General features: G+C 40.5%; 10 protein-coding genes across 17 annotated transcripts; 6 read left to right on the top strand and 4 right to left on the bottom strand.

The window, feature by feature from the left end:
• Positions 1-897: 897 nt before the first annotated feature.
• Positions 898-3109, top strand: LOC116320142 (parvalbumin beta). The gene is made up of 5 exons (XM_031739669.2): positions 898-1011; positions 1483-1549; positions 1905-2037; positions 2479-2588; positions 2684-3109. The coding sequence occupies exons 2-5, from the start codon at positions 1489-1491 to the stop codon at positions 2707-2709; spliced, it is 330 nt and encodes a 109-aa protein (XP_031595529.1). The 5' UTR covers positions 898-1011; positions 1483-1488; the 3' UTR covers positions 2710-3109.
• A 2011-nt stretch (positions 3110-5120) lies between these two features.
• Positions 5121-8354, top strand: pvalb9 (parvalbumin 9). Its single transcript, XM_031739670.2, has 5 exons — positions 5121-5389; positions 6227-6294; positions 6766-6898; positions 7362-7471; positions 8065-8354. Exons 2-5 carry the CDS (start codon positions 6234-6236, stop codon positions 8088-8090), a joined length of 330 nt encoding a protein of 109 aa, XP_031595530.1. The 5' UTR covers positions 5121-5389; positions 6227-6233; the 3' UTR covers positions 8091-8354.
• Positions 8355-9128: 774 nt separating this feature from the next.
• On the top strand, positions 9129-22802 carry ccz1 (CCZ1 homolog, vacuolar protein trafficking and biogenesis associated). The gene is made up of 17 exons (XM_031739676.2): positions 9129-9294; positions 10757-10832; positions 11295-11391; positions 11495-11592; positions 11862-11955; positions 12105-12185; positions 12273-12320; positions 14183-14266; positions 14895-15070; positions 15649-15730; positions 16201-16262; positions 18323-18434; positions 18780-18813; positions 18980-19097; positions 21344-21502; positions 22036-22163; positions 22294-22802. The coding sequence occupies exons 2-17, from the start codon at positions 10819-10821 to the stop codon at positions 22347-22349; spliced, it is 1443 nt and encodes a 480-aa protein (XP_031595536.1). The 5' UTR covers positions 9129-9294; positions 10757-10818; the 3' UTR covers positions 22350-22802.
• Positions 22803-25646: 2844 nt separating this feature from the next.
• Positions 25647-31012, top strand: dlgap5 (discs, large (Drosophila) homolog-associated protein 5). Of its 2 annotated transcripts, XM_039616130.1 has the most exons (18): positions 25647-25899; positions 25991-26172; positions 26355-26429; positions 26554-26593; positions 26693-26770; positions 26904-26993; positions 27103-27183; positions 27304-27341; positions 27435-27685; positions 28076-28237; positions 28334-28422; positions 28566-28726; positions 28818-28919; positions 29127-29379; positions 29466-30061; positions 30193-30358; positions 30544-30587; positions 30748-31012. In XM_039616130.1, the coding sequence occupies exons 1-18, from the start codon at positions 25662-25664 to the stop codon at positions 30856-30858; spliced, it is 2757 nt and encodes a 918-aa protein (XP_039472064.1). In that variant the 5' UTR covers positions 25647-25661; the 3' UTR covers positions 30859-31012. The 2 variants fall into 2 exon arrangements, with proteins under 2 accessions (XP_039472064.1, XP_039472065.1); XM_039616131.1 differs by lacking the exon at positions 30544-30587 and having other exon boundaries at positions 30748-30967.
• Positions 31013-31053: 41 nt separating this feature from the next.
• On the bottom strand, positions 31054-42437 carry rsph10b (radial spoke head 10 homolog B). Of its 3 annotated transcripts, XM_031739703.2 has the most exons (17): positions 42187-42437; positions 41972-42047; positions 41738-41806; positions 41341-41514; positions 41181-41266; positions 39364-39484; positions 39086-39262; positions 38867-38960; positions 38657-38772; positions 38396-38585; positions 38198-38306; positions 37929-38008; positions 33491-33630; positions 32865-32969; positions 32631-32768; positions 32133-32208; positions 31054-31644 (listed from the first exon to the last, which is right to left on the bottom strand). In XM_031739703.2, exons 1-17 carry the CDS (start codon positions 42321-42323, stop codon positions 31442-31444), a joined length of 2091 nt encoding a protein of 696 aa, XP_031595563.1. In that variant the 5' UTR covers positions 42324-42437; the 3' UTR covers positions 31054-31441. The 3 variants fall into 3 exon arrangements, with proteins under 3 accessions (XP_031595563.1, XP_039472067.1, XP_039472068.1); XM_039616133.1 differs by lacking the exon at positions 41738-41806; XM_039616134.1 differs by lacking the exons at positions 41341-41514; positions 41738-41806.
• A 530-nt stretch (positions 42438-42967) lies between these two features.
• pms2 (PMS1 homolog 2, mismatch repair system component) lies at positions 42968-48561 on the bottom strand. Its single transcript, XM_031739712.2, has 15 exons — positions 48398-48561; positions 48158-48297; positions 47960-48046; positions 47770-47872; positions 47501-47684; positions 46609-46776; positions 46363-46460; positions 46174-46273; positions 46008-46092; positions 45772-45924; positions 44415-45288; positions 44163-44330; positions 43971-44071; positions 43704-43873; positions 42968-43329 (listed from the first exon to the last, which is right to left on the bottom strand). The coding sequence occupies exons 1-15, from the start codon at positions 48409-48411 to the stop codon at positions 43186-43188; spliced, it is 2589 nt and encodes an 862-aa protein (XP_031595572.1). The 5' UTR covers positions 48412-48561; the 3' UTR covers positions 42968-43185.
• A 352-nt stretch (positions 48562-48913) lies between these two features.
• Positions 48914-60166, top strand: eif2ak1 (eukaryotic translation initiation factor 2-alpha kinase 1). Of its 3 annotated transcripts, XM_039616135.1 has the most exons (16): positions 48923-49054; positions 49246-49406; positions 51378-51545; positions 51670-51806; positions 51960-51994; positions 52075-52174; positions 52319-52399; positions 52492-52585; positions 52683-52731; positions 54764-55145; positions 55602-55710; positions 55869-55975; positions 59051-59165; positions 59256-59335; positions 59507-59740; positions 59892-60166. In XM_039616135.1, exons 3-16 carry the CDS (start codon positions 51410-51412, stop codon positions 60015-60017), a joined length of 1785 nt encoding a protein of 594 aa, XP_039472069.1. In that variant the 5' UTR covers positions 48923-49054; positions 49246-49406; positions 51378-51409; the 3' UTR covers positions 60018-60166. The 3 variants fall into 3 exon arrangements, with proteins under 3 accessions (XP_031595549.2, XP_039472069.1, XP_031595550.2); XM_031739689.2 differs by having other exon boundaries at positions 48914-49406; XM_031739690.2 differs by lacking the exons at positions 48923-49054; positions 49246-49406 and adding an exon at positions 51092-51240.
• LOC116320158 (ankyrin repeat domain-containing protein 61) lies at positions 55953-59044 on the bottom strand. Its single transcript, XM_031739691.2, has 5 exons — positions 58042-59044; positions 57756-57850; positions 57410-57581; positions 57036-57236; positions 55953-56706 (listed from the first exon to the last, which is right to left on the bottom strand). Exons 1-5 carry the CDS (start codon positions 58222-58224, stop codon positions 56101-56103), a joined length of 1257 nt encoding a protein of 418 aa, XP_031595551.1. The 5' UTR covers positions 58225-59044; the 3' UTR covers positions 55953-56100.
• Positions 60167-60729: 563 nt separating the features above from the next.
• Positions 60730-70406, top strand: usp42 (ubiquitin specific peptidase 42). 3 transcript variants are annotated; one of them, XM_031739697.2, is made up of 18 exons: positions 60730-60842; positions 62020-62269; positions 62857-63063; positions 63166-63276; positions 63505-63604; positions 64493-64560; positions 64660-64730; positions 64819-64901; positions 64987-65098; positions 65214-65354; positions 65576-65676; positions 65864-66029; positions 66128-66835; positions 66931-67010; positions 67175-68260; positions 68496-68797; positions 68888-68941; positions 69027-70406. In XM_031739697.2, exons 2-17 carry the CDS (start codon positions 62029-62031, stop codon positions 68935-68937), a joined length of 3627 nt encoding a protein of 1208 aa, XP_031595557.2. In that variant the 5' UTR covers positions 60730-60842; positions 62020-62028; the 3' UTR covers positions 68938-68941; positions 69027-70406. The 3 variants fall into 3 exon arrangements, with proteins under 3 accessions (XP_031595557.2, XP_039472057.1, XP_031595558.2); XM_039616123.1 differs by lacking the exon at positions 60730-60842 and adding an exon at positions 60860-61312; XM_031739698.2 differs by lacking the exon at positions 60730-60842 and adding an exon at positions 61322-61771.
• On the bottom strand, positions 69783-101757 carry LOC116320162 (cytohesin-3). The gene is made up of 13 exons (XM_031739696.2): positions 101350-101757; positions 85835-85917; positions 85379-85443; positions 83819-83885; positions 83480-83598; positions 81024-81104; positions 80815-80927; positions 79423-79571; positions 79180-79291; positions 75813-75889; positions 74004-74075; positions 73708-73862; positions 69783-71922 (listed from the first exon to the last, which is right to left on the bottom strand). Exons 1-13 carry the CDS (start codon positions 101366-101368, stop codon positions 71850-71852), a joined length of 1185 nt encoding a protein of 394 aa, XP_031595556.1. The 5' UTR covers positions 101369-101757; the 3' UTR covers positions 69783-71849.
• Positions 101758-109571: the final 7814 nt, after the last annotated feature.

Genomic DNA, 109571 nt, shown 5'->3' with positions numbered 1-109571 from the left:
TAGTATAATAGCTGATCAGCCTAGTGTTCACAATGCTGCCATTATGTTAAGCTAAGAACAGCTGGAATAGGGAAAAGTGTTAAATGCATTCCGCTGTTGTGGCCTAAAAATCCAAAGAACAAATAAAGAAATGGATGTTTACATTTTGAACGTAGTGTTTTAACTTACGTACCTTTTCGACTACAACGTCCCTACCTGCAGTGATCAATCAGACCAACCAGCCTGTTCTGACATTGGAACGCCAGCAAAGTCATCGCAGACGTTTTACGCACGCCAGTTACGCACAAGCGCCATTTCAACCAAACCGTGATCGGCAATGATGGTGTAAAAGCACAGAGAGAATATTAGCAAAGTGTACTGAGTGTTTATTTAGACATTGCTTTATTAAAGGGACTCTTCTGGAGGTTATTTAGAACCAAAGCTGGCGAAGATAGCTATTTAAGGTCATTTAAAGACTTCATAATCAAAACAACGCTTTTTCACATTAATGCATTTATCATTTAAACATGATTAAAAAACAGCGTTTGAAACTACATTCATTAATGTACAGTCAACAAGTGAAATTACATAAACACCCAGGCAAAAAAAAAAAAAATAACAGTATTAAGCACAGTTGACTTGGAATAAGTCTTTCTGGCTGTCAAAGATAATATAAAAGTTTACCCCAGCTTTCACTCCGAGGTGTTCTGCACACTTTAACAGGCTGCAGAGTATGTTTCAACCAAATCAGCAACATATATTATTAGCCTTATGCAATATCAAGCACTTTCACATAGGCCTACGCTTAGCCTACCATTTAAGCATCTTCATTTATGTACATATAAATAGAACAGCTCTGTCTACTGGACACATTTTTTGACTGACTGCTTTGCACACAGTGTCTGTTACACAGCCTATGCATCATATTTCGGGTGAGACAAGGTATATAAGCTGGTGAGAGTCGCTGGGGGCTTTACTGCAGTCAGCAGATTCATCTGAGCGAATCCACTCTAGTCTTAGCCAGACCCCAAGGTGAGTTTCACTGAAGAGTTGCAGACCTGTAGGCAAGTCCACTTCCTGACTCAGAGAGTTACAGGGCTTCTACTTCTTCATGCAATGGGATATAAATCATGTCCAGATTTTGAACATCACAAGGCCAGATTTCAGCTTTGGACTAACAGAGGAACCAAATGGAGAAAGAGAAAAAAAATTCAACTACAGATGCAAAGGAGATTTAATCTTTTGCCTTTTGGAAGGCTTTATTTTGGAGAAATTGGACTACCTTTTGTGGCTTGGAAGACTCACAGAGAGGGACTGTGAATTATACTGCATGGCATAATGAGTATTGCATGAAGCCCTGTAACTCTGAGCAGTGCACCACAAAGTGCACTGAGGGAAGTTAAAAGGTGGCCTTAGATTGAGAGTAAAGCTGCTTCATCGTGTCAGATTTTCCCACAGCCTGACTGACTAACCGATGACTTGTCCTCTTCTCTCCTCCCTCAGTTAAAAATGGCATTCGCCGGAATTCTGACCGACGCTGACATCACTGCAGCCCTTGCAGCTTGCCAAGGTAAACCCCATGATGAAACTCGTAGCATTTTAACCTAGGGAAAGCCTAGAAAACAGCCAAACTGTGACTGCAAAAACGTTGCATCCAGTTGCAAAATATTCTAAAAAAAAATCTCAGGTGTCTACCAGTAGTAAAGAGAGCTTTAAATGGCTGTATGTCTCAGCGTAAAGCATGCACCAGTGCAGCTACTGTAAGAAAAGCTGACCTGCACGTTAGAATAAAAGCTGAGTGATGGTCAGGAAGGGAAAGTGGATGCAACCAAATGCCAGGCCTTACATGCAGAAACGACAGCCTCTGCAAAACACACCACAGCCTGTGTCTGTGCTATAACCTCCCCCTGTCCATCTTTTCACAGCTGCCGACTCCTTCAAGCACAAGGACTTCTTTGCTAAGGTCGGCCTGGCAGGCAAGTCCGCCGATGACATCAAGAAGGCCTTTGCCGTCATTGACCAGGACAAGAGTGGCTTCATTGAGGAGGATGAGCTGAAGTAGGCACCCTCTCTTAAATTTCACCCACAAGCTCCTCAAAGCACGGGGATCATCTTTCTCTGGCTCACATTGAATTCAGAATGATGTCAGAGGCCCAAAAGCATCTGAGAAGCTCGGGCTACTGGGTGTTCTCCTAGACTGTAACTCAATACCAGTTCTCTCCTTCAGCGCCTCTCGCTGTAGGGTGACGTAGAACAGAGGACAAAGCATGGGGATTGTAGCCTGCCTACATTTTTTTCATGACAAAGCCCAAAAACCTCGGCATCCAATAGAACGAGAAGGATTCAGTTAGAGATATTTAGCATGCTTTTTGAAAGATGATCGGTTTAGCACAAAATATTCACTGTGATCCCAGAAAACAACTGTTCAAAGAGAGGCTTCTCTTTTAAAAAGAAAAAAAAAAAGCATGCTCATCATTTGTCTCTGATTACCCTCTCCAGGCTGTTCCTGCAGAACTTCTCCGCCAGTGCCAGAGCTCTGACTGATGCTGAGACAAAGACATTTCTTAAGGCCGGTGACTCTGATGGCGATGGCAAGATCGGAGTTGATGGTGAGGAAATCTTTACCTCCAGAAGAACAATGTAAAGGCCATCCAACAAAAGCAAAACAATAACCTTCTTTCTTTCTTTCTTTCTCCCCCTGCAGAGTTCGCTGCCTTGGTCAAGTCTTAAATGAATGAACTGACCAACTGACTGACTTCACAACTCTAAAGGAACAACTTGAATCAAGACATCCTTTTCCTCTCTTCTTCTCCTCTTCCCATTCACTCTCTCTCTCTCTCTCTTCAGTTCTCCACACCACTTTTATACACTCAGCCTTTCACCCCTGACCATGGACAAACTGCTCCCTCTCTTTCTTTCTCTGGCAGTGCAGACCCCAATGCTGTCCACGATGAATGTAACCAACTAAGTGTATAGCGTGGTTGACTAGTGTCTTTCTCTCTCTCTCTCTCACTTCTGTCGTCGTTTTACTATGTGACTTCTGCTTTCTGTGAGATCAGTGATGATGCACTTTTAGGGCAAACGGACGGACGATGAGAAAACAATAAAGGTTCTTTTTTCAGTAACACAAGTCTGACCCTGTTCTTTGCTTCAGTTGTGAAGTAGTAAATCAATGATAGCTTCTTTTAAAAAAAAAAAAAAATCAAAAACATTCTTTAAAATGCATGAGAAAACTTCTGCATCTAACATCCACCCACCCACCTATCAATTCACCCACTGCCTGTGAATCGGCTCTTTAGGTAATCTGGCTCAGATGTGCCTGAAATTGGACAAGAGGTTAAGAAAAAAAATGTATGCTAAACTTTTAACTAAAATGCCAAACTAGTAGGGGAATGTCACACAGACAGGTAATTGACTCTGTATAAATGATGAGCATACCCACCATGATGTCACCCCCATGGGTTTGTAAAGTCCTGTATTGAAGTCATGAGTTCAGAATTTTGCATCATCGTCTCAGGTTTTGGAGCCAAACGTTGAAGAGGTGATGGCTGGGTTACGAGGGATTGTAACATGTGGTTCTTTTATTGAATCAGTTGCTAAGACCATAAAAGAAGGGGCATTTTCTCTTGTACATCCAGAAGAATGCAGGTTTAAAGCACATCTGCAACAGCGTGTATCTTCTGTGAACAATTCATGGAAGTGATATGATATGCAATATTCAGAAATAACCCCCCCTAAAACACTTAAAAAATATCAATGCGCAAACTGACTTTAAATCATGAGTCATTATTTGAATAAACAAACCTTTTTATTTCAGTATTTTACTCAAAATTATCTATTTTTTATTGAGTGCCAGTAGTTATATCAGACCAAATAAGCCTGTAGCAGCAGACCAGTTGAGTGCACATATATGCAAAATTTTCCACTACGATGCACTCAGTTTTTTATTTGTGTGAGGTGTAAGGTCCTGTTTTGGTTGCATAAACGCATTTTTTTTTAATTGACTTTTGCACTATTAATGCATTACAAGTAACATCCAGCTGTGCTGACATGAGACTGACATAACCTCTTAATCTAGATCCACAAATACGCTGACACACACCTGACTCCTGCCCTACATAATCCAGCTCTTATCTCTTACAGTATCTGGTAATGCTTAAATTCCACCTCCCTTTCAAAGGGGGAAAAACAAACAAAAAACAACAACAACAACAACAACAAAACTTGATTAATAATCTCAATAATAGTAAGCAACCACAAGGTGTCGCCATTTAAAATAAATGAATAAAAAGAGGGCTTTCAGATGCTTCATGGCTAAAGTTGCTAACTTGGAGGCTTGGAGATAAAGAGGTGGTGTTTTGGAGTTACTCTTGGGGTAAATAGTTAATCTTTTTGTGTAACAAGTAGGTGAGACTGATGAAAATGCTGTTACTTGCAAAGTGTTAAGTCAGAGGTTTGCAGCAAATGAAAGTTTGAAAAAATAATTAGATTTATTCCCCCTGGTTCTAGTTACAGAAAGCACCCGTTCCCCCTCTCTCCTAAAGCCATTAGTGCTGACTGGATTCACCAGAGACGTTGCTGCGTCAGATGGTTTGAAAGGCTTCCCCTTTGCAGGAAACAAATTCATCAGTTTAGAGTGGCAGGCTGCCAGCAGCCTCTTCAGCACAGGCCCCACCCAGCCTCTCACCTTTTAGCACAGGTGCATGAGTGTGAGCTTCAAAACCTCTGACAGCAACAAATCATATGCATATATCTCAATTCTCACTAAAGAAACTTGTAATCTTCATTTTAACTTGTTAGGCAGGTTGATGGGTCAATTACAGCAAACACTGAGGTTTTGACTTCTGAATTCTTACTATCAGAGCATGCGTAATGGGGTATTTCTAATAAATTACGACCTGCTTGAGTCATCCAAATCAAAGAGATTCTTTATTTAAAAAAAAACAAAACAAAACAGAGAAATGATGCCAGACTGTTTTTTGGATACTTATAAGGTTTCAAATGCACCTGCAGGGAGAGAGAAAAAGAGAGAGAGAGAGAGAGAGAGAGAGAGAAGAGAAGAGATGGGATGGGGAAAATGTAAGGGAGGGGGGAGAGAGGGAGAGCAGTGTAACACAGGGGGGAGAAAGTTGATTGGACGAAAACCACACGCTGTCATAAGAGTAGGGGGGAAAGTGAGAGAGAGTACGAGAATGTGCAGCGGATATAAACCGTAAAGGTTAATTGGACAGGTGAGCGGGTGAGGAACACGAGACGGAGGCGGCTGGCTGCGGGAGAATTTGATCCTCGGACAGATTGGAAACTCAAGCATCGCACTCGTCGTATATAAGGCAGAGCCAGCTGTCGGCAGCCACCAAAGAGTCTTATCTGCTGCTGCTGCTGCTTTTGGACCCGGACCGAGGCAACTGCGGTGAGTAGCCCACAGCTGCACAGGTAAACTCTCAGTACAGGTGTGGACAGGTGTGGTATCTGTCTGGTGTGGTCTGTTGGTGCAGTGGCACAGCCTTTAGACTATTTGGGTTACTTTTTCAGGGACGTGACCAAAGTTTTAGATTCGTCTAGCACTGCTTTATTGTGTTAAATCCTCCAAACCTGACAGAAAGGTGACCAAAATACAGGTTTGGGCTGTTTCTGCTCATGCTTTCAACCAATTCCCCTAAAACAACCTGATAAAAACTTGCAGATCATTTTTCATCTACGTTTATTTTTTGTTTAAAGACAGCAAGTTGTCGAGCGCTCAGGAGAGGGTGTTTTAACTTTTCCTAGTTCTCTTTTTTATTCATTCTGCAATGGAAGTTTAAGTATCACAAATTTTACTCCTTCCCTCCTTCTGTTGATTTTTTTTTCTTGTAAAGTCCCTAAGTGCCAATTATTTTTGCACAGAGCCAATTAAGCACTTCAAACAAGGCAAAAAAAGCCGATTAACAAGCTCGCAGGGGAGATCCAATCAAAAAGCACAATTAACCTGGCATAAACGATAAGACAGAAAATATGTTTGGGGTTTTTTGTAAAATAGAGATTGTACATAAAACACATAAAACCCACTCATCAAAAACTCATAACCTGAGGTCTTATGGGATGATGATATTAACCTAGATACCACTACAGATATTAAAAATGGTAATCCAGTGTGATACAAAAGTGGGCTGAGAGGATATCACACAGCCAAATGTAGGTGAAGATAATTAGAAAAAAGAAAAATACAGACCTGTGTGTGTTTCTTAAAGACTTTTCTTCTATTTTGCAGGACCAACATGTCACTCACATCCATTCTTTCAGCTGACGACATCCAAAATGCCATCAAGGACTGTGAAGGTAGGATGTCAACTCATGCACACTGCACCACACATTGCCCTAGTAACTAAATATGATCAATTATGACGATTGTATGACTTATATGGAACATAAAATACATAAAATGCCGAATAAACGGTTGCTGTAGTCGAGTTTCTGTTTTTGTTTTTGCAGAAAGTTGCATAATCTTCTCCACAGCTTTTCAATATTGTACAGTGTCCTCGCTACTGAAGTCGCACTTTAAAACGGAATTTTAAAAAGGGGGTTTTAATAATCTTTTCTGTTTTTTTTTTTTATTTTTCTGGGGGCATGACTGCTGGCTTTAAAAGTAAAAAAAAAAAAAAGAAAAAAAAAAAGAGGAAAATCCCTCCCTCCCTCGCTGCAGCCACATGCCGTTTTAATCTCCACATCACCTCCCAGCCCGGGGAACCTCACGGGTCAGCTCTGTTTCTGTATTTGTTTCTCTTTTTTTCAACATTTGTATGCTTTCAGCTCCGGACACTTTCTGCTACAAGAAATTCTTTAAGCTGTGCGGCCTGTCCTCAAAGACACCCAAGGAGGTCAAAGATGTGTTCCAGATCCTCGACGAGGACAACAGCGGCTACATCGAGCACTCTGAGCTCAAGTGCGTAAAAGGATACGGGGTGTCTGCTCTCCCACAGGCGCTGAATCTTAGTCTTTTCTTTTCAATATGCACTTTTGTTCCTTTACCTGGATTTACTCCGTCAACTAACTGACGCAGTGCGGTGTGGCTTCATATTTAATGTGAATCCATCTCGTATTTCTCTGATAGAAAGAAAAAAAGAAAGAAGGAGGCGTGGTACATTAAATTACACAGTAGTACTCTATTACTGTGATGAACGTTAAGCTGTCTCGCAGTAATCCACTGTGAGTGGTGTTTTTATTTCCTTTCCAGTACACAATTCATCCTTTTTTTGACAAGAGCTAGGTTTGACTTGTGCAGTCCAATTTAGGAAGTGGTGTCTTTCTCCGTGTTCTTATTATTTTATGTTTTTTTAAAACATGCCGTATATTGTCATCCATAAATATCAGTCATGGATAAATATCATCTTTGTGTGTGCGTCTAGGTTTTTTCTGCAGCGGTTTATCCCCAGTGCACGGACACTGACTGACGCAGAAACCAAGAGCTTCATCTCAGCAGCTGATGATGACAGCGATGGCAAAATTGGAGTAGAGGGTTGGTATCTGGTTTCTCACACAAAAATCAGCATGTGGGCAGAAATGATCTTATTAGTTGGATTAAGTCTCAGCTGGTGGAAATGAACCAACACAGGCTGTGCCAAAAGAGACGCACTGGGTGATTTATGAGATTTAGTGGGGGGGGGGAGTCTTTCACAAAGAAGTTACCATCAGAAAACCTTAAATGCACTATACATCTATGAGGTGAGAGAAGGTATTGTTTTTCTATAATGTTGAAATCCTGGGAATGTTTCATTGGTGTATTTTCTGATTCTTATTTAACCATTATGCCATGTGTGAACCACACATGTTGAGGTCATCGTCTGCTAATGCTGGATCATTTGCCCCAGTTTTACCCATTATCCACTTGCAAACAAAAAAGTTGTCTTAGATAATAGGATAAAGGATTTAGGCAATCCAAAATGGATGGCTTTAGTCTGTGTTTATTTTTTATTTACCAGCTCTTCCCTAATCCTGGAGGGAATTGACACAAGGTTTAAATTTGCTTGTTTTCTTGATTTTTGTCACATGGCACATGCAGAGCTATGATTAATTCTGAGTATTCTTTTATTTGTTTATTCTTTTCCCCAGAATTCCAATCCATGGTCCTATCCTGAGTTTTCAGATGAAAAAAGTTCAAGGATTCAGGTCCTTTGGTCACTTTCCCACATCTGGAGTCTTCTGATCCCAACTTCCACTTCCAGGGATTAAAGATGTTTTCTATTAATGTCTGTGTGCACAAATTGTTTTAAAAACACCTTTTTTTTTATTTTAAAGGCATCACAACTTAATGTGTCTTTTCACTATGTTGGTCTGTGGTTTCTCGTCTGTAGCATTCCTCCCCTGACAATGAATGTGGTAAATAAACATGTGGAAACACACACACACTTGTGAACTGACTGCGTATATATTAAACAAACTCATATTATGGTGTTTAGTATGTTTTGATGATAAAGTTATACATAAAGCAGGGCTTAGCACTGGTGCATCATATCAAAACGTTCGTGGGTCTAAATTTACCTGTTAAATGTCAGCCTTTGTGTACAGAAAAGGCCTCTCCATGTGCTGCTCAAAGTCTGGAAGACATGCCTGTTAGATTATTTGGCTGTAGGTATAGAAAAAGGAAGACAAAGAAGCTTAAATTCATAGAATAAAATGGATATATGTAAATATTTGGACACGACTTGTAGTGTAAAGCACATTGTGGTCGGTAAGACCCAAAACACAACATATAAATGCCAGTCTAAGTCAAAAACAAATACACACAAGATTACAGCTTTACTGGAGAATCAAAAGAAAAAAAGTTGGGGTGCAGGCGTGTTTTGGTGGCACTAATTCCTTAGTATCAACTGTACTATTCATCATTTATAACCTGAAATGTCCCTAATTAAGAAATGTATGTTTTAAAGATTTAATTTTATATAAAGATAAGATGTAAAGGGTGCAAATTAAGAAAAAAAACATTTTAAAGCGAAAAAGACAAACTTTGGATCTTGCTATTGTGTATTTAAAAATTCTAATTCTGTAATATTATTGCACAGCAGTATGCTTACTCAGCAAAACGTGTTGTGGTCAGTTAAACTGGAGCACCCCACAGATCAATTGAACCCCCCATTTGGAGAGTAGGAAACTTTGTTTGAAAGCGGTTTGACCCGAGCGACTGAGCTGGTGGCACCTCGCAACTAAAAGCAGGAAGTTAAGGATGTGAAGTAGAATGCAAGCGGCTTCGCTTCCCATTAACACCATTTACGCATTTGTTCTTTTAATTTTCACTGTCTGTATCAGCGAGTACATGGACGTGTTGTGTTTATCCTCTGCAAGGTGAGTGTTACTGTCACGGTTCACTGACGGTTCCTCCGACAGCCAACACAAGCCTACAGCTAGCAGAGCCAAGCTAACCAGCTAGCTGCTCTGAGTGACTCCGGCTGGTCGCTGACTGGATGTCTGTTAATAGTAGCTCACAATCATATAAATTTCCTTATGTGTTTGTTTTGTAGTTTATTATAACACATATTGTATAAAAACATCCAAGTATTTCTCTCTGCCGGCTAAAGTACAGTAGTAGCATTTCACTTGCAGTACGGTATGTGTACAAGACAACAATGACAAAATGTAAAACGAGTAGAAAACAAACGCACCCCGTAAATGCAGAGGTGTAAGCGTCTGAATTATATCACCTTTATCTCCAGTAAATGAAGGGAACTGCTAAAATTTTACTTTGCGTGACCTAGTGCCTCTAACTTTAACCAAAATGGTCAAAAACTGATACACCGTTTTATTATTATACACAGCAACGTGGCTGCTAACTTTTAAATGCAAATATCTAATAAGCAAATCACATGGCAGCAGTTCAGTGCATTTAGACACGTAGACATGGTCAAGACGACCTGCTGAAGTTCAAACTGAAAATCAGAATGGGAAAGAAAGATGATTTTAAGTGGCTATGAACGCAGCATCGTTGTTGATGCCAGACAAGCTGGTCTGAGCATTTCAGAAACTGCTGATCCACCATCTCTAGGGTTTCCAGGGAAAGCGAAAATATCCAGTGAGCAGCCAATTTTGGATGGCAGAGGGGAATGTTTCTAGGCGATAGAAAGGCAAACTTACACAAATAACCACTAGTTTACAACCAAGGTATGCAGAAGAGCATTTTTGAAGGCATGACACACCAAAGCTTGAAGTAGGGGGCTACAGCAGCAGAAGACCACACCGGGTACCACTACTGTCAAGTAAGAACAGGAAATTGAAGCTGCAGTTCACACATGCTCGCCTAAATTTTGATTTCTCCTGCATCATTCCGACAGTAGGCTTAGATTTTGGTGTAAACAGCATGCTTTGTATCAACAGTTCAGGTTGCTATTGATGGTGTAATGGTGTGGGGAATATTGTCTTGGCACTCTCTTTGTCCCTTGACCATTGCTTAAACACTACAGTCTACTGTAGCATTCTTGCTGACCATGTTCGTTCCTTTATGACAACAGTGTAGCCATCTTCTGATGGCTTCTTCCAGGTAACAGAAAATACTCTGTGGAGGCCATTTAAGTACAGTAAGCACAATCTTTAGATCTCAGTCCAATAGAGAACTAATGGAGTGAGAGATTCCCACCATGTATGTGTAGCCAACAAATCTGCAGCAACTGTGTGATGCTATCATGTCAGTATTGACCAGAATTTCTTAGGAATGTTTCCAGCGCCTTTTAAAATGTGTACCTTACCAGTAGTGTATTAGTACCAATGGATTTGTGTCACTATATAACTGGATGTTGTTGTCTTTGTTTTGTAGGAACACGGCATGCTAACCAAACGGCCACTGGAGCAAAGGAAAGGCAGACACAAGTTACACTAATGCTGATGATCAGGTAAGTTTAGGTGACGTAATATTTTGGTCTTCCCTTTTTCCATGCAGTATTTTGGCCCCTGTGCAATGTTTTGGTCTCTGTGAAATTACCATTCCCATCCTAAATGATCATAGCCCCTCCACCCTTATTTATTTATTTATTATATTATATTACTGCCCTTGTATACACCCCCACACTATATATATGTGTGTGTGTATATATATATGTGTGTGTATATATATGTATATATATATATATATATATATATATATATATATATATATATATATATATATATGAAATATACTGCTTTTTCTTCTTTGTATATAATTTTCTTTACTTTTGCACCTTTGTGGTCTTGCTACCCAATTTCGCTGTGCAAAAAACTGCACAATGACAATAAAAGGTCTAAGTCTAAGTATTACATAAGAGCAACTTGGATGGAGTCTAGAGGTATGTCACCTTTCTCCTTGTCTGTCACAGCCCCAAAATGGCCTCAGGAATGCAAGAGAAACAGTACACACCATCTTTACTCAGTTTTTTCATTTACAACCCCACCTTTGGACCTCGAGAAGGAGAGGTGAGTGAGACTCCCTGATAAAGAGTTCTTATGCAGACCGCTGAATTTCTTTTTTAGCTTTTAGATGAAAAAAGAAAGCCTAATGCAAATATTTTTGTTTTAGGAAGAGAAAAAGATTCTGTTTTACCACCCCAGTGATGTTGAGAAGAATGAGAAGATCCGAAATGTCGGCCTTTGTGAGGCCATTGTGCAATTCACCAGGTATCAGTATTATGGTGTGAATATTACTGCAGCAGCATCACGGCTGTATTTGCAGTCTATTTATTTGTACTTTGAGCTCAAATTTAAGCGTTTGTAGCTGTGATGAAGCAAAAAGGAAGCCTGAAGCACAATAGAAAAGGGAAATGTTGCAATAAGTGGTCAGATACACACTGATAAATATCTAGTGTAAATACAGACAGAAATTTAAGAGCCGTGCGTGTTGTTTGGGTGTGTCGCCCTTCTTCACTGTCACATCCCCTTTGTTCCAGGACGTTCTGTCCAACAAAACCAGCTAAATCCCTGCACACACAGAAGAACCGGCAGTTTTTCTTTGAGCCCGAGGAAAATTTCTGGATGGTCATGGTATCTTGCAAGCTTATGTGTACATCACCTTCCCAGTATTTAGTCTTTGTCCAGAGTTTGTCTCCTTCATTTTCAATATAATTCTGCTCTTAACTCTTTAATGCTCCTTTGTGCTGTTTTATTAAAAAAAAAAAAAAATCCATCCTTAGGTGGTTCGAAATCCAATGATTGAGAAACCAAACAAAGATGGCAAACCTCCTACAGTAGAATATCAGGAAGAGGAAATGCTTGTGAGTACTGAAAAGTATTCGTGTATGTCTTCTTTTTTTTCCTCAGAGTATTGCCAGTTGTACTTAACCTCCCTCTTGCCTTTGTAGGATACTGTTTATGGTGCAGTGGTAAGGCAGTGCTACAGCATGTATAAGGTGAGTTTGAGTGTGGTTTTAGAATTTGCCATACTTTTTAACATTTACAACACAAAAGTCGCTTAATACTGAGCTATGAATCAATCAAGTATTCTAGTTTTCCACCACATCATGGAGTTACTGTAGGCTTTCATTTTGTGTTCGGCACAAAAATCTTGCCATATGTGTTTTATGCAAAATAAGTACATTGCATAAGATGTTTGTTTATACTCAAGATTTCACAAGGAATGTGATTATAACTAAAAGCAAATGCAGCTGAAGAAATCTGTGAAAAACATTATTGCATAGAGGGATACCATCAGATTTCAAAACAAATCGAAAAAGAAGAAAATAGGAACCCAATTTAACAAATGAAATAAAATATTTTCATTAATAATAAGGCGCTTTGCCTCATTGCGATGCCCAGAACACGTTTAAGTTCATTTCTTTAGAATCAGTTTGATTTTGCTAAAACCCTTTTTTTTTCTCTTCCACTATTCTTTACTTAAACCACCAGTGCAATAAGTTGTATTTAGCAACACAGACCCAAACCATGACACAGCCACCACCGTGTTTTACAGATGAGGAAAAGGTTTTTATACTGGAATGCACTTTTTTTTAAAAATGCATTCCATTTTAAGTCTCTTCTTTTTCTCTTCTTCAGAACAAAATGTTTATCATTCACATCAAAACGTCCTTTTTGATATTATTTAGTCATTAAACATTCTCGCTTGTCAGCATGACTTTGAACAAACTGCAGATGAGCTGTGGTGTTATTTTGACACAAACATCATTGCTGTTCATTGTTCGTCTGCCGATGATCTACTTAGCAAATTTGAAAGAGTCCTAGAGTGTGTGCTAGTTTACCATCTTCATAATGGTGATTCGTAAATAGTAAAATAGTTGTTATATATCACTTATCTATTCTTATCTTTCTCAAAGCGCCTCATTCACACACATTCATACTCTGAGCAACGCATTGTGGAGCACAACTTGGGGTTCAGTATCTATCTGTATTCAAATTACTACTCTAATAAATCTTAAAATAATTAAAATAAATATGTAATTAATATAAAATTACTAATGCTAGAGGTTCACAAACATTTCCCCCTCACAAATACACATTTCACGGCTCTTGAAATGACATGAAATAGTACTATATATTTGTTTGACTTGTTTAGAAATATAGAAAATGTCAAAGGGTTCCTGCTGCTGTGTGTAGTGATACATTTATCTGCTGAATGAAGAAATCTTTGACTTAAAGTTTAGTAAAGTAATTAAAATAAATGTCATTGCTTTTACCACATTTGTGTTAAAATAGTATTTTACTGCATTGGAGGCTTAGTCTAATAAAAAGACCTTATTGGCTCAAAGCCATGTAATGACATCCTAGAGTAGTGTTTCTCAACTCTGCACCCCCCAGACGTACTCTGAATTGTTGCAGGGGATTTTATTTTTTTTTTGTTCGTTTTTTAGATGTGTTCTTAATTCCCGAAATTATTCCTGAAATAAATAGTATTTTAAGTTCCTATTATTACTATTTTAAGGTTAATCTATAAGAAAAAAATGACAGACAAAATGTAAAAGTTGTAATCAGCTGAAAACACAGGAAGAAATTAAAAAGAAGGCAACATGGAGTCAGGAAAATACTGTTGTTTCATTCAAATTTAGTGCTGGTCTTTTTCGGTTGTAACACTTCTCATGAAGTCAGGTCTGTGCATTATTTTGAGGGAATCTTGCCTGAAATATGTAATCAAAGGATTACATTACTGGGGGGGAAATGTTGAATCATTGATCTTGAGTGTCACGCACTATCAATTTATACCTGTATGATGCCAAAAATAAGTCATGTTTTAACAATGCTCATTTTCCTCGTGCTGTAGCTCTTCAATGGCACCTTTTCCAGAGCAATGCAAGCCGGCGGAGTGGAGCTGCTCATCCAGAAACTTGAGAAATTCTTCTACAGGGTAATAATTACTCACAAGCCATAACATTTTTGTTGCTAGGCGGATATGTTTTGAGTTCAGATCATGCATGCATGTGTATTGACCTTGCTTTGACAGGATGATTCCCAAAGAATGCCAGCATGTGTGTTTTTAACAGAACTCATTTGAGCCTGACTGTCCTTGTTGTCACAAGGGCTTCCCTCACTGATGACAGTTGTCATAGGGACACTGTTTATTTGTGAATACTCCCGTTACTCTTGGAAAGCTGTAAGATGTTTGCAGTCATGGTTGAGGTCTTGATCGTTGTCTTGTCCCCATTATTTGTCTTCACGTCACACTCCTGTCAACTAGCCGGAACATTGCGTTTAAGGAACTGCTTTAAAAATTAATTTCTAATTAGGGAATACCCTTCATCCATTAACACGGGCTTCCCTGTCCACCATGAAATCTAAAGACGGAGAGAAAGAGAGAGGCTGTGGTGTGCTTGTCAAAGGTTGAATGTCAGTGCGGTACAAGTCAAAGAGTTTCTTATTCCTCTTTTCTGTATTGAACTGTAAGCAAGCACTTGTGGGCAGGTAAACTAAACCCTTTCTTTTTTGCGTCTCCTGTGTCTGTGTGTGTCCGTGTGTTATCACGCTGGGGTTTCCAGTATCTGCAGACTCTCCACTTGCAGTCCTGCGACCTGCTCGATGTATTTGGAGGCATCAGCTTCTTCCCATTGGACAAGATGACCTACCTGAAGATCCAGTCTTTTGTCAACAGAGTGGAGGAGAGCCTCAGTCTGATCAAATACACAGCCTTCCTGTATAATGACCAACTTATCTGGTATACATCACTTGTTATTTCTGTGCTTTAAACTCTATGTTTGTCCATCAAACCCACCGTCTGTCAAATTTGACTGAGCCATCCGGTGTATTAAGGTAAAATCCCAGTGCTGGCATCAGCAAACGAATAATGGCATGCTGGGTAAACAGTGGTGGTTCTAAACACAGCAGTTAATCCTCTTTGTGGTTTATGCGCTCCCTGACATGTCACTTGTTTTTAATTGTGCTGTCAGCCCCCCGGCTCGGTGTGTAAGCACAGGGGGAATTACATGATTGCTAATGAAATTACTTGAGAGCAGCATAATCGTTCACTGTGAATTGAAGATGGACAAACAGGAAGGAATATTTAATTACTGTGCAAATTAAGCAGCTGCATCTGCTGCACAGCACTCATTGTATCCCATTTATAGCCACTGCTGAACAGCAAACAGTAAGGCATTTTGTCTTATTATCTATCCAGTGATCCATAACACACACCTGATAAAAATTAATCCATGCATTTAGTCTTTTTTTTTTTTTTCATTAGTGCAATGTGAAGTTTATAAGGTGTCATTTTTGGCATCATGGTCGTGTTTACAGGAGCGGGCTGGAACAAGATGACATGAGGATCCTGTACAAATATCTGACCACCTCGCTTTTCCCCAGACACTCGGAACCAGAGGTAGGTGGAGTGAAAAAAGTAGCTGAAGAAAGTAAAGTTTACATTTTGAGAACTTCTGCAGAACTCCAACTCACTAGATTATTTTAAGGGCGAATCGAGGAATAGTCGAAGGAAATGTCATGACTGTAGAGAAGAGGGTCACTGCTTCACTATATTGCATAGTGTATATATGACAACATGGCTAACTTGTCTTGATAACTCTGTACAACTAATGATATCCACCGTCATTAACATCATACAAAGCTACTGTAGCATTTAGAGCAGTTTGGCTCACTGGGATCATTTGCACAAACGTTGACCCCATTATCTGAAACTTTGGCTGTGTTTAATATGAATATCTGACATTTTAATAATATAATGATTATTTTCTGACAGAAAATATGACCTAAAATAAGGAAAGCATAATGGATCTACTTAAATAATTGGCTAAACAATCCATAATTTTACTCTCTTGTATTTGCTTGTTTCAGTTGGCTGGCAGGGACTCCCCGATGAGACCAGAAGTTGCTGGAAATTTGCTGCACTATGGGAGGTAAGTCTATGATCCCTGCGCCCATCTCTTTTAATCCAACCCCCTGCAGTGGTGCAGTTACTAGAATAATGTCATTCATGGGCCAAGGCATCCCAGATACATCAAAAGGCATGTTCTGGATGCACATATGAATGATAAGATACAGATGCATGTGTGTGTGACACCATGTGTGATTTCGACCCACTGACAAGCAAATTAGATAACGAGGTAACTCCCTTGGCTAACACATCGTAGTGTTAGCCAAGGGGTGGAGTATCACTCCAACCTCGAGAAGTTTCAACTTTCTATTCTGTTTCCGTGTCCATGTGTAACAGGAGAAAGTTTGCTCAGGTGTTGCCTCCCTGCCAAAGCTTATGTCTGCATGCTGCTTAAATAACTTGTGTCTCGCGATGATGTAAAGTTGCTACAGTGGTCCGAGTGTGACACAGCGTTTCTTGAAAAATGCTGAGAATTTTTTTTTAATCAAGACAAGGTGTTGCAATAATGGAAGTTGCAGAGGATTGCAGAGTCTGTTGGACAGCACTACACGATAGACGTGCGTTTAATTGGAAACATTAAAATGTTACACGTAATTTTAAGTGGTTTCTTTAAATTCCTGTGTAACTATATAATAGTGAATTCGTTGTTCTGTTGTGAACAAAAGGCATAAACGGTTTTTGCTCCTGAGGACATTAAGCTCATATTTGTGTGGTAAATTCCTGATTAGATTTGGTGCCATCCATTATTGGCTTTAGGCTAATGTGCTACTTTACTACAACTGGTGATTATTCCGGAGAAACTTGCACTGATGATTCTAAACACATCAGTCAAAACAAATAATTAGGACATTCCTGACTTCACAGCAATCTTTTGAGGGTGCTGAAGTTTCTGTATTTCTGTAAATTTCATTAGCGTTCACTACAAAAAATTAAATATCTGAGTTTTCGATTCTTTAAACTCAAGACATCAATACACAAGCTTGGTTTCAGGGAAAATACACCACACCATTTCAAGATACACTCTGTAATTTATCTGACAGAGCTACTTCTCCTGCGCCTAACATAGAGCTTTTTGAATCTTTCAGTTTCTCTGTTTAAGGTTATTTCTGCTTTCCTGTAATCTCCACTGTCATATAGGTTTCTCTCTATTGTTGTCTCTGTTGCGGTTCAGAACCTTTTTGAAGTAGGCCAAGTTTCTCTGAGAGAGGAAGAAGTGCTTTTTCCAGCTTCTTTAATACCAAATTGAGAGGTGATACAGCTTGAGGACAGCTTTTCTTTTTCACTGTTCTTCCCATTGTTGGTTGTCTGCACTGTCTTATTTTAAAATTTACACTTAATTAGTAAAGTATAGTCAAAGTTTTGTTTGTATTTGGCTGTAATGTATTGGATGTGATCAAATTTGACCTGCTGGTGGTGCTAAAGAGAGAAGTAAAGTGCATACTTCGTCTTCCGGAGATTACAAATACATCTACGCAATTTCAGGGTCATCCATCCAACAGATGTTGAGATAGTAGATAGATTCATAGAAATCTAATGTGATTAGAAATAATACCTTAACTGCTTCCCAGAGGATGAGCTTTTCCTGTTTTGGAAACCTCATGTGCTCCCAGCATCACGCAGTCTTAATATTTTCATTCCCATCATTCTTCAGGTTCATTTCTTAACTCTTTCCCCCATGAAGACAACATTTGACGACCTCCCCTGTACCCTTAATGACGAGTTTATATTAGTATATTTTAATAAAGATGTGGTTTGATAACCATTAAAATAGTTTCCAGGTTTTTCTAAGGGTAGCTGCATTGGCAGAGACCACTCTCTCTTACGTCTGATTCACATCCAGTCATGTTGTTCAATAAGCAGGCCTGACATATGATAGAAACCGTTCAGTTCAGGGTTACTCCTTGTTTCAAAGGGTAAAGAGTCAATAGTATCGTGTGCTTTTGTTTTTTGGTGTGTTTTTTGGGCACCAACTGAGCTTTCTGATTTTCAGTCATTTGGTTTTGCGTAATTAGATCATCAGTTTTGATTTTGATACCTGGTCTGTGAATATGAACCCAGGCACACTGCATCTGTCTTTTTCAGGTTTTTGACAGGACCTGCAAATCTGAAAGATCCGGAGGCCAAATTCCGATTCCCAAAAATATTCGTCTCTGCAGAGGACGGCTACGAGGAGCTGCATCTGATTGTTTACAAGGTACAGTAGGTTAAATGCGACACTCTGGCATGACAGGCTTGTTTCATTTCTCTTGATTTATTCAGTTTTCATTCTTCTTTTTTCTAATGCATTAAAAATGAGTGGGCAGTTGTTATTCATTTTTTAGGAGGATTCTTGTAATCTGTGACTGGGGGGATTTAACTTTTTTTTCTGTTTATGAACAGTAGATTTGGGATAAAATATATTCCTCTGCTCTATCAAACGATGTGGACTTCAGGGATTAGTGCGCTGAATTTTAAAATGATGAAGTATATCCCGCACATTAGTGTGATTTCTGGCCTGTGTGACCTTGATTTTAACCTGCAGTGATCTGCTTTTTTCCAGGCAATGAGCGCAGCAGCTTGTTTTATGATCAGTGGTAAGTGTGTGTGCCCTCCCGGTTTAATGACGAAAGTTCACTTTCATTTTGCTTTTTTAAGTTCTGCATTTTGATGTTTTTGCTGCTCTTATAAAACGTAATTATTACATTTTTCTCACCTCATGTCCAGTAACGGCTGACAGTTCACTCCTCTGTTTCCTAATAGCCTCTGTGGAGCTGACGAGGGAGTTCTGCGAGCAGTTGGACAGCTTGGTGGGCCCTCAGCTTACTTTGCTGGCATCTGATATTTGTGAACAGTTCACAATCAACCGCAGGATATCAGGGTCTGTTGAAATTTCTCCTCTTTCCTAGCTTTTAGCTTGGCATGTTCCTGATCTAGTCTCTATGTGGTGCTGCTACGCTTACCTCAGCTTCATTTTACAGAGAATACAGGGCACAATGATGCACCTCTGGGCAAATTACAAATATTGTTAATATAAAAAGTGATACGGACAAGATGCCATACCTGCAGCAGATATTTATTCATTTTATTTTAAAATTATACATAAAGATTGCAACACAAAACCAGGGTTTAGAAACTAGACATACATCTTATTGTTTGTAGCTCACGAGCTTAATATCATATGTTTACAACATTGAAGGACTATTTGTGTGCTTACAGTATTGTGCAAAAATCTTGAGCCACCCCTTATTTATTTATATTTTGCTTCCAAGCAGCCAGACTTTCTTGTACTATTATAACATATAAAACTGCATCTTTAGATACTTTGTTACTAGCAGCCTGGCACAAAAACACATCAAAGTTTTCCCAAATCCTTAGTTAAATCTTCAAAAAATGGCAAAGAGAACACAGTTTGACATGCATGAAATTGTATTTTTGCACCAAGGAGTTTGATTTTGTGCAGTGTGTCATGAAGAAATGTGGAGAAACTTTACAAGTGGCTGTCAAGAAGTATTTTTTTAAAGAACTGGAGTGAAAATAAGTGGCGACTAACTAGAGTGATGAATCCACATTTGAAATGTTTGGTTCAACTTTTCATCAGTATGTACTGAGGTGGTCAGGTGAACAGTATAACACTGAGTTTCTGCTTGGTGGAGGCTTTATCATGGTTTGGGCTTCATTGCAGCCAGTGGGGATCTTGCCAAAATTGATGGAACCCAGAAAAGTACCAGCAGGTTTGGTCCACCATCAAATACCACTAGAAAGCATTTGATTGGCTCCAGCATCATTTTTCAGCAGTGATCCCAGACCCAAGGCAAAAAACATACCTGGGTAGAAAAACACAGGACGAACACTGTCAGTCACTATCAGCAGACTGGAGAACTATTCCTGAAGACTACTTAAAGTAATGATAAGAAATTTACCTCTGAGAGTTCAGGCTGTGTTGAAAAATAGAGGTGGTCATACCAAATATGGATCATTAAGCTCATTAGAGCTCATATTACTGTATTTCCAGTATGTTTGCACTTGTTTCAACAAGTCGCTCCACCTGTTTCCTATTTCCAAGCAAACTGAAGCACTTGAAGGGTGGCTCAAGACTTTTGCACATTACTGTATTCAAAATAAATTTAATTAAATAGTTTTTTCTACTCGTGCCTTTGTACAATATCAGTAAGACGGGGAGGATATTTAAAGGGAATCTGGACTCCAAAATTAGAAAATGAGGCTAGAAAAGAGCGGTCTCAGGTCTCTTTTCAGAATAACATACCTTAATGTCATTTGTGCATCATATTTGTAAGTATCAATGACATTTGTGTTTCTGTCAGTCAGTCTGCTATAACTAGAAAGTTGATTGATTTGTGTGCTTGGTGATTACACTTCCCACTTTGCTTGTCATTGGCCTGTAGCATTAGCTCTGCCTGGCTGGCAGTGATAGATGAGACTCTTAATATCACTGGGTCGCATCATGTCACTACTTAGGGGTAACTCAAGCAGTACGGCTTTAAGGACTGGCATCCTGGTCAACGCTCCTTTAATCCCAGCAGTTAGCTTCAGACACGGCCCAGCAGGTAATCCAAACCTGACCGAGACAGTTTGATGGGCTCCTTTTTAATCACCCTAGTGAAGAATCCACTCAATAAATAATGCTTCTGCAAATTTATCAGCTGGCTTTCAGGTCTGTGTCCTGGTTTGGCCTCATCCGATGGTAAATAATTACACACATCATGTATAAAAATCACCTATTTGAATACATTCACACACATGTCCATAGATGCAGTTTAGGCACTTTTGTTATGTAAACTCCAGGTCGTTAACTTGGCACAGCGTGGGTAACAAATGAAGCAGGGCTAAGTAAAATGATACCTTGGTTTAATGGTTCATTTGGTAACAGTATGGTTTTAGAGACTGGCCCAGCCTCTTTAACTTTGTCTCTTACTCTAACTGATCTTACTGGATATCAAGGTAACACACATTTCATGCAGATTTTGAAAAGCTGTGCTGCCACCTTAAAGTCATAAATCTCAGGTTCTCTAAACTATCAGGTATAAAGGATAATTTGTAATACCAACATTTTATCGGCACTTTTTATAAGTTGCTTAACTTTTTGCTTACTTTTGTTACCTTCAGGCCAGAAAAGGAGCCCCAGTTTAAGTTCATTTACTTCAACCACATGAACCTGGCAGAGAAGAGCACCATCCACATGAGGAAGACCGCCAGTGTTTGCCTCACGTCTGTCCATCCTGACCTCATGAAGATCCTGGGAGATATCAATTGTGACTTTGCCAGGTAAAATCAGAGGACACCTTAGTGAAACCTAAGCTATATTTACTAAGTGCCATCAGACATTTCTTCGAGTTTTCTCTAATGACAGTTCACAGATAAGATAGGTGGTACTGCTGGTGTTCCTAATGGTGACCAGAGAGGAGAAAGAATTGATTAGTTTGGTTTTTATAAAAATAAATAATAATAATAAGAAGAAGAGAGATCACAGCAGCATTAGACCATCTTTAGTTGTGTATTTTAGAATCAAACAAAGAAGATGTGTACAAGTACAAACTCCTTTTCCCAGCATTTCAGCACAGCCGTGTAATTTTCAGTTGTATTACGACACTCCTGGGATCTTTGCATATCCACATTCTTTCCGTCTTTGAAGCAACTTATTACACTGCAATCCTGCAGTGTAATAAGTTGGGGTTTTTTTGAGTAGGTTAAAATGTTCTCTGGTACATTACTATACATGATCTCTAAAGCAACAAAGAGCCTACTGTGAATGTGGTGGACACCTTCGTTTGAAACAGATAGTTCTTTCTGTCTACCAGGGTTGACGAAGATGAGGAAATCATCGTAAAAGCTATGACAGACTACTGGGTAGTCGGCAAAAAGTCAGACCAGAGAGAACTGTACGTGATCCTGAATCAGAAGAACGCCAATCTGATCGAAGTAAACGGTACGTGTCCCCTATTTGGCAAAAAGTAAATGTGTGTCATTCTTACCAAAAATACACCATCTGTCTCAGTAATCTCCTCTTCTCCTTAAGTTGACCCTTGTCTTTTTTTTCTTTCTTTTTTTTACTACAGAGGAAGTTAAGCGGCTTTGTGCGACGCAGTTCAACAACATATTTTTCTTGGACTGATGGTGAAGACACTAAAAACTGTTGCAGGGTATCTTGACAGCATCAGCGCAATGCAATAATTGCATCGTGAAATGAACAATAACAATGAAAAGATTCCTCACATCGTTTTGTTTTTTTATTTAACCTTGAAAAATTGTAATTTTTCTTCTGTAATTAAGTGTAAAAAAAAAAAGGCAAAAAATCCAGGTTTTGACTGTATGTGTAATTTGCTTTCTTTCATTTTCTTTGTACATACTTGAGCGATTTTAAACAATTTTCTTTCACATTAAAATGTGTTCATACACTTTTATAATGAACATATGACACTTTTTCAAATTTATTTAAAAACTGACATGCTCATACTCCGGCTTTGATTGATGATTCCATGATTGTTTTCCGATGCCATGTCAAAAGATTTGTGGTTTGTAAACAACTGCCCTAACTTTAAATAAATTAAGAACCAATTTTCTGCAGTGTACTGAATATTTTAAGTCTTTTTGGCTTTAGACACAAAAGCGAGTAAAGGTTTTGGAAACTCCACAACATCATGGTGATCATGAGTCACTGAACTCAGGAAAACTCATTAAAATGTAAAGAATAATAAAGTGTGGGTCACCTCTTTGATAACTGTTTGGTGCAAATTAATTGAAGGTAAGTGAGTAGATGGTAGCATTAATTAGGTTTTTGTGGCCTGTTTTCTTTGTTTTGCTTTGTTGGGAGGTATTTTCCACTTTATAACAAAGACATCTGTTCAAAATTATTAATTGCAGTTACTTTAAAAATAAGAAGGATGAGGTTGGGCTAGAATAACCCAAAGATTAACTTGTGATGAACTCCTGGAGCACTTGAAACATGCCAGAGATGAAAGAAATCTACTGTTCCATGGTTCTTGGTAAATAACTGAGAGAGCACTGAATTCTTGGCACCTATGACATATTAAGCTTGTAATATCTTTTTTTGGTGCTTTTACAGGAAATGTAGTTAGCTAAATCTTACAAAAAAATCTCATGAATTAGGCCTGAACGGCTTTTTCTTTTGGTTTTGTGTGTACTACATCCTAACTTGTACTCCATCTTTTGTCCTGCGGGGAAAAGGACAGAAAATGCGATGACGTATTATCTATTAAAAAACACAGTTGTGAGTTTGTTGACAGAGAGGTTAGAAATGTAATATTTAGTCAGGTTTTTCTTAATGACTTTTAAAACACAAGTGTTGTTACTATTTTAGGACTGAAATCCACCATAACACAAAAATGATCATGACTCAAAAATGTATTTGTGTTGATGTTACTTCACTTGGCTGTTGAACTACACTTTACAGAGTTTCATGTGGAGAGAAAAAAAAAAGTGTGTACAGTTATATATGCTGTTGGAAATTTTCTCACCTGTTTATGCTCTCCTTGTTTGAGTTAAGACTTTGTTGCTGGTCTGAGAGTCAATTCTGGTCTAACAGGTAAGTTACACAAGAGTTTGAATGAAGTCTGCATAAGGTACACAAAGGAGTAAACGGAGTGTGTATAGTGCTCGGCACAGTGGCCCCCCGCCCCCCTGCCCCGCAGCTAGGTGACTGGCTCCAGCACATCCTAGGAACAACATCAAGATCTCTGTCCAGAAGAGTGCAGTCCTAGGAACAGCTACTGCGCAGGACCCTGAAGCTCCCAGGGCCCAAGCTTGAAGGATAAAGACCACCCACAGGGGGAAGAGGAGAAAAAAAATAGAGAGATATTGTAATTTGGATTCAAAATATCACTTTTTAAATCTTCTGTCTAATTGAGAAATTTATTAAACTTATTTATGATGAACACTTTTATTTGCATCACATTGTACAATCATTTCATTAGTTTTCTGTGGATGCATGTATTTTTATTATGAGTTGCTTTGCAAAGTAACAAATAATGACTTACAGTTCATTTCATTCCACATGGATTTAACCCACATAGCTGATTGCTGATTATAAATAACTCCCCTGTTTAACTATATGAGCTGAACAACTTAATAGAAATACTAATTGTTACCCTTCCTACTGTATGCCTGATTTTATCAGACACATGCATATTGTGTAATTATACAGGGTTTGACCTTTTTAAAAATATTTTATATTTTATTTTTATTTTTATAGAAATTTTTCTCCACTTTTCTGGATTAATTTCAGCACACAATGGAAAGTTGTTACAACAGCAACAAAATAATCAGAAGAAGAAGAAAAGAAACTAACCAATCAGGGCTCATGTACGACTTACAGCCAATCAGCGTAAACTTGGACAAATTTTAAAAACTCACCCGCCATGATTGTTATGCTTCTGCACTGAGCGTGTACGTTGTGCTGTCAGGTTTTAGTAAGTAGACATAAAAGAAAAGGAAAAAGGTAAGTTGTAATCATAAAAGTTTGAAAAATTTGTTAAAAAGGTAAGTTGGGTTTTTAATCATAAAAGTTGTTCACTTAGAGATATTTGTTAACGGAACGGTGAACTCTGCGCGAGGCTTTCTGTCAACAGTCACGGTGGAGTGGGTTACAAAACTAGCATTGGTTGAATAATTAGCTCATGTTCGTGGTTCGCCTTTGAAAGTATCTATTTCTACTCACTACACTTTTTAGGAGCAGTAGAACAAAACACTGTGCTGGTTCACGTTTATTTTCTCCACCTTTTGCCTTATTATATTTTGCTTTTACTTAGGTCTATAGATAGATAGATAGATAGAAAATTAGACAGACCTAAGGTTAACGTCTCCTTCAAATCCTACTTTAATCCATTAATACTGACGTTCACGTTTGGTTGCAGACAAACCACCAAGGAGAAAAATTAAGCCATCTCGACGCCATTCCTGTCGTTGCTTTAACGCAATTGTTTGTAAGAATTTCCGGAGAATAAGAAAAGCGGGAGGGGAAAAAAACACAGCGTCAATATTTTTGATCTGTTGGTTACGTCTGCAAGCTTGTAGCTAAACAGGCCAAAATGAAGCCGTTTTTGCCGTGTTACCATTTATAGTGCCTAGCCTACACCACATACTAAGAGGTGTTTTTCTTTTTTTTTTTTTCCTGACATCTCTTGCTCAGTACATTGTCCATGTTTTGGGAATAATTTTTTGTGTGGTTTTAAAATTGCCACCACATGAATAATGACACTAATACGTTTAAAAGCTTTGTCTAATTTCTATTCTTATAGCTGATTACAACACAAAAAACGAAAATGTTTGCCATTCAGTTTTTGATCCCTCTCATTTTTATCTAATATGACAAATGTCTCCCAATGTCTGTAATATCCATTGCATGCAATCTGCAGTACCTTTCAAAACATTATTTGTTTCCCTTCTTGAAAAATCCAGATACCTGATTATGGAGTCACGATTTGCTAACCTGCGGCAGCGGGACACCAGTGTGTCGATGCTTAGGGTAAAAATGTCTCGGAGAAGGTCTCATTCCCAGAAGGAGAATCGAGAACGTACCGTGAACACCCGCAGGCAGCTGGATAAACTCCAAGAGCTGGAAATATCCTCCCTGGATGCCTCTATTGCAGTGGCCAATATGTCAATCATACATGAGAAGACGAAAAACAATGGAAAACCTGCTAAAGGTACGGCTTCACAGTTTAAAAAAAAAAAAAAAAAATGCACTGCTCGAGCTCTAGCTGATTTGTGCCCTTTCCCATGCTTGTTCCTCCACAGGAAAAGCAGTGGAAGATAGGCTGAAACAGCTCGAGCGCTGGAAGGAGCGGAAGGCTCTTGAGAAGGAGAAAGAGAAGAGGGAAAGGGAACGTAAAGGGGTGTTTAAGATTGGTCTGTATCATCCAACGGGAACCATTACCTCACTACCTGCTGTCCCAGATGCCTCAACAAAAATCAAAGAGGTAAGAAGGGACTTATCAAAAAACACGTTAGATAATTTATTATAAAATATGTCTGTGAATCGCACTACTTCCCTATCTTTTTGTTGGTTCTTTCATAACTGTGACGACCACGATATGTTTTTTGGTCTCAGTGGAATTTTTTTTTTTTTTTTTTTTTTTTTTTTTTTTGGTTACGTTTTCAGAAAAAGGTGAACACAGCTCCATCCCAAAGTATTAGAGTCACTCGTTCAATGAAACCGCAGCAGCAAGTGCAGAAGGTACTGTTTTCTTCCACACATGCACCATTGTTTTCACAAGTTTCGTATTTACCTATTATTTAAAAAAAAAAAAAAAAAACTAATACTTTGTTCATTTGTTTTTCTATTGCCTCAATTTCTGCAGCCTCTGAAGATACAAGATCCAAATACTGGAGTGAAGAAGGGTAAATTAACTGAAGCTCCTTAACTGAATTTTTATTTTATTTTTTTAAATGCAGCTTTAGATTAGAAGCAGTTTTAGTAATGACCTTCTCTTTCTGTAGGACAACCTGCTGTGGAAAGATCAACAAGGACCCGGGTAGCTTCTGTCAAGCCTGCATCAACTACAACCAAGACCAAAGGTACAAATAATTTAAAAAAAAAAAAAAAAAACTGCCCTTGAAACCAGCCATTGTGCTTTTTTTTTTGTTTTGCAGTACTGCATTCCTGTGTTTAGCTCTTAATTTGTGTCTGTATTATCCCATTCTACCATAGAAGCACCTGCCATACGAGCTTTGTCAACCAGATCGGCCAACAGACCTCCAGTTCCTGTGGTAAAAGGCAAACCTAAGGACAAGACTGCAGGTATTGTCTGGTTTGGAAGCTCTTTTCATATCGAAACTGGGGAGGGAAGTTAAGAAATGGCATTGAGGTTTAAAACATAAATGGATATGTGTTTAATGTCTCTCACCAGTGTCCGATGCAAGAACCACAAGGAGCCGAGCAAATCTTAATCCTGTGGCTCCCCTGTCTGGTGCACAAAGGAACTGTAAAGGTATCATGAACCAAAAAAACCAAAACAAAATAGTTCCAAATGTGTCTGCCTCACTTTACATTGTGAACAGTTGTTGGAAGTTCTCTCACCATTTTTGTTTTCCTTCTTTATAAAACACAGAAGCAGTCAATGATGCCATCCATCATGCTGTCTCAGAGGTGAGCAGTTCAGTGAAGGACACGACAAACTAAACCTGTGATAAATTTAAGTAACTTGGAGTTTAATTGCTTTGCTGCTCCTGTCGTGTGCAGGAACCTGAGCTGACAGAGCCTGAGATGCAGGACATTGAGAAAACACCTAGTCCTCCCAGCCCAACACCATGTGCTGAGGAAGAAGACATGGTGGTGGATCAGTCTCCAGCCAAGCCTGTTCCTGCCGATCTCGTCCCATCTACATCCTCATTTGCTCCAGAAGGTTTTCTCTTCCAGGCTCCGACTGGCTTGTCATCCTTCAAGTTTGAGCCTCTCACACCTCGTTCAGCAGACTCCTTCCTTACACCAAGGTCTGCTTCTTTTTTTCCTTTTCATCTGCTCATATTTTCCTTTTGCTGAATATATACTGAAACACTGATGGTTGGTGACAGTATTGCAAAACACCAATTAATAGATGTGTTTACTGCTGTTGTTACTCAGCATTACTGTGAGGAGTCAGGCAGTAGTGTATTATAGTATTCTGTTTAGGGTGTCTGCAAGTTTAATACTATAAATACTATACCAGAGTATTGATCTATATCACAGGAGGAAGCAATGTTATATTTTAGTACTGATATTTCTGTTTGTTATGATGTTGCAGATTTTTTTTTTTTTTCTTTTCTTTTGGGCCCTTTTTAAAGAAAGTATGTAGGCTTTAAAATTTCAGTCAATCTAAAAGCAGTGCTGTTCTTTCCATCCAGCTCAAGCTTCAACCTTCCACCAGCCCCCGTATTCAGTGATGAGCAGAGCGAATCGTGTCCACCTAAATCTCCTCTGCGCTCTCCTCCTCATACGTCTCCCACAGTTGCCCCTCCAAGTCCAGGTGGATCAGTGGAAACAAAGCACGACGTACCATATTTCAGGTACTTTTCATATTTCAATATAAAAAGTCATCCGTTGTTTGGTGTTTTTAAAAAAGAACACTATTTTTTAAAAACATTTTCTTTTAAATTCTTCAGATCAGAAATGGCCAATGAGACAGAGAGACTGACGAGCTTGTCTCTCCACTGGGAGTCTAAAGTGGAGGATGAGTCCATCCCAGAAGAAAGTGAGTTTATCTTCTTCACCAATTGATTATTAAAATCTTGAATATTTAATTTTGGATCTGTAGATAGTGGTTGTCTTCATATGAGGAAAATGGTGGATTTCTCTGACTAATAGTAATTTTATCTTTTTTCTCATCGTGTTCAGTGAGAGATCGCATGCGCACAGCTGTTGGCCAAGCACGGCTGTTGATGAAAGAACGCTTCAACCAATTCAGCGGTCTGGTGGACGACTGTGAGCTAGGCCGGGGGGAGAAGATCACCACCTGCACTGACCTGCAGGGGTTCTGGGACATGGTTTATTACCAGGTGATGCCTCAAAAGAGAGGTGCAACACAAAAATTAACACAAACAAGGAGAAGAGGCCTAATATCTGTTTTGTACTCTTTCCGCATTCCAGGTCGAGGATGTCAACAAGAAGTTTGACGCTCTCAAAGAAGCAGAGGGCCGAGGCTGGGTGGAGGAGCACAAACCTCCACCACGACAGAAGAAAGTAGTGAAGGTGAAGATTCCTAATTTAAGCTTTGGTTTAATAACACTGCTTTACTTTTGTCAACACACAGCTGTGCCATCATAAAACTGACTGTATTAACACATCACCCAACTAATCGGTGTTAGTGAGTCTTATGGTTGTTGTTGTTTCTGTAGTCATTTTTGCATATGAAGGCCTCTGTGTTTAAGAAAGCAGCTTGTCCCGTCTTTTTAACAGAAACAGCCAGCAGCACCTGCCAAGCCAGCAGGAACTAATGCAGCAGCTAAGGCTCGTCTAGCTGCCGCAAAAGCAGCCATGAAAGCCAAAAAGCAGGCAGCTGAAGCAGAGAAGGCAGCTGGTGCTGCTAACACTGAAGATGGCCTCGTCTTGAGCTCTCAGAATCCACACCCACAGGCAGGGGCCCAAAAACAGGACACAGTGGTCTTTGATGGAGGCTTTTTCCAGGTGGAGAGCCCAGCTAAACAATCAGGTGACTTGCATGCCAAAAGTTTGGAGTTTGGATGACTCTGGATTTGGTCTAATCATGTTGCACATGTTGGTTTTTTCTTTGTTCAGTTAGGAGATCCAGCCATTTGAATGCTGCTGTGCTGCCTGGGGTCTCTCCTTGCTCCACATATCTCTCACCTAGAAGGGTCACCCGGCGCTCCCTTGCGTTGGCTCAGACACCTGTTCAACATGTCCACACACCCGCACACCTCCGCCTCACCCTCAGACAAACCCCAGAACCAAAGTCTCAGTGCGGCACTCCTCAGGCGACCCACAGCAGAAGGGACACTGTGAACATCTCTATGGATTTCTCACCTGTCAAGGAAGTGATTTCAGATGACACCCAAACTGACGGATGCCCTGCACAAGTGTCAGAAAAAGTCTCCACAGACATTCCCTCTGTTCCACAACTGCTTCCAGCAATCTGTTTAGTCAAGGAGCTGGACGAGCCAGCCGAGGATGTAACTGTTGACGGTCCTGTCAGTCCAGCAGTTCCAGTCTCTCTGTGCAAACAACCTGCCGTGTCCCCAGCCCCTGAGCCCTCATCAGCCCTGAGCTTTACACTGTCGCCCTGTGCAACTCCCAGCCAACCTTCAGTCTCCTCACCTGCTGTGCAAGGCCTCGTGGAGACTCTGTGTCACACACCAGACAGCACAGTCGTTGAGGTAAACAAATTTTTATTTTTATTTTTTTTCTCAATTCTGTGTTGTGCCTCAGATTTTGTGGGTTGGGGTTTTGTTTTTAAGCTATGTAATGAATCAGTTCAATCAAGATACCTGTTGTTTTGTAATTTTAGGAAATTTCTGGACTGGATTTTGAGAGATACCTCCAGCCCTCAGACAGATGCAGCCTGACACCAAGGGACACTGTTGCAACAGAGACGCTGTCACCCATGGCAGTGGATGTAGAGATGGAGAGTCCTAAAAGACAACCTACGGACTTTCTCACTGAGAAAGAGTCTGGTAAGACTAATGTTTTATAACTTGGCAACACTAACTGAGAGATGATGAGATTTTTATGTTGATGCGTTGTGGGGTTTTTTGTTTGTTTTTTGTTTGTTTTTTGTTTTTTTGTTTTTTGTCACCACATTTTAAAAACGGCACATTTTCAGTTTTATTCATTCTTTTGCTCACTTCTGTCACGACAGCACTGCCAGCGGTGTCTTCGGTGTTAACTCCTCACTCACGACAGGTCAAAGTTTTTCCACTTCTTTTCTTCTAAACACTAGGGTTTTAAATGCGCATGGAGTGGTTAAGTAGTTATTTTTTCCAGCCTATATATTGCCTAATGTTTTGTCCAAAAATTCTTTTTTTTTTTCTTCTTTCTTTTTTTTTTTGTCTTTATTCTTTAGGTACAGACAGCAGAGTCTGCCTTGCTTCTGTTCACCCCAGACCTGAAGGACAAGATACGCCAGTCAGTCTGTCCGAGTGACCTCATGGTCTTCACCCCTCCTAACATTTAGTAAAGACTTGTTTTGTTTTATTTTTGACTTGTTTTAGTAACTTTTTACACTGTTTTTTATATTAAAAAAAGATTTTTGACGTTCGTAGATGAGTAGAAAAGTTTTTTCACACAAAGTTCTAATTAAAGTTTTGGTTACAACCAATAAAGAACCCTGTATCTATATCCAATCACAAATGGACAAAATACTCAATGCTGTTATTACTGACTGCTTTTATTTGTTAAAACGGAATACACAAACAGAACAGTGTGCTTCATCTTGTATTCATCAATTTTCTGTTTTTGTTGGGGGGGGGGCTTTACAAGGGTAATTTCCACTCTAGTGTAATAATGCATTTCATTTGAGAAGAGATGGAGTCACAAAATCTTTGTTGCAAAGTGGCAACTTGGAAAATTTGAAGATTTTTCTTTGGGATGAAACCAGCCCTTTATTTGCATGTCTCCTTAATAATGGAGTACAACATGTGTGAGGTCATTGTATTAATATTTTCACTTCATAATGCTCTAAACTGACCCAACAAAACTAAGGAGATGTTAGCTGCATGTTATTCTGACAGCATGATTTGGCTTTTGTTGCATCTTATCTAGAGCATCTGTCTCTGAGATTCTGGGTGGTGCTTTTCTTTCTTTATGTTTCTTGTCACTAGCTGGTAATAGTCAGATGCTGGGAAGAAAAAGTGGTTGAAGAATTCATCGACAGTCTTCATCTTAAGTTCCAATTTGCCGTCTTTAGTGTTGTTTTCTGCTGGTCTGCACATGATTTCACCTCCAGGATTGTTTGTGTACTCTAAAGGAAATAAACACGTTAGGCATTTTTATTACGACACAATCATTCTGACAATTTGAAAGTACAAACCAGTTCTAAATGCCTCGTGATTTGTGAGGTGTGTATTTACTGGGCATGTCTAGCTTACATTGAATACAATAAATGTCCTTTCCTTTTCTGAACCATTCTTATGTAAAACTTTGGGTCTAGGAAATTTTGAATCTGTAATGATGACAGAAGGATAACATCAAGGGAAAAGAATTTTAAAGCCTTTTTGGGTAATCAGTCTGCAAACCGTTTAAGCATTTTCAAGGTGAAGTCATGGACTTGGTTTACATGTCAGTCACCACTGAAATGAAAGGTTATTGGTTTAAATTCTACTTCCAAAAAAAAAAACTGCCTAGGAGACCTGCTTCTAGAAGGACTGAAGTCCTATCTATGCACAGTTTTTTTTTTTTTTTACACATATATATATATATATATATATATACTGAAACAATAAACCAAACCTGCAGGCTCGGGTATCTCATTGGCTTCAGTCTTGACATTCAACTGACTTCCATCCTGAGCACTGGAAATCCCCGTCTGCAATAAATATGGGATTTTATCTTATTAAAGATTTCAGCAAAGTTACTGCCAGTTTTGTGGCATATTCCAGAAACACCTGTCACAAATGCAGCCCCAGTCATCTTTTTGTGCATGTAGTGTTGGCTGTTTTGTCAACCAATACTGGCCTGTATGGGCTAGTAAAACTGTCAGAAGGAAAAATGAGTAACACTGAAAGTAAATGAATAGGGAAAAAATACAGGAGCTCATTAATTTTGAAATATCTAGTTATGTCACAGCTTGCAAAAATATGTTTGGTCCTTAATATGTTGGAACAACTAAATATTTTACATGTTACATGACATTACAAGGTTGGCAGATACAGAGATTATGAAAGGCTTGAGACAGGATCTGACCAACTGGGAGGGGCTGGTTTTTGTCTGTATTATGTCTTCACTGACCTCCACCTCAGGTGAATCCTTCCTGGTTTCAGTGTTGGACCCAGAAACCCGATGGTTCTCCTTCAGTGTTTCAGAAACCTGCTCACATGTGACTTCTGCGCAGCCCAGAAGCACCTCAAAAAACTCGAGGAACGTAATCTGCAATGGAAAGAACAGAACAACAGCTCTTGTGATTCAAAAAGAGGAATATTGCACCAAAAAAACAGCTGAATGAGTTTACTGATGTAAACAGACCTCCAGATCAACACTGGCGGAAAGGTTGTCGGGGTCGTGGCTTTCTGCATTGATGATCTCCAATAACCTCCTTGTGGTCAGCTTATGGTCCAACAAATGGAGATCCTGCAAGTGGTTACAACAGGAGGTTTTAACTGATAAATAGGCATGCCATTCATCCTATCTGCTGTTGTTGTTGATAAAGACATTTAAATCAGATTTGTTTGACCATAAATCCACTTTAATTTTTTTTAAGTATCGTATTAAAGTCCTTCAAAGTAAATCTGGGAAATAAAACTTTAATTCAGTTTTATTTACAACAACAGTTGCTTCTGTGTGCTTTATAATATAAGGTAAAGACATTACAATAATACAGGGATAACCCAAACAATCAGAAAACGCCTAACAACAACCACTTGGTGAAAGTGGGAAGGAAAAGTTCCCATTTAACATGAAGGACGAAACCTCCAGCAGAACCAGGAGGAAGAGCCACCTGCCCTGACTTGCTGGGAGTGAAGGGAAAGAGGGAATAGAGCAGCAGTAATCATTTAATACTGAGAAGCTTTTAGGTTGCACTGATGAAACAGGCAGCAAAAATTTAATGTATTATTTATACCAGCAAAGAAAAGTGTCACAGTTTGTTGCACCTTGAACATCCACAGCAGGTGATGGCAGGTCATGGTCTGTTCATCCCTGGTGGCTGTGCAGAAAAGCTGAAAGACTTCCCAGCACCTCTTCATATAGTTCATAGCCACCACTCCAACGTCCGGCTGCCTAAACAGAAAGCCTGGACAGACGCAGCTACTGTTAATGAACAGTTAGTACAACATACTATAGAGTTAAGCAAGACTGTTAAACACTACAACATCAGGTTTCTGCAGGGGTATCAAAACCTGTGAAGAAACCCAAGTGAGGAACCAACAAACTACTAAACCAAAATATTAATACAGGGTTCATACGCATTTTTCAGGGTCAACTTCAAGCACTTTTTAAGCACATTCAAGGTCCATTTTCAAGCTTTCCCAGCACATTACCAAAAAAAGAAAGCATGTTTCACTTTGCATCACTTCAGTAAGACCATGTAAACATTTAAACAAATCATCTTAGGTCGACTTAAATGTCTTTTGTCCCCTTTTTGTTAAAAGAGAAAAATGCACCACACAAAAATACTGAAAAAGGAAACGGTTGCCTTATATGCATATAGTGTACAAAGTCAAAAAACACATTCCTCTTAAAAATTAAGATGTGCAAATGTGAACAAATCAACTTGTTAGAGATCTTCATCTCCACTTGAAATAAACAACAACCCAGAAAACAGGAAAACTGCACCAAACACCACAAACACCAACAAATTAATGTCTTCTCATCAGATATTGATGCTTCTTTCCTGTGTGACACACAAAAAAATAGGAGACAGATGTTTGTTTGTTTTTTTGTTCTTTTTAACTAGTTAAGCACCCAAGCCCATAAAATGGGGACATTTCATTTTCGAGCAGGAAGCTCCCCCTTTTTGTTAAACCCTTTAGATCAGGGGTCGGCAACCTGCGGCTCCGGAGTCGCATGCATGCTCTTTAGTCCTTATAGTGCGCTCCGCGTGGTTTGGGAAAATAAATTAGTATTTAGCTGAAGTGTATTTTATTTATGTTAGTTCGTTTTTTTTAAACTTGTAGTTCTAAATTGGAAGATTATTGTGATTTTGCAATATACAAATAAAATTATATTTTGTTATTTTTTCATCGCTGGGGCCGCAGGATGTCGTGGGGTCGCAGGGGCTCCATGTCGTGGTCAGCGTCGTGCTCCGAGTGCTTCATCTGCAGGGACGTGATCTCTTCCTGCACGGCGTTTCGCCGGTTTATCGAGACTTTCAACCCCAGGTAGGCCAATTATGGCTCTTTGGGTCTTAAAGGTTGCTGACCCCTGCTTTAGATGAACAGAGATTTTTAATTAAATACATATTCTTTAATAAATGTTGTCTTTTATAAAAAGTAGGATAATTTAAAAAAAACTTTTATTATAGCTCTATTGCGTAGAAAAAAATAACTGTCTTGTTTTCTGTTGTCTGTTATATAATATTAGGGATGTTTGTGACAATTAATTTCTTAATCGGCTGGACTAACCAATAGTCCACAACTAGGAAACACTGAAATTTTAAGTTAAGTTTGAAAACAGTTTAAAAAAAAATACCCCATTCCAAAATGTCTTGTTACAATCTCATTGGCTTAGGGAGTGATGATGTCATAGGGAGATCTTAAGACTCTTAAGTCCTTTGATGTTTTTCCTTAAATAGGGGTGAGACACAGCAAGTTTTAGTTCGTTTCAGCAGCATCTGTGTTTGCAGCCTACGAAACGTTCACCACAGAAACATTTGGAAAGCTTTTCAAAGTCATCGTATAGAGACTCCAACATGTTTCCAAGAAAAAACCAACCAATTCAAAAAGATTACGCCGCCTCTCCTTCCTGGCGTGGCCGGCCAATTTCCCCAAATGGCATCTCATCCTTCCAAAGGGCATTAGAGGAGAGTAGGAAGGAAAACTACCTTCTCCAGAAAAAAATGCAACAGATTGAAGAAGAGAAATTTCAACTGGAGGACAAGTGTAGAAGAATGGAAGCCCAAAATAAAGAGCTGGAAGAAAGACAACAGCGCCAGCCCGACATAAAAATTATTAATGAGGGCTGGGGAATCAAATTTGCTCAGGCCCGAGAGCAAATTGTGCACCTCATTAAAGAAAATAAGCAAAAGAGCGCGGAACTAAAAGAAATGACCAACCAGCTCCAAGACAAGAAAACGATGACTGATAAGATGCAAAGGGATGTCCAATACATCGACCAAATGGATCAGCTGCTCCAAAGACAGCTCCGTGAAGTTGTGGAAGAAAAGAGAAAAATCCTCCAACAGAAGGAAGAGCAGGACAAAAAGCAAAGAGACTCGCAGCACGAACTGGAGAGCATGCAGGAAAAATACCGAATGCTGAAAGAAAGCCTGGATGAAACACTGCGCCAAAATAAAGACCTTCTTCAACAGAAAGAGCAACAGCAGGAAAGACTGGAAGAAGGAAAACGTATTGTCCAGGACTTTGAGTCTAAAAATCTAAAACTGCAAGAGTTTTGTAATCAGCTGGAGGACAAAGTAACTAAAGTGGAAGAAGAAAAGGACAAACTGGAGAAACGCTGCTCACAGTTGCAGAAAAGGATCGAGCAAAATGCGAGAAACAACTCCGAGCTTGTTAAGGGGATTTTGGTGGAGTTCAATAACTTGAAGCGTGAAAACACTCAAATGCAGGCACAAAAACAACAACAAGACAAAATACATGAAGACCTGCAGCTCACGCTCCAAGAAATCCAGAAAAGAAATGAGCAGTTAGAAGACAAGCACAAAGAAGTCCAACAGAGAAATGCAGACATGCACAAGGACAAGCTGATACAGGAGGCAACATCCAAACAACTCAAAGACAAGCTTGAAGAACAACAAGCAACATTAGAAGAGGTGGAACAAAGATGTAAGAAACTTGAAAAGCAAAACACAGAAACAATCGATGAGTTGAGAAATCTCATCCTGGAGAAAAAAGCGCTCGTGGAAAAGTGCATGAAAAAGAAGACAAAATGGTTCCGCTTGTTCCGGAGGAGAGACGCTACTGCTTCCTCACCTGATGTAGCCTCGTTTTGATCCATCTCTGTTAACCCCCCCAACCAGTCCCGGCAGTTGACTGTCCCCTCCTGAGCCTGGTTCTGCCGGAGGTTTCTGCCCGTTTAAAGGCAGTTTTTCCTCCCCACTGTCGCCAAGTGCTTGCTCAGAGGGGATTGTTGGGGTTTTCTCTCCTCTACCTTTTTTTTCTTTATTTACTTGTTTAACTTTTTGTTCTTACTTCATTTTACATTTTTCTTCATTTACTTGTTTAACTTTTTTCATTATTACTTCATTTTACCTTGTTTCTTTATTTACTTGTTTAACTTTTTGTTCTTACTTCATTTTACATTTTTCTTCATTTACTTGTTTAACTTTTTGTTCTTACTTCATTTTACATTTTTCTTCATTTACTTGTTTAACTTTTTTCATTATTACTTCATTTTACCTTGTTTCTTTATTTACTTGTTTACCTTTTTTCATTATTTGCTTGTTTAACTTTTTTTTCAACTTATCTAAATAATAAACCAATTGAATTTATCCTTTGAGTGTTTTTCATCTCATCTTTACAGAATTTTTCCAAAACATTTTCAAACATTCAGATCTGTCTTTATTGTCTTCTTGAAACCTCATAGATGGTGAACTAAAACCCGAATATGGTTTGAAACATTGTTTCAGCTGAAACCGGCATAACATGCTTGTGTGTGTGTGTGTGTGTGTGTGTGTGTGTGTGTGTGTGTGTGTGTGTGTGTGTGTGTGTGACAGGTGACAGGGTATCACTAGTTAGGTCATCATGTTTAGACTCATTCACTCCAAAATTATTTAGGCCAAATCTTTAAAACAGTGTCATTGCATACACATTTTCAATTCACTTCAATCGCACAAATGCAGAAATAATTATTTGCAGTATCTTATTTATTATGAGAATGTCATGACTGATCATTTGCACCTACACCACCAAAAATGGGAGCAAAAGCGAGGAGATCATGTTTAATCGGTTATAACAAGAGGTCAGAAATATAGTAACTGAACTTTTCCTATTCCTATTACAGTGTAGTTTGCTAGCTGTTGCCTAGCAGTACCACCGATGAATGGACTGTCTCTGAAGTTCACCATTAATGGGGATGTGGTATGTTAGTATATATATGGTATGTTAATAAAATGATACTATTATTATAATTTAAAAAATAATAATTACAAATAATTAAAAGCTTATTAGGTGAGGTCAGATGGCCTGGCTCTGCCAAAGATTTCTTCCTGTTAAAAGAGAGGTTTTCCTCCTCACTGTCGCCAAGTACTTGTTCACAGGGGGGCGATTGATTGTTGGGCTTTTCTCTGTATTAGTGTAAGTTCTTTCCCTTACAATCTAAAACAATTTGAAGTGACTGTTGTTGTGATTTTGCACTATATAAATACAATTTAAATGAATCACATAAAATTGGGGCTGTAGCATATGTAAGCACCTTTTACATTCTTAGCATTTGGAAGGATGTCATCTGTCATCAGTTTGGAAAAACAGGCAGCCAGAAGGTACTTTGGTGACCTGTAAATAGAGAAAAAAATGAATTATTACAGATAATTGATCATGATTAATCACGATTAAACAAAGTGTTCTTGAGTATAAACAAACTGATTTTATTAAGTTTCCCAGTCCCTGCAGCTGTGGTCAGGGGACACCCCAGGCAGTTTCATTGTGATATCTTCTGATAAAGGTAGGAACAGGTTCCCTTACACCATGTCTTTACTGTGGATGTGGTAGGCCACGATGACGAGATAGCTGACGAGCTTGCGAAGCAGCACAGGCGTGAAGGGTGAGTGTATCTCTGCTGGATCGACATCCTCTGAAACACACAGAGTGAAAGCGGTTAAAATAACCTTTAAATACTCTCAGAGGATCATTCAGTGTCTGCTGTGGAGCAGTCTCTTTCACCTCTGATAAGGCGGTCTATCTGTGTCAGAGTTATGCCGCGATGATGAATGTTACAGTCTTTGAGCAGGCGCCAGAACTGAAGACGGGACAGCTGTAGGGTGTTCTCCGGGGAGCGGGCATAACCAAGCCTGCTGTAGAAACTACAAATCGACCTCAGCTCTCTTTCTTGCCTCAGCACCACAAACTCCACCTGTTACACATGACGCACAGTTTCAGGGTGGGAACACGGCTGTAAATGAGGACGCTGGGCTGAGGACTGACCTGTTTTCGCTCTGTGTCACGTTTTCTTTCCGGGATTATGTCCAGGAGACAGTCAATGTTCAGAGCCATGTCTGGTCCCAGTAAAGATGAGTTACTATGTGACAGCAGGAACGCACCTATGACAAATTTCAGAAGGATTTCAAAACTGTGGGATTGCTTTTTTCCTCCTTTACTATTTTGAACATACTCTTGAATACTGTTGCTCCTTACCGAGAGGAGCATGTGCTCTCAGGTTGGGTGTGATCATTTGGTCATCCACAAAGTGTCCCTCGAATGCACGCCCGTCACTCAGTGTGAATTTTCCCTGACAAAGGTGACATTTTTCTGAATTTTACAATCAGAGCTGATTCATTCTGCACTTTTAATACATCAATAAGAAAGCATACTGTGGATTTCTCTAAACATTTTCCAGCTGACAGTGAAACACACCTCCCCATGCTTTTTATTGTTCTTCCATTCTCCTTCATAGATCGCGCCACCAGCGTAGTAAAAGGTTCCCCATCCATGCCTCTGACCCTGAGCAAACTCCCCTGTGTATCGATTGCTCTGGGAATACTGGGATCCATCTTTTCGCCTTAAATTCCAGACATGTGTGCCTTGGCCATGCTGCCACAGGAGCAACCAAAACATAAATCTGATTCAAGACAGTTAAATTTTTTTAAGCTTCATAACTTCATATCTAATTAAACTAGGGTTTTCTTTCATACCTGCACTCCATCCTGCCATGCCCCAACATACTTCTGTCCCAGATTCAGCCACCGCATTGTGCCCTCTCCATGCCTCTGGTTGTTCTTCCACTCACCAGAGTAAATGTTCCCAGAAGGGTAGCTATTAGGAATAGATGTTATTGCAGGGTAATTCAAATACAACACCAGATGAGGAGATACAGTGGCTTGCAAAAGTATTTGGCCCCCTTGAACTTTTCCACATTTTGTCACATTACAGCCACAAACATGAATCAATTTTATTGGAATTCCACGTGAAAGACCAAGATGTGAGAAGTGGAATGAAAATCGTACATGATTCCAAACATTTTTTACAAATAAATAACTGAAAAGTGGGGTGTGCGTAATTATTCAGCCCCCTGAGTCAACACTTTGTAGAACCACCTTTTGCTGCAATTACAGCTGCCAGTCTTTTAGGGTATGTCTCTACCAGCTTTGCACATCTAGAGACTGAAATCCTTGCCCATTCTTCTTTGCAAAACAGCTCCAGCTCAGTCAGATTAGATGGACAGCGTTTGTGAACAGCAGTTTTCAGATCTTGCCACAGATTCTCGATTGGATTTAGATCTGGACTTTGACTGGGCCATTCAAACACATGGATATGTTTTGTTTTAAACCATTCCATTGTTGCCCTGGCTTTATGTTTAGGGTCGTTGTCCTGCTGGAAGGTGAACCTCCACCCCAGTCTCAAGTCTTTTGCAGACTCCAAGAGTTTTTCTTCCAAGATTGCCCTGTATTTGGCTCCATCCATCTTCCCATCAACTCTGTCCAGCTTCCCTGTCCCTGCTGAAGAGAAGCACCCCCAGAGCATGATGCTGCCACCACCATATTTGACAGTGGGGATGGTGTGTTCAGAGTGATGTGCAGTGTTAGTTTTCCGCCACACAGAGCGTTTTGCATTTTGGCCAAAAAGTTCCATTTTGGTCTCATCTGACCAGAGCACCTTCTTCCACATGTTTGCTGTGTCCCCACATGGCTTGTGGCAAACTGCAAACAGGACTTCTTATGGTTTTCTGTTAACAATGGCTTTCTTCTTGCCACTCTTCCATAAAGGCCAACTTTGTGCAGTGCATGACTAATAGTTGTCCTATGGACAGATTCCCCCACCTGAGCTGTAGATCTCTGCAGCTCGTCCAGAGTCACCATGGGCCTCTTGGCTGCATTTCTGATCAGCGCTCTCCTTGTTCGGCCTGTGAGTTTAGGTGGACGGCCTTGTCTTGGTAGGTTTACAGTTGTGCCATACTCCTTCCATTTCTGAATGATGGCTTGAACAGTGCTCCGTGGGATGTTCAAGGCTTGGGAAATCTTTTTGTAGCCTAAGCCTGCTTTAAATTTCTCAATAACTTTATCCCTGACCTGTCTGGTGTGTTCTTTGGACTTCATGGTGTTGTTGCTCCCAATATTCTCTTAACCTCTGAGGCCGTCACAGGGCAGTTGTGGAGCTGTTTTGCAAAGAAGAATGGGCAAGAATTTCAGTCTCTAGATGTGCAAAGCTGGTAGAGACATACCCTAAAAGACTGGCAGCTGTAATTGCAGCAAAAGGTGGTTCTACAAAGTGTTGACTCAGGGGGCTGAATAATTACGCACACCCCACTTTTCAGTTATTTATTTGTAAAAAATGTTTGGAATCATGTATGATTTTCATTCCACTTCTCACGTGTACACCACTTTGTATTGGTCTTTCACCTGGAATTCCAATAAAATTGATTCATGTTTGTGGCTGTAATGTGACAAAATGTGGAAAAGTTCAAGGGGGCCGAATACTTTTGCAAGCCACTGTATATTCACTTGATGCATACCATCTCAGTCCACATCCTTCTCTGTTGTTCCTCACCCAATCTCCTTTGTACCAAGAGGTTTTTTCCTCATTATAATACGCCGTACCCTAGCACAAACAAGACCAATTAAAAAGAGACAACCAAATTCCTAAAAAAAGACAAAATCAATGGTAAATCATACCTTTCCATGTCTCTTGCCCTGATGCCACTGCCCGCTGTAAAACAAGCTGTTTTGGGTACATTTGTAGGTTCCTGTCCCATGTCGTATACCGTTGTAAACCTCCCCCTTAAAGGTGCTGCCATCTGGCCAGGTATAAGTGCCCTGGCCCATGGGAATATTGCGTACAAACTCTCCCTATTAAATAAATTCAATTCAGTATTTTGCCTGCATTCCTTTATCAAAGACTTTACCTCCACATTATACTTCATTACACCTTACTGACCTGTACTTTTATGAGTGTGTATATAAAGGATGGCTGTTTTTAGAAATGTTACATATACATTGATTATTGAAAAGCCCTGCTTAAGAAAGGATACTGTACAGTTAGCTAATTTAATGCATAATTTCTGTATGCTACCTCATATTTTAGTCCACCTGCCCGTGTGAATGTGCCGAACCCATCCATAAGTCCTTTTGAAAACATGCCCTTCACAAAAATAAAATTCAAACATACATTTTTTTTATTTGTTTGATGCATTTTTTATGCAAGGATATAAATAAATGTCAAAATATTTTATAATATAATAAATCCTTAATTGATCTATGAAATTAAGTCATTATTTGTATTTGAAATTCATTTGTAAAGCTGTACCTTGTACACATGGCCTCCTTCAAAATAAGCTACACCTTGTCCATGAAACTGCCCTTCACAGGTTTCCAATTCATATCTGTCAGAGAGACACCAAACCTCACATCCAGCTCTGATTGTACACACTCCAAAATTACTCATGACTAGACACCCTGAGTAACTTATACGTTCTCTAAAAACAATTATTCACATAACTAATGTCGTGAGCAATAATTTACCTCTGTACAGTTAAGATAATAAGTGGGGGGAGTTCATAGTTGCCATCCTCTTCGGGCTGCTCGTCACTGTCAGGATGACTCTTGATTTGGCTCATCGACTTTTCAGATCGTCTACCTTCCTCCGATTTTGATATCATATCCAACTCTTATCGTTTCCCCTTTTTATTATTATTTTTTCCAATCAGAAATTTTCCTTAGCCTCTTTTCTATTTCTCATCTTGTCTCAAGTACTGCGCAAGCTGGGAATAGGAACTTAACCATGGCAACGGACGCTTACAACTACGGAAGCCTGAAAGAAAGCCTGCATTTGCGTTTGCATGGCTAATCCTTGGTCACGCCATGACCTGGTGGGTTTTGAGTGTGCAACTGATCTAGTATTTACGATAACCTTAATAAAAGGCATTTTGTGAGCGCAAATAATAAAACATATTTTCCAGATACAGCAGTCGGACACTTTCAAGTATCATTAAACACTCATTATGGATTTCAAAGTAAAGGATAATACAGTATTTCATTTCCATTATTAATTTACCTCTGCTAATCTTAAATCGGTGTTTGCTGATAAAACGATCCCAAATCTTGTGGTCATAAAGTGACGATATTTACAAATAGTTTGCTTTTCTGCATTTACCTTAAAGCCCAGAACAAGGTCTCATTAATTTTACCACTCAGGTGTGAATCTAGGTTCACCTCACTCCAGTGGCAGAGCCATTCAGTCAACACAACACAATGCAAACCAGTAAATAAATGATTTAAAGTAACAGAGACATATATTTTTCCAGTATCTTTTTTTATTGTTTCGTGTAGTGTATGTTAAAATAAAAAAATATAATATGTAATATACATTTTTAAAATCTAAACACAACTAAACATGACATTCAGTCAATAACAAGCCATTTAACTCTACAATATACCGTAAGAGTGGTTTGACAGTCTGGAGTGAGGACACATTCCAGTTATCTTAAATCAGTTACTCCAACAGTTCCTTCCTTTGCAGACTCAGTCTTGTGAGATGACGTCCAGGTTGGCGAGGTGTCTCATGGTTGGCCTGCCGTGAGGACAGTTCCACGGATGCTCGATCTCTCCCATGTGAACCACAAGCTTCTTCATCTCATTAACATTCAGAGCAGTGCCGATCATCACCTGATGAGCAGAAAATGTATCAAAAAGCATTTTCAAAATAATATGTTATCCAATTTCCCTATAATGGCATTTTTAAAAGAGCTTAGATAACTAAAAATTACCAGCATTACTAACAGGGTGTATCATACCATATAGTTTATGTATGTAGCTTTCCAAATCAAGCTTCCTCAAAGAAGAATATCATTTCTGAGTCCAAAAAAACCTAATATCATGATGGGCAAAACAATCTAGAAATCGAGGCTTCAAAAGTGGACTTTAGAAACCAATAAGTGGCCACGTCCATCCTTTATATACAGTCAATGCTGCAGTCTATGACTATCCAGTCAAAACTTGAGTGAGCACTTAAAAACAACATCACAGTGATATAAACTCACAGATTTACGACAAGCTCTGGAGGCGAACATCTGCCTGACTCTGGATGGTCGACACATAACCCCTGGACTGTCGCTCAGCATGAAGATCAGTTCTTCAATGTCTGATGGACCGAATGTCCAGTTTTTACTGGTCGGCAGTGAGACCAACTTCACTCTCTCCATCACCTGAGCTGCAGTCCCCAAAAAATAAACAACAAATATAAGCTTCATATTTGTAACTGTCAAAATAATCAGAGCACTTTTAATCCCTGGTGTAAATTGTATTACCGTCCTCATCAATCAGGAATTCAAAGCCGTTGTTCCTGAAAATCTCGATGTTCTCTATGAGTACGTTCTCACTGACTGCAGTGAGGTGAAGTTTTTGTGGGCTGCAAACGGAAAGATAAAAAATAAAAACATACTCAGATCGCCATTGGAAACAGTCCACACACGGTTTTACCCAGTGATTTACACTCTTACACAATGAGCTTCTGCCCTTGGAGTATGGTGTGCTGCTGTAGCATCTCAAAGTTGTACTTCTCATCCGTGGCATGCTGGTCAATCATGAAAAGGTCCGACTTGAGTTTTGTGATGATGAAGCCCAGGTTAAACTGACCGATGATCTCCATTTCTTTAAACATTTCCTTACTGAAGGGATTAAAAACATTTTTCTTTTAATTATTTGTTTGAAAATTACACACCGACAGTTAAGTCCATACCTCTAAAATCTACCTGATCTCCTTCTTGAGCTCTTCTTCTGCACTCTGGTTTTCTCCTGGGTTGATCTTGGCTCTGAAGCGTCTGTACAGCAGCTCTTCCCCGGCCCTTTGTTTCTGCTGGTCCTGTAACCTCCTCATCTTCTTTCCAAGCTCTGCTAAAGAGAACTGAAGATGCACTGTCCTCCTCTGCAGGGAGACTGGAGCATCCACTGTCGAGGATTGTTTCTCACCAGCATTTGAAAAAGTGCTGGATTCTTCTTCTGAAGGGAAATGTGCATCGTCTTTCCTGGCTCTCTTGGCCTCTGGGCTGACAGCAGAGTCCTCATAAGGAGTGCATGCTTCAGTCTCTAACTCTGGATCTTCGGGAACAGCGTGACTGTTGCCTGATGTCTCTTTAAAAGTTTCATTATTAACACTCGTGCTGTCCACTTTTGGAGGACTGGACTCCAGGTCAGAACACTGAATATCAGGTTTTGCTTCAGCTATGTTACAACTGGACCCAGCACTGTCTTTTTGAGAATCAGTGTCCTCGCAGGACATCGCTTGGTACCTAAACCCATCTAGCACCGACTTCCCTGCCGACGAGCATTTATCCAGCTGTCTTGTGTATTTTAATGGAGATTTTAAACTTGAGTTGCAGGAAGAAGTTTTTACAGGATCCTTAAAAAAAGACTGCAGTGTTTTCTGTGTTGTGCCACTACCGGAAGCTTTTTCCTTACTCGACTTCCCAGAACTGGAACTGTAATGACTTGAAAAAGCGGCTTTTAGGCCGGCCAGATTCAGGGATGACTTTGGGCTCAGAATAACAGGTTCTGTGTCCTCCTCACGCTCTGCCTTGTTCTTGTTAGACAAGACAGCTCGGCAAGGTTCAGATGTTGATGTTGCATCTATGAAGAAGCACAGAAACAAAATGAAACTTTTAAGAGTAGCTAATAAAAATACCATTCACTGGACAAAGGATAATGAAATACTGAACACAAAATGTGCTGATTTGATTAAACCTGGCAGGGTCCATATGCCTATGGTCTCCCATGAAATAACTGTACATTAATGTCTTGGTAGGACATTTCTGAAAATAATATATGCATCCATGCTTCATTTGATAATACTTTGCAGTACTTTATGGACTTCTCCCATAAAGTAAACAGATTTTGCAAAAACGTCGCCATGCATTATTAGAAGATAAATACTATGTAGCTCTCATGCTCCCACACTTAATTAACTCATAACCATGGCGTTATTACCTCCTTCCCTTACATTACCAACCAGTGAGCGCAAGGACAAATATTCCTAAAAAACCTCTCAGTGTTGTTATTCTACCGTATTATAGATATATATATGAGGGTCTACATGTAAAGGTGTGTTCTTACTGGTGCTGGGTGCAGGTGTATAGTTCAGGCTGATCTTATTGACTCCACCCTCATACATGGCGATGAGAGAGGTCTTCAGAATAGCCAACAGGAGTTTCTCCTCCTGAAGGAAAATCTGTCGCTTGTCCGGGGTTACATTCACATCCACACACTCTGAAAACACAACACATATGCACTCAGAGAAATCAAGCGGGTTCCATAAATTACATCAGCTTGATTAATCCTCATTGTCTCACCTGAAGCGACAGCTATGTTCAAGGCAACAAATGGATACTGATGTCTGTTGTATATGTGATACACTTCGTTTACGAGTTTGGTCACCTGCAGGGTGGGAATAACCAGAGGTGAGGCAGGAATGATGAATTCTGACACCTCCTCATAAAGCCACTCAGCAGGAATTACCTTCAGGGGGTCACAAGGCCGATTGTTAATGAAATAGAACTGCCTGTCTGTGGTGCTTCTCCCAACACCGTGGTCACCTTGAGACACAAAACCTGTGATCCTGTCAAAAACAAACAAAATAATAATTATTATAAAAAAAGAAAATAAAAACAAGAATTGTGCAAAAAGATCTTCCATTAAAACACTCACGAGAAAAGCTGTTTGGGTAGATCTGCATCCTTGAGTCCATATTCTTCAATAACATTTTCAGTGGGAGAAACTTGCTGGAAAGGTAGAAGACTCTGCAGCTGCAAGATGTACAGCCAGCACATAATCATAGAAAAAAATTAAATATGAAATAAAACATTTAGCAAGCACATGAGCCGCTTTTTGAGAAGCTTCTTTTATGAAGTATCACGCCAGTGGCTTTGTTGTTATTAGCAACAGCATATTAACCTGCTTTGGTCCAAATATGGCTCCAATGTTGTCTCTCATACTTTGGCTGCCACTAGTGCTGAGGACTGTGCTGCGCTTCCCCTGCCCATTTTGGTTGGAGCAGGTAATGCGCACTCCTGTAGAAATGATACAGTAGGACTGCAGCACATGTATCATTTTGGCATACTCCTAAAAACACAGAATAAGATAATAGCCGTTATTAAGGTCAGTTGATATTGTTGATCTAATTTGTTACTCAAAAGTGAAACTTGGCATAGAAAATACCCACTCCTGCTGCCGCCTCTCATCTAGGACAACTCCAGAGTGGAACAAAGTCCAGGAAACTGGCTCTAGAGCCCAAGTTGTATGTTGAGGCGAACCAGTCCATCTCTGAGAGATATGGCATACCACGTACCACAAGCTAGTTTTGAAAGCCACGGATCAACACCCCAGGACCTTGTCCCTGATCACCGCTCAGTCCACAAGGCACAGTAACCCTATGGTCGACCACCCACTGGAGGGATTACATATATAACTTCTTCATCCAAAGCCAAGCCAGGCCCCATGGTCTAAGGCCCAGCTACCAGATCCTTGCCCTGGAGCCCCAACACTGGGACTGGCTCCAGGGTGGAACCCTGGTAACCCTGGGTAAATTTCACCCTTGATTTTTTTTGGACATCATATGGGGTTGTTAGAATCGCTCTTTGTCTGGCTCCTCACCCAGGACCAATTTGCCTTGGGAGACCCTACCAGGGACAAACTGCCCCCGACAACATAACTCCTGGGATCACCGGAACGCACAAACCCCTCCACCGCGATAAGGTGGCGATTCACAGAGGGGGCACCTGAAGCCCACTTTTGGAAAACTCAGTATGTGAAGAAAGACAATGAAAGAGATGACTGAATGCCCGACCTTCTTAATATTGCGTTGAAACTCCTTGTGTCGAACAGGCAGGGTGGAAAAGAGCTGCTGCAGGCTGACTGTGGTGCCCTGTTGCCGAGGATGAGGGGTCTTCTGCACTAGGTGGCCTTTGTGGTCAAAAACCAACTTTGTGCCCACCTGGCTGGACTCGTGGCAGGTAATGACACTTAAGTCACTATGATAAGGAGCAAGAGCAAATTTTAGCTGGCAAATAATTTAGTTTTATATCTAAAATTACCGCTGAACTTGAAATACTTTACCTCAGAGCACATAAAGAGCTCAGGGCTTCACCTCTGAAGCCAAATGTTTCCACGTGGATGAGGTCAGAGAAATCCCTCAGCTTTGATGTGTGATGCTTCAGTGCTGTGGAACACACAGATGAAATTTCTTCTTAACAAACAAGCTCAGGCAGATATTGTCTAATTACACAGATACAAAGGTGAAACTTACTCAGTCCTTCAAAGTTGGCCTCCTCAACACCTTTGCCATTGTCTGCCACCTCCACTTGTTCAGCTCCACTCTCCTTCAGCTTGACATCTGCAGCATGCAAACATGTGATACATTAAACTATATCTAACAATGCAAAACAGTATTATTAGGCACACAGGGGACTCTATCGAAAAATACTTTGGGTAAATATTTAATTACCAATGTTGGTGGCTCCTGCATCAATGCTATTCTCCACCAACTCTTTGACAGCAGTGGCCAAAGTCAGCACCACCTGTCCTGAGCAAATCTGATGCACTGAGTGCTTATCAATAGCTCTGATGGCCCCGGCAGGTTCAGAGCTGCAGCAAAGAAAAGCAATGTTGAACTCCAGTGTAAAACGTAACAAAAGTTCAAAAAAACCAAACATATCTATATGAATAAATGCTCTAGCTAGCTTACCAAGCATCAGACATCTTCGAAGAGTGGAGTGACTTGAGAGTTTAAATTTGTTTTTTCTGTAAAACACCGAATAGTTAATCCCTGCTGTCAAACAGTATCATTTTTCTTTCACTGCTTGCCAGTACATCCACTACCCGACACCATGCTGTAAACACAAACGTAAAGCAAGTCCCGCGCGAACTGCGCAGATTGCTCGCGAGCGTCATGTATGCGCAGAACAGCGCAGCTTCCTATTAAAAGCAGCAAAACAGTAATATGAGTGTGTAAGAACATAGCCTCAAAAATAAATACAATAGTAACGAAAAAGTAAAATAAATGGCACTGTTAGAGCAAGTACTTTCAAAGCTGTTGCCTAAAGCTTAGTATTATTTCATCACCAAACCGACTCCGTGACGTCTCAGGGCGCATGTACAATTATCCAGTTTTTAAAAACTAAAAAATTACTTTTAACTACAGGGACAACCTCAGTGTCTTGACTTTTTAGTTTTATATTTTTCAGATATGCTTATGTTAATTTTACTTTATGTATTTTACAAAAACATAGATTAAATAGAATAAATAAGTTAACCTTCTGGCTTAATATGCATATTGTCAGACGGTCCCTGTAATTCTGGGGAACGCAAAACATGGCTGTCCATTGACATGGTGAACCATATGGTATTTTTCATATAGCTTTCCAGACTTTTCTGCTGTTTTACATTTTCACAAGCTGGGATTTAACGTGGAGTTTGATTCATCTTATTGCAGACATGGGGCAGCTTTTTTATTTTTATTTTTATCGGGCAGCGTGGTGAATTAAGCATTTTATTGTGTCATGTCATCGTTATTTCCCGTACTAAAATGTACAGCTCACCGTCCGACAACGGACTCGTGCAGTCGGAGGAATGTTCTGGCAGCAGCGGCCTTTTGCTTCGACATAACCGTAAACCCAGCCGGAGGCAGGAGGCAGACAGTATCGTTAGCCTGCTAAGCTTGGCGACTGAAGAGGACGACGAAGTCCAGTTTGACAGTAAGCAGATTTTCGTTGCTGTGTTTTACAACTGCTAAACTTAAAGATTTTGTTTACAACGGTGTCAACCAAATGTCCGTGACCGTTGTCCACACTGATTGAGTGAAATGTGAGTTTTGGAGTTGTCGAAAGTCCTCACCTGCATTCTTACTTATGTAATATAGCAGGGGCGTAGCTAAGAAGTTAGAGTCCATGTGACAAGCCATCCTCTGAGTGACAGTTTATTTTAACTGCATGAACAATTTTAAGGATCAGCTTTAGTCTTTCCATTCAGGGGCTTTTCTAGGATCAAACCTTTTGGGGGCCTCAGCCTCCAGTCATGATGTCGTGCATACAGTACCCTCCAATTAATATTAATTGAATATGCTGCTTGCAAGCGTATTCAACCCTTTTCACCTTTGCAAAACCCATTTGAGCTGAGTATGCATTAAAATGTTACCTTAAAAAGCAATCACATTAGTTGGATGACGTATTGTAGTATCCATTGTTTGAGTTTCCTTTTACTTTAAGCAATTAAAGTAGCATGAATTAGTACAAACATTTAAAAAAAAATACAAACGCTCCCTTTATTGTGGATAGCTGGTACCCAGATCCACTATACTTAAGTATAGTGGCAGCTGTCCTGTTTAAGGCATGTTTAGAGTGAAATGAATTCTGTTAAATGCTACCATTTATCTCAGTGATTGTGTTCTATTTAGGATTTGAAATAAACTTCAGTGAATGTGGCCAAAAGAAGAAGATACCTTAGCTTTATAACTTTTGCTGATTTTGACTGCATGTAAACTTTCTCTACTTTTGCTGTCTTCATCCTGCTCTCTCTCCTTCTCTCTCAGGCTTTGTGCTGTCACCAAAATGTAAATGTGACAGTGAAACAGAATGTATAACAACAACAATAAAAGCGGGATTTACATCATTTTATGATAGTATTCTAATTGAATATAGGCTTCCACTGGCCGTTGATAGCTAACATCCTTCTGGCTTGCTCTGGAGCGCTGTTGTGCTGTAAACAAATAATGAAGCCCAATTCGAGCAGAATGGAAATAAAATAAAGTACACCAGCTCCTTGGCTGGTATAAAGCGATATGGCAGTAGACTTATGGAAAGCTAATAATCTTTAGCACTCTAGTCTACACCAGCTAAGGTTTTTGATGCTATTTAGAGAATTTAGTGATGAAAATTAGGGGTGCTTGTCCCCCCCAAGAAAGGCTCCAAACCCTTTGAAATACACCTGTGTATATTTGTGTATTTGAGGTCTCATTTATGTTTTGGGGTTTGAGGTATGTGCATCTGAAATGCATGACTGAATTAAAGCAACCATACTTATTTATGCATGGTCTATCCCTTTAGTTCTTAGTATCACAGAGAGAAATAATAGTCTTTACATGTGAATTTACTCCTTAGAGCCGTCAAATAAAGTGAGCCACAAAGAGGCAGGTCTAGCCTGACCTTCCTCTTTACATCAACAGGATGTAAAATACACCTGGTTAATGTTTGCTTCACACGTCAGGCCCTCCCTGTTTACGAATTCTGCAATATTATAAAATGAGAGTGACGACGGAGACCATGCAAAGACCCCTACATGCACATCTTCTCCTAAGCTCAGTCATTTTGTGCGATAGGTGGAGGGGGGCCTGTGTCCACTGGATATGGCAGATAAGCGTTACTGTTGTGCACACCCCCTTATGCATAAACAAGATGAGCAAATTTTTTCTTGAAGTTGAATCATTAGTGTAGCTCTGAGGCCTTAATATTGCACCGAAAGGGTTTTCACACAGCAGAATGGACCTAGGAGAAAGAAACATTGTAGAAATGATAGCAAAAGTTATTGAAGAAGGTAAGACAGCTGTGTTAGAAATCTACTCTGTGAACTTTCCAGAATAGTCAGCTGCTTTCATTATTTATCACAAGTTCTTATTTGATCTCATTTTCAGTGTTTTTCTCTCTTTTTACTTTTTTTTGTCCTATGTTTAGCTTCAGACACAGACGATAACCGTGAGGTGTTGATGGCTGGTAGGCATTACCCGTCAATCCAAGAGTTTGCCTCAGCCATCCCCAACCACCTTCTCCTCGGGTCTTTGCTCGAGCACCTGTGCTTTGTTTACGAGAGCAATCCAGCTCGCTCACGCATGCTGTTTAAAGGTAGTCATCGAGATCCTGTACTAAGAACTGACATTTAGTTAGAAGAGAAATCCAAATACAGTTCATGTTTAGCATTTGGTTCATATGTCGCATAGGTTTAAGTATTTTGTTGCTCCTCTCACAGTCATAGGTCAGCGTTTAGCTGCCATGAATCTCCTTTCACCTCTGGCAATAAGTGATGAATTCAGCACCATCAGACTCCAGCATAACCGGGCCTTCACTGAGCTGCTTAATGCTGCCAGCTCCTCACTCTACCCTCAGGTAAGCGGATCTGTTGCCAGCACCTACACTGCGTGCTTGGAGTCAGTATGTTAGTTTTAATCAACATTTTTGAGCAAATTCTGTACTTTGATAAACCTGCCGCCTGCTGTGTCAAAGAGTGATCATTGCGATTATCCTCGTCTTGGTTTGCAGGGCCTCGGAACAAACGCACACAATCCTTCTTTAAGGTAATCCTTCTCTTCTGATGCATGTGTTCAAAAGCATATGTCAGTACTTTTTTAAGGATGTCTGTTTGTGCCTTAAGCAGACCTAAGGAGGGACTGTTTCAAGCGCAGACATCACGGTATCTCAGTGAGTTTGAAGAAATCTGTAGACTTGGGAAAGGATCATATGGAAATGTATTTAAGGTATATATAATTTTTGCGACATTCTTTAAGAAACTCTTCTAAACCCTTCATTTTTTCTCACAATTTCATTCTGCATGTACAATGGGCTATTCTATTCTATTCTAAAACTGGATTTGAGTTAAATCATTGTGTTATCGTTGATAGGTTATGAACAAATTGGATGGACAGTATTATGCGGTGAAGAAAATTCTCATCAAAAAAGTTTCAAAGGAAGACTGTATGAAGGTGAGCCCTCGGAGCTGTGCTCATTAGAACACTTATGTAACTTAAATACAGAGATATGAAGTACCCGCTTTAACTTGTTTTGCTTGCTGTAGGTCCTTAGGGAGGTCAAAGTGTTGTCCAGCCTGCAGCATGTAAATGTTGTGGGCTATCACACCGCGTGGATGGAACATGTCCAGCCTGCAACATGTGAGTATTTCAACTCTGTCCTGCACATGTTTGCTTGGAAGAAATGCATGATGGGACCGCTGATGGAGACTTTGTGTGTAAACTGTCTTTGTTGCAGATCCTGAGTCAAACTTGCCTGCACTAGAATCTGCTGGACAACAGGACAGGTAGGCAGTGTGATTATTATCTGTCTTGGCTTTGTGATTCATTAGGTTGTTGATAATTACAGTGTTACTTCTATTCTCATTTATGGGCTCAAATTTTCGTTTTGAGGGTGTGCTAGAATAGATTTGCAGGCGTTAATCTTCAGATGGTACACAGATACAGCTTTACTTCTCACCTTATGTGTGCAATGCTGTTTGTTTGTTCCCTTTCTGAATCCCTAATGTGTTCCGACTGGTCAGTTAGCACTGTATTTCCACATCATAACGGTTTAACGTTTTCCTAACAACAAAGGATTCCTGGTTTTATCCTGGGAGGAGACACAAATGCCATGGGTGGGTGTGCTAAATCAGATGCTGAGCTACCCATTGTAACCCTTTAGGGACTAGCCAAAAGTAACTTTTTGTCAGTGATTACTAAAAAGACAACAATTTGAAATCAACAGAAAGGTTTCCTCTTGCTTCTAATGTCCTCTCTGTGCAGTTTTTATACAATTTTTAAAATACCTAACAAAACAAAAAAACGGCACTTATGTAATCTTTAGCTGATTATATTAATGGTTATTTTTTCAGACCACATTACTGTTATATCAAGGGTTTTAGTTATGAGCAGCAAATTGGCAAATGATTTGGAACATGGCTTCTGGTTTAAATTTGTCTCAGCGAGCTGAGTTTGTTTGACTGTTTCATATTTGTTATGTTGTCTGTGAACAGAAACAGAAAAATCTACCTGTATAAATGAGAACAGATTTATTGGGAATATTGCTTGACTGAAATTTAGTTTGTGTGAACACAGGCATATGGGAGAGAAGCAAACATAATGTTAACCACATTACTGTCACACTTTCCTCCTGTTGTTGGAACGTTGCCATCTGGATTTAGTTGACTCAGGTGCTTAAATTAGCTACCAAGTAGGCATCTTGCCAATGTGTTACATAGTAACATAGGTAACAGAAGAAAAGACAGGATTACAAACCAGATATTTGAGGCAGTTCAGTAGCATTGTTTTCTGTGTGAGTAAATAACTCCATTTGTGGCCTATGTAAATGTTTTACAAGTAAAGACTATACAGATTAGGAACGGCATTATTACACTCCCCAGGAAAGTGTCTTTTTTTTTCATTAGTGTTGTTTTCACAAGGAAAAAGAGAAATTCTCCCACTACGGTGTCTCTCTGTGGGGATTGTGTTCTTTATGTGTGCCTCTCCGTTCTTTCTTGAAACATAATCAGCATCTCTGAGGTTGTCCTTACTTCTGTCTGACTTGAAGGTGTCTCTTATGCAGAAGTTGAGTTTTTCTTGGGCTGCAACCTCACAGTCCATTCCTGTGTATGGCTCTATTAGATGACTTCTTTAAGTCTACAATTCCCGACTTGGCTAAGTCATTCACTGGTGTCTTGGCAGTTGTTTTGAAGTCTTTAGACACGTCTCCCTCTAGTTTTCTTTCCAGTCTTTAAAATCTTTCACTCCCTACCTCTGCCAGGCTCGTTCTTTACTGTGTGACTCTTTATATTTCTTGATGCTGCTTTTCACTCCAGTTCTTGACACTGTAAAATGCTTTGAAAACTTTGTATATTCATCTCCTACTCGTAAGCATCAATAATTCTTTTTCTCAAGTCTAAACTGATTTTTATTTGTCTTTGGCATAATGCTTTCTCAAGTGACAGCTAAAACTCTTGCTGAAGTTTTAACTTTGTGTAAATTAGAAGATAACCCTCAGATTTAACTTGATTTTACAAGCTTTGAGTATTACAGAGTTAACTACACAATTTTGACAAAAACTAATAATTTTCTCCTGATTTTGTAAAATTACCTTGTACTGGAATACTTTGGATGAATTGCTGACTTCAATTCAGAGCACAAGTAAAATTCTTCTTGATTATGTGTAGAAATACCATTAAAGGTGGGCTATTTATTGCAGATCTTGGCATGAAGTCTGTGTGGCTAGTGAATGACTAGATATCTCAAGGCATGTACAGGCAGCACTAGTAATTAGTTTGTGAACTTGCACTAAATCTATCTCGACTCTTTCATTTACAGCCTTGATGAAAGTGGGGAGAACAACAGCAGCAGTTCCTCTATAGTTTTTCAGAGCCACAGTCAAATACCCACAGAGACTGCTTCAAGTGCCAAAGTACCTCAGAGAGACACGCAGCCTATAAAAGCCTTAGTTCCCACCCAGGACGGACAGGTGGTGTGTCCTAAGACGATGCGTCGCATCCCAGAGAACTATGTCCCTTGCGTTTTTCTGGGACAGCAAGGTCCCATTAAAGCCTCCAAATGTCCTGCCATGGGTTGGGACGCTTCACCAGTTTTGGATGAGGAGTCCAGTAGGAGTAGCATGGAACTAAACAACAACTCCTGCATTGACAAGGAGTGTCAGCAGTGGACTGAGAAGCGTCCAACGAGGCCTTCTAAAGAGGTAGGTGATTTTAAAAAAAACAGAACAAAAAACTTTCTTGGATTTTAAAAAAGCTAATTAAACTAATTTCAGATACTGAGGTAAGTGTATGTAGAAGTAATGCGAGTCATAAGTTCAGGCTTCAGACTGATCTAAATTATAATTATAATTCTAAATTATATTTTTCACAGTTTTCACACAGATGTCAGTGAGAATGAATATCAGTAATATGATCATCTCCAGCACACTGCTCTCGAGCTCAGTGCGTTTCAAACAGAGAATAAACTGAAGGGGTACACGTAGTTTAAGATAATTTTATATAGGCTTGCAAAGCAACGCTGGTAAAGCTCATAAATTATAATAAATAATAAACATGAAGGTGGAAATGAGCAATAGGAGTTTGTTTTTTTGTTGTTTTTTTCTTTATTGCAAAAAAGAAGCAGAGGATGTAACTTTTCTGTTTTGGCATATCTGCAGGTGCACTTCCACCTGATGCTTTATATCCAGATGCAGCTATGTGAGCGCTCCCTGAAAGACTGGATCTCTGAGAGGAACGCCAAGCCCAAAGAGGAACAAATCTCAAGATGTAATTGTTCAATTATGCATTCATGTTTATTTCAGATGATTTACTGCACAGAGCTTCATGTTGCGTATAATTTATGAAGATAATATTTTTTAGAGTTATTCTGAGAAAGAAAATCTTTTTGGGGGAGGGGAATAAATAGATGTATTTTCTGTTTTCAGGTCCTTATGCCTGTGTTGATACTGAACACACACTCAGACTGCTAAGACACATACTTGAAGGTGTGGAGTACATTCACTCCAATGGAATCATGCACAGGGACCTGAAGGTATGATTTTTCTTTTCTTTCTTTCATCCACACCTCTGTTATTTTAAGGTTAGTCAGCACCTTGATGCAAACTTTAAAGTCAGGTGGAGTTTGAACTGGTGTCAGCTTGGAGTAATATGAAATTATTATTTAACATATTCCTGTTCACTGTCTGTCACAAAGGAGATGTTGTGTACATTCTCCCAATGGTTGAAGATAAATTCGTACAGCTTGTCAGGAAGGATTTTCCTCAGTTCTTCTCTCTTGCCTCTGACGTGTGTTAGATAAAGGTCAGTCTTACAAATATCCTGAAGTCTCCTTGGCTGTCGAGTTAGGTTCATGAGGTAGTCTCTCTGTTTAAAGAAACAGGGTTTTGTCAAGGTTAAGGGCAGGTGGCCTTTTTGGTTGTAGACAGTAAGCGGTGAGGTCAGGCTGAGGAGCTTCACTAGCAGAGAAACATTGCTCACATTAGGCATGTGGTTCAGGAAAAGGTACAGACAGTTCTCCCCTGCTTCGCTTAACTTATAGATGCTAGCTCCGTAGCTCAGCAGCAGGTCTACAAGGTCCTCGTTTCCCATGCTACATGCCTCGTGTAAAGGCGTCATGCCAGCCTTGTTCACTGCATTGGGCTCAGCGCCTTGTTCGAGCAGCTCAGTGATGCTGCTAATGGCGTCTTCTGGGGTTTTAGTGGTCGTTGTAGCCATTGCCACAGCGGCGAGGTGTAGAGGGGTGTTCCCAGTGTGCTGCACTCCCTATTAAAAAGAATAATACTGACTTGTTGAAGGACACAAGATATTCAACAGTATTGAGAGCAGAAAGGTTAAAGGAAAACTGAATCACATGCTGCCATTGTGAATTTATACAAACTTGATCCATGCTTTTGGATGGGGGGCTTTTTATAACCACAGCATATATAATTGAGTGAGTATGTAAATTAAAATTGTAAGTAAATATTTAATTAATGATAAGTTGGTTTTGACAGGTATAATTCACTTTTCCTATGTCTTATTATCCATAAACCCGGGTTGATAAAAAAATCATGAACATAATACTGAATATCAAATTTTCAAACAATACAAACCATGTTAACATCTGCTCCATGCCTGAGCAGACTGGCAATAATATCCTTATGCAGTATCCCAGCAGCCATATGCAGAGGTGCCATCCCACTGCCATCCACAGCATTAACATCAGCACCATAGCACGCCAGTATTTGGACAGCAGATAGTGCTCTGTAGCGTACTGATATGTGAAGAGCTGTCTGGTGGCCTTTTCCCTCCACCTACAGATGAACCACAATTTAACCAGTATTTATCTTAAAGCAGAATTTACTTCCACAGACTTATTACAGTATGCTGACTTTGACGTTGTTGGCAGCCCTTTTGCATGTTGAACAGATTGTAAGGAGATTATAAGAAGCAGCTAGACATCTATTTGCCTACATGGAAAACTCACCTTAGCATTGATGTTTACACCATGGTCACAGAGGAGCCTTAAACAGGCCTCTGCCTGTGTACACACACCGATCACTTTAGTCTGGAACTTGGAATCTGGTTTTTGGGACGTATTCAGGATGCTTGGCCAACCAGTTATCATCAAGTGCAGCGGGGTTCGACCAAGCATATCTCTGTGACAGAGGTAAAGGTGAAGACATGGAGAACAGACGACTTTTAACAGAAAGTACATTATATTTCTTGTTCTCAACCCCCTATAAAATAATTGTATGATGATCTAATGCTTCAGAAAGTACTAGGTGACTCCGCCTGAGTTAGATGTCAGGTTTTAGTGCTTACATCCATACCTCAATTCAGTGTTTGCTCCTGCAGACAGAAGACTCTGCATGCTGTGGATTTTTCTGTAAGAGGCAGCCAGGTGAAGGGGAAGAATAGCAAAGCCCTACAGGGAAAAATGAGTGAAGAAGAAATGGAATAATCCTAAATTTAAGTTTCTTGTTTGCCTATAAACAGTTGGCATTTATTTGCTGTCCAAGTTGCTTTCTTTCTTTGTTTCTGTGAAATGAGACTTGCTTGCAGCATATAAAGATCCTTGCAAAGTATTTTATAAGATGGTAGCATTGTTGCATTTACCTTGCAGAAGGCTTCTTTATATACTTTGCCTTGTGTCTCAATGAGGAAGTTGCTCCCATGTTTCTGAATCAAGTCTTCAATGCGTTGCAAGTCCTCTTCTATGACTGCTGTGTAAAATTCATTGCTGTGAATTTTGCTAATGCTACCTCTCTTATCCAAACACTCCTTGTGCTCCTCCAGCATGGTCAGGTGCTGCAAATTCACTGATGTTTTTCGTAGAAAGACATCAGGAAGCGATACTTTGAGGAAGAAAAGTCGAAAGCTACTTCTGTTTTCTGCGGTTGGTGTTTTTCTAACTTTGATGTGCAGCCTTCCTGTCTGAACTGATAACTTGTTGCTGCACTCGGGGCCAATTTTGGGGGCTTGCTACATCCGTTCCTGCAACTAACTGTGTTTGCATCACATATTTACCTTTTATTTACCTGTACTTAAAGTTAAATCTTGATGACTGTGGAGGGCTGAAATTGAAAAACAATTGGCCATGTTTGTTTACCTTCAATTTTATTTTCCTATTTTTACTTTGTCATTTTGTTTTTCCATTTTAAGTTATCTTTGGCTAGACTGAGCAAGTGCCCCAGTTGTCTAGCAATCCCATAAATCAGTAAGTTCAGGGAAATAAATGGGGAGAAAATGTAGGTGGAGTCAATACAAATAACATAAATAACAAATGAATACAATTGAAAAGTAATAGAAAAACAAAATATGTAAAATTATACAGTATAAATAGTCCCATTATTAAAAATATGCTTTCTATTGTATTTAATTGCTTATTTATATATTCCATTTGTTCTCTGGGACAGACTGGATTTATTATTCAATGTATTTTCCCATCAGAGCCTTTGTGGGAAAAAATCGAAGAAAAAATATTGCACATTTTATGTAAAGTTAGATTATCTCAAATCATAAGACTGTTTAATTTTGTCTTTATTGTATTGCAGATTTCACATAAAAGAATATGTATCTTTAGTAACATATGGAACTTAATTATTACCTTTTTTTCTCCCCACAGCCAAGGAACATTTTTCTTCACGGCCATGATTGTCATGTTCGGATTGGGGACTTTGGTTTGGCCTGCAGGGACATCATAGTGGATGGCCTCAAAAGCAACACTTCTCCTTACAGTGGTAAGAGTTTACCCTCATAACACGACATGTCTCAGAACCACCAGCAGATGGCAGTGTTTGCTATTTAATGACATTTCTGGTGTTTTCAAGATTGCAGGCATACTTCAGGTGTTGGCACATTTGTGTATGCTGCAACAGAACAACTGAAAGGCTCCAATTATAATTCAAAGGTAATGGAACACCTTACTTATTAATAATTTTTGTTTTCTTTTCATGTAAAAATCATTCTGAAGTGTTAGCAGTTTATTATTAGAAATAGTAACATTGTATTAGAATTAATTATTATCTTTTGTATTTTAACAACTTTGCTGAACATGAATCTTCATTTGCTGCTCACTCAGTCTGACATGTACAGCATCGGAGTGCTGGCTCTCGAGCTATTCCAGCCTTTTGGGACCGAAATGGAGCGGGTCCGGACGCTTGGGGACCTGAGGGAAGGGAAAATCCCTGACTCGTTCTGCCACAGATGGCCAGTTCTGACAAAATACATCATGAAGCTGACAGATAAAGAACCCAGTGTTCGTCCCACAGCCAGCCAGCTTCTACAGAGTGAACTCTTCTGCAGTAAAGACAAGGTATGGTGTTATTACTGAATTTACTGAAGGAAACAAAGTAAATAAAAGTTACTCATATAAAGAGTGGCATATGTTTTACTGTTTGAAGTTGTTGGGGTTTTTTTTTTCATAATAATTCCAATCCAGTTTTAAGAATATTCCTCCCCCTCAGGTGATTCACGGTTTGCAGAGGAAGGTTGAAGAGCAGGAGGAAGAGATCATGCAGCTGAGGAGACGGATCACTCAGCTCCAGACTTCACAACTCACAGTTAATTTCTCCGAGCTGGAAAACACCTGAGCCTTCGAAAAAAAAAACAAAAAAAAGTTGCTAACTTGGTACAAGTTGGCAGGTGTGTTTGTATGTTTGAATATTTAAGTGTGTCTCATGCATCTGGATTGCAAATACTTTTCTTCTTTAAGCAGTTTTAATAAAAATTATTTCTAATATATTCGGCAGAGTTTCTGCAAAGCAGTGTGTCACTTAAAATCATTTGAAGTATTTCTTTAAAAATCTATTATTTGTATTATGAGTTTGACAAGTGGATCTTTAAGCAGAACTGAGCAGCAGAATATTTTATCCTGAGAGTTCACGGTGCAGTTGTTACTGTTTGACACAATAAGTCCTGTCATTCTTTCTTTTTTCTGAAAACATAGGCACTTATTGTACTTACATGATGAGGGGTTGCTATATTTCCTGCATATGTGTTTGAGATTTGTTTAAAATGTGATACAGGGGGTGCGCTCTGTTATGTTTCAATAGCTTTCAATCGTTAAAATGCTGGAAGCACCCAATAATATCGGGAAAATAGCATTCTTACATAGTTTTTGTTTTTGTTTTAGTAAAATAATTAAATCTGGACTACTTCCACCATCACAATATAGCTATAGAGCTCATACTGTGGGGTGGTACACCATGTACACAAAGGTTAGAGGTATGTACATGCGCCGGATATTCACTAGGAACATTTGACGATTTTAGGAACCTATCAGAGGCCTCGTTTCATCCCAGGTACCCGGATGTACCCGTGGGGCAATTAGCTACGTCATTGTTCACCGCCGGACACCCGCTAGAAATAAGGAATGGATTTATAACCACTACTAACGCGATCATAACAGGTTACAGGTGAGTGTTGTATTGCTTTTACGATCAAGTGCCACTTTAACTGTGCGCCCGTAATATTTTGGTAGGCGTGAGCCGCTGAGATTTGTTGTAGTAATCTTACACCGGTTCTCTATGTCGTGTCGGAGAGAGCAGCGCAGTGATCATACACAAGCGCCGGCGTCGAGCCCCTCCTTTCTCCTCTAGCTAGACGCCCCGTTGCCCAGGCCACACACATTTTTAAATAAAATAAATGTCACCGCACAGCCAGGAAACTACTCGTCAGCCTGCTGGTCCGTAACTACACTTCTCTGCGCCATGTCAGCCAGCGTCCGTAGTCCTGTGCTAACTAGCAAGTAGGCAAGCTAGCTAGCTACTAGCGCCGCCACACGAAATGCTAGCACAGTTCGGTAGCTACGTTGCGTTCGGCGTTTCTATGTTTTTTGCATCTTCTCTAAGTGAGCGCCATTTCATCTCGGAATTCGACAAGACTGGTTAGCTTTCGACTTGCTCTCCGTCTGACATGATCAGGGTTTTATGTGTGTTTTCTTGAGGTTTAGCGACGCTGCGTGTTAAAGGCCTAGCAGCCGTCATTTAGCCAGTGTGAGCCACTCTGTAAAGCAGGTGGGAGGGAACAGCTGCTTCTGTCGTAAACGTGCTTCCGACTAGGAAATTTCCTCGGTCGAGTGGGTTATCTGGCATTTCCCCTCTTGAGTTTTCTAAATGCTAATTTTTGTCGATATTTTAAGTTTGTTAGTTGGACAGGGTTAAATTAGATGTCAAAAGTTACCCTTGTCTCCGGTGTTTGTTATTTAAAGGGAATCTGACAAGATGCGTTCAAATAAAAGCAAAGGGTGAAAAACAAATATTTGGCCCTCACTTATGCTAGTCTGTTTTTGAATATAAACAAATCATCCAATCTAACACAATTTCTGATACTTGTGTAGGCGATGGTAAGTGTTTAATATATCGTTATTATATTATAAGCTATAATCTGTTAATGTGGCATCTGTATTTAGTTGTTTTCCAAACTCACTGTAATGCTACCTAACCAGTGTAGGATTGATGTAGTATTTAAGTTTTCTTTCACTTTCCCTTTTCCAAAATAACAATGAGAAAATTCAAACCCAGCAACCACTTTGGGTTTTGTTTTGTTTTCAGTTCATAAACTTATGTGTATGTGTCTCTGTCCCTAATGCAGCTATGAACAATGACCATAGTTGACAGATCTTCAGAAAAGTCTGACCACGAGTCAGCCGGATGTAACCGATCCTCCTTCACCAGTAGAGACGTGGGGATGGACGGCAGTTGTTCCAGCAGCTGGGCAGTGGGCCCCACTGTACCCAGTGACTCTCCAAGGCTCAAGGCTCCAGTAGGCTGCCTGGCCCCCACTCCTGGAGCTGCTGTGTACAACAGTACACCCTCCTCTGTGGACCGGCCCAAGGAACAAGGTCAGAGCAAGGCCTGGCTTTTTTTTCAAAATGTCTTTTTAAAGTTGTTTGAAGATGTTTATTGATAGACAGAATAGTTATCCAACCTGTTTTAGCAAATGTGGAACCACACTTCTTAGCCATTATTTACCCATATTTGTCAGAATTGGTTTTAGTAACATAAAGCTAATCTTTTTGCTTCTGCTTTCACACAAGTGTGACAACTGCTTTTGTGGGTGTTGTGTTGCTGCTTCCCTTCTCCGTTCATTCATCCAGTTATGTAATGCAGCCAGCTTTGCATGATCAGTCACTTCAGCTCGTGATGCAATTGCTGTTTTTATATAAAGACCGGCAGCCCAACTTGTTTAGCAGAAACAAAGGAGAAGGCAAACTGTCCTGTCTTTCTTCCTGAGCCTGTTTTGGAGTTGTTCACAGTGGCCAGAATCACATTATATAACTGTTAATAGTTGTAGCTATTACTGTAATGCCCTGACATGACTTTGCCATGTGCCAGTGTGTGGTTGTATAAGAAAGGTAGCATTATATTATGTCCTTTAAAAATGTATTGAAACATATTTTTAGTAATAATTGTAGCTCTGTGTGTCCAGTGATGTGCAGTGGCGATGGAATTGACTTGCCCCAGAAGGTGCTGTTCTCACCAGATCGGCTCAGCCTAAAGTGGGCCCAGGTTCACCGCATTGGTGCAGGCCTCCAGAACATGGGGAACACCTGCTTCCTCAACTCAGCCCTGCAGTGTCTGACCTACACCCCTCCTTTAGCAAACTACATGCTGACGCGGGAGCACTCCAAAACATGTAAGTTTATTTCACCAAGGGTGGTGTTATGCAGTCCTGCGCTGATTCTCACATTGTATCACACCTTACTCACTCAGTATTTTGTCTGTGTCTCTGCTACAGGTCATGAGCCAGGGTTCTGTATGATGTGCACCATGCAAAACCACGTCATTCAGGTTTTTGCCAACTCTGGGAATGTCATTAAGCCCATTGGTGTACTCAATGAGCTTAAGAGTAAGTGGATGACTGTTGATGCTGTGCTCTGTGCAAAGTGTTTACCTATATTTTAATGATAGGAGGTGCTGTGTGACTATTTACCTTTTTCTTATTTTGGAGGGAAATAATCTGGAGGGATTTTGAATTCTGTTTTTAAGATGTAAACATTTAACTGTGGTATCCTTTACAACAATTCACCTCCTGCTTTGTTTTTTGGTTCTGTTTTTCCTCGTTCCCCTCACACAGGGATTGCAAAGCACTTCCGCTATGGAAGCCAGGAAGATGCTCATGAATTCCTGCGGTACACAGTGGATGCTATGCAAAAGTCCTGCTTGCCTGGAACCAAGTGAGTGTCATTTTGCATTGCATGCATTCTAAACAAATTGAACACACACAAACATCTTTACTTGGGCTTGACAGTGTTTGCACTTTATTATGTAGTAAGATCCATAATTGGCTACATAGAGGTAACACCGTGACAATAGGAGAATGTGAAACAAATCCTTTATCCTGTTTTTCAGGAAGTGCAGTTTATACTAGATCCTTTTAATTATTAATGCTTCAGTTGCTGAGAGTATTTTTCAGAAATGCAGATTCCTCAGTCTCTTGCCTGACTGACACCTCAGTTTACATACTAGGCAAGCCACAATGAGGTATTATGTCAAGTTCCTTAATGAACTTGACTGCTCCAACACAAAGTATTCTTACACTGGGTGTGCTAGCTTGTTGTGGTAACAGGGCTTGAAAAGATCAGAAGCAGCTTAAACGTGTAGTAAAACAGGTGTCTGGGATTATGGGGGAGAGCTGCCAGACTTAGAAGAAATCTATAGTAGACACTGAGGCAACAGGGTAAGCGGTGTGAGCAGGCGCACTCAACCCTCCCAGGTCATCTTTTATTCACCCTAATGGCATTAGTGCTATTACTGTAGCAGCAAAATTCAGAAAATCTAGGTTTTTCTATGTGTTACTGTAGAGCTTCAAAGTCTATGTGCACATTCATTTATTTTTTTAAGAACCTAAAGTGTCAATTCTCATCAAATCAATTCTTCCTGTGTAGCAACAGATGGACTCTTAAGTTATTAATCATGCTCCAATTCCTCCTATTCTCATTTCTACTACTTGACTACTATAAAGTGATCTTCTGGTTCCAAAATGCTAAAAATGAAAAGGTCATTCAGTTAATTGTTGCACTGCCCTTATTTGTTAATTTTTACGCTTTATCTTTTTATTTTAGATTGGATAGGCAAACGCAGGCAACCTCTTTCATCCATCAAGTGTTTGGCGGGTACCTAAGATCCAGAGGTAAGTCACTGTTTTTTAAGGTTTGATTTATTTTTCTTTTATCTGTCTTTGTATGTCTTACAGCTTGTGTGATACTCATAGCACTGGTTTCTGTTTCAGTTAAATGTTTAAACTGCAAAGCTGTCTCAGATACATTTGACCCTTTTCTGGATATCACTCTGGAAATTAAGGTAATTGGACAACATTCAAAGTGACGCTGCTACTATGTATTCTCTGCATTATGGAGTGTGAGGTTTTTCTCTCTCTCTCTTCATATAGACTGCTCCAAATGTCTCCAAAGCTCTGGAGCAGTTTGTCAAACCAGAACAGCTGGATGGCGAAAATGCTTACAAATGCACCAAGTAAGTCAAAGAGACGCCAAACCATGATGAGTTTTAATGTTTAGGTGTGAATTTTGCCAAAAAGCTGAATGTTTGTTTCCTTCAGGTGCAAAAAAATGGTAACGGCCTCAAAAAGATTCACAATCCATCGCAGCGCCAATGTGCTCACCCTCTCACTCAAACGCTTTGCAAACTTCAGTGGAGGGAAAATCACAAAGGTAAATGGTCAATAGTGTCTGCTTAAGTCATAAAGATACATGACAGATGCTTTGTTTTATTATAAACAGGATATTAGCATGTAATGTTTGAAATTTTTTGTTTGGTGGTCATCAGGATGTGAAGTATTTAGAGCATCTGGATCTGCGGCCCTTCATGTCTCAGTCCCAAGGGGAGCCCCAGCTCTACGGGCTGTATGCTGTGCTGGTTCACTCTGGATTCAGTTGTCATGCTGGACACTACTTCTGCTATATTAAGGTACTGGCTGTGCCCGAATCTATTTGAATGCTGCTGTTGCTTAGTACAAACAAACACACACCATAAACAACACATTTCAGCATAAAACTGAATGCAAAGAGAAAAATACTTTGTATGCATTAAAAAAAAACTCTATATAAACATATTCTTCTTCTTTTTAGCTCAAATCCAATTCAGAAACTGAATCTGCTGTGTCACATCTCTCTCATTCTGTCTCGCAGGCCAGCAATGGGCAGTGGTATCAGATGAATGACTCGTCTGTGTCAGTCAGTGACATTAGGACCGTCCTCAACCAGCAGGCCTATGTCCTCTTCTACATCAAGTGAGTAAACATCGGTATTTTTAAAAATTGTAGGCTTATTCCTTCAGTAGAAGTTTTCCCATCGTTATTTAATAATGTAGAGATGTTTATTCCCACTTTTGTTGTAGAAAATGTATTATTATAACCTAATGTTATAATGTCGATGCTTCCTCATTGTTAATATTCTTTTTTTTTTTCATGTCATTAGGTCCACAGATGTGAAAAAAAGTGGGGACTACAGTCACTTGAACCATAACGCTGGCATATCTGGTCAGTCATCTCCCCGGCCGGTGGTGATCCCACGCACCAACACCACCGTCCATCACAACAGTGTTGGCTTCATAGGTCCCCAGCTGCCACCACACATGAACAAGGTACTTCCTCACCTGAGGGCACTGATAATGTTGTTGTTTTTGTTAAACCCAGTGTTTCTCTTCTAAACACCTGTTGTTGTGACTTCTTGTTTCTTCAGAGTTCTCTTCATGTTAATGGGAATGGATCTCTGAGGGACTATCCCACAAGCTCCAAGCCCAGCACCAGCGGCAGTGGGGTGGGGAAACCAAACCATGGACTAGCTTCTTCTGCGTCCTCTTCTTCCATCTCCCACTCAGTCAGCCGGCCCACAATGATTCCAGACAGCGACAAACGACAGAAGCTTTCATTTTCAATTGGGCTAAGCAAACCGAACCGCCCATCTGCTTCTTCCTCCTCTTACTGCCAGCCGTCCTCCGCCAGCAGCTCCTCCTCCTCCTCCTCCTCCTCCTCCTCCTCCTCCAGCTCTTTGTCCTCCTCACAGTCTACCTCAGACGTCCAACCAGACGTTCGTTTTATTCCGCGTCCACTAAACCAAGTCAGCGGCATGCCTTTCAGTAATGGGGATCACAACCCTGTAGGAAACGGGGCGTCCTTCCTGGTGCCGTACAGCCAAGAGTCTTCAGAGGAATCAGACCAAGAGAACTGTGGCACTCTGGATAACGGCAGTTCATCCAAGTCTCATCCTAATGAAAATAAAGACACAGGAAATGTCTTTGACAATTCTCCCAAAACCACCAATGGGGAGTCAGGAGTGCACCATAACGGCAATGGATTAAATGGACAAACTTATGGAGTCTTCAAATCCAGTCAAAATGGACACCACAATGGTCATCACAAAGTGAATGGACACAGCGGCCCTGACAAGGTAACTCTTGTCTTTATTTTTATAATGCTTGTCTGTTTGTTTTTTAAAGGGACATATTATTAATAATTCTTTTATTCTTATTTTGGGCACATCAGGTCTCTGGCAGTAATCATGGCAGTTTGACGTCTGCGGCTCCTGTTGCTAATGGAATAGGCAGTGACCATAGCCAACCAAAGTAAGCCTAACACTGAACCAAAAAACACTTCTTGCTCTGCTGTCCATTTTATGCAGTTAAAACTTTAAGTTATAGGATTGATCTTAAAACGGTGCAGACTTTCCTCTCTACCAGTGTGACAAAGCATTGCTCATATTTCTTCTGTATTTTGTTTATTTTTCCAGCAAAGATGCCTCATCCCAGGCCAGTTCTTCTCAGAGCATTCATCCTGCTGCTAATGAAAGCCAGGATTTCTCCACTCCCGATACAAGGGCTAAAACTCCATCTGAACCCCTGCCTCACTGTACAGAATCCTCCGCCGCTAGTGCTCCACCCTCAGCTACTGCTACAAATGCCCCTTCTGTTGCAGCTAAAGAATCTGCTTCCGCTCTTTCTTCTTCTGGGCAAGATGGCAACCCTGCAGCCTTAACCCCTCAGCTGGGCTGCTCTCAAAGCACCAGTGGGGCTTCTGCAGCTCCACAGAAAGTTAGCGTAAGCAAGGATGAAGCCAAGGATCTACCACAAGCTAAATGTGCAACAACAGGGACTGAAGGACATAAGGATACTAAGGAGCAGTATCAGTCCAAGCCTAGTTCTAGTGGCAATGAAAGACGATCTTCCCGAGACAGGGAAAGACTGTACTCTAACTCTGGCAGAGATAGAGAAAGACACTACAGGGATAGGAGTCACGAACGAGAAAGCGACGGCGATCGTCACCGGTACAGACGGGACTACAAAGACGGTCACCACCGCCAGTACAGGGATCGTTTCCCCCCTTCTGGACGTTACTACAGGGAATGGGAGGCCGAGCGTCACCGGGAGCGAACCTTCCAGCACCCTCGGGAGCGTGATCGTGACAGGTGCTCTAACCATTACCACTACTATCGCTACCGGTCGAGAGAGGACACTGACCATGAGCGAAGGGGATATGGTTACTCCCACCGAGAGGAGTCTCGTGGCAGTCGGAGGTGGCTGCAGGATAGTAGAGACTCCTGGGCAATGAAGGATAAGAGTAATGGAAAAGAGAGGGACTATTACTCCTCAAAGGAAGGAAATTTCTCACCTTCTACAGCACCAGAAACAAACAAGTTCAAGGGCTCCCCGCCACGGGCTCGGCTTTCCTCTCCAGACAAAGAGGATCAAAATCGCAAGAGGACTGATCGTCTCAGCAAAGACAGGGATGACAGCTCTGAGGCCCGCCACACTAAAAAACACAAAAAGAGTAAGAAAAAGAAGAAATCAAAGGATAAAGACAAACACCGTGAGAGTGGGTGAGTATTGCCATGTTTCTCTTGATTCTTTAATGAAAACTGAAGGAAATGTTTTTTGGGGTTTTTTTTGTTGAAATAATAGAGGGTTAAAGCTCACTATCAGTATTATTATTCTCTTAAAAACTGAATAATTTTCGTCTTTGATAATGGGTCATTTTTTCTGTCTTCGGCTGGCCGTAAAGCTTGAGATCTCGGTTTTTTTAAACAATGGCATTGGTTCTCTATCATCCCGTAGAAGTTCTGATGGAGATTCCGACAAAGCTGCGGAAATGAGGAAGAAAAAGAAAAAGAGGAGACATCGGGACAGCGATGCTGAACGGGACAGCCCAGACGCAGCTCGGAGCCACAGAAGCAGTGAGGAAAGGGAGAGCCGCAAGCGACACCACTCTGACAGAGACTTGAAACATGACAATGGCTTTCCACCGGAAAAACGTCGCTGCATAGACTACACTGACGGCAGCAGTGGCCATCTACTCCCTTCCAATCACACCAGACCGGCAAACGGTTCAAGTTACGGCCATCTCAATGGACAACCAGGTATTCATTTATTCTCCAAAATCACAGGAATGCTGAATTAAATTGTGCTGACGAGCGAGTCCATTTTAAAACATCAACCCTGTTTTGTAGGTTACAGCCAAATCAGCGGCTGTGGATTTTCCAGTGACCTGAAACACTGACTCTGTGAGTGGATGTCTTTTTAAATGGTCAGCGTTGATGTAGCTACTAATACTTTGTCTTCACTAAGACCTCTTCTTTCTCATTTCAGATCCATCAACCGAATTTTAACAACAGCAGAGGAATGACATCAACATTTTTGACGTGGTGCTTCTTCATTAGGAATAATATTGTATTTTTACCACAAGTAAAGTGTTTTAAAAGTTAAACTATTCCCCCCCTTTTTTTTTTTCTTTTTTTTTTTTTAAATGGGGTTGATTTTATTTGCCGCAATTTCTCCTAGCTAACGGTTAAAACGAAACTCACCTGTTGAACATTTATGATGAAGAATATTAATATATACTTGTATGAACACAAAGCCTGGAGCTTAAACATCTCAACTGCTGCTCAGTGGAACTCAGGACTTGAAAAAAACAAAAACTTGTTAACATCAATCACAGATATCCACCTGCTTCGAAGAGGAACGAAACAAAAAGGGAATGACGTGATGCCCGAGAGGACTGAAAGGCATCGGAAGTTTAAGATGTCACCATATCTACACAGCTGCAATGTTTTACTTTATTTCTTTCTTTGATCCCACTGGGAGCCGTGAAACTAATGGAGTTATTTGTGCAAGGGGAGGGAGGGTGGGGTGGGGTGGTGGGTGATGAGTGCAGTGGTGGGAACAGAGCTTCGCTGACTGATACCTCCATGTTAACCCTGGACAGACTTGAGAACATTTCCCAGCTTTCATTTGCATCTTCGTTCCCATTTGTGAAGCCTAAGATTCACTCTGTAATTTTAACTTTCTTCACCAGATGCAGAGGGTTTTGTTTTTTTTCTTTTGAAATTATTATCATGCCTCTCCTTTTTTTTTTTTTTTTTTTTTTTATATAAACATTCAAACTAAAAGAAGCACCACACTTGCTGTCATGGTGGTGGACCACTTTTTTTTCCTTTTCTTTTTTAAAGATACGGTTTGTCGTCTAGCGTCAAAAAAAATACTGTGAATTTAATTTTGAACTGTAATATCAGTTACTTTTATATGTAAAAAAACAAAAAACAAATCCTGTATCAGGATTCTCAGATTTCTGTTTTGTGTATTTGAACTAATTTTGAGCATATTCTCTGGACAAAAATTCAGTGACTATGCTTTGCTTTGGGTTGTTTTTCAACTCTAGACAAAAGTTGGAAGAAAAACTGCTGTTATACCTTTAAGTTTAGCATGTACGAATTTATACATTGTATAAGGTAAACGCCTTAAAATACATTTGTTAATGTCAGAAATTGTAATTTGTTCTTGGTCTTGGACTTTGTTTACAAGCTGCATTGAAATGAATGGAAAAAAATGCTGATTGAGATGAGTTGCAGGGATTTTTCTTTTTAAAGCCCCTGTGTGCTTTTGTATGATATAGAATAGACTGTATGAGACACTTGTTGAACAAACCTTCCACTACGGTTAAATTATAATGTAGATCCACTAACGACACTCCTATGTATTCAGGTTTTTGTTACATACAAACACTTTTCTAGCTGTTTGGGCTCAGCTCACTCCTAATTTACTCACAGCACTGTATCCATGTTTGAAATAACCAAAGACCTGGTAAGTTTGGTGAGTCGAGCACTGCTCGCTGAATTCACATGCACGCAAAAAGCTGTTTTCTTATCAGCATGTATTTTTTATTCAGAGTGTACATCAAAGTGTTCGAGAGCCGTTTTCCCGCACAAATGCCAAACCGTGCTTAGAGCTGAAAGCTGCACCCGTGAGGAAAGTTTGGGCTTTGTGGGGTGGTTTGATCTGTCTGGGGAAAACGGTCCTCAAGATTCCAGTTAGAGCATTCACACGTATTCCAGCAAATTCCAGTATCTTATTTTGAAAGGGTTTCTGTCCTAATGCTCTTTCATATAACATGTACTATCTGAACCTCAGTAATAACAGTGTGAGGGAAGCTGCACAATGACCCTCTTCCACTATTGTAAACTTGTTAGCTGTCAAACTAAAAAAGAAAAAAAATGAACGGGTAAAGGCTACAGCCATTATGATTTCCACACTACGTGAACACAATACAGAAAAAACAAAACAGTATGTAAATTATATACTATACATGCATAATGTGAGTCGGGGGGAGGGCTGCCTTTTTTGTGAAAACATGAGAAAATAAATACAAAAAAAACGATCGCAGAGGTGGATCTTCACTATGTGAGTTAATATGATACGTTACTGCTGGCAGGCTTCGTTACACTCGACTTGGTTTGCCTTTAAAAAGGAAATATCGTAAATGGAAGTGTACGAGCCAATGTTGAGTATGTTTGCATATACAGGTACAGTCACTTAAAGGCTACATCAATCAGACCAGCTGACTGATGAGCTTGAGGCTTTCTGTAGTTGCGAATTATCTACAAAATATTGTTGGCAGTTGTCGAAGGAGGTGAAGGTAATAAAACGCTGAGACCAGACAAGTTGGTCTGAGTGGCTGGGAGCTGAATATTCAGCTTTCAAATCCTCCCAATGTGTTGCAGCACCTTATGTGTCCAGCAGGGGGTAGTCTCACATTAGGGCATGATGAAAAAGACCAATGATTACAGCTATGGCTATCTCCAATTACATGAAGTCCTCATGCTGTTCTCCATTGTCGTCTAGTGTGGTGAGAATTTCCCTTCTTTTTTTTATTATATTTTTTTTTTTGCTTGTAGCAGACTGAAATCTTCAATTCCCAACAGCCAAGAACTGAGGTGCAGACAAATCTTCAGGCAGAAGTACAGAAGTAGGGTTGATCCACGTTAGTCCCATATGTTTTACTGCATGTCCCGCAGGGCTGACGGAGAACGTATGAATAGGACGCCTTTGAGACTCTTAAACACACACACACACACAAGGATTCCTCTGATGACAGAAATGCTGCTGACACTTGACGTAACTGAGGGTGAGTCATCATCATTTCTTGTTGGCTATCCTCCTCTTCCTGGTGGCCAGCATGTCGTAGAAAGGATCCCTGCTGATGCTTGCTCTGTGGAGGACAGGAAGGAACAGATTTAACAACGACAACACTTATTTTTAATATCAGCAAAACTGCTTCTGTGTCAGCCCTGCGACAGGCTGATGGTTTTTCCGGGATGTACCCTGCCAGGAGGCTACAGCCCCTCCTGTCACCCTGAACTGGATAGCTCTATCCTATCCATCCTGTTTTGTCTGTATAGTTGAAATAAATCAACCATCTACAAGTTCATCAGCACCAAAATGCTGTTCTTCACACACATATGCCACTCGCTGAGCTAGAAATCTATGCGACTGATAATTGTGTGTCTTAGTTCAGTGGAAGTCATATTCAGTAACAGAATTTTTGGATGGAGCAAACAAGATGCAGACATGCTGCAAACTCATGAGCTTATAAGTTGATGTGCATTTTTTCTTGTCCAATATCTTAGTGGGGTAGTTGCTAACTTTGCGTGCATTAAGCACTGCTGTGCTGTGAAGGTGAGAGACTGAACCAAAATAAGCTGCGGGCTGTAAAGTCAACACGAGCTAAAAAAAGCTCCAACACTTCACGAAGCAAAGAGGAACTGTGGGTTAAGTGGGAATCATGTGTGGGTTTGTCACAATGAGCGTCTTTCACCTCGCACATGTGATACGGAGCTGCCATAAAATTGTAAAAATTACAACTTCTTCAAGTTTTTCATTAACTGCTCGTCAGCCACGGCGTATTTAACTTGGACTTCTATAGCGGAGTCACAGATTCCTGATGGGAATAACGCTGAGTAATTAGCCGCTTTCCCACCGACATGACGGCTGACATGCTGTGTGTGCAAGTGCAGAACAGTTTCTACAACGGCAGTTTCCAGCCTTGCAGGTTGAATCAGGCCGGACAGCGTGTGTGTGTGTGTGTGTGTGTGTGTCTGTGTGTGTGTGTGTAGTCGCGTGCTTGTGTGAAATCTGCTGACCACAGGACAGTCTGCCGCCCCGGAGTGTGGTTGCGGCAGCACAGCTCTGCCCCGCTGAGTCTAATGTGTAATCATTCCACTGCCAAAGTGACAGGAGGAGACTTCATGATGTGCAGCCACGACAAGCCAGCAGTCCCCCCCGCACTGATGTGAAATTTTCCAAACCAAGAAAATTAGCAGTTTTCAGTCTCTTTAACCGTACCCCAGGCCACGCTCACCAAAATAAGATTCCAGTAACTCACCCTTAAACCTTCCCCACTTTCATTAAACATCTCTCCACACCAAGGGTTTTTAAATGTCATCAGGGCACGGGGAAGATTCAGCAATACGATTTTTCGCCTGATATTGATCACACTGAAGCAGAGCCGATCATAACCAGCAAGCTCGAAGGTTACCCAGTGGGTCCAATTTGCAGCAGCACCTCCACTCCTCTCTCTGGTTAACAAGGAAGCGTTTGGATGGGAACGCGTTAAAGCTGTCATTATGTTTTTAAGTGTACAGCAGTGCACCGTGTCTGAGCAGGTGTGTGTGTGTTTCCCCCCCTTTGCTTGTTGCGCGCTAATCAAAGGGAAGTGTGCTTATCCAGCAGAGCAGACATCACCTCCGAGTGTTATCTGCATGGAAGTGTGAGAAAATGAGTCACAGTTAGTCACCAGCCTGCATGTGTGTGTGTGTACTCAAGCCTGAAGCATAGTTATGATTAAGTTCGCAGCTCCGTGTATGTGTGCGCGTGTGTGTGTGTGGGCTTCTCACAGTCAAGGTCAGACATGAGAAAGTCCCACATGGGAGCAGGCAGGCGTTGGCTAAGTGCCCTCTCAGTGTAAATGGATCCACACTAACGCGGCGTCTCTTACTTGATGGATTTGATCCACTCTTCTTTCTCCTCCGGGGTGGGGGCAGATATCCTGTACACTACGTGGTTTCCCTCGACGACGCGTCCATCCGCCTCCGTTTTGCAGGCCTTGATTACCTGACCTTTATGGTTGGGGTTGTAGAGCTCAAAGCAGTTCTAAAGAAAAATCGTGAAACTGTTGATTTACATGATGAAAGAATCCGAGAACACATTGTGTTTTGTTTTTTTGGCAGTGCAAAGGTATTTAAATTTAAATGAGAGGAGGATTTATTCGCAGGGACAGGAGGTGTTTCTTACAGGTTTTCTCGGCTCATCCACTTCTCTGATACTAAGGTTTTCCAGAGGTATGATCCCACGAGGCTCTTTATCCTGAAGAGACACAGAAAAACAGTCCTCAGTATCACTTATTCATTTGCATGCACATCATTTTATCACCACATGAAATGAAGACAATAATCATATCTATGTGCAAATGAAGTCACGGTGACAAAAGATCCGCCTGGATCATTGTCACATCACCTGTGACACCTTTAGCCTTATGCTGTAGCAGCTAGCATGGCTGCCATGACCTAGTCACAGACTGTATATAAAAGATGGATGTAGCCTCCAATTTTTAAAAAATAGTCTGGACAGAAACTAACTTGTTGTTGGTGGAACAGAATATGATTCATTAAAAAAAACAAGAATTTGTAAAAATGTAATTTTTTTATCATCACTGGTAATATTGAAGACATTTAGTACTTTTTGTTTTCTAGCGTGAAGTTTTACTAAAGGCAGTTTCAAATAACAAGACATCAAAAATATGTGTTTCACAAAAAATTTTCCCAGAGCAGTTTTTGATGTAACACATTTGCTATTTAGGTGCCATTTTTACCTTCATGTTGAGTCTGAATGCATCTAAGTAAAAATCAAGGTTTGATTAAAGCACATTGAAGGTTTTTATTCATCCTGGTCACCCAAAGGAGATGTAACCCGACTCTCTACATCCCCCCCATTGTGTCTGCGGGGCCAGATGTGAGATGTGTGTGTGTGTTGGGAGAGCTCTTGAGGAACAGCCCCATGTCCTGCTTGTCATCTTCCTTCTAATGAGGTGGCAAAGTGTGGGGGGAGGAAATGCCCTGGGAGAGCTGCTCACAGCTGGCTCTGCGTATGCCCCCCACCACAGAAGGCGTTTGTATGTGCTGAGGGATTCATGGTCGTGGGCTTGAGGGAGACACTTGGCTTATAGCTTAGCAGGGCCAGATGTGTGTTGCAGACTTTGCAGATGTTTCCTATGATGTCTCATGTTAATTGCTGGAGTGAGGTTCATTTAGGTCAAGGGGGCTGCATCTGTTAAACAGCAAAGCTGGAAGGCACAGACCAGTGCCAATATGTGTGTGTGTGTGTGTGTGTGTGTGTGTGTGTGTGTGTGTGTGTGTGTGTGTGTGTGTGTGTGTGTGTGTGTGTGTGTGTTAGACAGAGTAATCTGATGCCCCCTTTGTTTAATCCGTCTCTACTATATCTATTCACAAAACTGTACTAAACAGTGCTGGGTTAAATATTTTAAAATAATGTGAAAATTTATTACAGATGCATTCTTAAAGAAACAGTCTGACATTTTGGAGATTATATTTACTCGCATTCCTGCTGAGAGTTGGCCACCGATATTGAAAACCAAGTCATGACTGCAGTGGAATTAGCTGATTAGCTTAGCATAGATTATTTTACCACCAGCATCATGATGATTGATTATATGTATGTCTGTATGTTTGTTCCCAAACTCCCCCTGGACAACTGGTTTAATATTGATTAAACTTAACCGATAAACTACCTAAGGTACCAAGGCTCGTAACAGCTACATGATGACTAATTATAATATTTTAAATAAAAAGTACTGTTTCATTTTCTGTGGATTTAAATATAGAAACTGTGTGATTGAGGTCGGTGTGTGAACATACATCGTTTTTACATATAAATTGCTGAATTGTGCATACGTTTTCACGGTCACTAGAGGTTTTTTAAGTTTTAAGAATTGGCAAAGCACACCTTCACCATTGTGCACCATGAAATGGTCAAATTCTGTCCTGACACACACACACACGTGCACACACCAAATTGCCTACTTACTGTTGTGTATTCAAAGTAATAGAGGCAGTTGTCGGTCAGAATAAACCACCTCCTCTTCCACGTCTTCACTCGGCCGCCTGCGAGGGAGAAACAAACAGCGTATGAGGGTAAACTGAAGAGGTGAATCTTTGTGTATGTGGAAGCTAACCTGCAGGGGACCTTTGTTCCACGTTCCACATCTGGTTCTAATCAACATTTCCCAGCATCATAAGACCGAATCAGACCCTTATCCCCCAATCCCTCAAAACCAATGCCTGCAAGGGCAATGGTCTGGAGGGGAACGAAGGTGTTTGTCCTCCAGGAGGAATCGCAGACACATACAAACCACATACATGCGACAGCTAAGAGAAGCGGTGCCCTGACCTGATTTGAGAAAAGTGAGAAAAGCCTGACACTTTTTAAAGAGAAAGCAAAAGAAAAAAATAAATGATGGCCTGTGATTGTTGCAGTGACAGTCTTGGAAACATTTTAATGCATTAATGCATAATATAAGGAATTCCCCTCAATCTGTCCATCTAGCTCTGTCATCGAATAAAAAATGGATTACTGGGATTATTGGATTTCCTGGTAATTACCCCATCAACAACATGATAAAGAATTTATCTATGTAATCAAAAAAAATAAAAACTTAATGGGACTGATGTCAACATATAATCTTCATAATAACTTGTTTGCTGACTGGATGAAAAGTGCACAAAGCAGCTGTCACTGATGTAATCAATAACGTAATGCTTACGTGACCCAGATTACCATCCTGACACCCAGTATGATTTATTGGACTAGTTAACGAAATAGAAGTTTTACTCTGCTGCAGTCCAGGGAACCACATGTACACTTATCAGTTTTTTTGTTTACAGAAAGTTCAAATAAATGTAGTTTTTATGAAAAATTGTAATGTTGCCATGATTAAACTATAAGAATTTGGTGGATGAATGGATGGGCTGGAGCCAATCCCAGCTGGGGCAAGAGGCAGGTACAACATGGACAGATCGCCAGCCTGTCACAGAGCTAACACAGAGAGACAGACAACTGTTTGCACACATTGACAACTATGGGAAATTTAGTATTAACCTAACCCCACTGACTGCATGTCTTTGGACTGTGGGTGGAAGTCGGAGTACCCACACACACACAGGGAGAACGTGCAAACTCCACACAGAAAGGCCTCGGCCAGATGGCCAGGACCTTCTAGCTGTGAGGTAACAGTTCTAACCACCACCCTCTGTGCTGCCCTCAGGCAAGTCAATCCGTTAAATTTACACCTCCCTATTTAATTCACCTTATTTGTGCCTGGGACTACCAGCACAACATAAATCAAAGAGTTTTAAGGAGCTTCATTGCTCCTTAAAACTCTTTAAACATTTGAGGTCGATGTAGCTGTGATTAGAGTCCAATATACTTCTGTAAGAATTCAAAAGATTTAAAAGAGTCTAGTGAGTGCAGCTCATTTGCTAGAGGACAGAGAAATCCCTGAATGAGTGGGAGGTAATAAAGCCTGCAGGGCAGGAACAAATGAAGGACAATGAAGAAAGGGAAAGGCTCTCTGATGTTTCGCTGCATGACCAGCCACGCAACCGTAGGTATGCATTCCCACAGTGCAGACACAAGCAGCCACATTCACCAAAGCACGACTGCGTGTTCTGGCAGGAGGAGCAGGAGATGTGTGACGTGCAGGGTAGTGGTAGAGAGCATGAGATGACCCGTTCAGCTAATTGGGATGAATCACGATGATTCCTGGCATCTACAAAGAATTGACGTTCTCTTGACGAGTAATTTGGCCTAACCTTTTGGGTGACTTGCTGATATTTTCACGGCTGTTATATAATTTTATGCTTCCTCTCAGTGAAGTTGCAGAAAGGATTCTCATGGTTGTGTGCAGGTTTTAAAGCTAATGCTACAGCTGATATTGAGCCAGCTTATACAGCTTTTTTTGATATGGAAAAAGGCAAGAAATTTTAGAAAAATTGAGTAAAATTAGAGCTCTCGTATGCACGAGCTTAGCTGTGTCCCTTCTTAGTAGCCACAAGAGGAATAACACAGCCAATCCCCACGCAGAATGAGCCAGATCATTGACCTCTGACTTAACTTCGAATAAGATAATCCATCAAGTCACATTGCTTACACACTTATTTTCCCATTTACAGCTATGATACAACAACACAATTAAATGAGCAGGTTAGCACGTTCAAGGGCCTGTTGTGCTAAGGAGATAATGGGAGCCAGTGTCAGAACGAGGGTGCTCTGTGATGAATTGAGAAGAGGAATGAAGACAAAGCATTACCTTCCTCCTAATACAGAGATTTAAAGAGGGGGCAGCCATCACAGAGCAAAATGGAATAGCAGAACCAAGAGTGAAACAGAGGTCAGAGAGAGGGAGGGAGAAACCAAAACATGGGAGGAAAAAAAAAGAGGGATAAAAAACACCATGGCAGGAAGATGAAGAGAGAAAATGCAGAGATTACTATAAAAGGAGAAGAGAATAGTAGACAAAGAGGAGAGGTCACAAGCTGATGGATAAAGACAAAAACAGACATGCTGCAGGTGCACCACAAATTTCCTTTGAAACCTTTTGCCAAGGCCGACTTAGTTTTGCCTAGTTCTTTGTTTCCTTGTGGTCTCACTTGCCTGACAACCAAGTCTCCCCTGTGTTTGAGGCTCATGCTCATGCTGCCCGCAAATCTGTCTCGCACCATCAGCCACAGCAGCTCTCCCTGCTCGACTCTCGACTCCTTGCCTACCCACCTCTCATCGATCCTCTCAGCCATGCTTCCACCTTCAGCAAGATCAACCCCAGCCCTCTACATTTGCTATTACTTTGCTTCTCCAAGGTTTAAATTATTCTGGAGTGAATCTTGTGAAATATTTAATCGAGTCAGTCTAATCTAGGTGCTTAACATTTATTCTTGCATGCTCACATGCGACAGCGGTAACAGGCAAATGTTAAGTAGTGAGTTAACAGCACAGACTGAACTACTAGCAAAAACAATAAATAAATGAATAATTAATTTACCCCAAAATACAAGTGGTTATGCAGGAAACCATCCCATATACAGTTTGTTGGTCACAGGCACCATTTTTGTAGTTTTTTGTGGCACCTCACTATGTCACAAATTTATGTTAACAAAAATACAACTTACGGTTGCAATCAGCGACTTTATGTTTAATTTTGCTAAAGTGAGGTAACACGAGCAGATTCTTTTAGCTACTGTTGCCCAATGAAAATATGGCCTTCTAAAAGCCCTTTATAAACGACCACAGTTCACCAGCACAAAAGAAAAGAACGGCTCATCATAGTGACGCTGAAGCTCCGCTGACCAACATGAACCACCACGGTGAAGGTTAATTTTGCACCTCTGAATGCACATACCGAGCTTTAAGAGCCAGCCTTCCCTGTCGGGGTTGAAGAAGGTGTGCGTCAGATCGTTCCCGTCGTCCTCTGGGATTTTGAAGGGCTCGTTTTTGATGCTGTCGTAAAGATTCTGCATAGAGAGAGTGTGATGGTTCAGGGGAAGCTAGTAAATTAAATGTCTCATTCGTATGGAGTGCGTGCAGCAGGGCAATCGCACACTTAAATCATCGCACCACACACTTGGTACAGACAAATCCTCACCCTGAGAAGCTCCTCTGGCAGATCTCCCCCTTCATTGATCCCCCTGTTCATGGAGATAAAGCGCTCCACGGGGGGCTTGTCTCTGACGTTAGGGTTATGCAGGCTGGTGTTCAGCATGATGATGGCGAACGACAGCACATAGCAGGTGTCTGAGATAGAGAAATGGAAAGGGGAGATGCGATGGATTAGAAAAAGCCCATGTCCAGCCACAGTGAGCACATTTATCCCTGCTGTTAATATACAATTATTACTGTTGATGATTTTAATCAATTTTGGTTACATAAAAAATAATATTACAATTTATTAAAAAGTGTGCGCACAAGAGGGAGAGAGGCGCATGTGCGTCTGCAGAGGAACGAAGCATTTACAGTCTCGCAGACTCACACGGGCCAGTGGCTGCCTGTAAATGAATCATTCATTCCCGTCTGTCTGTCTCCTCTCACTGACACACTTTGGCTCTGGCTGTCCCGCGCCGTCTATTGTCTGCCTGCTACTTTGCAAATGAGGACCTCTGTACCAAACGCACCACAGGGAAAAAGGTGCTGAAGCGAGGCGAATGCCATGTTGTCGAGCTGGAAGAAAGCCAGGTTTCGCTTGCTCGTGGGAATTTTTTAAAATCTGAGGTCGTGTTGTGTTTTTCACAGTCTTGATATGCAGTTTACGGCAATGAACGGGAGCCGGTGCACCCGCACGCATACCGACTCTCACATACACACATAATAAAAATGCCCACCTGCCTATCATCAGACTCTGTTACAAGCTGGGGAAACGTGCACCACAGGAATGTCCAGTATGTAAATGATACAAAAACTCCATGTATCAAAAAAGAGGCTTTTAAGCATGAAGCTTAATCACCAAGCACTTTTACATTTCAGCATTTGGATTGGCTCAAATGCTAAAATGGGACCACATACACCTGCCATGGTATAGCACACAAAAGGTTCCTGTGAAACCTTTTAAATTATTTATTGACAGATGTAGCTGCTGGCTTTGTTTACCACAACACTATGTATCACTCAAGACAGGTTGAGCCTCCCTGAATAATGCATTGGTTGTTTACTCATAAGCTCCAATGTAACTTGCTTTAATCTGGTTAATCCTTGTTGAGCTTTAGTTACAGCAACTCTTATGGCTTAATGGTTGAAATGCATTAATAAAAACAGGCCATCACTCAGTCAGTATATCTGCAGGCACATTAGATTAGATGATTTCTGTGTGTTGGATTTCACATTTTCCTTACATTTACCGCTGGGGTAAAAAAAATGATGCCAAAAGAACAGATTATTAATCTGAAAGATTTGATTTGAAAAGTCTTGAATACATGGGGAGGACTAAAGGTCATCTGCATGGGAATCACTGGTTTACACCACAGCAGCATGTTGTGCATCTGACCTGTCGACTGGAAAACTCCAGGGTTGCACTGGCAGTACCGCGAAGCAAAGGCCTCCATCATACGGTCGATCTTCTGCGCCTCGCCGGGCAGGCGGAAACTCCACAGGAACTGCCTGCAATAAAGAGGCGTAGGGTTGGCACAATGCAGTTAACTGTTGAAATTATTATCCCCCCTCCTGCTCGATATTTGAGTTAATTGCTCCCCTGACCGTAGCGCTTGGACGAGGTTTAGGTCTGCAAATTCGTGCAGCTCCACAAAAGCCTGAAGCACCTTGATGTTGAAGTCATCCCTGGAGAAAGCAAAGAACAAAGAAGGTAAAAGTCAGGTTTACATTATCATTCAGCAGCTAATCATTTTCTTTTAAAAATACAAAACGTTTAATGGCGATAAGAACCCTGAAAACTATGTAAACCTAGACAAGTTGGGGAAATCATATTTAATCCACGAAGGCGTTTCATAATCTGAACTCCTTTTTTTTGTTGCATTCCCTTCATATTTGTGCCCCAGCTCATATCAGACGCTGTGAGGGTCTGGAAGCAATTGAAACAGCTGGCCAATACTGCATTTCTCTCCACCGCAGAGGGGAGGACGGGGGTAAACGGTGCGTTTGACTGATGAAAAACAGCTAAAAAGGACCAAACCCATACAGGCTCCTCTTTGTCAGAGTTTTGTTTGGCCATTGGAGGGTTTTCAGAGGAAAAAGTCGACAGCTGCTCTCAGACTGCGGTCACAGCTTCTCTGATCATATTTGTTGTACGCCGGGCTCCACGATCCTGACCCCTGTGTAGTCTCTGTATTGTGTATATTGTAGAAACCAAACCAGGAATTTTAAAGACTTAACTTTTTGTTTTTTGTGGAAAGAAATTGTAGAAGGGTTGAAAGTGCTGGCTTATAAGAAACCTACAACAAACACTCTTTGAATTACTCTCAGAATTACTTCTTTTTTTTTTCTTGCTTATTTGTAGTTCTCGGTCTAGTTTGTGATTACAGCGCACGCTCGGCTGTCATCTACAGCCAAATAAATGGACTCCTGTCCCGTGAGAGTTACATGCAAGGTTACATTTATTCGTGCCTCAGTGTGTGATAATAATAAGACTACTAATTCTTCTCCTTGTTGTTTTCCTTTTCCACCATCTCCGTCTCTATTTTCCTTCTCTTCCTCTTCCCCTCTGCTCAGCATGTAATCATAGGTTCCTGGTCCTTGCATAAGCTTAATTAGTGATAATTACTGAGTGCAAACCCCCATCCTGTGCTTAGTGTGATTTCCAGTGGGTAGATGGCCTCTTTGATGATCCTCCATGAATAAAGCCTGTTAGTAATAGAAGGAGTCTTCAGAGTCCCCCCCAACCCCCAGCCCCCCTGTCTTTCAGCGTGTGTGTGTTTCATTGATTCACTATTGTCAGACTACATCTGTCTGCTGATGCACAAGCAGCACCTTTACTCGTGTAAGCCAATACAGCGTGTGGTTGCTGCAATTTCCCGCATGGACTAAAGGGCAAAGGGTCAGGCGGTGGAGCAGATAGTCTATTTGAAGCTATTTTAAAATGCTCTGTCGCCAATTAAACATTCTGCGCTCACAGAAAATAAAAAGAATCCATTTGTAAGCTTTAACACTGGCAATAAAAGAGCCTACTTTTAATTAAGCTTGTTCAAATGGCAGCTTAAACAAAGCACCAAATCCAGCTGGGATAGCATCAGAGGAATGCAGCCAGCCAAAATAACTGAGGATTTATTCACCACCTGCAGATACACCATCACCTGACAGAGTCTGCGCTCGGTGCTGTGTGATTTCCTGTATTTTATATTGGCTCCTTGGGGGCATATGCTTGTTGTTAGGTCTTGGTTGCAGGCAGCTGAGCATTGCACACATAACAAGCAAGCCTCCTTTGACGCTAAAGATTTCACCTGTGAACATAGACGGCCTCGCAGTTGCTCACCTGGAATCTAATCTAAAAGGGGCACGTATAATACATGTAATGCATAATGCTAATATTTTTATTCAAGTTAGTTCACTTAAATTTGACATTTCCTGCTTTTTCTTTTTATTATGATGCATGCAACAACACAGCTCTACTGCAATTCATAGAAATGTTTGAGATTCTGATTTTTCTTGTGATATTTGCATTTTAGATTTTATATCAATGACAGAATAAAACTCTTTAATGCCTTTTTTCTACAGACTGTATATAAAAAATGGAGGTAACCCCCCCATCCCCGGCTCAGTAATAAATAACAGGGTTCATTAGTGGACAGTTTTGAATCTTTGTTGTTCGTTTTCTTGCAGCTTCCATGTCTTGGTGTAGACTTCCTGTGTTTCTATACGGTTAAAATAGCACCATCCATCTCACTAGTCTTTCGGCTATCTGAGACAGCTACTACTTTACAGCATTGTCACAACTTGTCTCTTTCTTTATTATCCAGCAGTCTGACCTGAGATATAAAAAGCTGGATGATGGTTTTATTACCAGCTATAAGTCCCACTGGGTGGACTTATAGACAAGACGCCTACGCTGCCTCAAAGATTTATGTTAGAAAGGGGTCAATCATGTTCCCCCTCTTTAATCAGTAAATCCAGTCCATAATTTCCTTCTTTAATCACAGAGGGGGTGTAAATCTCCTGTAAGGAGGACTTTCTCTCTAGGCCTGATAGACGCTTTGTCTTACCGCTCGCCTAAGTAGTCCCCGATGACGGTCTTGTTGAGGCCCTCGCCTTTGTAGAGGAACTGAGCGATGTCTTCTGGAGTGTGCTGGAGAAGGTCGTTCTCCAGCAGGAACTGTATTCCCTGGAGAGGAAGAGGAGGAGGAGAAAGCAGGATGACTGTTCATCTCAAATCATGGTGGGATGATAGATCATGACAAGATTTCACAGCTGTGAAGAGACTGCGTTTCAGTCCGGCGCACTCGCTTCAAGGCTACTGACGCTTTAGAGGCTGTGGTGGGTTTTGCTAAGAGCTTCAGAGCTTTGGCAAAACTGTAAACCACAGAAATAACACAGCGGAGTACCTTTTTAGGATCCATGTTGAATTTCTTCCTGCCCATAGCGATCTGTTTGTTTCTCTGGGAAGTTTTACTGGAACACAAAAATAAATATAGAGACTTTATTTATTTACTAAAAAGAACTCCAAACATGACTGATTTTCACCGTCTAGCATCACAATAAACTCATTGTATCAACACTCTGATAAGTTTTCTTACACGTGTAGGGCTGTAACAAGGTCTCCTTGATCCACCCTGAGTCAGTGGCTTTGTTTCCTAAACCAAACCATGAGTGATGGCAAAGCTGGTCCCAGACAATAAATGAGCTGCCTCCTAACGTGGACTGAACACTCACTGGATGTGGAAAAAGCGCAGTGACCTCTGTGCTGCTAACATTCCTTTTTTTAAACATATTAAAAAGGCAGCGTCACATCTTGAGAGTGCTCAGGAACAACAACCAAAAGCTGCTGGTGACCTTTTAGCACTCCTCCGCAGACAGCGTGCTGACACTCTGTATCACGGTAAGGTCCAGGAGCTGCACCGACGCAGAGAGGAGGCGGCGGCTTCGACACAGCTCAGAAGTCTGCTCTCCGCCCTCCCTGCAGCTTTTAAAGGACCCCCTCACATCCTGGCTCTCACCTGTTCAACCCTGTTGCCCCTCGGCAGGTGCTACAGGGCACACAGACTCGGAAAGAGCATCTTCATAAGTGTCATAATCACCCTGCCACCACCAACACCTCCACTTCCTCATTCGGCGATAATTTCCCTCCTTTACAATATCACAGCTAAGTGCAATGAGCAATTTAGAATACTGTCTATTATTGCTTAAATAATTGTGCAATTCTTAAATATTTCCACCATCATACTCCATAGGATGACTGCTTGTTATTAGCATATTACTTCCTCACCATATTTGAAACACATCTTATTTATTTATTAGTTTTAATGTGAAGTACTTGTTTATGTCTACTGTGTAAATGACTGTATGCTTGTTTCATCACACATTTTATGACAATAAAAGCTTTTTAATTCTCATTCTAACATACAACAGGTATGATATTTCATACAGCCAGGTGTAGTTATGTATGTAGCTATGCCACATAACGCTGGTCTGTCATCAAAACTTGCATGCAAATCCTGAACGCAACTCAGACAGAGGCAATGAGTCACAGTCACAGAGATAGCTTTTATGAGGCAAAATCTAATCAAATGTTGCTGCTATTTACTGCTGTAGACCATTATCTGTCATGGAACACTCTATAATCAATATTGTATATGTTTGTGTTATTTTAAGGGTGTTTCTGTCAACTCTACACAAGATTTGTTCTTTTTTTATATATTTGTAACCCGAAAAAAGGTTTGGTATTTATCCCCATCGATCGCTGCCATAGTGAGAAGGGCTTGATGAAAGCCTCATAACAAATAGGGAATAACTTTGAGACACACTGCTGCCATTAAATCCACACTAAAAACAATTAACCGGTTTCCACACTTACACATGCCTGTCCACATGAAACAAGACAATGAGGTAAAAAAGACTACAGCAATATCTCTGTTTAACAAAGCATCTCCACTTTTTTGACTTGCCTTTCTCCGACGCATGTCAGTTGCTCGATCTCCGTCATCACCTCTGCTATCTCAAACTTCAACCTCTGTGAGAAACACACAGAGAAAACACAAGGCCCAGTTGGTCTTCTTTATGCTCAAGCTGGACAAAGCAAAGGGATGAGACGGGACTAAGAAAGAACTGTACGCAGTGGAAAACTAACTTTTTTCTTATGGGGAAACTGCGTGTGCAAAGATAGGCCCATTTGCATTACATACAGCATGCAAATACACCCACAGTGCCGCAGCAGCGTATAGACAACGGAAAAAAGATTGGGAATACAGTTGAGCAATTACAACCAATACATTCAGCACTGTCCTTAATTTGGCAATAAAATGACTTTCAATCAATATACAACTGTTGTAGTTAATGAACTTAGCTGCTAAGATGAAGCTAAGTCTATCCAGTTAATAGACTGTATATATTCAAGCACACACCTCTATGTCATCGAGCAGCTCTCTCTTCCTCCGCCTGATGTTCGACAGCTCATCCCTCTCCTCCACGGACAGATCCTCGGGGACTGAAACGCACGATGGAGAAAACACAGAAGACATTACCTCTCATTTGTACGCAGTTGCTATTATTATTTCTGCTATTTTAGCTCTTACTGCATAACAAAAGAGAAAAAAGTCAACTAAAAGGAGCAAAACAGGACTGCTAAATCAAATCTAGCAGTTCACTGCAAATATGTAAAAGCAGTTTTAAGGCTTATTCTCCTAACACAGTAAAGTGGGACCTTGAACAGCTGGAACAGCAGATATCAAGAGCCTGCATGTTAATTAACTAAAGACAGAGAGAGAAGGCAAAGGGTCTTAATTATTCCACTTGAAAGTGTTTAGCCCCTTCCCTCCTTCCTTCTCCATTTAGCTTGGGGGGAAAATTCTATTAATAAAACCAATCCAGATTATGTTTCTTTCATGTGAATTTGGTAATTTAACACAGCCCATGACCCCAACCCCCTCCAGCTGTGTGTGTTTTACCGCTCTGAGCAAGAAAAAAACCCCAAAACATGCAAGAGAAAAGGATGGTTTGCTTTCTTTTCCAGTGTTTCACTCTTGTTTTTCCCTCTAACTTGATCCCTCTTCTCTACAGCGCACGCTTTACTTCTCAATTTTCTACATCTTCCCGAGCACAGAGAGCCTGTGAAATCCTGCTTCATTAAGCCAACCAAAAAGCAGAACGCGTAAATCTCTCAACAGGAAAGTGGCACATCTAAAAATCATGTTCAGCTTCACATGTTGCTAAAGGGAAAAAAACAAAACCAAAAAAAAAAAAAAAACCCCCAAGAAAAACCCACCACTTGTTATTTTCCCCTCACAGTCGGGATTCTGCGCCAATTAAAAATAAAACAGGGTCACTGGGCTCAAGAGGAAGTACTCAACCCCCTTTTAATTTGACAGCTTGCAGAAGAATTGCATTCAGGGCGGCCAAGTATTGTTGTCGATGGTATTCGGATTTAGCAGTGACACAAAAGGTACTTCCTAACGCGGTTATGTAATTCTGAAGCAGCGTGAGGAGGGTCAGGTAAAGATGGGGTGGGCGGTTTTCTCCCCGGGGCCATGATTTTAATAGACAGCAGATGGGAATATGAAAGCACAATGAAAATAAAGATGTTAATTAATTAGTGTTGCTCACCTCCGGCTACCTCACATCACTTACACTACTTGCAATTCTATTGTGACCATGAATGCATGTGGCTTTGAAGACAATTACTTGGAAATTCCCAAGTTTCCCAGTTTCAAGGCTCTTTTACATGACTTTTTAATGCTTTATTTAAGTGTTTTTGAAACATTTCGCCTGCATACATCAAAGTCTGTTTGTGAATTTTACTGGTTAAAAGTTCAAGAAGGGTTGGAGGCATCTAATTAGTTGGAAGGATGTGCTCCCTGTGTCCTCCCCTTTATGAAATCTCAATCTATGCCTATATCAGCACAGTAAAGTTGTTTCTAAGCATTATCTTATGCAAAACTATAACTTAGTATTTAATGGACAGATATGAATATGGTATAAATGTTTTCCACGTTTATTGGGGGTGATACCAGCGCCAAAACCAGAAAAAAAATCAGATATCAACAGAATACAACCTGGGTGGCCTCCTGTCAGCTAAAAATGGGAAAAATGAAGCTTCAATTCACAAAACTGAACAGCAGAAAACTGGAATCTGATCTGAAGAGTCTCTATTTCTGCTGATTCAAATGTGGGACGAAAGTTTGGCCTTAATGGAGCATGGCTCCACCATCCCTCAGATCAACAGTTTAGGCTTGCTGGCGGTGGTGTGATGGTGTGTTTACTGCCTCCTTGTACCCAAATGAGCATTGTTTAAATGCCACATGGTCAACGCTGTTGACGGTGTCCATTCCTTTATGGCCACAGCGGGCCACCATGCGCCCTGTCACAAAGCTCAGATCATCTTAAACTGGTTTCTTGAACATGACGATGAGTTCACGGTACTCAAATGGCCTCCACAGTCACCAGATCTCAATTAAGTTTTGTTAAAAATGAAGTATTTTTAGCAAATACTGGATATTGTATTGTAGGTGTCAATGAAAATATATATCAAATATGTTAAGACACAGGCTAAAGCATCAGCTGAATGTGTTTTTCTTAGAAAACAAAATGGTAATCATGGTGAATGCTAACAACTAAACAGGCGGATAAAACATTTCCTGGCACCAGCTTTCTCAGGCTAAACAATCAAATTGTATTCCGGCATCTGACACCGTTTGCACCAGATGACTAATTATTAAAACAGGAAATAATCTATATATAAAAAATATATTAAAAAGGTTCTCCCAATCATTGGGCCGCTTTTATGCCTTTTGAATAATTGTCCCAGAGGACGATTTTATGCAGGAGGCATACAGCTCCATGTTTTCCATTAGCCTAAGGCTGTGCATTAGCTAATAGAGATATCCCACGGCTGCAACAACAACGTGCATGATTACAATCTTGATTCATTACAAATTGAATGAGAAGAGGATGCTCTCTTTAATGAAAGCCAAGCACCATTAGTGGCATAGCGTTATCACTATCCTTCAATCGAGGCTAGTCTTGCTGGACCTGGAGCTTTTCAAACTACATGATAACAGAGGAGGCCATAAAGCCCCTGCTATTAGTGTTTCTGGTCTACTGGATGCTCTTGCTTAGCAGTGTATGACCTTTCTTCAGAGGTGGTCCACCAATTAGATTATTAACACACCCGCCCCGTGACCTTCTATGACTTACTCAGGAAATGACTTTAGTGTCTTTAGCAAACTGGTTGCTACCAAGCCAAACGCAGCCATGCTTGAATGATAATCTACTAAAATCAATTGCGGTGTGAGTCACTGCCTCTAAGTAAACAGCAGATCTTTAGAGGGTCAAATCATACAAAAGTTAATGACACGCCGGCTTCAATTTGTGTCTAAGAAAACACAAAAAAGCTAGACACGCTTTAACTTCGTGACCTCTAGAAGAAATCCCCAATAGGTGACATTAGAAATACACGGCACCGAGTGAGAGATTCCAAAGGTTAACACTCCAACATGTGTGCGGCAAAACAAAAGGGTTCCAGCAATTTCCTGCCTTAAAAAACTAAATCTCCCCAAAATCTACTTTTAAGCATAAATCCCCTGCTGCTCTTCACACCCAAAAGCAACAACTGTTCCCCCAAACACCCACTAAAACCATGCAGGAAATCGTCTGCAAACCATCGATGTGTGTATATATATATTATATTCAAGTTATTTTTTTGGAGTAGACAGAAGAAAGGGGAAAAAATTCCCAGGCTTTGAGAAATGAGTCTCTGAATCCTGTGTTCAGACCGTTCGTGCAGGAAAAGCAGCGAGGTACTTGCAGGACATGGAGCTCACTTGAAACTGGCTGTGGTCCCAGTTGTCACTGACTTGTGTGACTGAGAGGGGATTTGTCTAGATTCACTGCCTTTAAATTGACTTTAAACGCTATAATGTATTTTAAAGTGGATGAGCTTTGAGAAAAAAAAAGGCATCCTTTTTATCCCAGTTGGCTCTGAAGCTCTATGTGTCACATGAGAGGAAGGAGGAAAGACCAGGAAGGAAACTTCCTTTGGATCCAGACCCTAATCTGTGCTCCGCTGCCCTCAATCCCTCAAACGGTGGACAAAGACATGCTTTGCATTATAGCCCAGATCATACATACCAGTGGACATGTGGATGAAAATACATATGATTACATGCACACCAAAGCCAGCTGGCACTAATCCTACACACACTCTTTACAAGCCCAGTACACTCATACAGTGTGATATATGGCAGCATATACACAGATGTTCCCAGCTGCTAGCCGCTGCCTGGCTCAGTGATGCTGGATAAAGTAATGTGATAGTTTGCGCCGGAGCAGATCACCAGGTGTAGCTATCTGCAGAGCCACGTCGGTACAAGTGATGCTGTGAGGTGAACAAGGGTTTGATACAGAAGGTCAAAGGTCATGAACGTATGCCGTATTGAAGCAAACTGGTACACAATGAAGGAAACAGCCAATGAAAACTGACTTCTCTAATGGCAGATTGTTGCTCCTTTAAGTGTTAAACTAAAGCGGTCAGTGTTGATGGGTTTTTCTGATGATGGTGTTTGGGCTTTTAGGTATAACAATATAAAGATAATGTGGAACATGACGGTCCTGGTCTATCGTGTCACAAGAGACGTTCCTGGGTGGCTAACATGGCCTCTAGTTTTAACTACCTCTGGGGGTCACCATCAAAATCTGGGGCTCGAGAGGCTGAAGAGCCTTTACACTGATTGCTCTGTTAATCTGCAGTTTTTGGGCTGGAGACCTCCTGCTGTGAGTGCATTTGTTTGAGTGTGTGGTTGCATAGGAGGTGGTCTGCACATGATGTCCTTGTTATATTGCACATCTGTTCGGCATCAGCACTATGTCAATATTTGATGTGATGCTTCCGCAGCCTTATGCCGGTGGCTAAAGTAACTATGATCGGATGATTTGATTGGCCAGAGAAGGCATTTTTGTTGGAGCTGAGGGGATGAGTACAGTTCAAACAGCATCACTTTCACACACTGGAACTCTCCAGTCCTGGATGCTCCAGGTTATAGACAGATTAATATTTTTCTGAGCTCATAAAGTCAAGTTCTCACTGAGAAGAATGGCTACACCCAGTACACTACAAGTATCCAGACACTGTACTCATGATAGTGACCAAGTTTGATGTGGAAAGTTGTACCCGTCTGACCCTGCACAGTCACTGTCTTTGCTGCATGATAAAAAGGGTGTTAGCATATATGCTGTGCTCACAGCAAATGAAAAATGAGATTTCTATTGATGCATTAAAGGCCCACATTATGGCTGCAGCGTGAAACAGTGACATCACTAAGCCCAATCATCATTTGCATCTGCGCTGAGGGTGCAGGTACTTGCTGCAGTATTCTTCTCTGAGCGATAGGCGTACCAGCGCTAGCATTGGAGTAGAAGAACTTGGTCTACACCAATGACTGTAGAAATTGGTGTACACACTTTGAGGATTATGTTTGATAAATGGCTGAACAGCCTGTAAATTATTACAAAACTAAACAACCAGCACAACCGTTATCAAATGTTACACGAAACAGAATAAGTGCTACACAGAACGATACCAACAAAATCCTTCGGCTCTAACAGCATCGTCGCTTTTATACGTGTAAAATTCGAGCCTTACACGGTCAAACCTCATTTGGATGCAGTCCCAGTTTCAGCAGGCAAAGATGGACAACACTGATATGACAACACATTTTGAAAAGCGACATGTATGTGGCTGATCATTTCCTTTGCTTCCTGTGGGTGTCAGCTGACGGACAAGCAGCAGAATGCAACGCTTTATCTGATATGTGCATGCTCGCCTCCGATATTGTGATAGATATCTAGCCAGGGAGCAATTTTGAAATCCGAATTTGGTACCTGTTATTTTGCACGTATCACTGAACAAGAGCAAACTTCTGATATCTCGAGTGATGCAGACTACGTGCAGGCAGCGGCGGAGAACCGGAGCTGGATGACGGGCACAGACTTCTGTTAAACAGGAGCTCTGCGCTGGCCTTCAGCCCGCTCTGAGATCTGGGATGTTCCTGTGATGGTTGTGTCGCTGCCTGCAAAAACACCGACTCTGGTGGACCACCCTGATCATGTTCACAATGAGACCAGAACAACACTTTAGAAGCCACCCACAACGTCAAGGTAATTGCTCTCTCTTGGTATTGACTCCCAAGTTCACTATAGTTATTATACATGGATCACCTCAAAATATCCAAATATCCAGATGGCCACCTGGCAGATCAAATACTTTCCATTTAAAAAAAAACAAAAAACAAAATCTCAGTTCTTATCCAAGTCTAGTTGAACACAGACGTGAAAATATATACTTGATCGAGAAAACGGTGCAGGAAATGAAAGGAGAAAGTGCCCGGATATTTTATTAAACTTCAAAAGTTTTCTCCAAAGAGGGAATGACTCAGAGCAGCATTGCCATGGATTTAGGAGAGTCTGATGTTGAGCCTCACTAATATAGGATTTTAAAGTCGATACAGATATTGATGCCAATACTGACATTACGCAGGTTATTTAAAAATCTGGTATTCCTACATATTGGCTGATTTTCAGACATACAAAACATTAACAGATACCCTTACTCATTTATGCTCTCCACCGACGCTGCTCGGATCAGCTGGTGGTTGTATTTGTGGACTTTGCAGAGTGCCCTCTTTTGGACAAACTGTGCAACATCAAGCACGACATAGTTGAAGGGTGTTTCTCTGGTCTCGTTTTTACTTTTTAACTTTTCATCCGTTGGATGTTATAAATGCAGATACTGATATATCAGGAAATAGCTAATATCAGCCAATAATAGGTTCAATGGCAGAAGTGCAAATAATAGAGGTACACCTCTATGAACTACCCTGAAAACCTAACCAGCAGTATGTATTTAAAGGGACATTTCACCCCAAGAAAAACTACATTTCTATATTTTCCCTCTGGCCTGTGCAGCCATTTATGCATCTTGATTGTAGAATAAATAAACAGAACTGTCTCTTAAATATGCTGGAAAAAACGCATAAAAAGCTCAGTAAACAAACCTTACAGTGGGTATTTTAATGCACAATGTTTTTCTTTGTATAAAAGTGCAACCACTTTGGTACAAAGCATCTTAAGGGAACTGCTGTTGTGATTTGGCAGCATATAAATAAAATTGAACTGAAGCAGCAGTGATATCGCTGTGCAGACGGACTCACGCAAAGGCTAGGGTTTGTATCAAGATGTTCAAAGATTAGAAGCGTAACAATTTTGTAACTGATACAAAACCGCGATATAAGCCTCCGCGATAGCAAATCGCAATTGCATCTTCCCATAACGTGACAGCCATGCTGTTAATGGGTGATTAGAGAACACAGCTTTGGAGTCTGGAAGAAAACTAACACTCTCAGATCATTCAGATAACATACTAACTGCTAATGTATCATAATAATAGACAGTTTTTAAATCCACTCACAATCGAGTGATCAGCCCTGTGGTAAAAAAGATTTTCTTCACTTTTTTTGTAATTCATCCCCTCTGAAAGAAAAACCAAGAATGGATTGTTTGTTGGTTTTAGAGAATTCTTATGCACAAAGTAAACATTTATGACCTTTCCCCTCAGCTGTGCCTTATTTTTTAGCAAGCACTATAACAATACATGTCAGCCAAGTAGTTAATAATAAGCCTACATCACTGTTCAGCTGTAGTACATAACAGAGGAAAAACACATGCAGTTCATTTTTGGGACGAAATGTTCCTTTAATATATGGCCTGACATAAGCGCCGACAGTGAGACTGACCTAAGATATGTAGTAGTGGTTGAAAAGTAACCCACGTATTTGTGCTGAGGTGAGAATGGGTTTGGCGTCCTCCATTTCTATCCAGCCAGCAGCCAAGAAAAACATGTAAGTATCACAGCCACCCCCACTACTCACTCCCTCCTTTCAGGCCTGCCTGTATGATTGGCTGGACCCGGTTTTCTCCTTTCTCCTAAACTGGACCCAACGTTCCCCTTCAGCTGAAATTACTCAGACGCTGTAGGCCCAGATCTCTGCTGCTGTCTGTCTGTGTTGGTCCCCGCAGTGAAACACACTCATTTAATTTGCCGAGCCTTTTGTCTCCCATCTGCTCTCCGTCTCGCACTTAAAGAGATTCCTCCTTTCAAAGCTCGAAGCAATAATTCCAGGCAAAGCGTCCCCCTATTTGCAACAGCAGAAACATTGCCTCACTGACAAACAGTTACAATGTCTTGTTTCTCTCTTTCTCTCTCACACACACACACACACACACACGAAAACACACACCTACTACCATGGAGATGGGAACATGTTGCGAAGCCTCCACAGTCTCTCTTCTAATCAGGTCCATATGTAGTCGTCTCTCCCGACACTATAATAACGCAGTTTGTTACGAGCCCCGACTCAATCCTTGCGCATCATGCGCCAGCGCTGTCTTTGTGTGTTTGTCTACTTACATGTGGTGTAATGCAACTGTATGTTTAATCTTCTAATGTTGCACCACAAAACCCATAATCTTGGTAGTCAAAATGAATTTCTGTTCTTTCCAAATCTCCCCTTAAGCTTTTAAATAACACAGCCTGCCTACTGGGTCAACCAGTGAGATTTTAAGAGTTCATTTTAGCACTTTTTTTTGGGCAATTGCTTGTGAAGACACAAAATAGACACATTTGCCTAAACCACTGCAGACAGTCATTTCAGACTACTCGGGTGCTGTACGGCGTTTGGAAGGGTGAATTATATGGAGCTCTATGCTCTATGGATTTTTCTTTATTTTTTAATTACATTTGGATAAATGTTAAGCTAATTTAAACTCACCCTCTTCTGGCTTTTAGCTTTAAGCAGGATTACTATTAGTCTTCTCACATAACATTTGGTAAGAAAGCGAATGAGTGCTTCTCAAAATCCCCATCTATTCAGATGACTGGCATTAGTTTTTTTTATGTAACACAATTATCTGCAGATTTTACACTTTTTATATACAGTATTGATCAACTACATGTTGGATATGGGAAATCTAATTATTACCAAAATATATTACTGGATGTTGCTGCGGGGTTATGTTTATCTTCATTCAATCCAAAACAGAAGTTATTTTGTTTGTTATCACAGAAAAATATCCAAAGTTGAAGAAAATGGTTTCGGCTTAGTTGGACTATACTTAGCACCTGACAACACAACTGCAAGTCATCAACTTTGGGAACTTCTCGTTCTTGTTGTTTCTATTTTGTCCCGTTTGTTCTTTGTGGTTTCTCTGTGCTCCTCTTTTTTTGTCTTCTCTTTCCCCTCAAGAGCCCATCTTTCCAGGAAGACTCATCTTTTCAAGCAGTCGTGACATCTCCCTCTGAGCTTCTGCTCTGATGAAACCAACATGATCTGGCTGTATCGCACATGTGATGTTACAAAAGAAAGAAAGCCCCCCCAAAAAAAAAGAAAAAAGAAAAACAGGCACATGACCAGCTGAAACAATCAAAGCGTTTGGTGTTTGGTGTTTTCAGCCACTGGTTACGGCCACAATGGCAGTTACACTAAGGGCTTCACCGGGGTCGTCTAGGAGATTAAAAAAGAAACTGTCTGCTCTTAAGTAGGATTTATGTGTAACTGCAAGGATTCTGTAATCATGAACACTTGTCAAACCCTCTGCCTTAACTTATGGAAATGTACCTGCACGCATTCTCAATCATCCAGGTAAGTAAATCCCCAAAAGTTGATTCTGTTCATTGCGACGTAGCGTTTTCGGTGGGAGAAACATTTCGTCACTCATCCAAGTGACTTCTTCTGTCTCAGAAGACCCACCTCATCAGGCCAGGACTCCTCAGTCTATTTACACCTACAGACCAGTGGACACTCTTTCAAGGATGAGGATGTACACATCCTGGATGGGGAGGAGCAGGGTTTGAGCTGGGAGTCAAGGAGGCCATTTACGTGAAAAGGGAAAGACCATCTCTGAATCGAGGAGGGGGCCTAAGGGTACATCTTTCACCATCTTACAATGCTGTGATTGCAGCCATTCCCCAGTGAATGGTACTCATGGCCATTGATCAGTGGTCTTTGATCAATGAGCTCTGATCAGGGGTTGTTGATTAATGGTCATGAGAATTTGCATGTTAATGATCAAGGAACTGACCTCACAGCCCATTGTTTCTTCAGTGGTGCTAGTTTGAGTCATTATGCAAATGTACTGTTTATAAGGTTGGGGAAACCTGCAGTCAGCTGAGACTGAAGAAGTCACCTGGATGAGTGATGAAACGTTTCTCCCACTGAAAACGCAACATCCAGATGAACAGAATCAACTTTTGGGGATTTACCTACACGTTGCATCGACTGCAATGACTGATTGCATTTTCAGCTACTTTGGCTTTTCCTCTTTTTTTTGAGTCGACTGGAAGAGAACAGACCAACTTGAAGAGAGAAACTCCACCACCAATTAGTATTTTGGCAGCAAACATGCAAAGCAATGCAGGTACACCAGCACAAGTATTAAAGCTGGTAGCCCTGTTGGCCACTTCTGCATGCTGCGTTAGAGGCTCTACATAGATTCAGTGCAGTAGTATAAAATCATTCACTCTGTAATATTGTGCTTTTACAGCAGTTCAGACCACAGCTATCATCAGACAGCAATGTTATGTCTAATGTGACATGTTAAGTATTGGCTGCATCTTGCAGAGCTTGTGGCAAAATCTTTGCACAGACCGACACATAAACCCAGGTTAAAGTGCTCTAAACCATCTTTGGGGTAGGTCCGTCTAGAGTAGGTGTCTCCCAGACCACATTTTTAACCATAATGCCACAGAGAGAGAGACAGACAGACTCACAAAGCAAAAACAACACTATTCATGCTGTCGCCACTAGTAAACATGTATCCACCCATTCAGCACCAGCACCATTTACTTTCAGCCTCCCAGGGTGATGGATACCTACAGAGCAGCCACAGCTCGCCTCAAGTAACTGTCTGATGTCCTCCCACTCACTCGCCCTACAGCCACAACAAAGACCATACCCCAATCACACCAACTTCCCCTTCTTACCAACTAATCTCCCTCAGAGCTTAAGTTCTGTGTAGACTCAAAAGCCATCTTATCTTGAGTTTCACGCCTGCCGGGGTGAATATGATATGAAATAATTGCATCCAGTCTGATGTCCATTGAGAGTTGATTGCACAGAAACGCAAAGAAGAAGGGCATTTTAATTTTTTTTTTTACTGAAGCTCTTTCACTGCAAGAGAAGACTGATCAGAAAGCCTGCGTGTGCTTTTAGGAGACACAGTAACTGCCATTGTGGTGTGTTCCATTAACAGGTCTTTACATTCAGATATGAGATGTTATTTCAGAACACACTCACAGTCCAAAGACAGCAGGAGAATGGAAGGAAAGGCCTTTCCCATATAACTTTTCCCACGGTCAGATAGAGAGAAGAGTGCTGATTGACTCACTCGGGTTATCGTGACAGTTAAACAGGAAACATGGACAGAAAAGCCTGACGAGGCTCAACAAAAACAAACAGTTTTGCACATTTTGGGCGTCTACACCGACTTTGCCACAAAGAGCTTCATTCAGGCTTTAAAGGTGTTGGAAATTTCTATTCACTTCAGCATTTTAATACTCCCAAGTCTGCACAAACAGCTCAGCTCGCAATAACCCTTGACTGAAGCATCACAGAGCTCCTACGAAGGAAAGGAAATACAAATTTTTTTTTTTTTAAAAATCCAAGAGTAAAAATCCATGGCCTCAATCCAGCCATTCAGTGAACTGCTTCCTAGCCAGCTCCTGCGTCTGTGTTCTTTCCACTTCTCCATTCAGCTATACAATGATGCTAAAAATAGACACATGAGTAATAAAAACATTTTGAAGCCTGTTGCTGATTTCATCCAATCTGAAGCCAGGCCCTGTCTGCTCTGTGGCATGCAAGCTGAGCAGAGAAGCGCCAACTCTGATTAGTGAGTGCAGTAAACATGCACTAATGAATCCCATGCTGCAGCTGAGTACCACAAACAATGCACAGTGGCACTGTTTATAGTTTCGTTCAGCGTGGGGATAACTGTAGTTAAGAAATATAAGTTCTACTTGCAGGATGGGACAACTCCACACACTGCACAGTAGTAGGTGCTCTACAAGTTCTTGATTCTGTCTGCAAATTGCAATAACCCCGCCCCCCCAGATCACACACTTTGAGGCAGAGCAATAAGTTGCAAACACAAGCATGACTTTTCCCCTTGCAATGAGTTGCTTACTGTATGGTTGTTGACATGCATTGAAATCTAGCCAATGTAACATGCTTGACAGTGTAAAAAATGTACAGTTGTAGGACTGGTGCTACGATCTAAGTCTCTTAACCATCCAATAGAAATGCAGCATGAAATGAGGAGCAGATCACACTGGCGCTGCTGTGAAGTAAAACAAAACAAAACTCATTCACACCTGCCAAAGGAAATGTTTGGGATTCCATAAAGGAATGTGCCTATTATGGACTCTTTTGTGTATGATGTGTCCTCCAGCTGTTATAGTGATAGCACCACGGAGGCCGCAGCATGGAAGGAAAGCTGAACAATGTGAAATAACTGTGAGGTCATTGGACAGCCTACATCTGTTTGTTTTTGTTTTTGTAGTGAATGCATAAGATTCCTTAAATGTGACAATCGGCAGGTGTTTAAGAGATGAATGGCAAATCCAAAGTTTGCTCTCCTTTTCCCTCTGTTTTGGTCTCCACCTGCACCTGAGATAAATAACTAAATGCTCCACTGTGTTTAGTGGTTTAGTGTTTATGTGGTCGCTTACCGTTTGGTGCAGGGACGCCAGCACGCAGTCGTTTTAGCGGCTTTTGTTTAGATAGACGGCCGCAAGTTGCGACTAGAGAGTGAACAACACCAAGCACAGTAAAAACCTTTCAACGAGTCGTGGGCGGCAACTGGATTTAAACACAAAAAATTAAAGTCTTTTCACATCATACGCTGATTTTATTTGCAGACTGTCAACACAGTGCGATCAGTTAGTCAGGCCCAAAGCATATTCTTAATGGGTCATTAAGCTAAAGAGAGCTGCAGAGGCGGGTGGTAATTTTTCCCTGATTGGTTCATGATTACAAGCAAAGCCAGCTCACAGCATACATCATCGCCTGATCACCTGATAATCAGTGTTAGCATAAAGCATTGATTATAGCGATTTTGGTGCACACCTGTAATCTACCCAAAAAAAAGGCCTCTCATATCAAAAACCTCAGTGTCGCCTTGTCATTCTGGACCCAGCTGCATGTTCCCATACACTGTTTACAGTTACAGAGGAGGAGGGTTGAGGGAGCATTAGCTCTTTGTGTACTGTTGCTTAATCCTATAAAATATGATGTCATCTGTTGGGCCTCTGTTGTTCTCAGATTGGCTCAACGGTGCAGAACAAATGATGCCCTTAACTTTGAACATATGTTGTGCAGTTTGCATGCAGGCTGGACACACAGGCGTGGGAACACGGTCCCATAATGTGCACATATGTTAGAATGCAAGATAAGAGAGCTACAAAGCACAGTTTGCAACAAGGCAGCTCAACATGCATTGAGCTAAAGGTCTGCAAAATCACCACGGCACTGACATCACAAAGTTTTTTCAGTGATCTGACATAAAAATGTAGCAGAACACACCTCTGAGTCTTTGACATTACTGACTTTGTGCAGCTGCCCGTTAAGTGACTGGCAGACAGATTCAGGCGCCAAGTGCCTTTGGCTTAGCATCAGCGTATCAAAGTGCGCATGTGAACAATTTTAAGTGATGGGAGGCAGTGAGAACGTGAGTAAGCGCTCCAGAGCTCTCAATTAATTTAACATGTATGGAAAGTTATTTGAAAAATCCGCTACGCACACTGCTGCATGTAATCTCAACAAGCTTGTGTCCTATATTTCAGATTTAATCACACACAGCGTGCCTCGGTGCTCTTGAGCTCTCTCTTCTTGTCACATGATTTTTTTGGGGGGGGGATCGGTATCTCTATGATTGACCTCATATGAGGAGCTGGCTTGTAGTGCGCATGATTTTAAGGGAAAATGGAACAACCACACTAACTCCTCATGGGTTAGAGTCCAAACAGAATGACTGTAAAATAATATTCATGTCTGTAAGCCTCTGAAATAACACATTTAAAACTCTTCTCCTAAAACACACATGAAAAGAGAGATCTTTGTTCACAGCTAGCTGTTTTCCCTCTGGTAAAGCTAAAATATGAATATTCCTTGCCCTTTGGATCATGAATCAGCACAGTTACCTTTGTGGCACATTAGATCTTCCTATTTCTTGTTGATAACTGGCCCTAGAGTGAGAGCGTAGAGTGAGAAATCAATACGCCTGATTTTGGCAGCAAATATGCAAACATTAATATTCACACAAATCCTCCAAAATATAGTCATTTATTTGTCTATTATATAAATATTCTTACATTGATGGATGCTCATATTAAACAGTTTCAAATAATGGGGTCAGAGTATGTATAAGTAGTCCTTGTAAAGCAAGAGCTCAGCTTTCAGACTGCCCTAAATGTTCAGTTCATGTGTTTCTTTTCAACTCTTATCAATACGGTGATCTCAGGCAAACAGCTCTGATTGTTTGAGAGGGGCAGCCAATCAGAAGGAAGCTAGCCTAAATGGAGATGCGCTAAAGAACGCCAGTTTCAGACAGAGAATGGAGATGATTTTTAAGCGTGAATCATGCAAAGCTACCCGAGTGGAATTCAAATAAAACTAAACACGGACATCAGCTAAAGGGCATACATTTGGAAATATCTGTGTCATCTGTATCACTTTCATTCAAATTCAGGGCTTTCCTCATATTCAGGTAATTCAAGCATGACACCGATGAGGGTAAAAAAGAAAAAGTGGAAGTTCAGGGGAACGCCTCTCCTGCCTCTACTAATCTCACAGTTTAACCGCCAAACTGTTATCAGACTATATCCATTTGTTTACACTACATTGTATTCGAGGACTTCAGGCCAGAAGACGGTTAGGATTAACTGCTCGGAAGCATCCCGCATGTGTGTCGCTCCCCACCATCATTTAATAACCAACTCAGAGCTGCAGCCACCATGTGTGGTAATCTGGGTTATGTTGCACTCGCCTGAACTGGTTGAATTCATTCAGCTTTACCACCAAAACCCACCGTCAGGACTGCTTTATGCTAGCTTTAATACCCAAGTCATGACAGAGTCTCCGGACAGTCAGCGCACACTGGACATCACTAGTGAGCTCCTCATGCTTAACTTCCACCTACATACCAAGATCAATAATGTAAATCTTGCATCTAATTCAATAATGAGTTCAGTTTACAGTATTTCATTTTACTACAAGAACTAGCAGTACAACTTCAGATAGACTTTAATGAAATGTGCAATGGGTGTCACTATTCCTCAAATAACCTCATTTTTAATCTTAGAACTGCTCATGAAAGAAGAACCTTTCACAAGAAAATGTACTATCCTCCATATGGAAGGATGCCTGTCAGATATCTTATCAATTTCCACCAGTTTACAGGCTTCACATGGCGCCAAGAGATAGTGAGAGATACTTCAAAGCAAAGCAGAGAGACATCAAACAGATGGAAAAGGAGCATGCAGGGAAAATTTTGCTTTGTGTAGCTTCCCCCCCCCCCTTCTTTCCTGATTTCTGCCAAGATCAGGCTCTCACCTGCGATGAATGAGGGCATGCAAATCATTACAGGGCTGCCCTGTATCTGAAAAACGCTCTTTTATCAGCAGGTATGTATTATCAGGGTACACGGCGACCGACCGTGGAAGACTGGGAATGTCTAAACAAGACAACCTCATGTCTTCGCGCATCCTTGCGTCCTCGCACACATCCATCCATACCGTCCTCTCTGTGTCCCCCTCCCCTGCGCGCAGACTGAGAGGGAGAGAAAACCAGTGTGGGAGAAAGGAAAACAGCCTCACCGTGATTGTCTTCGTCCATATCGACTCTACCAGCGACCTGGCAGTTCCAGCTGAAGGTGTGAAACCTCGCGGGAAATTCTGTTTAGCTGTCTTTACCGGGATTTTCTTTCCGTCCACTGACACATAGGCGAAGCCGGCGGTGTGTTGACAGATGGGTGAAGTGGACCGGTGAGCAGATGTCAGCGGCGAAATTAACAGAAAACAAAAAAGAAAAAAAGGGAGAAGAAGGGAGGGAGGTGAAGAAGAAGCCTCGGTGTATATTAAAAGAAGCTCCTTAATTGCACGAGTGAGGTGAGATGATGAGATGTGAGGCAGCTGCTTTCTTGTCCCTCTGCTCCATCCTCAGCTGCTCCGTCTGCGTTCACACCAGCTACACTGCAACCAGGGCGACGTCACCAAGGCCCGCCCCCCCAAAATAACACCCCCACACCAACGATACACTACACTTCACACACAATGTAACAGGCACTTACTGATTAACCAAAGTAAAATGAGTGATGTGGGGTATTTAAAAATCAAGCAAAATACTGTAAAGCATTGTGATATTTAAAATGAAATTACTCACTCAAAAAAGAAAGAAAAAACAAAATCCCTGCACATGTGATTTTTAAAAAATTTAGATTACAATTATTCTTGCAATTTTATCAAGGTTTTTTTTTTTAAAGAAAGAAAAGAAAATGGTAAGAAATTCCCACAAAAGTTAAATTCAATTTAATTCAGTTTTCTTTATTTAGCGCCAAATCACAACAGCAGCTGCCTCAAGGTGCTTTACATTGTAAGGTAAAGATCCTACAATAATACAAAGAAACCAAAGAAAACCCCCCAAATCATATGGCCCCCTATGAACAAGCCCTTTGACGACAGTGGGAAGAAAAAACCTCCTTTCAGAGACCTGTTAAAGTAAAACCTTGACACATTCACACTACAAATCTCACACTTATTAAAGCAAATGAAAAAAAATTGTTTGAAGATGAAACAGCAAATCTTGACATTTCAGATGCTGAAACCAAAATACATACATACAATAAATAAGTCCCCCGTTTTAGCATATCAGCTAAAGAACTTAATGGAAATACTAATTGTTGCCCTTCCTAATGTAAATACCTGATTTTATCAGACATGTACATCTTTGTTATCTGTTTGATGTAGAGTTAAATGTATTATTTACTTACAGTTTCTCTGAACAGTCATGCAACTCCAGTGTTCTTGATGCAGTGATGACTTCAGCAGTGTTAGATTCACATGACTACCCAGAAAAACTGTTTCTATCATTCTAAATGAAGACATTATCCAAGCGAGGATGCAGCATATGAATTATACAGTATGTGGAAACTATTGAGATTATTTATGACCACAAAAAAAGCTCAGTCAGGGATTAACCTCATTAATCAATGATGTGAAGATAAACCAATAAGAAACATGTCAGAGGTGTTGGATTATGGATCAGATTGTTGTTTTATCCCTTAAAACTAGTCACTTCACATTATATTTCATCATAAGGTGATTACATCATATTATATCATTTTGATTAACATTATTGATTTGCTCAGATGTTTTCCCAATGCATTTATTTGCATCAATTACAAGATCAGTGGTTAACTTGTGAGCAAAGTCTAAATATCTGTTTTAAAGGTGCTTTTTGCACTCCGACCTATATACCTGCCTCAATGTTGTTGATGCTGGCATGACGACACCTTTGAGGGCTCACCGCCAAAGGAGTCTGACTCACTGAGGATTTTCCAGCAAAGCCACGCCAGCAGTCCGACTGCAAAGAACATGAAATGCATATGAAAGTGCACAACCCAGAGCTCAGGAAGGGAGTTGTTGCTGAGGACATATTGTGCAGCACTACAGGGGCACAATGGAAAAAAGCTACAGAGCAGGAAGTGATGTGATGGGCCTGTCCTCCTCCACCCTCGCAGCATTATGAAATCTGACCTCTTTCAAAGTGAAGGTTCAATCACAGCAACCATATCCATGGTGCCTGAAACATTTGGGATAATAATCCATGAATCTGAGCACAAGCTTGCAGCATGCAAGCTTTAAACTCTCATTAACTACAAAGCATGCAGAGTGGGAGAGTGAAGACACACATGTTTAATTTGGAAATAAACATAGTGGTGGCACAATATATACAGTTTATGACTATAACATGGGAGCTTATTTTGGAGACAGGCTAAAGTGGCTTTTTTACCACTAACGGTTTCTGTGTTAGTATGCAAGCACATGCACAAATACGCATTTTTAAAAAAAGAAAAATTGTATTCCCAAAGGCAACTTAAAGAAGCTATAAGACAATTGCCAAAGAGAGTTCAGGCTATGCTTAAGAATAAAGGTGGCCACACCAAATATTGACTTTCAGGCTCATTAGAACTGGTTTTGCCTTGTATACAGCATTTCCACTTATGTTTTGCACATTTTAATAAATCGCTGGACCTTTTCTCCACTTTCCTACCAAAATATAACGAAATGAGGTGCAGCTCATGACTTCTGCAAGTAATAAAAGTTAAATTATAGTAAACATTCAAACCTGATAAGCTACTTTCAGCTTATATTTTCCGTAGTTATACTTTACTTCAGTAATTCCTGCTTGCTTTGTGGATTTGTTTCATGAAGACATGTGTGGAGGAAACATCCAGGCCTGAAGTAAAAGCACCACAGTGCTACAAAGGTTTCATTCACTTGAAAAGTTTGCAGTTTGGAACATCACAAGAGCGATGTAAGGAACATGATTTATTTTCAGTCTTTTGTTCAGATGTTTTTTGTACCGAACTTGTAGAATGCCACACCTTTAGTATACCAGGAGTCTGATAAATGCTAGTCTTTTGTTCAGTCAAACCTTGAGCTATAATAGAACTGTTACTGGAAAGCCGAGTTAAAATCCCGTGCTTAGTTTCCCTTCTGTGGAATAATCACGGTAAACTTCTCCTGATTTGAAAGTCTGTCTGCTGGCTAAACGGCTGACATAAATCATGCCTGCATTCATTGTTTCATGCCTCAGCAATGACGTCATTGTTAGCAAGTAGAGCAAACACGTACACACACTTCCAATCACAGCAGATTTATTTATGATATAATGGGCCCATGAATCTGAGTGGGGTAACATTTCATTCAAATACAAACTTAAAGCTAAATCACTCTGTACATATTTGATATCTGACCTGCATAATATCAACACTCTTGACACAGAGTTTAATCTCCTAGAAATACAAACATTTTACATATATGCAGACTTTCATTCATTTATTCCCAGAATTAAGTATCTTGAAATACTCATTATTTCAATTGAAGAATGGGTTTCAGTCTTATGATCTGATCGTATGTTACTAATCATGCTCTTTCCAGAAAATAAAAAATGAACAATTACTTCATTTCCTCATTCCTCACTTCAAATGAAAGACAGACCCTACTTGTTGAGCAAACTACACTTCTCTTCCTAAAAATAGTAATTTAATGGCCTTACTTGTTTTCCCCCTGCAAAGCTCATGGAATAAACAGATACTGAGTCCACAGCGTGGGTAGCTGTAATTAATTTGTAGCATGTTTCCCATGAATTCCTCCTCACTCCCCCTCAGAGGCATGCTTGTAGTCAGATGTTAGAGTTCTCATACAAACCTTCTTAAAGAAACTTGGGGACTGAATAATTGGATATGTGACAGTTTCATCATATTTCTCTTTAATTAGCATTCCTGGCTGTGACAATAAGCAGGAATGTAGGGAGGTGACAGCCATAGGTTTGGGAATCATCCTGTCTTGCATGCAGATGTCCGGACTGGAGCAGGAAGAGGCTCCATTTCCACTTTCATTGAAACCAAATGGGTGGACTCAAGCAAGAGCTTCCTTCAAATCACTGAAGCTGGACTTCATACATCTGCTGTTTATGGTGTATACTTTGTCCTGAAGAATTTGGAATACTGGGAAATGGAACATTTGTCTTCCAAATATGCCTAAAAAGATTTTGTGAGTCATCTCAAATTTCTAGCGAATTTAAAATAGAAAGAGATGGAAAAAGTAAGACTCAGTCTTTCCTTGACCTAGCATTCTCGTTTTTGTTGACTCATAAAGTTGGCCCCAGTCGGTCATCACACTTGACTTCACTAAAATGTAGTTATGCATTTTTTTTTATGTCTTTATAAGCCAGGAGAAAAAAAAAAGCTTTGCGTGGACGCACATCCTGTAAGGCAACTTGTGTCATCTGCATTAAAACATCATGTGCAGGGTCAGGAAACAGATGAACTGTCCTCCAGTCTTAGTGAGTGACCACAGACAACCATGTTCATTTGTTGGAGTCTGATTACTGCACACACAATCTGCACGCATGCAAGAGTTGGCCTTTTTGTGATCATGTTTGTGGACACGTTTTTAAACTCTTCAACCAGATCACCATGCGGAAGTATGCTACGTACCACTAAACCATAGACTGTATATGAATAATAGACATAGCTACATAAAGGTTCAACTATATACATGCGCCCCTACTAATATTTGGTCAAAGGTTTTGGCAGTCATCAACCAGCTGACAGGATGTTTGATCACTCATCTCAGCAGAATTTGTAAAGTTCATTTAAACTGTTTGGTTTTCTGGCACAGACCCTCTTTTCAGTGTATTCCACAAATTCCGAATAGGGGTGATGTTGGTGGTTTGGGAAGGCCATTCCAGAATCTTAATGTTAGTCTGCTTTATCCATTCCAAAACCATTTTGATATGTGTTTGGGATCATTGTCATGTTGGAACACCCAACTGTGTCCAAGTTACAATCGTCTAGTGTCATGATCCTAAGTCTGTGGCCTCACTCTTCTTAGAGTTCCTTGGATTTTCCCATTGTTCTGAGCATTCAACCCGATATCACCTCAAAAGGTGTAATAAACACGTCAGTCCACAGTGTCCATTTCACACTTTATTAACATTACTACCACATTTACATGTGTAAATGTACACATTAGCTGCCTAGCCTGATCGTTTCTGATGATTAAGGACCCTGGAATGTACTTAATATGGTTTTTGCTCACTACCAACTTCATGGCTTTAAATATATTATCTCCCCCTGCTGGTACTGCAACTTTTACATGCATGTACATTTCACGTTTTGGAGAGACAAAGCATGGACCAGCATGTCTATTATACGTTTGCCGTGATAATGGGTTGGAGTATTGGTCAACCCATGGTTTTAATGCTGACAAACAGAAGCTATCAATTGTAGTCAATAATGATCACTAGTTAATAGGTTAACAGGCCTCATAATTGTCAAGTTAAAGACATTGTGGAACCTTCAGAACCACCCAGTTCTTGTTTTTTAAAGTTATTGTAGATGTATGCTTTACAATCATTTCATCCTGGAAAAAGAACAGTTCAAAGAAATCATTCAATGCCCCAAAATAACGATGACATTCATGTCCATGATGAGTGTACGTAAACTTCTGACCACAACTGCACCTCTGGCAATAAAAGACACACACACAGAATCCCTTGACTAATCCACATTCACCCTCAAAAGTTTTTCTCCAGCAAGTTGTTGACTTTTTTCTTTTAGCTTACAAACTTTTATGCCCTGAACTTTTGTTGCTCTGAAGAAGAAAATTACAAGTCAGCAACGCTGTAAGCAAGTAGGCTGCTTCCTGACCCATACTGATATAATGAGGCATAGGTTGAGCAATGTAGCTCCACACTTTTTCTGTTATTTTTAAGATAGAAAAATGCTGATTACTGTTAGGTAAATAGTGGGATTTTAGATCCCTGAAAGTGAGATTTTCAAATGAAAGTGATGAAATGTTAGTGATTTTTTTGTGTTTAGTAATTAGGCAGATAAGTGAGTGCACTGCATTTGATTTATCGCCTCCTGTGTTTCGGTCTACCACTGCAATGACCCTGCTTATCAATGTTTGTCACCAGATACAGAATTTATTTTGTTCAAACACATATTTAGTTTCATTTGTATCATTTGGCTTTGAACCTGCTGAGTTTCTTAAGAATTCCTCAATCCTGTGAAAACCATCATGAACTTCCCCCACACATTCCTGCAAATCCCAACACACAAGTAATGCGACACACTTCCTGTCTCACAATGGTGGAGAGATTGAAGCAGGCAAAGCTGGTGAAGGCCGGAAAAGAAACCGGAGAAAGAGAAATGCGCACACACCGAATGAGAGAGAGGGGACAAAGGGAAACACGTGGGACGTCTTTCCAGCTGGAAGCAAAGCTCTGAGTGGACACAAGCTTCCCATCACATCCACCCCTGCAACATGTGACTCACCAGGACATTTGATTGTAAAAACTCCTACTTGTATTTGATTGTTAAAATGTAATTGCATAGTTAAAAGATGTTTTTTTGAAAGAAATGGGACTGGACATTTGCATGGAAGTCCCCTTTCATCTCACGACTAAAGCATGCACATGTTGCTTGTCATTGATGGTGCAGAAAGAGGACTACTTCAAAACCGCTGCTTATTTTTAGGGAGCTTTCCATCTGCTGCCACTGGCTAATAAACAAGGTGCACAGCACTGCCTGAAGCCAAACTGAAGTAAAACATGCATCCTTCTGTTAAAGCTCAACATCCAGGTGGAGAATATGCTAGAGGAAGCCTTCGGGAAGCACCTAAAGGAAGGTTTCAAAGAATAAAACAGAGTTTATTTCTGTTTCTAACACATTGTCATGGGGGGATTTGCTGCACATATATATATGTAGTGAGTTAGTGAGTTTGCTTCATAGACTTGTGCTGTAAAAAAGTAAAGTTATGAAACCAAACTATGAGCTTCAAATGCACATTTGCAGTGACTTAATCAGAGTTGCCGTCGCAGCTAAATTTTTAGGAAGTCCATCACGAGCTACTGAATCATTTATGTAGGTTATCTCCTGTCGCTGTGGCATAGGCTTACATTGATCATGTGGGAAGGAGAGATAGCAGCAGCAGCAGCAGCACAAATGGCAAATCCTCAGCTGGGATCAGCCATCTGCTTTATGTGCTCAATTCAGCTGGAATGAGGAAATCCAGAGAATGTAGCGTTTACTTCATTTAAAATGCTGAATTTTCCCACATTGTGTGATTCCACACATGCACCATTGCAAGCTACACTCGGGCACTTGAGTGATGACTGCGTGCAGACTGTCAATATGATTCCTATGCAAATGGCAACACCACGACAAGGGTCATTAAATCTCGGTGCTTATTAGACAGCATAATGATCTGATGATATGTCTCTCTGAGCAGCGGTTTGAAGGAAGATGCATATGGACTGACGGTAGCAGGTGGCCATGTCCAGCATAAAAAAAGACTTCATGAATAGTTTTTAAAAACCTCCCTAAACTCAGGTGTTACAGCAAGACAAGGCCAAAACACTCCCAATGATAAAACCCTCACATCTTTATTAAAGGTCAGGTGTTAAAGGTATAAAAAAATCACCCAAAGTTGACCATGAAGAAAACAGATACTGTATTCTATAATGTAAGTAATGACACATCCCTACCGCTGTCAGTGAATGCACCGGAGATCAGATTACAGTCTTAATCTTAGGTTTTATGTGATCTGCTTCATTGCACAAGTCAACCACATCGGCTTTTCGTTGCAAAACCGCAAAATCTAAATGAGATGATAAAATATAGACAGAGTTTAACTTTCAGGGAAATGCTACATTTCTTTTCAGCTAGATAAGAAAATTACTTCAACTGTCATGCCAGTAGCAACAGTAACATCTAACACATTGCTGTAAAAAAAGAGAGAGAGAGAAAAGGAAATGTGTGCATTTTAATGTACTTTTCTTTATGAATACACTTGGATGCTATAAATGATCATGACTTTAAACTTTAAAATCTCACGACGTTTTTTTCTGGTAAGTTTATTAAAATATTTTATTGTCAGGGATGCATGATGCCAGTGTTTGTATGACTGTGTTGAGGTTTAGCTAGCAATAGGCTACCTGTATTGAGCCAATATTCGCTGTCCAAAAAGTACAGGAACTGTCTGTAAGTAAGGAGATTGTAACAGGAACATAATAGAATAATGGTATAATGACGGGACAAATCCATTACAGTATTAGAGTGTAAAGCTGCACAGCACAATGCAATACATGTTTGCAGTAAGAATACAGCAGAGATGCAAGAAAATAGCTTTTCACCTTTAATGCAACTTTACAGGTTTAAAAAAAATTGTGAGAAATGTGGTGAGAGTAAATTTTTTTTTTACATATCTGAGTTTACATTCAAAAAGCTCAAACACTGTAAGATCCA

The sequence above is a fragment of the Oreochromis aureus genome, linkage group 8, assembly GCF_013358895.1.
Source record: "Oreochromis aureus strain Israel breed Guangdong linkage group 8, ZZ_aureus, whole genome shotgun sequence".
In the NCBI taxonomy this organism is placed as follows: Eukaryota; Metazoa; Chordata; class Actinopteri; order Cichliformes; family Cichlidae; genus Oreochromis; species Oreochromis aureus.
The sequence above is the reverse complement of the archived record's forward strand: the minus strand, read 5'-3'. Positions and strand labels throughout refer to the sequence as shown.

What these genes read in the sequence shown, in the direction of transcription:
- LOC116320142 (XM_031739669.2), top strand. Translation starts at nt 1,489, where the DNA reads ATGGCATTCGCCGGAATTCTGACCGACGCTGACATCACTGCAGCCCTT. An exon ending in AGCCCTTGCAGCTTGCCAAG is followed by an intron (nt 1,550 to 1,904) that starts GTAAACCCCATG and finishes ATCTTTTCACAG; the next exon opens with CTGCCGACTCCTTCAAGCAC. An exon ending in ATTGAGGAGGATGAGCTGAA is followed by an intron (nt 2,038 to 2,478) that starts GTAGGCACCCTC and finishes TACCCTCTCCAG; the next exon opens with GCTGTTCCTGCAGAACTTCT.
- pvalb9 (XM_031739670.2), top strand. Translation starts at nt 6,234, where the DNA reads ATGTCACTCACATCCATTCTTTCAGCTGACGACATCCAAAATGCCATC. An exon ending in TGCCATCAAGGACTGTGAAG is followed by an intron (nt 6,295 to 6,765) that starts GTAGGATGTCAA and finishes GTATGCTTTCAG; the next exon opens with CTCCGGACACTTTCTGCTAC. An exon ending in TGGCAAAATTGGAGTAGAGG is followed by an intron (nt 7,472 to 8,064) that starts GTTGGTATCTGG and finishes TCTTTTCCCCAG; the next exon opens with AATTCCAATCCATGGTCCTA.
- ccz1 (XM_031739676.2), top strand. An exon ending in TTGGACCTCGAGAAGGAGAG is followed by an intron (nt 11,392 to 11,494) that starts GTGAGTGAGACT and finishes TTTTTGTTTTAG; the next exon opens with GAAGAGAAAAAGATTCTGTT. An exon ending in ATCAATTGTGACTTTGCCAG is followed by an intron (nt 21,503 to 22,035) that starts GTAAAATCAGAG and finishes TCTGTCTACCAG; the next exon opens with GGTTGACGAAGATGAGGAAA.
- dlgap5 (XM_039616130.1), top strand. Translation starts at nt 25,662, where the DNA reads ATGGAGTCACGATTTGCTAACCTGCGGCAGCGGGACACCAGTGTGTCG. An exon ending in ACCTAAGGACAAGACTGCAG is followed by an intron (nt 26,994 to 27,102) that starts GTATTGTCTGGT and finishes GTCTCTCACCAG; the next exon opens with TGTCCGATGCAAGAACCACA. An exon ending in TAACTCCTCACTCACGACAG is followed by an intron (nt 30,588 to 30,747) that starts GTCAAAGTTTTT and finishes TTTATTCTTTAG; the next exon opens with GTACAGACAGCAGAGTCTGC.
- rsph10b (XM_031739703.2), bottom strand. Translation starts at nt 42,323, where the DNA reads ATGATATCAAAATCGGAGGAAGGTAGACGATCTGAAAAGTCGATGAGC. An exon ending in AGGGCAAGAGACATGGAAAG is followed by an intron (nt 41,267 to 41,340) that starts GTATGATTTACC and finishes TGTTTGTGCTAG; the next exon opens with GGTACGGCGTATTATAATGA. An exon ending in GAGAGCACATGCTCCTCTCG is followed by an intron (nt 38,773 to 38,866) that starts GTAAGGAGCAAC and finishes AATTTGTCATAG; the next exon opens with GTGCGTTCCTGCTGTCACAT.
- pms2 (XM_031739712.2), bottom strand. An exon ending in GGCCAACTTTGAAGGACTGA is followed by an intron (nt 47,873 to 47,959) that starts GTAAGTTTCACC and finishes TGTGTTCCACAG; the next exon opens with CACTGAAGCATCACACATCA. An exon ending in TACACCTGCACCCAGCACCA is followed by an intron (nt 45,289 to 45,771) that starts GTAAGAACACAC and finishes GCTTCTTCATAG; the next exon opens with ATGCAACATCAACATCTGAA.
- eif2ak1 (XM_031739689.2), top strand. Translation starts at nt 49,238, where the DNA reads ATGTACAGCTCACCGTCCGACAACGGACTCGTGCAGTCGGAGGAATGT. An exon ending in GCTCCTCACTCTACCCTCAG is followed by an intron (nt 51,807 to 51,959) that starts GTAAGCGGATCT and finishes CTTGGTTTGCAG; the next exon opens with GGCCTCGGAACAAACGCACA. An exon ending in TCTTCTGCAGTAAAGACAAG is followed by an intron (nt 59,741 to 59,891) that starts GTATGGTGTTAT and finishes CCTCCCCCTCAG; the next exon opens with GTGATTCACGGTTTGCAGAG.
- LOC116320158 (XM_031739691.2), bottom strand. Translation starts at nt 58,224, where the DNA reads ATGCTGGAGGAGCACAAGGAGTGTTTGGATAAGAGAGGTAGCATTAGC. An exon ending in GGAGCAAACACTGAATTGAG is followed by an intron (nt 57,582 to 57,755) that starts GTATGGATGTAA and finishes CCTCTGTCACAG; the next exon opens with AGATATGCTTGGTCGAACCC. An exon ending in ATGGAGCAGATGTTAACATG is followed by an intron (nt 56,707 to 57,035) that starts GTTTGTATTGTT and finishes TCTTTTTAATAG; the next exon opens with GGAGTGCAGCACACTGGGAA.
- usp42 (XM_031739697.2), top strand. Translation starts at nt 62,029, where the DNA reads ATGACCATAGTTGACAGATCTTCAGAAAAGTCTGACCACGAGTCAGCC. An exon ending in ATATCACTCTGGAAATTAAG is followed by an intron (nt 64,731 to 64,818) that starts GTAATTGGACAA and finishes CTCTTCATATAG; the next exon opens with ACTGCTCCAAATGTCTCCAA. An exon ending in ACTACTTCTGCTATATTAAG is followed by an intron (nt 65,355 to 65,575) that starts GTACTGGCTGTG and finishes TCTGTCTCGCAG; the next exon opens with GCCAGCAATGGGCAGTGGTA.
- LOC116320162 (XM_031739696.2), bottom strand. An exon ending in AGCTGCTCGATGACATAGAG is followed by an intron (nt 85,444 to 85,834) that starts GTGTGTGCTTGA and finishes TGTTTCTCACAG; the next exon opens with AGGTTGAAGTTTGAGATAGC. An exon ending in TCAACATGGATCCTAAAAAG is followed by an intron (nt 83,599 to 83,818) that starts GTACTCCGCTGT and finishes CTTCCTCTCCAG; the next exon opens with GGAATACAGTTCCTGCTGGA.